General features: G+C 46.3%; 6 protein-coding genes and 1 long non-coding RNA gene across 53 annotated transcripts; 4 read left to right on the top strand and 3 right to left on the bottom strand.

Moving 5' to 3' along the window:
• Positions 1-1,153: 1,153 nt before the first annotated feature.
• Positions 1,154-36,929, bottom strand: STAG3 (STAG3 cohesin complex component). Of its 36 annotated transcripts, none has more exons than XM_085016578.1 (34): positions 36,396-36,929; positions 35,952-36,134; positions 34,153-34,255; positions 33,643-33,759; positions 29,878-29,974; positions 29,063-29,139; positions 28,367-28,571; positions 27,810-27,961; positions 21,621-21,694; positions 19,293-19,416; positions 18,738-18,836; positions 18,455-18,534; positions 18,025-18,132; positions 17,654-17,768; positions 17,119-17,224; positions 16,829-16,932; positions 16,231-16,323; positions 16,028-16,117; positions 15,278-15,478; positions 15,090-15,160; positions 14,888-14,975; positions 14,326-14,406; positions 14,147-14,254; positions 13,805-13,973; positions 13,545-13,690; positions 12,714-12,815; positions 12,018-12,166; positions 11,627-11,755; positions 11,383-11,540; positions 3,625-3,799; positions 3,290-3,391; positions 2,910-2,985; positions 1,834-1,893; positions 1,154-1,554 (listed from the first exon to the last, which is right to left on the bottom strand). In XM_085016578.1, exons 2-34 carry the CDS (start codon positions 36,122-36,124, stop codon positions 1,546-1,548), a joined length of 3,741 nt encoding a protein of 1,246 aa, XP_084872704.1. In that variant the 5' UTR covers positions 36,125-36,134; positions 36,396-36,929; the 3' UTR covers positions 1,154-1,545. The 36 variants fall into 36 exon arrangements, with proteins under 36 accessions (XP_084872704.1, XP_084872709.1, XP_084872710.1 ...); XM_085016583.1 differs by having other exon boundaries at positions 14,147-14,239; XM_085016584.1 differs by having other exon boundaries at positions 1,834-1,890; positions 14,147-14,239.
• Positions 36,930-37,520: 591 nt separating this feature from the next.
• Positions 37,521-43,836, top strand: GPC2 (glypican 2). Of its 4 annotated transcripts, XM_085016613.1 has the most exons (11): positions 37,521-37,844; positions 38,481-38,639; positions 38,964-39,286; positions 39,691-39,762; positions 40,061-40,141; positions 40,893-41,055; positions 41,296-41,426; positions 41,616-41,762; positions 41,854-41,993; positions 42,091-42,266; positions 42,981-43,836. In XM_085016613.1, exons 1-11 carry the CDS (start codon positions 37,679-37,681, stop codon positions 43,226-43,228), a joined length of 1,806 nt encoding a protein of 601 aa, XP_084872739.1. In that variant the 5' UTR covers positions 37,521-37,678; the 3' UTR covers positions 43,229-43,836. The 4 variants fall into 4 exon arrangements, with proteins under 4 accessions (XP_084872739.1, XP_003124388.2, XP_084872738.1 ...); XM_003124340.5 differs by lacking the exon at positions 39,691-39,762; XM_085016612.1 differs by lacking the exons at positions 38,964-39,286; positions 39,691-39,762.
• LOC146404373 (uncharacterized) lies at positions 41,333-45,488 on the bottom strand. Of its 2 annotated transcripts, none has more exons than XR_014840138.1 (3): positions 45,213-45,349; positions 44,101-44,179; positions 41,333-41,393 (listed from the first exon to the last, which is right to left on the bottom strand). It is a non-coding gene; the product is annotated as an uncharacterized LOC146404373 (long non-coding RNA). The 2 variants fall into 2 exon arrangements; XR_014840139.1 differs by lacking the exons at positions 41,333-41,393; positions 45,213-45,349 and adding exons at positions 43,947-43,983; positions 45,358-45,488.
• Positions 44,381-50,136, top strand: GAL3ST4 (galactose-3-O-sulfotransferase 4). Of its 3 annotated transcripts, XM_013995412.3 has the most exons (5): positions 44,381-44,482; positions 45,420-45,493; positions 45,631-45,937; positions 46,121-46,424; positions 48,682-50,136. In XM_013995412.3, the coding sequence occupies exons 3-5, from the start codon at positions 45,813-45,815 to the stop codon at positions 49,711-49,713; spliced, it is 1,461 nt and encodes a 486-aa protein (XP_013850866.2). In that variant the 5' UTR covers positions 44,381-44,482; positions 45,420-45,493; positions 45,631-45,812; the 3' UTR covers positions 49,714-50,136. The 3 variants fall into 3 exon arrangements, with proteins under 3 accessions (XP_013850866.2, XP_005661947.2, XP_084872746.1); XM_005661890.4 differs by lacking the exon at positions 45,420-45,493; XM_085016620.1 differs by having other exon boundaries at positions 45,420-45,937.
• A 474-nt stretch (positions 50,137-50,610) lies between these two features.
• TRAPPC14 (trafficking protein particle complex subunit 14) lies at positions 50,611-54,981 on the top strand. The gene is made up of 11 exons (XM_003124338.5): positions 50,611-51,230; positions 51,443-51,538; positions 51,632-51,761; positions 51,929-52,015; positions 52,171-52,291; positions 52,395-52,542; positions 52,670-52,752; positions 52,847-53,010; positions 53,550-53,704; positions 53,898-54,091; positions 54,204-54,981. Exons 1-11 carry the CDS (start codon positions 50,820-50,822, stop codon positions 54,355-54,357), a joined length of 1,743 nt encoding a protein of 580 aa, XP_003124386.1. The 5' UTR covers positions 50,611-50,819; the 3' UTR covers positions 54,358-54,981.
• Positions 54,982-55,197: 216 nt separating this feature from the next.
• Positions 55,198-57,815, bottom strand: LAMTOR4 (late endosomal/lysosomal adaptor, MAPK and MTOR activator 4). Of its 2 annotated transcripts, XM_021086209.2 has the most exons (5): positions 57,411-57,537; positions 57,203-57,283; positions 56,303-56,361; positions 55,869-55,986; positions 55,200-55,533 (listed from the first exon to the last, which is right to left on the bottom strand). In XM_021086209.2, the coding sequence occupies exons 3-5, from the start codon at positions 56,327-56,329 to the stop codon at positions 55,436-55,438; spliced, it is 243 nt and encodes an 80-aa protein (XP_020941868.1). In that variant the 5' UTR covers positions 56,330-56,361; positions 57,203-57,283; positions 57,411-57,537; the 3' UTR covers positions 55,200-55,435.
• Positions 57,816-60,698: 2,883 nt separating this feature from the next.
• Positions 60,699-98,630, top strand: LOC110259877 (NXPE family member 3). 5 transcript variants are annotated; one of them, XM_085016617.1, is made up of 9 exons: positions 67,415-67,696; positions 73,625-73,649; positions 75,000-75,269; positions 79,822-79,990; positions 83,982-84,096; positions 92,893-93,614; positions 95,736-95,809; positions 95,913-96,125; positions 96,617-98,630. In XM_085016617.1, the coding sequence occupies exons 5-9, from the start codon at positions 84,001-84,003 to the stop codon at positions 97,147-97,149; spliced, it is 1,638 nt and encodes a 545-aa protein (XP_084872743.1). In that variant the 5' UTR covers positions 67,415-67,696; positions 73,625-73,649; positions 75,000-75,269; positions 79,822-79,990; positions 83,982-84,000; the 3' UTR covers positions 97,150-98,630. The 5 variants fall into 5 exon arrangements, with proteins under 5 accessions (XP_084872744.1, XP_020941873.2, XP_084872742.1 ...); XM_085016618.1 differs by lacking the exons at positions 67,415-67,696; positions 73,625-73,649; positions 75,000-75,269 and adding exons at positions 60,699-60,806; positions 61,067-61,317; XM_085016616.1 differs by lacking the exon at positions 75,000-75,269 and having other exon boundaries at positions 67,346-67,696.
• The last annotated feature ends 10,447 nt before the right edge of the window (positions 98,631-109,077 follow it).

Genomic DNA, 109,077 nt, shown 5'->3' with positions numbered 1-109,077 from the left:
TCGTGTCTAAAAGAAGAAGCTGAAGAATTCCTTAAACCACTGAAGCAAACAGTGAAAGTACAAAGTGACAACAGGATGGAACTAGAGACGCTCATACTAAGTGAAGCAAGTCAGAAAGAGAAAGACAAATACCATATGGTATCATTTTATCTGGAATCTAATAAATGGGACAAATGAACCTTTCCACAGAAAAGAAACTCATGAACTTGGAGAAGAGACTTGTGGTTGCCAGAGGGGACGGGGAGGGAGTAGGACGGACTGGGAGTTTGGGGTTAATATATCCAAACTATTGCATTTGGAGTAGATAAGCAATGAGATCCCACTGTATAGCACAGAGAACTATATCTAGTCACTTGTAATGGAACATGATGGAGGATAATGGGAGAAAAAAATATATGTATGACTGGATCACTTTGCTATACAGTAGAAATGGACAGAACACTGTAAATCCCCTATAAAGGGAAAAATTAAAATCTTTGAAAAAAATAAAGTGACAACAGCATCTTTATGTATTAGATTGCTTTTCAGAGAGAAAGGAAAGAACAGAGGTTCTGTGCTGTTCTAAGAAGCAGAAGGAGAACAAGTCAGCTTCAAGGAGGCAAGGACCCAGAGGCTATTTTGTGGCAGTCTAGGTGAGAGATGATGGTGGCACAGAGAGAGGACACAGATCAAAGATGTACTTTGGAGAATGACTTGCCAGTACTGGTGAGAAACTAGCTGGGGAAGCAAAGATCAAGAGAGGGTGGGGTTGAGGACTTGGGCATTCAGAATAATTTATGAAAGTTCAAGTTATGACAGGTGTCTTTGGGATATGGGCAGGAAATCATTTCTGTAAAGAACCCTTAGGTGAAAGCTACAATGATATGTGGACTGCCCTGGCCTCAGTGGAGATGAGATAGGAAGGTCTACCCTACATCCAATCCAATGCTACCTACCTCCCCTCGTTGGCCTACACTGTCTCCACGAGATAAACTACTTTAAGGTAACCAGTTTCCCAGTTACAAAGCTGTATGTCCTTGAGAGCCAGCCTACCTGGGTGGTGTGCAGTGCCGGCCCCTGTACACTGGACCATGGGGTAAGGCAAAGCCACTTAAGACTTCAGCAAAGAACCTGACCTCCATCAGTTTAACAATTTCAAGCCACATCCTGGAACTGACTCCAATGTGTTTATTCAGCTAACCAGAAGTGCACAAAACAGGCCAGGAAAGATGTTCCCCAAATACAGAAAAACTATCAGGTTCCTTTCATTCAACACAGGCAGTGACCCTCTCCAATGCTGAGGTAAAGCGCCTGCCCCTCCAAACAGCAGAAAACAGTCACTCTGCTCAAACACAGAGGGACAGAGCCACAATGCATCAGGGAGGACCGGGGCTTCTGCTTCTCTATCCCAGCATCATCAGAGAAAGGTCAGGTTAGAAAGGCACAGCCCACCTCTCCTTCCCTTGAGAGATGAGGGGAGGGGAAGTAATGATTCCTTTCACTCTCTCTCCTGTTTGCCTTTTCCAAGTGGTCATGTCGTGGAGATGGGAGGGGCACGGGGTCATGTCAGAAATCCTGTGATGAGAAAGATAAAAGTAAAATACAGAGGCATGACAACAGACCAAAGGGTAAAGAGATGACTGCAAGGTCCTCTAGATAACAATTCTCATTCTCTTCCTGCACAGCCCCTCCCCCCAGGATACCCCTACAGCCCTAAGACAGCAGAGACAGTGGGCCAGGAGCTGTGGCCTTTCTTTCCACCTATGTGACAGGTACGTGGGTTCCTTGCCAGCATCTCCCAAGGAAGCACGACTCCTCTTAACTTGCTTTATAGTCTGTTTTGGGGACACTCACCTCAATGCTCAGTTCTGTAGAATCTAAGAGGTCCAGCCTGTGCTCACTGGAGGAAGACTGCTAGAAAGAATGGGGTCAAAAGTCAAAAAGGTCCCTCCCCACTCCCTTCACCTGCAAACAATAACAAAGGTCCTTTCCGGTCTCACGTGACAGGGAGGGAAGAGAAGCAAAGTCAGAGTGAACAGCAGGATCAGAGTCATCAGAGAAGTGCCTCCTTTCCTGGCCTGCTGACTGCAACTCTTATTAAATTCATTCATTTCTGGAACTACAGAATGGGATTTTTCCTAAGGGGACTTTAGGAAAGACTACTTTAACAGATGCCCTGCTGTCTGGTCTTCCCTTTGCACATAAGACCTCCACTCGCCTCTGCTCTCTGTGCCCTTTCTCCTCAAAGAGCAGACAACAGAATGTAACAGCAACATAACCTTTTCCTGTTTAAAAGGTGCCTTCACTTTGTATTTTGTGTAAGAGGTCCATTTTAAAGATAAGATTGAGAGGGGTTAAGGAGCTAACTTGGTAAAGTGGTGGATCTGAAGACTCTAAGGTCCCCTCACTCTGACTCCATGCTCTTCCTACTGAACTGGCAGCATTTCCTCCTCCAACTGATCTACAATGTTGTACTAGCTTCAGCAGGCAAGCTAGGGCAGAAAAGGGAGTGAGTGGAGGAAGAGGCACTGCGGCAGCCCGTCAAGGGGTGTGCCTGTTGTGCGCATGTGTTATGAAGACTTAGTGAATGGGCTGCAAGGCTGGACTGGGTGACCTTCCATCCCTAGCTCTAGGAGTACCTTTAATTCTTAACAGAGTCAGAGGCAAAATATTTATATGAGGATTGAGAGGGAGACTGCTACCTCAAGTCCCTTTTGATAACTAAAATTTCCTTTCTCTATTTCTTTAATAAAAGTAAGGTCCACACAAAGTGAAAGGCTACTTACAAACCTCCCTCCTCCTTTATGATTCTTTCAAAAGATCCTGGGCAGTTTCTAGGATAAGGCATCAGCGAGACTGACAGAGGAGAGTGATTCTAGATCCTCAACTGCTTCTACTTCTAGAAGAAAAGGGCCCGTCACTCTGCTTACCTTGGCTGGATCTTGCCACTCTTCACTGGACTCATTCTGAATTTCTACCTCTTCATCGTCTTCCATCAGGCTCAGTCTGGAAGCGGTAGCAAAGAGCAGGGGTTTTCAAGAACCCCTGAGAATTTCACAGAGGCACCCAGGGGAGCAGGGTGGGCAGTAAGCAGAGTAGGGCTCCAGGTCCCCACCCGTGCTTCAGTCAGAGCAGCTCTATTTATATCAGTTTTACACACTAGGACTCCATATTATACTGGAAGGAAGTGTGTGTTCTGTGGTTAAGACAAGTCCACAGAGACCATCACAGAAGCACTGATGAGAGGAGAATCCCCTCACAGTGGGTGACAGATCTGAAGTGAGGACAGAAAATGATGGGAAAGGCTCACCGGGTCAGTCGGTTGCCCAGCCCAGGGCCTGAAGGGTTGAGTGGAGTCTCAAAATGCTGTGGACTTGAGGGCCTTGACCTCTGGGTACCTAAAGGGGGCTGGCTGTGGGAATGAAGTAGGATCAACGACAGGGGTTAAAAATAAAGAGTAAAAAAAGGAGGTAAAGCGACCATCAAAAAGGTGAGAATGGAGAGAAAAAGAAAATATTAAGGCTAAAAAAGTGGGGAAGGACCAGAGAACGTGAGAATGAAGGGGTGCTGTAGGAGGGAACAACACGAAAGAAATGGTGAGACACCAAACTGGGAAATCACAGCCAGGCTCTCCCCGGGGTGTACCTTTGGGTAAACGCCAGTTCTGAGTTGCCTTCTTCTTCCCTCTCTTCCAACCCCACCAGGGGCTGCCTACTCTTCACAGCAGTCGAGGTGAGGGTGGGTGTGGGTGGGATGCTGATCAGCTGTACGCTTTCCTCTTGGGATGCAGAGATGTCCTCTCTGTGCTGCCTGGAGGGGTCTGCAAAACAGCAGAGGCTCAAATTAACTGTAGACCAAGTACTGCCACAGATGCTTTTAGCTTTTCAAGACCTGCTCAGGATTGATAAGGGAAAGTTAGGAAAGAAGAGAATGGAAAACCTAGATGGCCTCATTATGTTATGGCTAAAAAATGAGCACAGCCTACGTACTAAAAAGTAAGGCTTCTAGAATGCTATCTAGGACCTGTCCAAGAAAAACTCACTACACAGCTTAGAAAACAAGATGAAAGAGACATAAATATGCATTCCACCACACAAACAGTAACATACAAACCTAAATGTGAGCAAACACTTGAGTCCCTGAGACTGAGAGGTCTTGGTTAATCAATGAAGACATTTGAGATCAGGATTTCATTCAAGAGTTCTACAGTGAGAAAAGCTTAGAATGGCCAAAATCTAGGGAGGAAGTATACAGGCTAAGGAGAAAGAAAAATGGGAGACGGGACTTTATAAAAGCCAGAAAAAAATGAGATGACTGCAATGTCAGCATAGTTCTAATATGAAGGATAAGTGGAAGAAATGGGGCTCAAAATGTTGACGACTCTTCTGAAGCCATCTAAGGAGGTGGAGGAGGACAAAGAAGCCCTAATGTCTTAGAAAATCCAGGTAATGATAGTTTAAAACATAAGTCAAATTGATATTAGTTATCTGTCAACTTTAAATATTCATACCCCCACTATCTTCCCTCCCATGGCCTTTTTGGACACCGAAACAAATAACCAGAAAGCGAGCTGCTACTGGTTTAAGCAGAAGGCTATAGAAACAGGGAAGAGCCACACCCATGAACTTGTGTTCCAAAGAAATCTTGGGCCCCCACACAGCTCCTCCTAATCTCCCCAACCTATTATTATTTGGGTAATATCAAAGGATTCAGCTCTGGAACCTCTTCTTGTCTCCATCTTCACTGGCTTCCTCAGCCATTCAGGTTCAGAGCTTTAAAATACCAACTTCCACATCTAAAGCTTCTGCCTCCCTCTTACACTCCCCGCCACTTCGCTCTAGGTTCCTATCCCCAGCTGCCTGTCCAACATCTTCACTTGAAAAAAACATGGCTCATGCCAAAGCCCTGATCTTACTTCATACAGCCTTCCCCACTTCATTTGCTATCAATTCTATCCTTTCAACTGTTAGGCCAAAATCCTTGGAGTCACCCTTAACCGCCTTTCTGTCTTATCTCCCACATGCACTTTGTCAGGGAGGTACTATCTGTGATATCTTGGAAATATGTCCAGAATCTGGCCACTTCTCACTACCCTGCCACCTCACCCTCCTGCCTCCCCCACCCTCCAGTTCGCCCACTCTCATCTCTTGCCTGGGCCCCTACTGCAGTCCCCTCACCAGCTCCTTGGCTTCCACCTCTGCCCCTCCTATAGTCAGTTCTCAAAATATCAGTCAGAAGGAACCCCTTAAAATATAAAGCAGATCGCTCTCTGCTCAAATCCTCCAATGTTTGCCCATTTCACTCTGAGTTTTATTCTAGCTCATAGGCTCTGGACTCCCACAACCTCTTTGGTCTCATGTCTATACAATCTCCATTCAGCAATATTGGCCTCCTTGCTATTTTCTGAACATGCCAGGCACATCCCACCATGGCCTCTGGACTAGCTGCACCCTCTTGCCTGCTATTCTGATATACACCAGGCATCCCCCTCACTTCCTTTAGTTTTTTGTCATTAATTCATGTTCTCTGTGAAGCTTTCCCCTGATCACTCTTCACAAGGTTGTAATCCCCACCTCACCAGTATTTCCCCATCTTCCCTGCTTCACCACCACTGCACATATCACTACCCTACATGATTCTAAAGAACGTTCCCTGCTGTATTGCCAGAACAAGGTGTTCATAAGCACCTGCTGAATGAACAATGGAACTAATCTTTTCAGTTTTATCCTACCTTTACAAACCCCCTGTTTCAGGTAGGCCAACTACATATCTATGTGCTTGGGTGAATGCTTACCTTCGTTTTGCTTATGCTATTCTACTAGCCCATCATACTCATTTTTCCACTATTTAGCTTATATAAATCTTACACATTTTTCAAGCTCCAGCTTAAATTCCATCTTCTTTATAGATCAACTAAACTTGAAATGATACTTTCCTTCCCCGAATTCTATAGCATTCATCTGTCAAACCCTCTCAAACCCCCAGGAAATTATCACTTACTGGTGACATAACTCAGATTTTCTATAAATGTATCTTCTTTCCTATTAGATGGTAAGCTGCTTGAAGAATTTCATGGCCTCTAAAACACCTAACACAATATCTTGCATATAGTAGGTCCTTAACAAGCATTTGTTAGTTATTAAAGACAGAGTTTCCTGGTATATAAAGGATAATTTTAGGTGGTATACAGAAACCATTACAAAGTCATGCACTAGGAGTTCCCATTGTGGTGCAGCAGAAACAAATCCAACAAATATCCATGAGGACATGGGTTTGATCCCTGGCCCTGCTCAGTAGGTTAAGGATCTGCCATTGCCATGAGCTGTGGTCTAAGTTGCAGTTGCGGCTCAGATCCTGCATTGCTGTGGAGTAGGTCAGCAGCTGCAGCTCTGATTCAACCCCTAGCCTGGAAACTTCCATATGCCACAGGTGTGGCCTTATAAAGGAAAAAAAAAAGAATCTGGGTCAGACCTACCTGTGGGTCTCTGATGGTTTCCTGGGAAAGCAGGGGTAGGCTGTGGCTCACTATGGGGGCAGGACACTGGAGGTAGCAGTCCCAGGAATCATCATTGGAGTGAGTGCCCCTGGAAGCTGCCATTTTGGAAAAATCTGGCCCCACCCATCAAGGGTGAGAAGTCTCAGGTCAAACAACAAACAGCATGAGAACCCAGCCCCATCCAACAGCAAACAGGATGTCTAAAGTCCTTCCAGGGACACAGCTGCCTCTAATCACACCCAAAGACAAAGTCCCACCCACCAGAAAGCAGGCATCAGTCCCTTCTAATCAGGAAGCCACCACAAGCCCCTGTATCAATTCCAACCACATGAGGGCAGACGCCAGAAGCAAGAGAGGCTACAACTCTGTAGCCTGCAAAAAGGAGATCACACAGAAAGCTAGACAAAATGAAAAGGCAGAGAAATATGAGCCAGATGAAGGAACAAAACAAATTCCCAGAAGAACAGCTAAGTGAAATGTAGATAAGCAACCTACATGAAAAACACTTTAGGGTAATAGTAAAGATGATCCAAGATCTCAGAAAAAAAAATTGGAGGCAAAGATCAATACATTACAGGGAATGTTTAATAAAGATATATAAGACTTAAAACCAGCAAAGATGAACACAACAGCCACAATAAAAAATTTACCAGAAGGAACCAATGGCAGAATACTGGAGGCAGAAGAATAAGTAAGCTGGAAGACATATTGGTGGAAATCACTGCTAAGGTACAAAAGAAAAAAAGAATGAAGAGAAAGGAAGACAGTCTAAGAGAACTCTGGGACAACTTTAAAAAAACCAACATCAGAATCACATGGGTGCCTAAAGGAGAAGAGTAAGGGCTAGAAAACATTTGAAGAGGTAATAGCCAATAACTCCCCTAACACGGGAAAGGAATCATTTATTCAAATCCAGGATGCACAGAAAATACCATATAGAATAAACCCAAGGAGGAACACCCTGAGACATATATTAATAAAACTGACCAAAATTGAAGACAAGGAGAAAATGTTGAAAGCAGCCAGGGAAAAGCAACAAATAACATACAAGATAACCCTGATAAGGTTACCAGCTGATTTTTCAGGAGAAACTCTGCAAGCCAGAAGGAGCGATATTATAAATATATTTATATTTTATATTATATTATATTTTATATTTAAATATAAAAGTGATGAAAGGAAAAAAATCCTACAACCAGGAATACTCTACCCAGCAAGGCTCTCATTCAGATTTGAAAGAGAAATCAAAAGCTAATTCAGTACCACTAAACCACCCTTACAACAAATATTAAAGGAACTTCTCCAGGTGGAAAAGAAAAGGCCACAACTAGAAACAAAGTTACAAATAAGACGACTTACTAGTAAAGCCAAGCATATAGTAAAGGTAGGAAATCATCCATACACAAATATGCTACCAAAACTAGTAGGATACATGCAGGATACTGCAAATGCATTTGCAATTAAGAGACCAGGAACTTATAACAATCATACTACACATACACACACACACACAGACTCCTATATCAAAAACAAAACCTCGTGGTAACTGCAAACCAACCATCTACAACAGATACACAAATAAGGAAAAAACCAATCCAAGTACAACACTAAAAACAGTCATCAGACCACATGAGAGGAGGACAAAAGGGAAGGAAAAATAACAAATCCAAACAATTAACAAAATGGCAATAAGAATGTACATAAACCATAAACAAAAGGACAACCCACAGAATGAGAGAAAATATTCGCAAATGAAGCAACTGACAAGGGATTCATTTCAAAATATACAAACTCACGCAGCTCAATATTTAAAAAAAAGATCTAAATAGACATTTCTCCAAAGAAGACATACAGGTGGGGAGTTCTAGTTGTGGTACAGCGGAAACAAGTCCGACTAGTATTCATGAGGATATGAGTTCAATGCCTAGCATCATTCAGTGGGTCGGGGATCTGGTGTTGCTGTGAGCTGTGGTGTAGGCTGACAGCTGTAGCTCTGATTCCAGCCCCTAGCCTGGGAACATCCACATGCTGTGGGCACAGCCCTAAAAAAGCAAAAATAAATGAATAAGTAAAGTTTTTAAAAAGCTAAAAAAAAAAAAAGACATACTGATGGCCAAAAAAACACATGAAAATATGCTCAACATCACTAATTATTAGCAAAATGCAAATCAAAAGTGCTATGAGGTACCACATTACACCAGCCTGAATGGCCACCAACAAAAATCTAACAAATGCTGGAGAGGGTGCAGAGAAAAGGGAATTCTCATACACTGTTGGTGGGAATGTAAATTGGTACAACACTATGGAAACATTATGGAGGTTCCTCAAAAAACTAAAAATAGAACTACCAGATGATCCAGCAATCCCACTCCTGGGTGTTCATCAGGAGAAAACCATAATTCAAAAAGATGCATGCACCCCATTGTTCACTGTACCACTAATTACAACAGCCTAGACATGGAAGCAACCTAAATGTCCACTGACAGAGGAATGGATAAGGTTGTGGTACATATATACAATGGAATATTACCCATCAATAAAAAGAATATTTTTTATAATGCCATTTGTAGCAACATGGATGAACCTAGAGATTATCATACTAGATGAAGTCAGTCAGTGAAAGACAAACATGATATCACTTACATGTAGAATCTTAAAAAAAGGATACAAATGAACTTATTTGCAGAACAGAAAGAGACTCATAGACTTGAAAAGCAAAACTTATGGTTACCAGAGGGGAAAGGTGGGGGGAGAGGAATAAATTAGGAGTTTGGGATTAACATATAGACACTACCACATATAAAATAGTCAACAAGGACCTACTGTATAGCACAGGCAATTCTATTCAAAATTCTGTAATAAACTATATGGGAAAAGAATCTGAAAAAGAATGGCTATATGTATAATCGAATAACTTTCCTGTATACCTGAAACTAACAACACTGTAAATCAACTATACTCCAATATAAAACAAAAATTAAATTTTAAAAGAATAAAAAAAGATAAGGTGAATATCATCAAAATTAAGAACTTTTGTATTTCAAAGGATACCATCAAGAGGATGAAAAGATAATCCACAGAATGGGAGAAAATTTTCTCTATCTGGTAAGGAACTTTTATCTAGAATATACAAAGAACTCTTACAACTTAATAAAAGACAACCCAGGAGTTCCTGATGTGGCGCAATGGGATTGGCAGCATCTCTGCAGCACCAGTAGGTAGGTTTGATTCCCAGCCCAGCAGAGTGGGTTAAAGCACCCAGTGTTGCCACACCTGCGGCATAGGTCACAACTGTGGCTCAGATCTGAATCCTGGCCTGGGAACTCCATGTGCTGTGAAATGGCCAAAAAACCGGGGGGGTGGGGGGGAGAAAGACGACTAAATTTTTAAATGAGCCAAAGATTTGAACAGACATTTCTCTGAAGGAGACATGCAATACCTAACAGCATGTGAAAAGATGCTCAATACGACTAGTTTTTAGGGAAATGCAAATTTAAATCACAATGAATAAGACACCAATTCACTAGTCGATGGGTAACATAGACAATAACAAGTGTTGGCAAGACTATAAAGAACCTGGGGCCTCATATGTTGTTGCTGAGACTGTAAGATGATATAGGCCCTTTGGAACACAATTTGGTAATTTCTCATAAAGTTACATGCATAGTTTCCATATGATCTAGCAATTTCACTCCCAGGTATATCTCAAGTGAAAACTTACATCCATGCAAAAACTTACACTCATGAATGTTTATAGCAGCATTACGTATAACAGAAAGTAAAAACAACCCAAATGTCAATAAACTGATGAAGTTACAAATAGAAATGTGGCATACCTGTACAATGGGATATTATTTGTCCATAAGAAGTTATCAGGGGAATTCTCTTGTGTCACAGCAGGTTAAGAATAGGCAATGTCACTGCAGTAGCTTGGGTGGCTGCTGTGACACAGGTTTGATTCCTGGCCTGGGAACATCCACATGCTGTGGGTGTGGCCAAAAAATTAAAAAGTCATGAAGAGGAGTTCCCATCGTGGCGCAGTGGAAACAATCTGACTAGGAACCATGAGGTTGCAGGTTCGACCCCTGGCCTTGCTCAGTGGGTTAGGGATCTGGCATTGCCATGAGCTGTGGTGTAGGTCACAGACGCGGCTCAGATCCCGCATTGCTATGGCTGGCAGCTGTAGCTCTGATTTGACCCCTAGCCTGGGAACCTCCATATGCCATGGGTGCAGGAGCTAGTAAGAATAATAATAATAATAAAGTCATGAAAAACTGGTAATTGCTAAGCATGTTTGAAACTGGAAAGCATTATGCTAAGTAAAAGAAGACATACAAGGCCACATATTATATGATTCCATTTATACAAAATGTCTAGAAGAGGCAAGCTCAGGAAGTAAATTAGTTATACTGTCTAGGCTGAGGGAATGGGCAGGATGGGGAATGACTACTAGTATTTTCAAATGTACACTAGAAAACACTAACACATCAACGTGTGATTTCTAGGATATTACTGCTCAAGATGAGACTATATTAAAAAAGAAAATTTAAAAAACAGGAAAATTACAACAGGTAGTGACCCGAAAGTAAAAAAAAAATGAAGGTTGTGTAAAAATCTTTAAAAATTGGAAAATAATATGTCAAGGAGGGGCATCCTAATTATACAGATTTCTTGTTCAATCTTTGGTTTTATCATTAGTTTCTATTTTATTTTTCATGTTGGCCATCTTTAGTTAGCTAGATAAACCATGACAAAAATGAGTACCCTTAATGATATCTGGTGCTCAATGGGATATATGACCAAACGCAAGACTTTGAAGGAAGCAAAAGCCCACATGCTGCTTTTCTAGGTAGCAGTGATCAGGAAGCGGCTCTGAGCCCCCGATACCCACATCCACAGCACTTTACCTTCAATGCGCCTCTTCTTGGAGCGGGGGTAGCCCTGAGGACTGGCCTCTGCTGTGTTCTCCACAGGGCTGAGGGAGTGGCAATAGGTGGTGACGGGGCCCCATGGATGGCCAGGGGCCTGGGAGACACGATGCAGACACTTCTCCAGGTAGGACAGTCTAAGGAAGAAGTGGAATGGAGAGGCTGACATGGTCACAGCCACCTTCTCTAACCCACATCTTTACCCAATTACCCTCTGACTTACAGCAGCTGCTTGTCCTGATGGAAGAGTCGGGGGGAGAACTCTGAAAGGAGCTCCAGGAATGCAAGATTTGGGGGCTGACTGGTGGAGCCAGCTGGAGGAAGCTCTGACAAGGAGAACTTGATGCCTTCCCTTGGTTGAGCAGAATCATTTTAGGAAGATCGTCCCTCCCCACTTCCCTCCCAAGGCTGAGGCATCCTGTCCAAGTACTTCCTTCCTTCCTGGTCCAGGACCCAGTTTGTCTTCCAGAAACTACCCCCTCACCAGCTCAACTGCTGCTCCTCGACATGCCTGCCCCCTCCCTCCTCCCTCCTAGCCCTCCCTGTACACAGCCTCTGGCTCAGCCCTCTCAGGAAGGTTCAAGTACCCTGCCTTCCAACCGATACTTCCTTACTTGTGTAGTGTGACCACAAGGTCACGGTTCTGTAGCTGTTGCGGCCCAAAGCTCAAGGCAAACCTCCTGGCCAGGTCCCTCATCTCGATGAAGGCCGGAAGCTCATTCAGGCCCTGGGGCCCCTGTTCCTGCAGTAGTTCTGTGTATAACTATATCCAGGAGACAAGGCATATGGCACATTTGGGAAAAGGAGAAACAAGGCAGAAGTAGAGAAGTACAGCATTCCCTTTTCTGCCGAGAAATCCTAAAGGGTTCGGGAAGCCATCTGCTATTTTTTTTAACTCCTTCTTTCCTCCCAGGACACTGACCCTATTCCTCTATTCCTGATCAGCTGCAGCAGAGAGGGGCTTCACCCTGCTCTCTAACAATAAACAAATATGTCTGTAGTAACTGAAAGGGTGAGAAAGACCAGACTTGGAAAGAAATTAGGAATTCCCTGTCACTTGATTGTTGGTGCTCCCATGTTCTACCTGACATGGGGTTTGTATGGATAGGGGTGGAGACTGCCCACTTAAAAAAGCCTCTTTTTACTGGTCTATTAGTTATGAGGGAGACTGTCATGTAAAGTAGAAATCAAAATAAATTAGGAAGTTCCTGCTCTGAAGGATCTCACATTCTGAAGGGCTAAGCACAGGACAGCTTGTGGGCTGCAGGAGGGCACATCAGGTCTGAGGCTCTCTAGGCAGAAGAGGGTACCTGCTTGAGGCTCAGCAGCAGAATTCGGGAACAGTGACTTCGGTCAATCTGCCTTGCTCTAGTTAATGTTTCCTTGATAATGTCACCATAGTCATTGTAGAACTGACGGAGAGGAAGTGGAGAAGATAATGTCTAACCACAGGAAGAGACTGTTTCTGCTTTGTTTCATTATTCATAGCCCTAATCATGTCTCCTTCCAAAGGAGCCTTAGGTAGGAAAATGTGAATCTATGCATTAAACAACTCATACCAGATCACATCTCTAGAGTTCAGGCAAATAAATAAGAAGCTCGGCCCTGAGCTCATTTCTTGGAGAAGAAGGGTCGTAAGCCTGCCAGTGCCCCCTGTCATCTTGCACTGAAGTCTTTGCTATTTGCCTCTTCCCACCAAAACAGAAGCTCCAGAAAGCAGGAACTATTGTCTGTTTTGTTCACTGAGGTGCCTGGGATAGTAGGTACTCAAGAAACAGCAATCAACACAATGGTGGGTTGAGGGAACTGAGGTACATTATCTAGGTATCTTGTGAGGATTGTACCCTGGTCCATTCTTTTTTCCTCTTCCTTACATTACCTTATCCCATAGACTAGGTTCAGAGAAAAAAAAAAAAATTTCTAGCCAGGAAGACTAAGACATTTCCTCTCCAATGAATTTCTTCCTCCTAACAGCTTTTTCTCTGTAATTATTTACTGCTAACTCTCTTTGACCTTTTATTCTCAACTCCTATTGGTCCTCCCCCGCTGCTTCTCCTTAAAGCCTGATACTGTCCTCTCCGCACCCTCCTTTCTGTAGTGTCCTCAGTGAAGGCTGCGCTCAGCTTGGAGCCTTGGTGTACCTTGTTGTAGTGTTTGAAAACATCTGAGGCTGCGTCCATCTCCAGCACCCCATACAGCAACAGCTTGCAGAACCCAGCCAGGAGGCGGCGCCGCTGGTGCAGCTGCTCGATCTGTAAATGATCCTCCTGGGAATGGCCTGGCTCACCTCAAATGCAGAACGGAAGTATCAGAATCACAGATTTAGGCTTCCTGCCCTCTGTGCTCGAGGCAGGCCCAAGCCCCCAACCCTTCCTGAGCCCCAAGTATAGAGTCCCAGTACCACTGCCCAGTTCTCCTGGCTGGATAAAGACATGGTCCATGAGGAAGCTGGCTAGCTCTGACTGGAGAGTGGCTTCAGGAAAAAAGACAAGTGGTCTAAGAAAATCTCGTCCCCCTACGATCATCTGAGGGCTGAATATGAGAAGCAAGTCACTTAACAAGACAAAAGCCTGTTGGAGAAAAAAAAGAAAAAAAATGTTTAAAAAGGAGAATACTGACCAAAACAGAAATGACATTGTGATTTCCCCTCAGAACAGGGTTTCCTCAGGCCCAGGCAAAGGTGGGGAGGGGCACGGGCAGAGGGGAGACTTGTGCTCTCCGTCCCACTTGAGTAACCGCTCACCTGCTCCTGGATCTCAGGATCGACATCTGAGAGGCAACTCTGGCAGAGCTCGCAGAAGGCCACCATCCTGCCCTTCAAACTCAACAACTGCTTCTGTGGAAACAGTGGCTTCAGGGGGAGGAATGAAGGAAGACACAGGCTCAAATATTCCCATCGCCCCTAATCAGATCCATACTCACCTGGGAAGCACCTGATCCAGAAATGTGGGTTAGCATCCAGAGAATGGAAAAATAAACAAGAGTCAAGGCTGGCAGGGTCACCTGTAACAACCAAATGTTACAAAAATGAGGCGTCAAGAGAGTAAAGGGCAGGCGGAGAGAGAGAGAGACAGGGGGACACTCACAAAGCAAGGAAGAAAAAAGCAGCTAAGAAGAGGTAAAGTAAGATTAGGAGAGACCCCCAATTCCTTTTCTGGTAGAAAAGAACTGATTCTGGACAATCTTCAGAGGATTCTATCCTGGGTAGGAATACCACCTCTCCCTAATTAAAGTCTCCTAGAATCCTGAGAGTTAATAGCATCCTTGTCTCTCAGGAAAGCAAAGAGAATGGATGTTTTCAGGTGTTTAAAAGTACCTCCACCTTTCAAGAGTGGGAAGGAAGGAAGGAAGGACACACATGCTTGATCGATCTCTCGTCCACTCCACACCCCTGGGACTGGAACTGCCTGCGGGGGACGGCCGCCTAGGACATAGGGCCCCTAAACCTCCTCCCCTGCCTCCACATCTCAACTTGTCTACTTGCCTGGTGAGGAACCTCTCCTGTGTCCACGGCCTTCCGAAGGAGTTGGTAGCAGGGCTCATAGAGCTCCCAGCGGGTTAGGTCATGGGCACTTGGGGGGAGGGAGGGAGAAGAGGGACATGTTACACTTGGACAGAAAGAGAGGAGGCAACTCCACAGACACCAGAGGAAATAGAAGGTAGGGAGCAGAAAGGGAGCTCCTCACTTGTAGAAGGCAGAGAGGCGCTTCAGAGTGGCCGCCAGACTGTACACCTCATCCTCATCTAGGAAGGACGACTAAGGAAGAAAGAATGTCCATGACGGGCTTTTCCCAAGAACTCAGGTCCAGGTCCCCATCTCATGGCTTCTCCCACACGAGTCTGGGGTGTCCCATCTTGCAGCCCCACTTCCTACCTGCAGCAGCTCTTCAAGCTCCTGCTGGAAGCGGTCAGTCAGCAAATCCACCAGTTGGCTTCGGGCAAAGTCCACTCGGCTGAAGAAGGTGAACTCAGGATTACAGAGCAGATAGAGGGCGTGAGCACCAGCCTCGAGCACTGCAGGCTCCGCATGCTTCACCACTACCTCCTGGAGCTGCTGCAGGAGCAGCTCCAGGTGCTGAGAGAGAAAAAAAGTGGGAGAAGACAGTGCTGTAGGACAACTCTTCCCGAGGGGACGAGGGGTGGGGAAGAAAAGAAATAGAGCTGAAAGCATTAAACTTCAAGAATAAAATGCCTGAGAAAGGGAAAGCTTATTGGTTTTTCTGGAACCTAGGTTTTTTTTTTTTTAAGTTTTGTGTGTGTGTGTGTGTGTGTGTCTTTTTGCCTTTTTCTAGGGTCGGTTCTGCAGCATGTGGAGGTTCCCAGGCTAGGGGTCGAATCAGAGCTGTAGCTGCCAGCCTACGTCAGAGCCACAGCAATGCGGGATCCAAGCCGCGTCTGCAACCTACACCACAGCTCACGGCAACGCCAGATCCTTAACCCACTGAGCAAGGCCAGGGATCGAACCTACAACCTCATGGTTCCTAGTCAGATTCGTTAACCACTGCTCCAGGACGGGAACTCCTAGAACCTAGGTTCTTGAGAAAACCCAGATTCTGGCAGTAGAACCTTTGGCCCTAAGATGTAAGCAGCAAAGTATAGGGAAGGTATCTTCCTGTCTCCTCACCTTCTCCAAGCGCCTGGTGCAATAAATATTGAGGTCAAAGTAGTTGAGAAGCTGCAGCAGTGGAGCAACCTTCTCTGCATCAGCTGAGAACTGTGGTGATTGAGAGGGAAGCCTACTTACTACCTGCTACACTGCTCCTCTGGAGGCACTGCCTTCCACCCGCTCATTCCCAGAGGCCGCGCAGTAGGGCAGGGCGGCTCTACCTTGGCCAGGAGTTGGGGGAGCAGAGGGATGAGGTGCTCAGTCAGCTTCACCTTGTCATCGGCCTGGATCTTACGTTCTTTGAGGGTTAAGCCCTGGAATGAGAGTTATTTGAGGGTGGGAGTAAAGGTTTCTTTACATGTATATAACAAGCTTATCTTCCCAGGACAGAAAAAGAGAATTTAGCAGTTTCCTTCAGATTTCTTTTTTCTAGAAATGGAACTCTCTGAGGGGCAGAGGAGCACATCCTAACATAAGACTCAAAGACAAGGACAGACAATACCTGTCCAGATGTTTTTGTTGTTGTTGTTTTGTCTCTTCAGGCCTGTACCCTTGGCACATGGAGGTTCTCAGGCTAGGGGTCTAATCAGAGCTGTAGCTGCCGGCCTACACTAGAGCCACAGCAATGCCAGATCCAAGCTGTGTCTGTGACCTAAACCAAGCTCACAGCCAACACCGGGTCCTTAACCGACTCACCCAGGGATCAAACCCATATCCTCATGGATATTAGTTAGGTTTGTTACCACTGAGCCATGATGGGAACTCCCTTGTCTGGATTTAATACTGGTAACCAACCCACCCCCACTCCTCATGCCATACCTTCCTCCCTGTCACCCGCCCCACAGGCGGGTGACCCTCTGAAGCTTGCCGGACGCTAGACACAAGGATTTCTATCAGCGTGCTCTCCTGCACATCGCCCAGGTCTAAGTTGGCAGAAGGATGAAAAATACAGAACAACAGATTAACCACTCTCTAGCTCCAAGGCCCCCTTGCCTACATCCCCACTGCCCACGACACCTATGCTTTTTACAAAGTCAGGAGAGAAATCTCTCTGGGTTTCCTTCTAGGAGGTAAAAGGCCCCGACCCCTGGCTACCAGGCGGCACACACTCTGGTCCTTCTCCAGTAGCAGGCTTGTCAGACTCTCCCAGTCCTTCAGCTGAGGCCCTGCACAGTCCCACAGGCTGTCTACTAAGTATGCAGCGTGATCATGGAGCTGTGGGAAAAGGCAAATGTTAAGTCACTAAAGCTACATTTTATCTTTCATTTAAATTTTTTTTTTTTTTGCTTTTTAGGGCTGCACCCACGGCACATGGAGGTTCCCAGGCTAGGCGTCAAATTGGAGCTACAGCTGCCAGACTACGCCGGAGTCACAGCAATGCCAGATTTGAGCCGCATCTGCAACCTACACCACAGCTCTTGGCAACGCTTAACCCATTGAGCGAGGCCAGGGATCGGACCCACAACCTCATGGTTCCTAGTCGGATTTGATTCCGCTGCGCCACGATGGGAACTCCAAGCTACATTTTAAAACTCCAGTAAGTGGCTACTGATGAATCATTTTTCTCCTTCCTGCAGTGCTAGCTCCCATCCCTCCCTACAGGTCTTATGCACAACAGCCAAAGTGCTTCTTTCCATACATCACCTCACTCTCCACAGAAAAGGACAGGAGAAGGTGGAAAAAAGTCCTCTGGGCGCGTGGACTTCGGCGTCGCTCTCTCCCACCCATCATTCTTGTCTCACACTCAGGATAGAAGAGCCTGGTAGAAGGGACACAGGGAAAGAGCACAGCACAGGAGGCAGTAAGGAGTGCAATAATTACTATGGACAGAAGAAAACAGTCCTAGGAGAGGAGTGAAAGAAAGAGAGGCCCAGAGCTAAGGAAAGCCCCAAAGAGTTGAGAAAGGAAAGGGGATCTCCCCAGGGGGATTTTTCTAGGTATGGGGAGCCCTTAGGAAGAACAGCAGCACAAAAAAGGATGGTGCTCGAGGAATGAATGAAAGGAGCCCCACTCACTTCCAGTACAGAAACTCCCCTGCAGCAGAGGCCAGGGCTCTGTTAGAGGCATACACAACAGGATAGATGCTCTCACAGTCTGTATCTGTTAGCACCCCTTCCATGTTCCTGCCAGGGGAAAAGCAGAGCAGATATGAATGCTGTCCTCTAGCACAACTAAGGCTAGAGATGAAAAGGCAAAACCAACAAGAATTAACTCACAAAAAACTTTCAAATGGGAAGTGTGGAAGACAGAGGGATATGGAGAGTTAGAGAAGAAAGGGACTGTCCCCCCCTCCCCAGAGATCTTGCACTCAGGAATGACCTCTGTTTTTCAACCTGTACATAAACAAGAGTCAACCTATAATTGGTGGAGGAATGGGACTCTGGAAGGGTCTGGTGCTGAGAAGGTAAGTCTGAGATGCTTGTCTCTCCATGTCCCAGGACTCACTTAAGGATGACTGTTAGTAAACTGACGGCTTCCACTGCCACGTCGTACTCTCGGTCCATGACCATGGAAACCATCCGCTCCTGTAGGAAGGAGAACATTGCTCGATACCTCACTGCACCCATCGCCAAATACTATGTTCTCTTAGAATCTGAGGGATTCCTAAAAATGAGGTGTAGAAGCAGATACTGGGAGTGCTATGGATATATAAAAGCACAGAAATGGGAAAATGAGGTGGGGAAATGGGAACCACAGAAGCCAAGCACAGGAACACTCCCAATTTTACCTTAAATCGGCTGGTAAAGAGCTCCAGGCGTGCAGTCAAGTCTCTGTTGCTATACAGCCCTTTAAGAGCCTTCAGGCATTTCAGACGGACTTCTCGATGCTATTAAGGAGAAAAGGAAATATGAGTGACTCCTCCTCTACTCTCCCCCCACTGGTCCTCCAGACTCCCCTCGCCCATTCTGGCCTGGGTGTCCTCTCATGGCGAGGACTGTGAGATGTCTCAGAGACAACAAACAGCTGCTGTCTCACTTGAAGTCCAAAAGGATCACAGCAGAATTTAGCAAGGGTAATGGAAAGGCTCTTTTGGCCGCTGCCCTAACACTTTATTACCACTCCATCAGTAACTTTCTTGCCTTTATACAGGGAAAGTCTTTCTCCCTGTGGTTTTGAGGCATATAATTTCCTAGATATGGCATCTCTCTCCTAACTTATCCTACCCCTCCCCAATACTGGGGGAATTTTGAAGTTCAGTGTCTTGATGAGTTTGATCCAGTGGCAGGACCAAGAAGAGTTGAAGCATCCTAAGGCCAGAAAGAGGACTGACCCAACTCTTCACCTTATCATGCAGGGTCCAGCCAATATATTTTAAATAGCTGTCAGTGAGGAAAGAAGTACTGTAGCTTTGCATCCAAGACCCAATCTCCTCGATGCAGATAGCACGGATCTCAGGAAGGACATCCCTAGGCACAGAGGGAGAAATTGACTCGTACCACCTTCTCTCCAAACTTACTTTACATTCTAGCAGGTATCTCTTTGTCACAGAAGAATCTGTTTTCTTGACTAAACACCAGATACCATGACTTTCATTTTCTCCTCCCAACGTGAATGCAATATATTAAAAAATGAACTCTTTTCTTTCTGTAACCAACCCATAAAATATTTGAACTCATCCTACATACCCCTTTTATTTTTAAAAATTTTTTTTAAGGGCCGCACCTGCAGCATATGGAAGTTCCCAGGCTAGGGGCTGAATTGGAGCTCCAGCTTCTGGTCTGTGCCACAACCACAGCAATGCCAGATCCGAGCTGCATCTGTAACCTACACCACAGCTCATGGAAACGTCAGATCCTTAACCCACTGAGCAAGGCCAGGGACCAAACCCACAACCTCATGGATACTAGCTGGGTTCATAACTGTTGAGCCACAATGGGAACTCGCCTACATGCCCCTTTTAAAAATTGATTTTGGAACTTATTTTAGCTGTTGGCCAAACTGCATGTGTATGTTTTTAATGGAGATACCACAGACATACGATATCACAAAAGATTTAGATATATAACACAGCAACTCAATTTTTAAAGGTTGTATTTCATTTACAGTTACAAAATATTGGCTATATTCTGTGTTATACAATATATCTATGTGTACTCTGAGTCTACTTCAAGTAAAGATTAAATCAGCAGAGGGGTTCTGGAAAGGCAGAGGTTGAAATCCAGTTAAGAATAAGACAAAATGGAATTCCCGTCGTGGCACAGTGGTTAATGAATCCGACTAGGAACCATGAGGTTGAGGGTTCGGTCCCTGCCCTTGCTCAGTGGGTTAAGGATCCGGCGTTGCCATGAGCTGTGGTGTAGGTTGCAGACGCGGCTTGGATCCCGCGTTGCTGTGGCTGTGGCGTAGGCCAGTGGCTACAGCTCCAATTCGACCCCTAGCCTGGGAACCTCCATATGCCGTGGGAGCGGCCCAAAGAAATAGCAAAAAGACAAAAAAAAAAAAAAAAAAAAAAGAATAAGACAAAATGGAAAAAAAGAAAAAAAAGAGTGAGACACAAATTCCAGTGCTCAGAGGTTCCCTGATGGGAAGTGGTTAAGGACCTGGCATTGTTACTGCTATAGCTCTGGTCTGATCCATGGACCAGGAACTACTGCATGCTGCAGGTCCAACCAAAAAAACAAAAAAACAAAAAACAGGAGTTCCCATCGTGGTGCAGCAGAAACGAATCCGACCAGGAACCATGAAGTCGATCCGGGGCCTTGCTCAGTGGGTTAAGGATCTGGCGTTGCCATGAGCTGTGGTGTAGGTCATAGACACGGCTCAGATCCTCTGTGGCTGTGGCCAGCAGCTGTAGCGCCGATTGGACCCCTAGCCTGGGAACCTCCATATGCTACAGGTGTGGCCCTAAAAAGCAAAAAAACAAAACAAACAAAAAAAAAAACCAACAAAAAAAAACCTTCTCAATTCTAGGTTTTTTTTTTTCTTTTTTTTCTTTTTTAAATTTTATTGCAGTATAGTTGACTTACATTGTTGCATTAGCTTCACAGGTATACCAAAGTGAATCAGTTATACATATATCCATTCTTTTTCAGATTCTTTTCCCATATAAACCATCAAAGAGTACTGGATAGATTTCCCTGTTCCGTACAGTAGGTCCTTGTTACTTGTTGATTTTGTATATAGTAGTCTGTATATGACAATCCCAACCTCCAATTTATCCCTCCCCACAACGTTTAATTCTACCAGTTCTTTACCTAGTAAAAAACTCCCCTTCCTTTAGCACAGTGAAAGACACAGTGAAGTGGGCTTGGAAAAGGCTTGTCAGGGTGTACACCCTCAGAAAGGACCTGCCTTTCGGCTCTCGGGTCTTGTCCTCTCAAAGATCAAGCCCTGGGAAGATGAGGAAGGGGAGGCCCTGGGCAAAACTGGAGTAGAATACTCAGAAATGTTTTACCCTCTTTATCTTCTCTCTCAGAAGAGCTTACACGATCCTTTATGGGTGTGGATAAATTAAAGCTAATTTTGTATATTTGTTAGGATTTTTGCTCCAAGTGCATTAGCAATGAGACTAACCAGATAACTCAGGATTAGGAGGGGGTCTTGTCACTTCTACTTGTCACTCCATAACCAAGGACCAAGCTGCTTCAGTGAGAGAAACCTAGTAACTCACCTGTACCGATGTACAAAGACACCCCTGAAGAGGGCATTCATCATTCCCTCAATCTCCTCTTGATGCTCTTGGAGCTGGAGAACAGGGAGAAATAGGTCAAGCTCTCTTTTTGTCCAATAGTATAAGGCCACAAAAATGTAAGTATGTCTTCCTCCTACTTATTAGAGGACACAATCTGAAGTCCTGGTATCTTATTTTCCCTTTTAAAACTTATAATTCTGGAAGAAGCTGTATAGTCAGCTAATGGCTCAGAGATGTCTTTGTGTTTAGAAAAATTTTCTGGTTATTGTGACTATCTTTGGCTACTCACAGACCCTGGCTGGCATGTGTTTTTAACTAACAACATGTGTTTTTAACTAACAACAACTGAGGAAAAATTTTTGATAAATGTCGTCTGTTTGCAAAAAGGAGAATTAACAATAAAAAAGAGAAGGAAGAGTAAGATCAGTGATCATCAACTGGATGCTCCCAGGGAACATTCAGCCGTGTGTGAAAACATTTTTGGTTGTCACAACCTGTGAAGGTACTACTGCCATCTAGAGGATAGAGGCCTGGGATGCTGGTAAACATCCTGCAATTCCAGGACAGCCCTCTACTTGAGAAACCCTAAATTAGATGAATAACAGATAACAAGGAGCAGAATTACAAGGAAACATTCTTTACTGACTCAATTCTTCAATAAATCAACATAATGGGGAAAAACAGCAGAGGAGGCAGAGGTTCTGTATAAGACTAAAAGAGACTTCTTAAGAAACACAATGGGAGTTCCTGTTGTGTCTCAGTGGTAAGGAATCCAACTGGTATCCATGAGGATGCAGGTTCGATCCCTGGCCTCATTCAGTGGGTTAAGGATCTGGCATTGCCCTGGGCTGGCAGCTGCAGCTGCAATTTGACCCCTAGCCTGGGAACTTCCATATGCCACACATGCGGTCCTAAAAAAAAAAGAGGGGAAAAAACCCCACAATAACTAAATGTAATGTATAGTCCTTCATTAAATCCTTGCTGGAATTAACCAGATATAAAAGGCATTTTGGGGACAAACAGAAATTTTTAAATATGAATTGGGATTAGAAAACATATTGCTAATATTTTTTGGATATAAGGAGTTCCTGCTATGGTGCAGGAGACTAAGGATCCAGTGTTGTCTCTGTGGCAGCTGGGGTCACTACTGTGGTGTGGGTTTGATCTCCAGCCCTGCGCAGTGGGTTAAGGATCTGCTGTCGCTGCAGCTGTGGCATAAGTCACAGCTATGGCTTAGATTCAATCCCTAGCCCAGGAACTTCCATATGCTGTGGGTGCAGCCCACCAAAAAAATAAATATATGCCAATAAAATGGAAAACCTAGAAGAAATGGACACAGTCTTAGAAAAGTACAATCTTCTGAGATTAATCCAAGATGAAACAGAAAAGATGAACGGGACAATCACAAGCACTGAAATTGAAACTGTGATTAAAAAACTTCCAACAAACAAAAGTCCAGGACAAGATGGTTTCATAGGTGAATTCTATCAAACATTTAGAGAAGAGTTAACACCTATCCTTCTAAAACTATTCCAAAACACTGCAGAGGAAGGAACATGCCCAAACTCATTCTATGAGGCTGCCATCACCCTACCAAAACCAGACAAAGATACCACAAAAAAAGAAAATTACAGGCCAATTTCATCAATGAACACAGATGCAAAAATCCTCAACAAAATACTAGCAAACCAAATCCAACAATTCATTAAAGGAATTGTACATCATGAAGTGGGATTTATCTCAGGGATGCAAGGATTCTTCAATATTCGCAAATCAATCAGTGTGATACACCACATTAACAAACTGAAGAATAAAAAATCATATGATCCTCTCAACAGATGCATAAAAAGCTTTTTACAAAATCCAACACCCATTTCTGATAAAAACCCTTCAGAAAGTGGGTACAGAGGGAACCTACCTCAACATTATTAATAAAGGCCATATATGACAAACCCAGAGCTAATATCAGCTGAAAGAATTCCCACTGAGATCAGGAACAAGACAAGGATGTCCACTCTTGCCAGTACTATTCAACATAGTTTTGGAAGTCCTAGCCACAGCAATCAGAGAAGAAAAAGAAATAAAAGGAATCCAAATTGGAAAGGAAGAAGTAAAACTATCACTATTTGCAGATGACATGATACTATACCTAGAGAATCCTAAAGACACTACCAGAAAACTGTTAGAGCTCATCAATGAATTTGGTAAAATCACAGGATATAAAATTAATACACAGAAATCAACTGCATTTCTATACACTAACAATGAAAGATCAGAAAGAGAAGTTAGGGAAACAATCCCATCTACCACTGCATCAAAAAGAATAAAATACCTAGGAATAAACCTACCTAGAGACAAAAGACCTTATTCTGAAAACTCTAAGATGCTGATGAAAGAAATCAAAGATGATACAAACAATTGGAAGGACATACCATGCTCTTGGATTGGAATAATCAGTATTATCAAAATGACTATACTACCCAAGGCAATCTACAGATTCAGTGCAATCCCTATCAGATTACTAAGGACATTTTTCACAGAACTCGAACAATATTTTAAAGTTTGTTTGGAAGCCCAAAAGACCCAGAATAGCCAAAGACATCCTGATAAAGAAAAATGGAGCTGGAGGAATCAGGATCCCTGACTTCAGACTATACTACAATGCAAAGTCATCAAAACTGTATGGTACTGGCACAAAGACAGAAATAAAGATCAGTGGAACAGGATAGAAAGCCCAGAATTCAACTCACGCACCTACAGTCAACTAATTTATGACAAAGGAGGCAAGAATATACAATGGAGAAAAAGACAGCCCCTTCCATAAGTGGTGCTGGGAAAACTGGACAGCCACATGCAAAAGAATAAAATTAGAACACTTCCTAACATCATACACAAAAATAAACTCAAAATGGATTAAAGACCTAAAGGTAAGACCAGATACTGTAAAACTCTTGGAGGAAAACACAGGCCACTCTCCAACATAAACCACAGCAACATCTTCTCAGATCTACCTCCTAGAGTAATGACAATAAAAACAAAAATAAACAAGTGGGGGACTTAATTAAACTTAAAAAGTTTCTGCACTGCACAGGAAACCCTAAACAAAACAAAAAGACAACCCACAGAATGGGAGAAAGTATCTGCAAATTAAACAACTGACAAGGATTTAATCTCCAAAATTTATAAACACCTTCTGTAGCTCAATACCAAAAAAAACCACATAACCCCATCAAAAAATGGGCAAAAGAGGAGTTCCCATCGTGGCTCAGTGGTTAACAAATCTGACTAGGAACCATGAGGTTGTGGGTTTGATTCCTGTTCTTGCTCAGTGGGTTAGGGATCCAGCATTGCTGTGAGCTGTGGTGTAGGTCACAGATTCGGCTCAGATCCGCATTGCTGTGGCTCTGGTGTAGGCTGGCAGCTACAGCTCCGATTCGACCCCTAGCCTGGGAACCTCCATATGCTGTGGGAGCGGCCCAAGAAATGGCTAAAAAGACAAAAAAAAAAAATTTTTTAATGGGCAGAAGATCTAAACAGACAATTCTCCAAAGAAGACATACAGATGGCCAAAAAAAGCATGAAAAAATGTTCAACATCACTAATTATTAGAGAAATGCAAATCAAAACCACTATGAGGTACCACCTTACACTGGCCAGAATGGCCATCATCAAAAAGTATACAAACAATAAATGCTGGACAGGGTTTGGAGAAAAGAGAACCCTATTACACTGTTTGTGGGAAGGTACAACCCCTGTGCAGTCACTGTGGAAGACAGTATGGAGATTCCTCAGAAAACTAAAAGTAGAATTACCATTTGATCCAACAATCCCACTCCTGGGCATCTATCCAGAGAAAACCATGACTCGCAAAGACACATGTACTCGGATGTTCATTGCAGCACTCTATACAATAGCCAAGACATGGAAACAACCTAAATGCCCATTGACAGAGGAGTGGATAAAGAAGATGTGGTACATATACACAATGGAATATTACTCAGCCACTAGAAGGAAAGAAATAAGGGCATTTGAAGCAACATGGATGGACCTAGAAATTATCATGCTAAGTGAAGTTAGACAATGAGACACCAACATCAAATGCTATCACTTAAATGTAGAATCTAAAAAAAAGGACACAAAGAACTTCTTTGCAGAACAGATGCTGATTCACAGACTTTGAAAAACTTATGGTTTCCAAATGAGACAGGTTGGGGGGTGGGGGATGCACTGGGGGTTTGGGATGGAAATGCTATAAAATTTGGTTTTGATGATCATTGTACAACAATAAATGTAATAAAACTCATGGAGTAATTAAAATAATCAAATATACATATATATTATATTTTGGATATGAAAATATTACTGGGATTATGTAGGAGCATGTCATTTTTTTTAGAAGACATATTTAAGTCTTTAGGTTGAAATATCAGTATGTCCCTATTTTACTATAAAACAGCAAAACAAAAGATAAAGCAAATACAGTGAAATATTGTTAAATCTAGATAATTAGTATATGGTATTCATTCTTTCAGGGTATCTATTGTCTTTTTAGGGCTGCACCCACAACATACGGAAGTTCCCAGGCTAGAGGCTGAATCAGAGCTAGGGCTGCAAGCTTACACCACAGCCACAGCAACTCTGGATCTGAGCCGCATCTGAAACCTACACCACAGCTCATGGTAACAGCAGATCCCCGACCAAGTGAGGCCAGGGAGGCCAGGGATCGAACCTGCATCCTCATAGATACTAGTCAGATTCATTTCTGCTGCGCCACAATGGGAACTCCTCTGCTATTTTGCATGTTTGGAAAATTTCATATTTAAAAGAAAACAAAGGAGAAAGAGGGAAGGAGGAAAGGTGGGTAGGTCATCAGTACCAAATTCTACGTAAGTCTGAAAAAGGGACATTGAGAGAAGGCCACTGGCTATGGGAATTAAAAAGTCACTGATTTGGAAAGAATAATTTGAAAGAAAAAAAGAGGACAGAAGCTAGGTAGTGAAAAGGATTCAGATGGATATCAAGGAAGTAAGGAAATACTAAAAGGGAAGGATAGCTCATAGAAGATTGAAGGAAAGATTCAAGGGCTTACATACATTTATAAGTGGAGTGAGGAGAACACTGGGGAGGGAGAGATTAAAAACAAAAAGCAGAATGATAACTGATGAAGCAAGAGCCCAGAGAAGTCCAAATAAAGGATTCACTCTAGAGTATATAATTTAAGATTTGAGACATACCTAATACACATAGAGTTTAAGATCATACTGACAGTGAAAACAGCAAAAGAGAAGCAGGGAAGTAGAATGTTTCCTTTTCTAATGATTCAGCGTGGAAGAGATCTTTGGTGAGAGCTGGACAACAGTCAGTTGGTACAGTTAGACATGGTGAGGCCTGCCAACCTCATGGTGGGGAAGGTCTCAAGATATTTAGGAGAAATGGGGGGAAAGTCAGTGTTAGCTTCACAATAGACATAGCTGTTGAAGGTTTAATCAGTGTAAAAGATTTTGTTAGGGTTTACATCCTCCAGTGGTCTTCTTCAAATTTAAAAGGAAATAAAGCAAGTACCCACTATGTGTCAAGCCAGGCAACTTACCCATTATTTCATTTAACCTTCATTCAAAAAATTATGCCCTTTTTAAAGGAAAGGAAACTGAAGCTTAAAGATTACATAAGATCATGGAGCTAATAGCTAACTGGAACAAAATTTAAACCCAGGAATGACTTTAAGGCCTACGTCCTATCCATTCCTAGAGAATTTGGCCACCCTCAGCAGTGGTTGGCCCTCAGTACTCCTGTGGTAACTTGTATACTGTACACCTGACAAGTCAATACTTAACTCCTTGCACAAGATGCAGGCACAACACTTAAACAGTTGTGATGATGAATGTAGCCATGGAAACTGAGCAAAGTGGAATTATAGAGAACTCTAAAATTTTCTCTAAACTAGAAATGATTTATTGAGCCCACAATGCAGAAACAAGATGAGCATGCAATGACCACTGACAGGATGGGTCTATTAAACTATTGCCAGACTCCATCATTTATGTTCTGAAAGATTGCCTGGGAGCCTGTGCCTTAGAAGAGAGAAGTGCTTGAGGACTGATAAGGTGGGCAGCAGCAGTGGAAGGAAGCCAGGAGATGGGGAGAGAAGAGGCAAGGAGCACTTCTCACCTCTTTGCGTTTCTCCAACAGGCTCTCTAGTCGCTCAGGCGCTCTCAGTCCTGGCCCCTTGTTTCGTTCAGCCTCATACTGACGCTGATTGTTGTCCTTGTGCAGACTCAGCTGGAGGGCAACTCTTACCAAGGAGGTCATCAGCTTCATGGCTTTGAGTCAGTAAAAATAATATAGGGAAATCATTACTTAAATCAGATGAGGAAGGGTAGGTTCAAAAAGGGCCTATGAATAAAGAAAAGCTAGAGTAGGGTGACCCTAAAAACCTAAAACTCCCTGTTCTGGAGTGGACTTTTTCTCTCCCTAACTCTACTGGGCTTCTTTTAATCCTTTGCATATCCCTATGCATGAGAAACAAGGTAAGGCAGGAAACTCGCTGTGATCCACCTCTTTCTACAAATCCATTAGCAAGAAACTGTATGAAAGTTTAGGATAAAAAAAGCATGACCTTGAAGTAAAGAGCTAGAATGCAAGGAAGAAAGAAGATCCAAGACTAGAGAAGAAAGGCAAGTTCCACCAACCCCCAGAACACTTACACAGTAAAAATGACCACTTACCAGCCAGGGTGCTAGTGTGACGGAAGGCACGGACTTGGGAGTCTGAGAGGCCAGTGAGCAGAGAGATGAGGTTGTCCATAGGAAAGCCATCATAGAGGAGGCTGTACTGGCACTGATAGACCAGTGTCCTTATAAATTCACAGAAGCTGCCCTGGAACTTCTTCCAGGATGGGCTGGGAGCTGTCAGAGGATAGTCTCCTGAGTCCTATAGAAGGGTTTATGAAAAGGATGGAAAATTTACTACTCTATTTACCATATAGTTATTATTATGACTATGAAGTCACAGGGACTGAATATCAAAACCCAATAGTACAGGGGTTCCCTTGTGGCACAGCGGGCTAAGGATCTGCTGTTGTCACTGCAGCAGCATGGGCTGCTTCTGTGGCGCAGGTTCAATTTCTGGCCCTGAGAACTTGCCTATGCCACAGGAGCAGCAAAAAAAAAAAAAAAAAAAAAAAAAAAAAATCCCAACAACAACAAAAAAACCCCAACATACAATAAAGATGTATCACTGTTATACCTCGTTTTCAACTCTAGAGGTATATTCAGATAATGTGTATAGGTCATTTTGCTCCTAAGAGATTAAATTTCCTCTTCTAAAAGCTATCCTATTTCCCAGAATCAGGAAAAAGGGGGTAAAAGGCCTTGTATTTTGAAATAAGAGTGGCAAGAGGATCCTGGATCATCTTCCTCCACCTCATTAAACTGTTCTGTTAGGTGCCGGATGATCTCTGAGTTGGACATCTTCTTGAACATCTCGTGGGTCACAGTGCCTGAAGAATGGAGGGGATCAGGTACTTAGAAGGAAAATAACAGGACACCATGACCATTTACATATACATTTGATGATGAGCTAGAGAATATAATGAAAAGAGCTTAGGTAGCAAATCAGAAGACCTGAATCCTAGTCATAAAACTGCTACCACCTGAGGATCTGGTATAACGCAACCACGCTAGAAAACCCAAGGGAATCAAACAGTAGAAAACTGTGGTTAAAAAAAATATATTCCAAACAAAAAACAAACTTAAAAAACTAGGCCAGATTCTGGATTCTTATAATACAACCCTACGTCTTATAAGACTATCTGCCCTGGTAAATTAGGTCATGGCCTCTGGGTACCTGGAGGCCCACAGCTTCAGTGGAGAAATATGAGATGAAGTGGCTGAGAAATAAGGAATAAGAAAACAAAAGACTATTTCATTTAGAGAAAGAAAGGCTAAAAGTCTGATGGTCCATTTCCAAATATGTAAACGCCATATCATCACATTAACATGATTATTCTTCTCCAAAGTGTCTTGTCTTCAAACCAATACAGTTTCTTACTAAATCACTACCCTATTTACGAATCAAAATGTAGGTGATACTAGTTAAATACATGAACTTTTCTTACGCTTTAAAACTTTCTCCCTTTATTTAGGATATGCCTAATCCAACTCACCTAAATGGAGGAAAAGGTTCATAATATAGGAGCAAAAGGGTGGGGATTAGAAGAGGGCAGGGGTTTCCTCACCTTTACATCCACAAGATCGGATGAAAAAGTTAATGAGCTCCAGGAATCCTGCATCCTGGTCTTGCTTGTAGCTATCCAGCCACTCATCTACCAAAGACTAGGAAAATAATGTGGATGACTTCTAGTTCTGGCAATATGACAGACTAGAAATTTGGTATAATCTTCCCAATTAAAGTATCTAAACTTCTGATTAAAATACTTAAAACATCTTTTAAAATGCACAGCTGAATTACAATGAAAGGTAGAACTCCATAAAATCCAAAAATGAAGTGAAGGTAGCAATTCTGGGAGACAAGCAAACTTTTGATCTGAGGGTTCTATTAAGGCCTGGGAACCCTTTCTATCCAAATGGCTGCAAGGAATGTAGAGCATACGAAGCTAGAGACTAAAGGGCTTCCAATATGTGTAGTCCAAAGACAGGGTCCTACAAAGAGTCACATCCTCATGAAAGAAAGAGAAATAAACCTATAGGTCAAAAGAGGACAGCAAGGAAACTAGCTTTTTATGACCTTACTGTGGGAGAGAAGGGAAGAAAAGAAGTGTCCCCTAAGAATTCATTACCACAAGCCAGCTCTCAGATCTGTATTTGCAGTTCAGATCCATATTACCTATATGATCAAAATAATCTCAATCAGAGAATTAAAAGTGATTCTGGAATGTCACCATTCAACCACCAGAAGAAAACAAGTTTCCTCTCTTAACCACTTTCAATCTAGGCCCCAAAGAATTCCAACACATAGAGCTACATGGAAAATGAGTGGCTCACAGTAAGACCTAGTAAAGAAACAGGGCACTGAAAGTTAGAATTAGCAGAAAAGCAGTCAGAATTATATTCACAGGCTTTAGACAATAAAGTTATAAAATTATTGTTTCTATGATTAAATAAATTTAAAAAAAGCTTGAAAGAGCCAAGTAAGTTTGAAAAGGGGTCAAATAAAATTTGTAGAAATGGTAAATAAAATTTGAAGCTTCAATGAATGGATTAAAAGCAGACTGGACATAGCCCAACGTAAGATGAGTGAACTGAAAGATTAAGTCAAAGAAATGATCCAAAATGCAGCCCAGAAGAGACAAAAAGAAATAATGAAAGAGCTATTAAGACATGGAGAATAGAGTGAGAACTTCTAATGATGTCTAAATAAATTCTACAAGTAGATAACAAAATGAGAAAGAGGCAATATTTAAAAACAATTTTCCATAGTTGTCAAAAGGCACCAATCCTCAGAGCCTGGAACCTAAATGAATCTCAAGCACGATAAATAATAAAGAAATGTACACCTACAAACATCTTGTAATAATCAGAACACAAAAGGAAAAAAGTCTTGAAAACAGTCAAAGCAAAAACAAATCACTTACAAAGGGTCTGCATTTAATATTACAAATGAAAACATTTACAAGTTAGATATGGACAAGTACATCAGCCCCTAGTCATATGTGGTAATTAAAATTAAACCAAATAATGACCATTAAAAATGTATTTCCTCAGCCACATTTCAAAATCCACATGTGGCTAGTGGATACTGTACCAGACAGCAGTCATACCATACATCTCCATCACTACAAATTGTTGTATAGACAGCACTTAGAAAGATAGTCGACTTTCAGAAGCAATATGGGGCGTTAGAAGGCAGTGGAATCATCTTTTCATGTGCTCAGACGAAGAAGTCATCTTAGAATCTGATACCCAAAAAACAGTCTTTTAAGAACAAGGGTAAAGATTTTATACAAGCAAAAAATGACTTTGTTAGTAAACTCTAAAGGAAATTTTAAAGGATAAACCTTGGACAGCAAGAAAAATCTTTGTGGAAGATTTGAGATTTGAAAAGAAATAACAAAGAAAATGACTAAATGTAGGTAAGTATAAACAAACATTTAGAACTTTGATGTATATTTGTTGGCAGAGGAGGAAAAGACAGAACTAAACACTCCATGATAAATAGCATGTAAGTTGGAAGGTGCAAGTGGAATTAAAATGTGCTTAGGTTCTTGTGGAAGATAGAAATTCGAAAGAAAGCAAGCAAAGGGAAAAAGAAACAGAAAAGGCAAGATAAAGTGAAAACATTAAATGGTAGGTATATATTGCAGAAGTGACAATAAATGTAAATGAATTAAGCTCTCTTGTTACAGGAAAGATTGGAAGAATGGATTAAGGAACATAACACAGATAAATTTACTATATGCAGAAAACACAGACTCCAAACATGCACAAAAGACTGAAACTGCAAGGACAGAAGAAGATACAAGGCAAATACTAACCAAAAACATAGCTATTGTAGATAAAGCAACATAAATTTCTGTCTTAAAATCTGAAGATTAAAGAAGTGTCAGTACATAACAAAAGGTTCAATTTACTAGGAAACAAAGCCTCAAGATATTTAAGGCAAAAATGGGTATGAATACAAAAGGAGTAACTGAAAAAGTCACCTTCATAGATTTTAACACACCTCTGTAACTGATATATCAAACAGACAAAACAAAAACTCCCCCCCAAACTGTAGAAATATCAATGTAGTATCACATTTAACACTTTTTAATCTCACCCAAGAGAACACTGCACCCAACAAATGAAGAACACACATCCTCTTCAAGCACATGTACAATAGTTTTAGAAACTGACTAAATGCTACGTCATAGAGCTAGTCACCGTATTTTCTGACCACATGCAATAAATAGAAATCAGTAACAACAACAAAACAGAAAATCTCCATGTGGTTGAAAATTTTAAACTTTTCTAAAAAAACTTTTCTAAAAACTACAAAAATCTACCTTATACATCAATATGGGTAAATTAGAAACTGAAATAAGTCACGGGAGACCCTATAAAGAATAATTCATTTGTTTAAATTGGCAATAAAACTATAATAAAAGACAAGGGAATGACTGACAGAAAATTGACTAATACTAGTGGTTATCTCTGGGTAGTCAGGGGACTAGGGGAGCAGGGTGGAAGGAAGGCACACAGGGTCTCTGCAACACCATAATGTTTCATTTCTGAAGCTAGGGCTAGAGACCTGAGTGATGGCTAAAAAAATTTTAAAGTACATATAAGCCTTACACATTTTAATTTTTATTTTATTTTATTTTATTTTATTTTATTTTTGTCTTTTTGCTATTTCTTGGGCCGCTCCCGCGGCACATGGAGGTTCCCACGCTAGGGGTCTAATCGGAGCTGTAGTCTCCAGCCTATGCCAGAGCCACAGCAACACGGGATCCGAGCCGCGTCTGCAACCTACACCACAGCTCACAGCAACACTGGATCGTTAACCCACTGAGCAAGCGCAGGGACGGAACCCTCAACCTCATGGTTCCTAGTCGGATTCATTAACCACTGCGCCACGACGGAAACTCCCCTTACACATTTTTAGATAATAGAATTACAATACAATTATTGAAAAAGAAATGTGGGGAGGAAAAAAGAATTCAGTATAATTGTCAAAGTGAAGCAAAAAAGTGACAACGATAAACAAGCTGCCACCTGAATCTATGCTGCTTCTCTAGATTATCTAATGCCTCTCCTTGCCTCTTCCATTAATCGACAAAAGCAAAAATCTATCCTGTTCTGTGATACTTTTAGGAAAGGAATATTTCCTCTCATGTGAGAGTCCCCTTACATCACTCCAAGAATTCACTGTGGTCTCATCTGCCTTCCCTGATATACATTATGTTCACTAAAATGTCTACATTAAACCAAGTTTGTAGACACTTATCTTTCCACCCAACAAGGGGTGAGATGGTATCGAAAAACAGAGGTGAGGCACTTTTTACCTGCATGTCACTCTTGGCAGCTTTCACAGCATCAAAGAGATTACTGGTTGGTGGCTCTGAGTCTTTCTGGCCACGAGCATGTACCATTCGGGATCCCTTCTTTGGATGTTTTGCCACCTAGTAAATACAAAGAGATCACGAATATTTTTAAAATGTGAAAGTGGCATTAACACTTGGTCTCATCATTAGCACACAGGTAAGCTTACATTGCCAATTCCACAGCAGAGTTCTGAGTTACTGACTCTGCTTAGAAACAACTGATTTTTAAATTGTTAACTTTATCATTCCTAACCTCTTCTCCTTTTAAAATTCCCTTAGCCCCATTCCCATTCCTCTATATCCTAACACCCTCTCCTCTTATTTGCCCTTCAAAATCTGCCTCCTTCCTATGTGTGTCCCTTAACACTCTCTAAGTCTTGTCTTTTCATCAAACCTATCAAGCCTCTTCTAGGTTTTATGTTGCTGCTTCCCAGACCAGGTTTAAAAACAAAAGAAAACTGACTGACTCACTGGGGTTGTCTTGAGTGGTCGTTTTGCTGCTCTCTTCTTCGCATTTCGTCTCAAGCTGTCTTCAAAGTCACTGTCTTCACCAGATGACAAAGATTCACTATCCCTATGAGGAAGTGTAGTTCTGCTTAGATACAACGCCCCAGTCCCTATACATAAGAGTGTAAATGAATTATAATTTCTCTGTTTCTAACCATACACCCCCTCCATGAGAAAAATATACTCAGATTTTAAGAAAAGATGAGCTTACTGTTGCCATGTCACAGGGACAATGCCTTAAAGGAAAACCTTCACTTGAATAAAGCATTTGAGATAAACAATGAGGAACTAAAGTTGGTAAAGGACAACCCTTTTCTAATATCCTCTCTGAATAAGAATATCAAAATATAAGATATTCACGTTTAAAAAAAAAAAAGATATTCATGGAAGCAGGCAGGGAGACCACTGCTATGAAGAGAAAACTCAGCATGGCTCAGGAAGTCTTGCATCACTTACTACAAACAGGAGATTAATATGTGCCTGGGGTTAAATTTCACCCCTTGAAACAAATTCACCATGTCTTACTCATTAGAGTTAAGTTTTAACATAGATACAACCTGGTCCCAAAGAGCAGCAATGACAGAAACAGAAATGATTCAGAAAAGACCAATTAAAACTACCAGGGCTTATTTTTATAATTAAGTATAACTGTAAAAATTGTGAAACACTATGTTGTACAACTGAAACGTATATAATATCACACATTAACTATAACTCAATTTTAAAAATACCAGGGGGAGTTCCCCCTGTGGCTCAGTGGAAACGAACCCAACTAGTATCCATGAGGATTCAGGTTTGATCCTGGCCCCGCTCAGTGGGTTAAGGGATCTGGCCTTGCTGTGGCTGTGGTGTAGGCCAGCAGCTGTAGCTCTGACTCAATATGGGAACTTCCATATGCTGCAGGTACAGACCTAAAAAAAGGCGAGGGGGGGGGGGAAGAGTGTAAATCATACCTTGTATGGGATTATTTTTTCCTGGAAGAGACTGAGGGGGAAAAAAAATCCAACCCAAAGTACACTTACACAAAGTATGCTATCATAAATATCATATATGATAACAAATACGGACCTGTTTATAAAATTCCCAAATAAAGCAACTACAGACCACCAATAAAAACTATATACTAGTTGTCAGGGAACAAAGAACTCGATTCCCTTTTCCCCATCTCTTGGCCCCACCAGAAGCTGCCTGTGCTGAGCATACAAACGTGTTCGAGAAAGGGTTAGGTAAATTGAATGACGGCTTTACAACAGGATGGATTATTCTCGACGCCGCCAACATGCAGGGCAGCTGAAAAAACAGCCAGCAGAGCTGGGGGAAGAATCACCGTTCTTTTTTTTTTTGTCTTTTTGCTATTTCTTTGGGCCGCTCCCACCGCATATGGAGGTTCCCACGCTAGGGGTCTAATCGGAGCTGTAGCCACCGGCCTACACCAGAGCCACAGCAACGCGGGATTCGAGCCGCGTCTGCAACCTACACCACAGCTCACGGCAACGCCGGATCATTAACCCACTGAGCAAGGGCAGGGACCAAACCCGCAACCTCATGGTTCCTAGTCGGATTCGCTAACCACTGCGCCACGACGGGAACTCCGAAACTGTCAAGGAGTTTGGTTTTTTTTTTTTTTTCCCCCCCCCACTGTTCTGAACCAGCCCAGCATCTCCTATCTTTTTTACAGTCACACGCATGTTACTATCCCCGCCGCAAAATGACCAAAGGGAAAGCTGCGGACAATGCAATGGCTTCTCACTGACTCCACTCACCCCTTTGAAGCCTGGTTCGAGTCCCAGTCATCACAGGGCACGGAGACAGATGAACTAGAAGACGCAGACAAGCCCCTCGGCCCAGGCCCCACGGCTCTCTGCAGCGGGGAGGACTCGCTGCTGGGGGAGGAGGAGCTCTGGGGCCGGGAGGAGGATGACCGCAGGGTGGGCATGCTGGTCCAGCTGGGAGGAGAGGGAGGGAAGGCTTCCTGTCCACCCACCGCGTCCCCAGCCCTGGCCCCGACGACCCCTTTCTTTCCAAGAGAAGTGCTCCGGAACTGGGTGGGGGGCGGGGGACCCACCAAAAGCCAGAAGGCGAAAGAGCCCTGACCTGAGGCCTCAGGGAGGTAACCACCCCCCGCCCCCGACGCCGACCTTGGCCTCAGAGCTGCTCTCCAAGCTCGGAGCAAGGCGCGCACCAGGGCAGCTGTGGAACCAGCTCACCTGTTACAAACAATAGACGAAAACAGCAACAAAAACCAAAACCCTAAAAGCACCTAGACTTGAGTTCTACAACGTTAGAACCTGATGCCCAAGGACCAAGTGGGACGCGCTTAACGCTTTTGCGCCAGAAGCGCCCTGAGAACCTAGCGGAAACGCCTAAGGACTCAGGGAAAGCCTGCGTTCTCCACTTTTCCAGAAGGGGGGCCGGCGGGGGGACCTCTGCTCCACCCCAGGCCTCTTTTCTTGGGGTTCAGGAGCCGTCTAACCACTCAGGAGCGACCACCAGCCCTTTGGGTTCCTGGTCTCTGAGGTACAGAGGAGAGAGGGTCCCCTCTCAAAGTCAGAGTGCTAACGGAAAGGGTGAACGCTTGGGTCAAAGATAAGTCTCACTGTCTGAGCCCGGAACAGCGACTTCTGGCGGAGCAGCGTTGAGGAAAAGCCACTGCCTCGGGTCCCCCGGGTCTCTGTAGTCCCCTCCCGTCCTGGACAGGCGCCCACCGCTTCCCTTCCTGCGGTGGAAGAATCCAGAAAAACGCGGGAAGGCGCGAGCTGCGTTGTGCGCAGGCGCGAGCCCAACGGCTAGTCTCAGGGCCGACAATTGTCGCGAGGCTTGGGCGTGTGCAAGCTCGTGCTCAGCACGTTCCAGTCAGGCCGCTCCCACAGCCTCGTGTGACCACAAGTTGTCTAGCGTGCCTCCGTGTCACGTGGGTTGCGGCGCGTTGGCCGCCTGGTTTGGCTGAGGTTCCTCCCAGCCCTGTCCAGGCCCCGCCCGGGCCCCGGCCCCGCCCCCGCCCCTCCGCCTCCAATTTCCCTCTCCACTGGCCGGGGTTCACACTAGGCTAGTAGTAGCGCCTTTAATCTGGCTTCTCAACTGCCATAGGCTGGGTTCCACCAGGCCCCGCCTTCCGAACGGGATCGCCACGCCCCTGAGGAGGGCCACGCCCCTCCCCCACCAACCCCCTCAGTCCGGCCGAGTCCCACCCCCATGCTGAGCTTCCCCAGTACATTGGCTTAATTTCTCTCTTCACCCCGCCCCTGAGGCTGGCTGGTAACCATTATTGGCGGGCCCCCGCCTCGGTTCCCGCCCCCTGTCCGGCTCCCAGCTCCCATTGTCTCGGCAGATGCCTCCTGGTCCCTCTATTCTGCCAGTGTTCAGTTTTCGGAGGTCGCGCTCTTTCTCTGGCCGACAGGGCGGTCCCGCGGCAGAGAACCGGCTTCCCGAGTTCGAGGGGCTCTTCTTTCCTCCTTAGCACCCACTTTGCCGTCCCGAGGTGGCAGCAGTTATGTACGCTCTGCGATCTCTTCTGCTTCTGCTGTTGCCTCTGTGTCCCGGTCCTGGTCCTGGACCTGGTATCGAGGCAAAGGTCACCCGGAGTTGCATTGAGACCCGGCAGATCCTGGGGGCCCGGGGATATAGCTTAAGCCTACTCCCTCCCGCCCTGATCTCAGGTGAGGAGAAAGAGGAAGACTAGAGAATTGGGGCGAGGGAGGAGGGCGGGGGCCGGTCCTCCTCATCTCATGACTCTCTTGCCTTTAAGAGTAGCCGTTGTAATAACCTTTCATCTCATAGTAATAATGTCTCTTCTCCTGAACTTCTTTACCAGGATCACAGTTACACCCCTCACATAATAGCTCTCTACTCCACCCCCACCCCAGGAATCCCTTTCTAGTAATTAGCACCCCTGTTTCTTTCTTTACATCCTAATTTCCCCCTGGCATTTCTCTGAGCCCCTTCTGTGATAATTCTTTCGTACCCGAGTAACCCCACTCCTCCAAACCCCATTCTTCCCATTGAAGCCCTCCTGTAAGTCCTTAGAGGGCTGGGGTGTGCCATGTTAGGGAGGCTACCTGAGGACCCTCTAAATCACTAAATCGGCCCATCCCTGCTTGAACCCAAAGCTAATGGCAGTGGATCTGCGATGGTCGAGGTGACAATAAGGAAGGGGTAGGGCCAGGTGGGAATGAGGTGGCAGACAATAGAAAAGAAACAAGGCAGGTGGAAGAGAAAGACTGGCTGCCAGAGATAGGCAGAAGGAAGGAATTTCACATCACCTCCTGCCATTCTTTCATGTCTCCCCTGTCCAGGTGAGCACCTCCGGATCTGTCCCCAGGAGTACACCTGCTGTTCCAGTGAAATAGAGCAGAGGCTGACCTGGGAGACTGAGACCACCTTCCGAGGCCTGGTAGAGGAGAACGGCTCCTTCTTGGTTCACACACTGGCTGCCCGGCACAGAAAATTTGATGGTGAGGACCTGGCATCCCCAAACGCGGCATCACACCTCCTCTCTGTGCTCATGACTCCAGCAAGCATCCTGTCCCCATGCCCTACTCCATCCCTAAGGCCCTCTGGCCCTGGCTTAGTCCAGACATCCCCACTCTAGGTTCTCTCAGGGTCCTGTTGCCACCCCGCCCCATCCCCAGTCTGCCCAGGACTCTGAGAGTTGCTTAATTTCTAACTCACTTGCCTTTTTTTTCTCTCCTCATGCCCATCTCTTCCTGCCTCTGCTACTTCTCTTTCCCTTCCTTCTCTCACCCCACCTCTCATCCCTTTCTCTGCACTTGCCACAGATGTTTTTCGGGAGATGCTCTCATCAGCTGAGCACTCCCTGTCCCTGCTCTTCCACCGCTCCTTCGGCCGCCTGTATGCCCAGCACACCCTCTTATTCAGTGGCCTGTTCTCTCGGCTACGGGACTACTATGAGAGGTCCGGTGCGGGGTTAGATGATGCCTTGGTGGATTTCTGGGCTCAGCTCCTGGAGAAAATGTTCCCCCTGCTACACCCACAGTACACCTTCTCCCCCGACTACCTGTTCTGCCTCACACGCCTGGCCTCCTCTGCTGATGACTCTCTGAAGCCTTTCGGGGACTCACCCCGCCGCCTCCGCCTGCAGGTGAGGGGCCCCAAGGCCTGAGCTTCAGCTACCTCTGACATAGTGACCTCTGAACTGTGCACTCACCTCTAACCCAGTCACCCCCTATCCCTGCATGGCAAGGTGACCCCCACCTTGAGCCGCTGTCACCTCAGCCTAACTCAGTGCTCCTTGGTCTGCTTTAATTGAATGCCCCTCTCAACCCCCCTGCCATTCTGTGTCCTAGTTTCACACAAGTCACTGATCCACTTACCTGCTCTTGCCCCCCCCCCTTTCTGCCACCTCCTCCCTAATCCCTAAGATCTTGACTTCCTCTGGTTCAACTGAGAACTAGACACAATATTTGAGAAGGACTTCACTTATAGTATCTCATTTAATTGAAATCATAACTTGACAAGGTAGATATTAGCATTCCTATTTTATAGACGAGAAAACTGAACCTCCCAGAGGTTAAGGCTTCACAGCCAATAAGTGGCAGAGCTGTATTTCATAGCCAGGTCTCCCAGCATCAAGTTCAGAATTTGTTCCGATACAAGTCTCTCTGACTCCAAGCCCTGCAAAACATAATCCCTCCACCTCTTCCCAAGCCCAGTTTCTCTTGATCCTTCTAGACTAGGATTCCTTTGAGCCTCTCAAACCTGCCTCCCTCTGCCACTTGACATTCCTAAGAATCCCAAGATAACCCAACAAACCTCACCCCCAACTGCTCATCCCCTTGGTGCAGTCTCTTGGCCCCAGTGTTGACGGACCCTCGACAATGCTGTGCTTTTTCTCACCTTCTTTCCTCTTCCCCAGATAACTCGGGCCCTGGTAGCTGCCCGGGCCTTTGTCCAGGGCCTGGAGACTGGAAGAGATGTGGTCAGCGAAACGCTTAAGGTTAGAGGCGGCAGGGCCCAGGGAGGGAGAGGAAGAAGTAGGAGAGGCCCCATGTGAAAGAGTCAGGTGCCAACTGGCAGGATAGGGAGGGCCTGGGCCTTCCCATATCAGCCTCAAGGCCCTGGCATCCCCGAGTAAAACAGGAAGGCTAGCGTCTCCCTTGTGCTATGACCCTTGACCTCCTCCCACCTCTGACCCTCTGATGACTCTTACCCCTGCCATACGCTGGGGGCCTGCTCCGAGCATCTCTGAGATTGGAGTACTGGCCCTCCTGGTTTTCCCCAGGACCCCTCAGTGGCTCCCTCTTCCCTGCTGCTGGAGGCCAGATTCCTGGCCTGGCCTTCAAGGCCCTTTCTCAACTGCCCATTCTTCTCTAACCTCCCAGCCTTACCTCCTGCATCGTCAGTCTCCTTTCTCCACAACCAGGATGGGCTCACTCTTTTCCTTGAACCTTTTCTCAGACCCCCACCCTCACCCCCACCACCCTTCTAGTTCCATCTTTCCCAAGAAGCAGTGTCTGCACCCTGGCCCTTAGGAAGCTCCCTCCTCAGATCTGTGGCAGTCTTGGGATCACTCCTGATGCCGCATGGGGTCATCAATTCTAGATGTTCATGCCCAGCTCTAGATGTTCACGTGCAGAGCTTGGGAAAAGTGGGGTGGGAGGTTTGGTTTCTCTCCGTGCCCGGCACCAGGCTTGGCTGAAGGTAGCCACGGTGTCTGTGGATGACACAGCCCTGCTCTCTGCTCCCAGATGCCGATGTCCGAAGGCTGCAGGCGGGCTGTGATGCGTCTGACAGGTTGCCCCCTTTGCCGGGGGGTCCCCTCGCTGCCACCCTGCCGGGGCTTCTGCCTCAACGTGGCCCATGGCTGTATCGGCAGCCAGGGATTGGATCCTGACTGGGGGCCCTACCTGGGTGAGGGGATTCAGGAAAGCCTGGGAGGGGGCTGTCTGCGTGGGGGTGGACAGTGGGGACTGGGGAGGGAGTTTTAAGCAGCATTGAGGGGAGAGGACGGGGCTCTTCTCCTGTGAGTTGCCCCCATCTAAGACTTGCTGCTTCCCTCCGGGCCAGATCTGTGGGAACTTCCCAGTTCAGTGAGAATCTCAGAAATGAATGTCCCTTCATTTCACCTTTTCTCTCTTCCTCTCTTTCAAGATGGTCTCCTGCTCCTGGCTGAGAAGATCCAGGGCCCCTTTTCCTTTGAGTTAGCAGCCCAGTCCATCGGGGCGAAGATCTCAGAAGGTTTGATGCATCTGCAGGAAAACAGTGTGGGGGTGTCAGCCCAGGTACAGGGGCCAGGAGAAGGGAGGGGGTTGGAGGGAGGACAGGAGAGAGAAGAGTCGGGGGAAAGTGGGGTGTCAGGGAGACACCGTAGGGTCTCCGGATAAACTGGGGTGTTGCGGGCGACTGGAGTGTGGGTTTGTCCACAGGATGACTGTTTGTGGGGGGTCGGGGATCTCTTCCCGATGCCGCAGGTGTTCCAGGAGTGTGGGAGCCCCCAACCCACGCCGGCCCGCGCCCGCCGAGCCCCGGCCCCCCGGGAAGAGGTGAGCCGGCTCTGGTCGGCGGCGGCGGCGGAGGAGCGGCCGGCAACCGCTGCGGGCTCCAGCCTGCCCCAGCTGGTGAGTAGGGGGCGGGCGTGGCGGGGGCGGGGGCGCGGGCGCGGCGGGGGGCGCGCGCTCCAGCTCCGCCCGGCTCTCTCTTTGCGCCCAGGTGTGGGAGCTCCGCGAGCGGCTGAGCCGAGTGAGAGGCTTCTGGGCCGGGCTGCCCCTGGCGGTGTGCGGGGACCCCCGCATGGCGGCGGACCTCTCGCAGGAGGCGGCGCCCTGCTGGACCGGAGCTGGGCAGGGCCGGTGAGAGCGGGGCGGCAGTGGCAGCGGCGGCGGCGGGCGGGCGGGCGACCCCGGGGGCGGGGCGGGGCGGGAGGCTTTGGGGCTGCTCTGCTCGCAGGTACTTGTCACCCGTGGTTGGGGGCTCCCAGGCTCAGCACCTCGACAACCCAGAGCTGGATGCGGAAGCCTCGAGCCCCGACCTTCAGACGCGGAGGCGGCGGCTGAAGCTGCGGGCGGCCACGAGCAGGATGAAGGCGGCCGCCCAAGGACGCGACTTGGAGCAGGAGGACTGGGGTGAGACCCCGGGGGCGGAGCGAGGGCCTCGCTCCTCCCAGCTGTCCGTGATTGGACCCCGGCCAAACCGTAACCCCGCCCCCTGCCTTCTGTAGCTCCTCCCCTGGCATCTCAGTTACCGTTCATTCATTCCCTCACTCAATTTACACGCACGTACGCAACGCTTATCTCAAAGGAAGGGGCGTAGAAAACCAATGCGCGGGAAGACACCAAACATTCTTACAGAACTGGACGGAAGCTCCTGAGAGTGGGCAGTGGGCTGTGAGAGACTGGGGAGGGCGGCGATCCGGGGCGGTGGGGAAGTGGGGTAGGGGTAGAGTTTGCCAGAGAAAAACAAGGCATTTACATTTTTTTCTTTTCTCCCACTGTCTCTGTCTCTCCTCCCCACCCCTTCCCGTCTGCTCGCTGCTGCCTCTGTGTCTGTTTTCTCTGTCTTTTTCTGTTTATCCTCTCTCCCCATCTGTCTCTCTTTTCTGTCTCTGTCTCATCGTCTCTTCCTGTCTCTTGTTTTCTTTGCCTATTCCCATGTCTGATCTCTCACTCCTTGCCTTCCTGCCACTCACTTTCTCCCTCCTCCCAACCTGCCTGCTCCCCTCCTTCACTGTTTTTATCACGAGTTCTTTTCCTCCCTGCCTGCATTTCTTTCTCTCTCCCCATCTCTTGCTACCTCTCTTTCCCATCCCTGTCTTCTTCTGATCTTCCTCCACCCTGCAGAGGACGCTAGCGGATCCGGAGAGGGACAGCACTATGCAGATGACTGGATGGCTGGGGCAGCAGCTGCGGCCCCCCCAGGCCGGCCTCTTCGCCCTCCTCGAAGGGATAGTGCTGGGGGTAAAGGAGGCAATGTCCTTATCCGCCACAACCAGGACAGGAACAGGACTGGAGGGACATCTATTGGTTTTCATGCCCAACCTCTCCTCATTCTCTTCCTCTCAGCCCTCGCCCTGCTTGGACCTCGATAACAGGGGAGGGGTGCCCTGGCATCAGAAGGGTTCATGGCCCTTCCCCTCCTCCCCCCGCCCCCCAGAGGGTCTGGGGAGGAGTCGAAGGGGGCTGCAGAGAGGCTAGAAGAAGGACTTTTTGGGTGAATGGCTGGGGCCCCAAATCCAGAAGATTTCCATTGGTGCGTTGGGGGAGGGTGTTCACAATGTTTATTTTTTCATTTAGTATCTGGGGAGGAGGGGCTGCGGGTATTTATGTAGGAAGGAGGTGTGGTCTCTCCAGCCCAGCCTCTGTGGTTGGGCTGGTGGTCAGCTGCAACCAGGAGAGAGGGAGGGGTGGGTCTGAAGGAAGTTGGAAGTAGGAATGGGTGGGGGCACCCAGTCTCAGAAACAGACAAAGCTGGGTGCTGATGGGGTGCAGGGCAGGGGACCAGGGTGGGTGTGAATAGGATGTCAGGCTCTATGGACCTGGGTTCTATTGAGTTTTTTCAGTATCAATTTTTTAAACTAAATGCCAAAAAAAAAAAAAAAGTTCATCTCATGGCCTCTGCCATCCACCACATCCTTCACAAGCTTACTCATTTCATGCTTCAGTGTTTATTCCATAAATAAACTGCTAATTTATTGAACACTGTGTGTGACTTTCTGTACCTTCAGCCCCCAAGCCTCTGTGACTGACAGCTCATTTTCTGCCTGCTTCTTGCCTCTCTTGGAACCTCTTCCCCAGGGATTGAGTATGGGCAAGCTGTCCACCCTCCGGATCTGAGCACCTTCATCTGCAAAGTGGGGAGAATTGTGGGCACTGGCAAAATTCTTTTGGAGCCAATGCGTCATTAATATGACCACACCACTGCCCCCGGCAGCCCCTGTTCTCCGTATCGGCCTCAGGTTACCTTGTTCACATCCTGCTTTCAATTCTTGTCTGATAACTTTCTCCTTCTTTCTTTCGGTCGCCTGAATGAGTCTTTTGTCCTGCAGAAGGCAGAGGGAAAGGTACAATGGATTCCTGAGTGTGAAGGGAGGGTGGAAATGGTGTCTTGCAAGGGCAGGCTGAGTGTCCTGACAGCGAGGGAAAGATGCAGGGAGGGAGAGACCCAGGGACGCGATCAAAGCTGAATCAGCTACAGAGACTGGCGGGACAAAGGGAGGGAGGGGGAGGAGCTTGGGCGCCGAGAAAGTTTATGGGGAGAGTTGAGCCGAGCGAGGAATCGGGCGGTGGCTGGGGCAGGCGGGAGGACGAGACCCTGATTTCCCTGCTGCTCCTCAGGTGGCCTGGTGAGTGGGCAAGTGAAGCCGAGGCCGAGGCCAGTGGAGGGAGGATCTCTAGAATTTATGGGAAAGAATCCTGGTGGGAGCCAGCCCAGGGCTGGAGACAGACTGAGCAGTCACCAACGCTGGAGGGGACAGCGGGCTGGAATGGGGGTAATGGGAGGAGACAGAGATGGATGGAAGGATAAGAAGAAATCTGGATACAGAGGGGAGTCCAGTGCGGGGCTGGATCCTGGGGGCTGGGCTGGGGGATGATGCCAGAGGGGGCGGGTCTCTGGGTAGCAAGTGTGGGTTCTCCGCCTGGGGTCACTCTGGGCTCGTCCTGGAAGAGGGTTCTCGGGGCTTGTTGGAGGGGCTGTGGCCCGTGGCTGTGCATTGTAATTTGAAGGGTCAAGTCTGGGCTCCTGGTTGATTGAGAAGCTGGGGCCTGGGAAGGAATTCCAAAGCTCAGCGTTTGCGTTTTTCTCTAGTTATCTTTGTGGCGCAGAGGTCCCCCCCGCCCCCCCCCCCGGCCTCCTCCAGCCCCACCCGCTCAATCCCCTCTGGGTGCACTGATGGGGGTGGGAAATGGGAACGGGAGTGGGTCCGGGATCTGGGCTTCATAAGCAACCCTACACCACCAGCCCCCACCCCTCTCACAGACTGGGGTCTGCCGAGCGCTGAGAGAGAGAGGATGCCTGAGCTTGGCCGAGATGGTCGACTCTTACTCTTTACAAAGTCGCTCCAGCAGTCTCACCTCCCCGGGTTCCTAAGCCGGTGTCTTGTCGGGCCCTCATTCCCTCCTCATGGCTCCCGCTCTCAGCCTCAGAATGGGGCTCTTCATCCCAGCTTATCACAGACGGGGGCTGAGGAGGCGGCCGGGGGACTGGTAATGGCCCTACCTCACTGGTATGAGCCGACTGGGCTGAACTTTCCCCTTTTCTTCTAAATCCCCGATGCTCAGGACAAACTGTCGGTGGGCGCTGGAGGCTGACGGCACCTAGAGGAGCAGTTGCGGGGCACCTAGAAGACCCGAGGGTAGAGAGGCACCTCCCCGACACATACTGCCCCGCTGCCCCTCCCACCCGAAATGAAGTTTCAGCTGCAGTAGCAGCAGGAGAGCTAGCTCTACCCTCTCCTTAGACTCCCCTTCTTCCCCCTCATTTCCCTTCTAGACGCTGACAGAGGCAAAAATCTGCTAACTCAGGGGGCAGACTCAACCGGGGCTGCGAGCAGATCTGGGGAATGACCCCCCGATCTCGAACCGGCGCCTTCTGCGTCCGCACGGCTGTCTCAAGCTGTCTCTGCTTCTGTGCCTGTCCCTGTCCCTCAATAGCATCACCCTTCCCGGTGCCACATGGGCCATCTGTCTCCTACCAGAACCATGCGCCTCTGGGGGCCTCGGAGCCTGGGGGTGGCTCTGGGAGTCTTCATGACCATCGGATTTGCCCTCCAGTTCTGGGGGGGTCCCTTCCAGAGGAGGTGAGTTCTCATCTTGTCTTAATGCCCCTGCAGATGCCCCCCCCCCACGTGCTCCTCCCCATCCACCTAGGGCTGCGACCCTTGGGGACTCAGAGGATGCTCCACGTCCTCTGTCCTTACTGCACAGACACCCATGCACCTGTTGCCGAGGGACAGGACACTTCCCCTCCTGTCTCTTCCCAGGCTCCCCGGGCTGCAGCTCCGACAGTCCTGGGCTCCATCCCCGAGACTAGCTCTTCCATCCTGCTCACCACGACAGCGACTCGTGTTCCTCAAGACTCATAAATCCGGGAGCAGCTCTGTGCTGAGCCTGCTGCATCGCTACGGGGACCGGCACGGGCTGCGCTTCGCCCTCCCTGCCCGCTACCAGTTTGGCTATCCAAGACTTTTCGAGGCCTCTCGGGTCAAAGGCTATCGCCCTCAGGGTGGAGGCACCCAGCCCCCCTTCCACATCCTCTGTCATCACATGAGGTTCAACCTGAAAGAGGTGAGGGGTGGAGACGGGGTGGGTGGGACTGGGGAGAAATGGGCTCCGGGCTGCATGGCCAGGACCACCAGGGGAGGAGGCCCAGGCCTGGGGGCTCCCCAAGCAACCTCCTCCCCAAGAGTTGGGTGTGGGTGCCACAAAGGTGAGAGTCCTGTTCCCCTCTCTTCTGGTGTCTCTTGCTTAGTTTTCTGGCAGCTGAAGTTTTGCCCTCTCCCACCTAGAGTTTACTCCAGTATCTTTCCTGGACCAATCTATCATCAGTGCCCCACCAACCCTGATCCCACCCCCCTGAAACTCTGCCTCCAGGTGCCCCCTTCCTGGCGCCTTCCACTGAGACTAACAGGGCCCCTGCTCAGTCGCTGCCTTCCGACCAGTCTTCATCTCACTCCCCTCACCATGTCTGCCAGATTTTGAGGTCAACTATATGGCAAGCCCTAGCCCAGTCCCAGTGGAGAGCCTCAGTTCTAACAGGGGAGATGAGTGCACCCACTCTCATGTCCTCCACACACATGGGAGCCTGAGAGCTCCTGGAGGAAGAAAATCCATGTGCAGATGAAAACACAGGCAAGGAGAGGACTTTCATGGAAAACGTCATGTGTGCTGGGTAGTCATCGCAACACCACCTTGCCTGGAGGGCTTATAAGTCTCCACGACACACATGAGGAGAGCAAATCTCAGAGAGGCTGTGACTGGCCTCTGTGAACAGAAAGTGGCAGAGCTGGGATTTGAACCCAGGCCCAGCTGCTCCAAGGTCAAAGCACCTTCTGCGATATGTGTGCATGTGTGTGTGTGTGTGTGTGTGTGTGTGTGTTTGTATCTGGAACTGTGGAGAGGATATTCATCAAAACAAGTGGGGCTTTCTGGAGTGGTGAGTTTTACAGGAAAGAGGGAACATGACTTTGTAGGAAGGAAAGTATTAGGCAGTCTTAGAGCAGAATATCTCAAAGATGTGGTGGTGAGACGGGTGTGTGTGTGTGTGTGTGTGTGTGTGTGTAGGTGGTAGAGCTCCAGCGGTGGCTGCAAAGACAGTCCTGTTGAAGCTGGAGAAAGCAGCTGAGCCCATGAATATGATTGAACTGGCAGCGAGGGGCACTGTTGGGGGTGAGGCGAGGCTAGCGATCACCGATGCAGGATTCTCTGGAGTTTACGATCATGTCCTTCATTGGTACCACCATTCACTGAACATCTCCCATGTTCCCTGCTCTTCCACATTCTTCAAGGTAAGTGTTAACCCAGACTTACGGATGGAGGAATGAAGGCTCTGAGAAGTTCAATGACCTGCTCAAAGGTACACCATTGGTAAATGGCTGAATTGGGAGTTTATTCCAGGTCCAGCTGATGCCACAGCCTGTTCTCTGCACCGCTCCCCTATGCCTTCAAAGAGACACACAGTTTGTGGATTCTGCCCTGCGGCCATGCCCACATCTGCAGAGCAGATTGGAGGACTTGTCAGGAAGTCAGGTTCAATGACAGCTGTGACCTTCCGAGGCAGAAACTCTTTAGGGAGCCCCAGAGCTGGGTTCTGATGTGGACCTGCCTGCAGGAACATGTTAGGGCGTGGCTCAGCCCAATTCCCTCCTTCCCTCTTGCCCAGAAGTGAGATCACATGTCCCAGGCCTCAGAGCGGCACCCAACCAAGTGGCCATGGCTCCCCAACATCCATTCCAGGGGTGTCTCTTGCTCTCCAAGATGTGAAGGAACCCCCCAAGTGACCCATCTTTCGGCCATCCTGGGCTTGGCCTGCCCCCGAGACAGCATTATGGTTGTCCCCTCTCCTCCCTATTTGCTGCCCGTGATCCCCCTGAGGAGGTCTGAGGCCGATTCCTTTCTTGGAGCTGTGACCAAGAGTCCCAGGGTAGGCACTTAATAGGTTTTCATTGACGAACTGAACACAGAGTTTAATTCCCAGAGGTTTTACTGACCAAGGCAGACAGAAAGGCCCAAGGAAATTAATGTTCTCCAGGAGCTTCCCACGTTCCAGGCTCCTTCACATCCTTACCTCATGTAATCTCTGCAATCGCATACCTCTGCAAGGAAGGTAGGATGGCTCCCCTTTTGCAGATGAGCAAACTGAGTCTCAGAGATGTCAAGTGCCTTACCCAAGATCTGTGCAGCTAGTGAAGGAAGCTGAGAGGTTCCCAGCAGAGCTGTCAGAAGGAGGCTGGAAGAGGCTGGGGGTTCAGCAGGCACTGGGTTTGCTCTTAGTTTGTTCCTGGCCTAGTTCTCTCTCCCTAAGTCTGTTTTCTCTCCTCTGCAGGTACTTCAGGTCATGCCTTCTGACAGCTTCTTCTTTTCCATTGTTCGAGACCCAGCAGCTCTGACCCGCTCTGCCTTCTCCTACTATAAATCCACCTCATCGGCTTTCCGCAAAGCACCCTCCTTGGCTGCCTTCCTGGCCAATCCTCGAGCCTTCTACCGGCCAGGGGCCCGTGGAGACCACTATGCGCGCAACTTGCTATGGTTTGACTTTGGCCTCCCCTTCCCTCCAGAGATGAGGACCAAAAGAGGGAATCCTCGCCCCCCCAGAGACCCCAAGGCCCCACAGCTGCGTGTCTTGCCTTCTGGTGCTGGCCCTCCAGCCCACACCCTGGATCCTAACGCTCTCTTCCATCCTGTTCCCACCCTTGCTGACGGTCACAGTAGGACATCCAGCCCTGCTTCTTCAGATTTGGGATCTTCATCCTTCATCCAGTGGAGTCTGGCCTGGCTGGACTCTGTCTTTGACTTGGTCTTGGTGGCTGAGTACTTCGATGAGTCACTGGTCCTGTTGGCAGATGCCCTGTGCTGGGGGCTAGATGACGTGGTGGGCTTCATGCACAACGCCCAGGCTGGAGGCAGGCAGAGTGGAAGTGCTGTCAGTGACGATGGGCTGACTGCTGAGGACAGGCAGCTGACTGCACGGGCCCGGGCCTGGAACAATCTAGACTGGGCTCTCTATGTCCACTTCAACCACAGTCTGTGGGAACGGATAAAGCAATACGGCCAGAGCCGGCTGGACAGTGCTGTGGCGGAGCTCCGGGCTCGCCGAGAGGCCCTGGCTAAACATTGTCTTGTGGGGGGTGAGGCTTTAGACCCCAAATACATCACAGACCGGCGGTTCCGCCCTTTCCAGTTTGGGTCAGGAAAGGTTCTGGGCTACGTGCTTCGGAGTGGACTGAGCCTCCAGGACCAGGAAGAGTGTGAGCGCCTGGCTACCCCTGAGCTACAGTACAAGGACAAGCTGGATGCCAAGCAGTTTCCCCCAACAGTCTCTCTGCCCCTTAAAAATTCAAGGCTATCCTCTCCCTAGGCATCAGACCACTACATCTTAAGCTGAAGAGCCGCCAAGCCACAGGGCACATGTGATGAGTGTGGGGCAGTCAAATGCCCTGTTTCCCTCAGAAAGCATATCTGCTCCCTAGAGGACCAGTGGAACTTTGCATGGACTGGTCTCCATGACCTACTGCCTGTGCAGAGGAATCCCAGTCCTACCAGTAACCTCCTCCCTCCCCCTTTCGGCCCCTTCCTCTTTCCAGCACGACCCCCACACACTGCAGTTCCAAGTAGCACTCTCAGAGGTGCCCTGGAGGAGCAAACCTTGGAGTATGTCAGAGAAAGCTTGGAACCCAAAGGACTGGAATAATGAGTCCATTTCTATATGAAATATTTGTTACTGGGCTATGCTCATTTCACCATGAAATGTTTGTTGAATGAATAAATAATTTGGAACTTCGACCTGCTCTATGTAGGGTGGAAAGGGAAGGGGATGGAGCATCTTCCTAAGAGAAACGGGATAGGAGGGGGTTCTTTTAACATTTTGGGGGGGGGGTTAGGGCCGCAGGTACAACATGTGGAAGTTCCCCGGCTAGGGGTCGAATTGGAGCTGCAGCTGCCGGCCTACACCACAGCCACAGCAATGCCAGATCCCAATACACCGCAGCTGGCAAAGCCACATCCTTAACCCACTGAGCGGGCCCAGGGATGAAAACCGCATCCTCATGGATATAGTCGGGTTTGTTTCTCCTGAGCCACAAAGGGAACTCCTAGCAGTTCTTCTTTAAGAAGTCTGTTTGCAGTATCTCCTAAACCCTTCCTCCCGCAGCCTAACCCCAGCCGCACCCCGCCCCTCTCCTTCACGGTCCGGTCACCCACAAATTCCGGGGCCTCGGAGGCCACGCCCCTTCCCTTCCGCTTCCGGTTTCTCGCCAGTCATTCGGCCCTGCACCCCGGTTCCGGCCCCCGCGGGGTGTCGGTTCCGGGTTCGTTGTCCCGGTTCCCGGTCCCGGTCGGTTTCTCGGGCCGGCCCGGCCGCGCGCAGCACCCGTCGGGGGTCGGGGCTCCCCGGGCCCACCCCGTCGGCCCCCTCGGCCTCCTCCGGCCCCACCTCGCCCCTGGCCCGCGCTGTCCTCGCAGCCCATGGAGTCCCAGTGCGACTACTCGATGTACTTCCCCGCCGTGCCGCTGCCGCCCCGCGCCGAGCTGGCTGGCGACCCGGGCCGGTACCGGGCGCTGCCCCGGCGCAACCACCTCTACCTGGGGGAGACTGTCCGCTTCCTGCTGGTGCTGCGCTGCCGGGGCGGCGCGGGGTCCGGCGCTGGGGGCGGCCCGGGCTTGGGCTCGCGAGGGGCCTGGGCAGAACTGGCGACCGCCCTGGCCGCCCTGGCCTCAGTCAGCGCCGGAGGCGGGGCTCCTGGGGGCGGCGGCTCCGGAGATCAGGATCCCGAACCCCCGGGGGGCGGGGATCCCGGCGGTGGGGGGGTGTTTCGAGGCTGCAGCCCCCTCCTCACCCATGGCCCGGGCCCTGCTACCTCAGGGGGAGCGACCACGGTGAGGAGCTCGGGGTGACACGGCAGAGGGTGGAGGGGCGGTGTGCTGGGCTCCAAAGACCCGGAGGGGAGAGGGAAGCCCGTAGCGGGAAGAGAATGACGGATGAGGAGAGGGGAGGGCAAGAACCACGTACCGGGCAGATCTTAAAGGGGACGCTGGCGCCGCGGGCTGCCTCTGACTCTCCTGACCTCTTCACCTCTTTCACCACCCAGCTGCCTGTGGAGGAACCAATTGTGTCCACAGATGAGGTCATCTTCCCACTCACCGTTTCACTGGACAGACTGCCCCCAGGGACACCTAAGGCCAAGGTAATACTGGCAAGGGGTAGAGCTGTTTCCTTATTTCAGACAACTGGCCTGTGTCTCTCCTCTCGACTGTGGTCCTGTGTCCCCTGTGCTCAGATTGTAGTGACCGTGTGGAAGCGGGAGGTTGAGGCACCAGAGGTCAGAGATCAAGGCTACCTGCGCCTGCTGCAGACCCGATCTCCTGGGGAGACCTTCCGGGGCGAGCAGAGCGCTTTCAAGGCCCAAGGTGGGGAGGAGAGTGCAGAGAGGAAATGTGGGAGCCTGGAATTTGGGGGACAGTGGAGGGGAGCTACTGCCAAGTGCCCAATCCCGGGAGAAGAGGAAGATTAGAACTGTGGGATGGAGGTGAGGTGTGCCCAGTCCGCCATCCCTTGCCTCCGCCCTCTCCTGCAGTGAGCACCCTGCTGACTCTGCTGCCCCCTCCGGTTCTGAAATGCCGCCAGTTCACTGTGGCTGGAAAACACTTGACTGTGCTCAAGGGTAAGCAGATTGGTGGCTCAGGTCTTGGGTAGCAGCCAGGGCACCGACTGGGTAACGGTCACTCTGGCCGGTGGAGGGGGGTGTCCATTTTAAGGAGGAAAAGGTGGGGTCCAATGGGTCCAGGCCCTCTGAGCCGAGCTGGTTGCCTTCTACAGTGCTGAACAGCTCCTCCCAGGAGGAAATTTCCATCTGGGATATCCGCATTCTCCCAAACTTCAATGCCAGTTATCTACCTGTCATGCCCGATGGCTCTGTGCTGCTGGTGGACAATGTCTGGTGAGGTCCTGGAAGGGGCAGGGCCACGAGGTGGTGGGGATGGGGCAGGGCGGAGAGCCCTGGCGTGGACAGATCGAGCTCTGACCCCTTTCTTCTGAACTAGTCACCAATCTGGGGAAGTCTCCATGGGCTCCTTCTGCCGGCTCCCTGGTACCTCTGGCTGCTTCCCCTGCCCGCTTAGTGCCCTGGAGGAACACAACTTCCTGTTTCAGCTGAGAGGGGGTGAGCAGCCCCCTCCAGGGGCCAAAGAGGTGAGTATAAGGGACTGATGGGTTCAAGGAGGAAGGCTGAGAAAACGCCGTAGGAGGGAAAGGCCAAGAGGCTAAGAAGAGAGGAGACTTGTGAGACATGTGACATCTCCCTGTGTCCCTCTGGCAGGGCCTGGAAGTACCCCTGATTGCTGTGGTTCAGTGGTCCACCCCGAAACTGCCCTTTACCCAGAGCATCTATACCCACTACCGGTGAGTTAATGGGACATCCCCCACTCGGCACCATCCTGTTCATCTTTGTTTGGAAACACACACATCCCGCTTCCCTCTCTCTCACTGCTTCTAGCTTGCCCAGCATCCGCCTGGACCGCCCGTGCTTTGTGATGACTGCTTCTTGTGAGTCCCCTGTTCGGACTTACGAGCGTTTCACTGTCACCTACACACTGCTCAATAATCTCCAAGACTTCCTTGCTGTGAGGCTCGTGTGGACCCCAGAGCATGCTCAGGCTGGTAAGTGGCTGCCAGGCTAGGACCTGGTCCCAAGGAGAGGAGGGGAAAGGAAGAAGTCATGAAGGTACGGGGACTTGTACTTAGGCTGCTTTGGCTCTTGTTCTTGGGTGGTGTCCACAGTGTCACAGTGGTGAGTTTAGAGAGGCCACAGGGCAGAGTGATTTTTAAGGCCATTGACATTGGGGCTGGAATCCCTGGTATGTTTGACTTTTACTTCTCCCATTTACTAGCTGTGTGACGTTTGGTAGGTTACTTAACCTCTCTGAGCCTCAGAGTCTCATCTCATTTTAAAGATTCTCATCTTTAAATGGAGACAATAATACCTCATGGGGCTGTGACGGCAACTTAATGAGTTAATGTACGTGAAGTGATTAGAATGGATCTCAATACAAAGCATTAGCTATTGTTGTTTCTAAAATTCAGCGACCAATAGCATATACTCAGTTCACCTCACAGAGTGGCTCTGAGGATCAAATGAGACTATGCGAACTGAGCAACAGCATACAGACGTGTCCCCGGCCCCTGTCTCTGCTCGCCAGGAAAGCAGCTGTGTGAAGAGGAGCGCCGGGCCATGCAGGCAGCCCTGGACTCCGTTGTCTGCCACACGCCCCTCAACAACCTCGGCTTTTCCCGGAAGGGCAGCGCACTCACCTTCAGTGTGGCCTTCCAGGCTCTGAGGACGGGGCTCTTTGAGGTGGGCTGGGTGAGGCAGAGGGTCGGGTGGGAGGCACCTGGGTCACCAGCTTCTGTAGCTGAAGTACAATGAGTGGTGCCACAAAGCCGAGCAGAGGGAAGGGGGCATTTAGATCTGACTTGGGCCTGGCAAGCCAGAAAAACGACCTGAAGGGAGGACCAGCCAGATGGCTGATCTGCGTCTCCCACCCCAGCTGAGCCAGCACATGAAACTGAAGCTGCAGTTCACGGCCAGCGTGTCCCACCCTCCGCCCGAAGCCCGGCCCCTGTCTCGCAAGAGCAGCCCCAGCAGCCCCGCTGTCCGGGATCTGGTCGAGAGGCACCAGGCGAGCCTGGGCCGATCTCAGTCCTTCTCCCACCAGCAGCCCTCCCGCAGCCACCTCATGAGGTACAGAACCGCAGGAGGGGTGCCAGAGGGCTTGGTAGAGGCCAGGATTGGCGAGGGCACGGGAAGGGGTCCTGGGGTCCGACCGGAGCCTGCAGCCTCTGCCTTCCCCCAGGTCCGGCAGCGTGATGGAGCGCAGGGCCATCACGCCCCCCGTGGCCTCCCCTGTTGGCCGCCCCCTCTACCTGCCCCCGGACAAGGCTGTGCTCTCTCTGGACAAGATCGCCAAGCGCGAGTGCAAGGTCCTGGTGGTGGAGCCCGTCAAGTAGCTGCCTCCCTCCTGCACTTCTGGAAATGGACAGCCCCCAAGGGGGTGCACCCTCCAGGCTGGGCCTCCTGGGGATGCCTCCCAGCTCCTTAGAGGCCCTCAGGGCTGCCTGCCTGTGTCTGCTGATGAGGGACCAGGGAAGAAGCTGTGAAATGGGCGGGGATGGCTGCAGGGGGGCGCCAACAGTATTTCCCCGACTTCCTGGGGGGGCTGGCCCCTCCCCTCGGCCAGGGCAAGGGCTCCGGGAGCTCCCCTGCCCCTCGCCTTGTACCCTGGTTCTAAGTTTACAAAGTGTTTTCCTCATTCCTCTTAAGTTGTCTTCCCGCCTCTGACATTCCCTCCCTCCTTCCCACCCGCAGGGCTGAGATCAGAGGGTGGTGATGGAAAAGGGACCTGACAATGACATGACCCTCCTGTCTCGGGTCAGGGGAGCCAGCTACGTGGCCTCCCCTTGCCCTCATGTTTACGTTTGCAGCCTGAAGCACTTTAAGTTGTGTGGGGGTTTTTGGTGTTTCAGTTTTTCTTTTTCTTGGGGGGGGGCTCTCTCTGTTGTTCCTATAAATTATTCTCCAACTACTGCTTCCAACTGAAATAAGTCTATTAAACGCCTGTTCAGGAGGGAGAAGAATGACTGTTGTGTGTGTGTTGGTGGCAGGAGCAGAGACCCAGGGGCTTCAGCATGTACACCAAACAGCTCCCTTCCCACCAATTTTTCCCTTCTGATTCTCAGTGTTAGATGCCTAGAGGTGGCCTTACCCCAGCCCTCTGGGCTGAGGCCCTTAGAAGGTGGAAGACACATGGCGTGTGACCCTCCGCCCCCAATATGCACAACACGTCCCTGGGCCCTGGAACATCAGACTCATGTTTATTAGGAGGGAGGGTGGGAAGAGGGAGGGCCCCTTGCCCTCACTCTCCTTAACAAAGTCCCCAAACCCCTGCCCTGCCAGGTAGGGGATGGAGAAGTGGGTGTGCAGATGGCTTAGCTCTAGCAGGCAAGGGAGAGGCGGGGGGGGCTTGTGTCCTCCTCATCACAGAGGCTCCTGGCCCCATCCGCCTCTGCCCCTCGCCCTCCGGCGGGCTCAGACGTCAATGGGTTCCCGGCCTCGGTTCTGCCTCTTCACCACAAACACCCTCTGTCCCGACACGGTCACGAGCAATGTGTGTTCTCCAAAGACCACTGGAGGGGAGACAGACCTTCCCCCACCCCAGGAGAGGGAAGGGAGCAGAGAGTTAGGGGGGGTGTGCCAAGGCCTCCATGGCGGGTGGAGGGAGTTACAAACTGGCTAGAATGCAAAGCCAAAGAATTTCATAGTTCAAGGCTGAGATTTGAAGATGGGAGGTCTCTGTGAAACCCTCTGCCTTCTCTTACTTTCTCATAATTCTGATGCTGGGGTGAATATCAAGGGGAGGAGAGGAATCCCAGCAGGAGATGGTGGCAGGGTGGTGGGACAGGTGTGTTTCCCTGGGAAGCCTCGGGGAGCACCCACCCACAACACAGGGGCAGGGGCTCACCCGACAGGCGCTTGAAGGGGATGCTCATGCCGTGGTGCAGCCGGAAACCGCAGGCAGTGCTGACCAGCTCAGAGATGGCACTGGCTGCCTGCTCGTCATTTTCTAGATCCCCAGATGACTGCATGCAGATGGAGAGAGGGTGACAGGAATGAGGGAAACAATTAGAAGAAAATTCTAGGAGGCGACTTTGGCGCTAGCATTGTTAACCTCTGCTCTCCGCTTTCCAAAACCCCAAGGTCACCCCCAGTTTGGGAAAAATCAACCTAAAACTTGCCTATGACATTGGTGCCCCTGTTGCTATCATCCTGTAATACCAGGCTTCTCTTGGGAACCAGTGACTTCCACCCATTTCTTTGCTGACCCTGCTCTCCTAATTCCTTGAAACTTGATAAAAGTTATTTGATAAAACCACATTCTCAAACATCAGTGCCCACCTGCCATGGACTTGGTCCAGGCTCCATCTTTTCCTCAGTCTTCCCACTTGTTGCTCTGTCTGCAGAATTCGATACGTAAACATCCCCTTTGTCCCTGAACCCCTTCCTACTACTGAGCCCTTGGGTAATGATGTCACAGTGGCTGGACTTCCTCTTTTCTGGGGACCATCTCAACCTCTTCTGCCTACCTCCTCAATATGGGCCTCCCATTAGGCCAAATTCAGTGCCCTTTGCTCTCTTGGACATTCTGTACCTCAGTTTCCTCATCTGTAAATTGGGGACAACAGTACCCATCTTAGGGGTTCACTGTGAGGGGTACAAGAGGATATTGGTAAGGTGCTTAGAACAGCTCCTAGCAATACATATTTAACTGCTATTATTCTATATCAAAGTCAGTGTTTAAAGCTGAGCCATCAAAATCCTCCTTACCTTTCCCCCTCCTCAGCTTCCTTTCTTAAGTTCCTGATAAGGCATCATCATTCTAGGCTTGAGTTCAAAGTCTTACAGGATGAAAAACTATCTCCTCTATTACTTATTTCTAGTCATTACCAAGGCATTTTGAACCTTCCTTTGAAATCTCTTCCCTCCTTGCCACCAGCTTAGTTTCATACCTAGATTTTGCCTTGCCTCTATAGCTAAACTGAATAACTCTGGTAACGTCCATTATCAACCAATCTGTAAATAGTCCGACACTGGTGAAGTTGGTTAACCTCTTTTACCTCAGCATAGTTACAAGACTAAGACTGCAGAGATTGATTTAATTCCTGAGAGCTTACTACTATGCCAGGCACGATACCAGGTAAAGATCAAGAACAGACAAATCAGGCTGGGTAAGGTTAGAGGGCATCCCTGGGCCACGTGTGCTTGGAGTGCCACCCCCCCCCCCTTTCCAGAACGCACCGCCAACACCGCGCCTTCACTCAGCACCAGGTAGCCAAGCTGGTCTGGGATTCGCTCCAGCCCCTGGGTCAGTGCAGAAGTCTAGCGGGTAAAGATGCAGTCAGTGTGAATAGCAGCCTAAGAGGATGGTCCTTGGCAAACCCAAGTCTCTCTCTTGACAATGCCCCTCCTTCCCAAGCCTCTCTCCCCAGCCAGGGCCCTTCCAGACCTTCTTCCTTCTACACGGTTGTCAACATTGATCTTCCTGAGCCTCCATCAGTCCTCACCCAATGCCCCTGGCTTCCACCGGCCCTAAACACCCCACCTTTGCTATCCCACTGGCCCTTCCTCTCAGGCCCCTCTCCAATTTCACTTATGGCCCGCCCCTCCCCCTCAGGCTACTCCAAAGACCCCTCTCAGCCTTCTGCGTCGCCACCCCTCCCCTCTCCATTCCCTCAGTCCCGGGGGGCGGATAGCAGGTGAGGACCGAGTGCAGGCTCAGGACGGGGCAACCAAAGAGATTAGGGACAGGGCCACGGAACCCCCCGCGAATAGTCCCGCGCATGCGTTCTCACTCACCATCGCAGCCTTAGGTGCTGGGGGGCGCTCCCTGCCAGAAGCAGCTTCCGGCTCCAGATCCAGGTCACGTGCTACCACTCGGCGGCCCTCCTCCTTCCTTGCACCGCCCGACTTTAGTCCCGCCCTTAGAATGCGGATTGGAGAGTGGCTACGTCATCAGGACTAATCTGCCAGTGCGGAGCGCCATTTCCCGGAGACGCGCGCGGATTGGCTGTAGTCTCTCTTTAACACTCATCTCCCCGCCCCTCAACCCCAGACGGCTGAGCGAACGGGGCGGGTAGCTGGAGGTACGGCTTGCAGGCCGGCCGAAGGAAGGAGGCTAGACTGACGGTGTGCGCCTGCGTACACAGGAGGGTCCGCTGGGTTCCACCTCACCTGGGCTAGACTGCAGGTGGAACCCGGAGAGAATAGAGCTAAAGGACATGAAGCGCAAGTTTAGAGCTATTCAAAAGCTAATCTTGTAGTTGCAGTTGCTGCGCTCCGGAAACGAATCCGACTAGTATCCGTGAGGATGCGGGTTCGTTCCCTGGCCTCGCTCAGTGGGTCTGTGACCCGGGGTTGCTGTGAGCTGTGGTGTAGGTCGCAGACGCGGCTTGGATCCTGTGGCTGTGGCTGTGGTGTAGGCCAGCAGCTGTAGCTCCAATTCAGCCGGTAGACTGGGAGCTTCCATGTGCCATGGGTGCGGCCCTAAAAAGCAAAACAAAATACAAAACAAACAAAAAAGCTACCCTTGTGACTACTCCAGGCAACTCTCTAGGACAGGAATTGTTTTCCAAAGTGGTTTTTCGTCCCAGGATTCTGTAAGAAATGGTGTGATAATGCATTGAGTTTCTTGCTGGCCAAGACAGCTGCAGTGCTGAATATTCTGAGCCGGGAATAATTAGAAAATGACCTTGGAATCATTTTTCATATATGTCACACAGACATTTTTGACTTTAATTTAGTTTTTAGACCTGCGGCAATATTAATGTGAGGCAATGTTGGTAAGATGATGATCAATAGTAATAAACAATAAATACTTGATGTGGTGGAGAAATTGGAGCCCTCACACATTGCTAGTAGGCATGTAAAATGGTGCAGTTGCTGTAGGGAACAAATAGTCCCACTAAAAGTTAAATATAGAGTTACTATATTTATAAATCAAAGTTAATTATAGACAAGTTAAATGTGACCCAAAAAGATTCCACTGGAGAGGGATAAGTAAGAATTGAAACCATGTTCCCACAAAAACTGGTACACAGATGTTGACAGCAGCATTCCTGACAGTAGACCCAAACAGAAACAACCCAAATATCCATAAACTGAAGACTAGATAAATGAAATGCGGCACATCCCTACAATGGAATATCATCCAGCTGTAAAGAGGAATGGAGTACTGATCTATTTTACGACATGGGTAAACCTTGAAAACATTATGCTAAGTGAAAGAAATAAGACACACAATTCACAGATTGCCTGGTTATATTTATGTGAGATGTCTACACTGGATGAAGCCATAGAGACAGAAAGCTGATTAGGGGTTGCTAGACCCTGAGCCGAGGGAGAAATGGGGAGTGACTGCTGATGGTGTGGGGTTTCATTTGGGGTGATGAAAATGTTCCGGAATCATAGGGTGATGATGGTTGTACAACCTTGTGAAGGTAATGAAAACCACTGAATTATGCAGTTTAAAAGGGTGAATTCTATCTCAATAAAGCTAACTGCTGTTGTTTGAGAAGAAAACTAAAGAAGAGGGATTCCTTTTTTAAAGGGAGGTATGATTATAAAATTTAAATTGGAGGAGGATGTAGAGAGAGAAAGTTCTGTGGAGATGTTTCATTTGCAAGGCCTTCCCTGGCCTGTGACTTTGATGATAGTCTGTGGTATCATTTTTTCTGCACATTCTTGTTCAGAGCATTTTCATCCATACGCTGGCCTAACCCACTCATTAACCACCCTGTAATAGTATCCCCAGATACTATAGAGATGAGGAAGTGGAAATTCAGGAGAGACTGAGCCTTGCTCACGGCACGCAGCTGGCAAGTGACAGAGCCAGATTCCAGTCTAAGTCTGCTGACTCCGAGGCTGATGGTTTTTCCATTGCTGCATTGGCCAACTATTTTTTTTTTTTTAAAGCTACATTTAATTTTACCTCAGAAATTCCCTGTTCTCATTTTTCTTGACACAGAAGAATCCTTCACAGGACACTGCTCCCCAGCCATCTTTAGAACTGGTTCATTTTCACAAACAGCTTGAATCAAGCTCCTCATGTAGGGAGGAAAGTCTTTTGTTCTTTCATTCAATGTTTATTGAGCACCTTCTATGTACCAGACACTTCTTGGAATTGGAGGTATGGCAGTGAATAAAAATAAGGCATTTTTTTTCCTGTTTTCCAGGAGCTGTGAGCCAGTAATAAATAAGTAAATAAAATACATATATTAAGTGGTGAGAAGTGCTATGAAGAAAAATAAAGCCGAGTTCCATCAACAAGACCTAAGCCTAGAGAATCCTGTAAAACAGACCCTACTAAAATAGTTGCTATCTTTCTTTAGCATCCGCACAGTTTGCTTCTCCACAATTGCCTCTCTTTGCTCAGTCTGGTATAAAAGCATGTAGACTTCCCCAGTTCTTTGGTTCTTCATTTCCGGGTGAGGACTCCCATGTCAGGCAACACTTGTGTCAAGGAGATTTTTTACCCTTTGCTCCTGTAATCGGTTTTATGTCAAGTTAATTCGCAGACCCAGCTGAAAACCCTAGGAAGGGAGAAGTGAAACATTTTGTGAAGGTGCATCTTAAGATAGGATGAGTATTTAATTTTGAATAAAGCATGTGAGCCTCCATAATGTGGACAGGCTTCATCCAACTGGTTGAAGGTCTGAAAAGGAAAGACTGAGGTTTCCAGAGAGGGAGGAATTCTCATTAAGACTTTAATAACATAGCAACCCCGCTGCGTTCCAGCCTGTTGCCCTGTGGATTTCAGACTCAAAACTGCAACATCAACTCTTCCCTGAATTTCCAGCTGCTGGCCTATCCTACAGATTTGAGACTTGCCTGCCCCCACAATTTGGTGAGCTAGTTCCTTAAAATAAATATTCGCGCTCTCCCTTTCTTTCCCTCCCCTGTTCTCTCTCTCTCCCTTACTCTCTGGAGAACCCTGACTAACACAGTGGTTGACTTAGGGCTGGTTTCTGTGTGTTTGGTGTCTTTGCTGCCCCCCTTAGCATTCCTTGTCCTTTTGATTCTGATTTTTTGTGCTGGTTGTTGTTTGCTTGGAAACTAGATCTCCTGGCCTCTCACACACAACCTCCTTTTCTCTTATTTTCCTAGTACCAATTATGACCCTATCCAAGAGCCATCGACAGATTTCCCAAGCCCAACTCTGCCTTTCTTGGTTTTCTTAACCCAGGGTTCAACCAGGGTACGAGTCATGTGCTTTGAGGATAAAATGCTGAAAATACCACATTCCTGACCCCGATGCTGCCCAGCCTGGAAACCAACGAGGCGGGCAAACAAAATGTCACAGCGAAGTGCAGCAAGCGCTGCGCTAGAGAGAAGCCCCTTAGATCCCAAGGGATGAGGTGCGTGTGTTGGGAGCGGTTGAGTTGGGGGTAAATAAAAGAAGGTGTGGTTTCCAGTCAGGATGGTCCATTAGGTTGAAAGAGGGAGTGTTGGGGTCCTTTGGAAACGGCTTGGACAAGGTAGGAGGAGGGAACTGGGATGGATGAAAACATGTCACTTCACATTGGAGAATTTGTTCCCTCCTTTGCCAAAAAAGGAAGGGCAAGGAGCAAAATAAAAAGTCCCTAAAACCAGAAGGAAGTTCTGGGAGCAGCGGGGACAATATAGAAAAAAAACAGTTCAATGTGTGGGTTAGCCACATGCTAGGTGCTGAGGTAGACACTGGAACTGCTAAGGCAGACCAGGTCCCTATCTTCAAGGAGCTCACTGTCTAACACAAGTGCAAGGCGCTCTCCCTGGAGTCTTCTTCCCCCAGGCAGATTGATACCCTCAAGTTTTCAATTCAGTTGTCACCTCATCAGAGAGGCTGATCCTGCCCACTTGATATAACGTCACCCACCAGCACCCGACCTTCTACATCCTCTACCTGACTTTGCTTTTAACCTTTATTAAAGCATAATATACATTCGGGAAAAGTTCACATATCATAAACGTACAGCTCAGTACATCTTCGCAAACAGAATGCACACACAGCAGCATCCAGATCAAAAAATGGCATTACTGGCGTTCCTCTCGTGGCTCAGCAGTAACAAACCCAACTAATATCCATGAGGACCCAGCTTCGATCCTTGGACTCGCTCAGTGGGTTGAGGATCTGGTGTTGCCCTGAGCTGTGGTGTAGGTCGCAGACCTGGCTCACATCTGGAGTTGCTGTGCCTGTGGCATAGGCCGGCAGCTGCAGCTCTGATTCAACCCCTAGCCCGGGAACTTCCATGTGCCACAGGTGACGCCCTAAAAAGACAAAAAAAAAAAAAAAAAAAAAGGCATTACAGCCCCAAGAACCCTCTCTTGTCCAGTCTCAACCCTTTTCCCATGGACAACCCCCACTCTGATTTCTAACAGGATTGATTTGTTTTACCTGTTTCTGTACTTAACATAATTGGAATCACACAGGAAGTATTCTTGTGTGATTTCACTCAACGTCAAGTTTGTGTGAGTCATTCATGTCGCCATGTAGAGTGTTGGTTTGGTCATTCTCATTGCTCTACAGTGTTCCATTATGTGACACAATTTATTTATCCATCCAACCATTAATCATTTCGAGATAGCTAGATCCCCAAACAATATATTGTTTTGTTTTTCATGTTTTTTGTCAAAGAAGTGGTAAAACCTACATGCTTTTATACTGGGTTGGACAAAGTAAGGCAATCGTGGAGAAATAATTAAACTATGGGGAGGCTAAAGAAAGGAAGGAATTATTTCAATAAAGTCCATTTTACAGAATTTTAGGTTTAACTTCTCATCTTTGGTGATAAGAATGACTTTCCTTCTGGCTTCTGCCTAACGTCATCCATGTTAAGGTTTTATCTCCTGCTTTTACAAAGAAAAAGAGGAGAGTCGGAGCACCATAACTGCACCTGCTTTTGTTTTTGTTTTTGTTTTTGTTTTTGTTTAATGGCTGCACCTACAGCATATGGACGTTCCGGGGCCAGAGAAGGAATGCAAGTCACAGCTGCAACCTACATCAGAGCTGCAGCAATATCTGATCCTTAACCCAATGTGCTGGATCAGAGATCGAACCCGCACTACTACAGAGACAACACCAGATCCTTAACCCACTGTGGGAACTCTGCACGTACTGTTTTTTAAAAAATACCTTTAATGCAAAATAATTTTTATGTCAAAGTGGCATATTTTGGGGCAACATATTCTGGTTTCGTTTAATAGCAACATCTAGACTGGTATTGAAGTCCAGGTTATCACCTGTGTTTTTGACCAACTGGCTACAGACTGGAGGTTCCAACAACCCTCTCCAAGGCTTTGATTAATTTGCTGGAGTGACTTACAGAACTCTGAGAAACATTTCACTTACTAGATCACTGGTTTACCATAAAAGGATATAACTCAGGAAGAGCCAGTTGGAAGAGATGCACAGGACAAGGTATTGGGAAAGGGCAGTAGTTTCCATGCTCTGAGGACACCGTTCTTCCCAAATCTCCATGTGTTCACCCTGCAAGAAGCTCTCCAAACCCCATTCTTTTGGGGTTTTATGGAGACTTCACTACATAGTCATGGTTGACTAAATCACGGGCCATTGGTGATTGAACCTCAGAGAATTTCTAAAGTCACCTCATTAACATAACAAAAGGCACCTTTGAATACTACTCAGCCATAAAAAAGATCAAAATGATGCCATTTGCACCGTGGAGGCAACTAGAGACTCTCAAACTAAGTGAAGTCAGTCAGAAAGAGGAAGACAAATACCATATGATACCACTTATATCTGGAATCTAAGATAGGGCACAAATAAACCTTTCCACAGAAAAGAAACTCATGGACTTGGGGTTGCCAAGGGGGAGAGGGAGGGAGTGGGATGGACTGGGAATCTGGGGTTAAGAGATGCAAACTATTGCATTTGGAATGGATCAGCAGTGAGGTCCTGCTGTAGAGCACAGGGAACTATTATATCCAGTCACTTGTGATGGAACATGATGGAGGGTAATGTGAGAAAAAGAATTTGCGTGTGTATATACATATATATATATATATATATATATATATATATATATATATGACTGGGTTACTTTGCTGTACAGTAGAAAGTGGCAGAACACTGTAAATCAACTATAATGGAAAAAATAAAAATAATTTTTAAAAAAGGCACCTTTGTGGCTCTCCCCCCTTAGGGAACACTAAGGTTTTAGGAGCTTGTGCCAGAAATGGGATGAAGAACAGATACATATTTATTACAAATGACAATATGCTGCACTCCTGGGTAAACAATATACTGGCTTTCCCTTTTTTATCCCTGCCCACATCCAGGAGTGTTTTGAGATAAGTGAGTAAGCAAAAGGGAAGGTGTGTGCTTTGGAAATACATTATCTTGGGGGAAGAGTTGGTGAGCCAGAGGGGAGGAGGCATTTGGGGTCTGGGACCCAGCAGGCGGCCTGCGAGCACCAGGTAGTATTGCAGAGTCCACTTCCTTGGTTCTTGGTGGCCAAGAGGGGTCCAAGCCTATCTGCTCTATGCAGGTTCTTTTTTTTCTTTTTTTTTTTCCCCCTGTCTTAATGCCAATAATAATGTTTATTTTTCAAAAAAAGTCAATTCAAGACTTGGAAATTTGAAATTAATGAATCTGGAATATCGTAGTAGTCACATGAGAATAGCAATAGTTCTTACACAACTGAACACATGTTCTATAATGTAAATTATCTGCAGCTAACTTCATGTTTCTTTAATTTTTTGACAAATATTTATTATAAAAGTAAGTATTCAGAGTCTAAGTCTTCCATAGGGTAAAAAAGTATCATTAAGACATTACTAAATCCATTATTTAAAGTAATACCAACAATGCAATTTGCCTTATTACCTCAAACCCCTTCCTTTTTTCTCTTTCTTTTTTTTACAGCTATACCTGTGGCATATGGAATTTCCCAGGCTATGGGTCAAATTGGAGCTACAGCTGCCAGCCTACACCACAGCCACAGCCACTCGGGATCCCAGCTGCACTTGTGACCTACACTGCCGCTTGCAGCAACACTGGATCCTGAACCCACTGATGGAGGCTAGGGATCAAATCCACATCTTCATGGTACTAGTTAGGTTCTTAATATGCAGGTCCTTTTAAAGCCTACTACTACTCAAATGTAGTAGTATGTGAAAACCAAAGAGAAGCAAAAGCAGGGATCCAAGACGGTGGCACGATTGAAAAAGTTACATTTAACAAATGAATGCTTTTAATGTGGAGACATTACAATCTTTATGATTTTAACAGTCATGCAGTAATTACAGGCTTACAGAGTTAGCCCGTGGGCAGAATATTGTAATGAGACACCGGTTAAACTCTAAGCTGAAAGTTTCCTTCCTTTAGAGCAGGCATGTCTCTGGCTGGGTATTTAACCAAACCCCTTTAGAGGGAATGTTCAAAACCTGTATTTGAGGCTCTTCGTGAATATGACCCAAGCAAAGAATCTCTCTTGCTCTGGGCTAGGCTCCAGATACAGTTTTAACATGCCTCAGTTTCTAATTATTCTTATGACCCTGCGGAGGGCGTCCCAGACAGAATGAATAATGTGGCCATGAGTCATCCTCAGCCTTGGCCTTGTACTTTTTTCCCAGTTACCGATTCACACTCAATTCAATCTATGGTTCCTTTTGGGACTTAGATTTTCCCCCTAGGGCTGGAAAGGATTCATTCATTCATAACAGAGCTCCTCTGTGCCAGGCACTGTTCTGGGGGTTGTGGATAAAGATCTCTACCCTCACGGAGCTTAGACTCCAGTAGATGCGGATAGAAAACAAGCAATACAGGAGTTCCCATCGTGGCGCAGTGGTTAATGAATCCAACTAGGAACCATGAGGTTTCGGGTTCAACCCCCGGCTTTGCTCAGTGGGTGAAGGATGTGGTGTTGCCGTGAGCTGCGGCATAGGTTGCAGACGTGGCTCAGATCCTGCGTTGCTGTGGCTGTGGTGCAGGCTGGCAGCTACAGCTCTGATTAGACCCCTAGCCTGGGAACCTCCACATGCCACAGTTGCGGTCCTAGAAAAGACAAAAAAAAAAAAAAAAAGCAATACATGCAAAAGAAAAATTAAATAGTATATTAGAAGATGATAAGTGTTATGGAGGAAAAAAGCAGGTCAGGGTAAATGGGATCCTGCAGTGTTAAATAGGCTGGTCGTGGTAGGTCTCTCTGGGGTGACACTGAGAAGAGTCAAGCAAAGACTGGAAGGAGGTGAGGAAGTCAGCCTGGAGGAAATCCGGGAGATGAGAGAACACAAAGGCTCAGTGTGTGCACGTGTGTATGTGCCTGATGTTCTTGAGACTCAGCAAAGAGGCCAGTGTGGTCGGAATTCCCTGAGCTCAGGGAGGTAATGGGGCCCAGGTCATGTAGGGGCATGTAGGAATTTGATTTTTCCTCTGAGTTAGTGGCTGTCAACCCTTACAAAACCTTCCAGACAATTTTATTTTCCTAATTGCTATCCTCTCATAAAAATCATAATATGAGAGATATAACGTATATTTGTTTATAATACTGTAATAGCCAAGATTCTCATCACTCCCTGCCTCTCCAGGAAAGAAATTTTATCCCCTTGGAGGTGATACTGCTCTTGTTAAGCATATATGCTCTGGGGACTCCTCTTCCCCCTCCCAGCTGTCTGGGGAGCTGTTTGCTTTCCTGTAATAGACTTTGCTTGCAAAAAAAAAAAAAAAAAAAAAAAAAACCATGCTCTGAGTGAAAGAGTGAGTCACCAGGGAGTCTGAACAAAGCAATGACATAATCTCACTTTTTTTTTTTCTTTTTACAGCTGCTCCTGTGGCAGATGGAAGTTCCCAGGCTAGAGATCGAATCAGAGCTGCAGCTGCAGGCCTACACCACAGCCAGAGCAGCTGGGGATCTGAGCTCCATTTTCAACCTACACGGCAGCTTGAAGCAACAACGCCAGATCCTTAACACACCGAGCAAGGCCAGAGATTGAACCTACGTCTTCATGGAGACTACACTGGGTTCTTCACCTGCTGAGCCACAATGGGAACTCCTGGCCTCACTTTTAAAAGGATCATTCTGGCTGTTTTTTTTTTGAGAAAAGACTACTGTAGGACCCACATGCGGAAGCAAGGAGACCGATTATGTAGGAGATTATGGTGGGGAAGACCAGGGTGCTAGCAGCGGAGGTAATGAGAGGTAGTCAGACTATTAATATGTTTTGAAGGTAAACTAGTAGGATTTCCTGATGCACCTGAGGGTAAGATGTGAGAGAAAACAAAGAGAGGAGAAAGATTTTAAGGGTTTTGGTTTGAGCCACTGGAAGGATGGTATTCTCTTCAATTTAGATGCAAAAGGCTAAAGGTGGAGCAATTTATTTGGAAGGTGGGTGGTGGTGGAATCAGGAGTTCAGTTTTCTATGCATCTATTTGAGAAATCTGCCACATGTCCAAGCAAAGATTATGAGTAGGCAGCTAGACAAGTCTGGAATGCAGGAAAGAAGTCTAGGCTAGAAATATCTAATTGGAAGCTGTTGATAGATAGACGGTCTTTAATCCATGAGAACGCATGAGCTCACCAAGGGCGTGAGTATAAGTAGAAAAGAGAGCCAGGGACTGAGCCTTGGGGCCTGCTGACATCAAGAGGTTAGGAAAAGAGGAGGAATCAGCAAAAGAGCCTGAGAAGGAGCAAGCTGTGAGCTAAGAGGAAACCAGGAAAGTGAGGTGCCCTGGAAAATAAGTGAAGAGCACATGTGGGGGAGGAAGTGACCAGTGGAAACAAATGCCTCTGACAGGTATGAGAACTATCAATACGGGATGGAGGCGTTCCCATGGAGGCTCAGCAGTAATGAACCCGTCTAGTATCCATGAACCCAGGGATGGGTTCAATCCCTGGCCTTGCTCAATGGGCTAAGGATCTGGCATTGTCGTGAGCTGTGTTGTCTGCAGACGTGGCTCAGATCCCACATTGCTATGGCTGTGGCACAGACCAGCAGCAGCAGCTTCGATTAGATCCCTAGCCCGGAACTTCCATATGCCGCAGGTGTGGCCCTAAAAAGACAAAAAGGAGTTGCTATTGTGGCGCGGCAGAGACGAATCCGCCTAGGAAGCATGAGGTGGTGGATTCGATCCCTGGCCTCACTCAGTGGGTTAAGGATCCGGCCTTGCCATGAGCTGTGGTGTAGGTGGCAGACGTGGCTTGGATCCCTCATTGCTGTGGCTGTGGCTGTGGTGTAGGCTGGCAGCTGTAGCTCCAACTGGACTCCTAACCTGGGAACCTCCATATGCTGCGGGTGTGGCCACAAAGAGCAAAAAAAAGAAAAGACAAAAAGGGGGGGGAGTTGATCAATGAATTATGCACTCTAAAGGTCATTGATAATGTTGAAAGGAGCAGTTTTAGTGGAACAGTAGGAACAAAGTCTGACTGGACAAGATTAAGAGAGAACAGCAATAGAGAAATCAACAACATTGAGTAAGGCTCTGCTTTGAAGAGTTTGACTGCAAAGGGATCAGAGGAATGGGCCGAAGCTGATAGAAGGAGGTACAGATACATCAGTGATCAGAACAGGGCTCAGTGATCACAGAGAGGAGGGAGGGTTTTGTCAAAATGAGAGAATAAAAGCACAGCTGTATGCTGATGGGAATAACTCAGAAGAGAGGAGAAAAATGATGTGGAGAGCATGGAGAATTGCTGGGCAATGGCCTTGTGCAGGTGAGAAAGGGTAGGGTCCAGGGGAGGCGTCTTTAGGTAAGAGAATAGATCATCATGGTAGCTGATAGGCAGGCCACTTCTATGGTTGTACAGATGCAGATACTGATAGATGGATACAAATGTGATTGGGAGAGTCGGTGGGATTTTTTTTCAGAAGGGGGAACCGGGAACATTGGCTGAGAGAGTATGTGAGAGGGGGTATCTGGAGTTTGAGGACTCCAGGGGTGAAACAGTCGGCCTAGAGTGAGTGGCTGAGCATGGATGGATAACAGGATCACTGGTGGAGAGCAACTCACGGAACTGAAAGGCTGTCGCGTTGAAAGGATCACCTACACGAAATGCTGAGAGGAGGACAGGTGGGGGATTGAAGAGAGTGGGACTAAGCCAGGAACTGACATTGTTAAGAAATGAAGGGACTGACATGGCAGCTGGTAGACAGTAGGAACAACCACCTGCTATGGGCTCTGAAAGGGCCTGAAAAAGGTCCTGGAAGGTCAAAGAAGGCACAGCTGGGGGTGAGCCTGGAACAGGTGAGCAAATGCGACCTCACAGAATTAGCGCTGTGAGGCCCAGGGCCAGCCAGTCAGCCACAGTCAAGAGACCAAGCAGTCTGGGAGCCAGGAAAGGAGAGCCTCTCTTCCTGGCTTTGTTAGAAGGTGAGTGTGTACTTATTGAGGCAAACACTGTATTTAAAGGATTCTAGCAGTTCCTGCTGTGGCTCAGTGGCAACAAATCCAGCTAGTATCCATGAGGTTGTGGGTTCAATCCCTGGCCTTGCTCAGTGGGTTAAGGATCCAGCATTGCCGTGAGTTGTAGTGTAGGCAGAAGATAAGGCTTGGATCCTGTGTTGTTGTGGCTGTGGCTGTGGCATAGGCTGGCAGCTGAAGCTCTGATTCAGCCCCTAGCCTGGGAACCTCTGTATGCTGCAGGTGCAGCCCTAAAAAGACCAAATATAAAAAAAATAAAAATAAAGGACTCTGACGGCAAGATAGAGATGTATAAATTCCCAAACTGCTGGTACACACGACCTCATAGAGGCTGAATGGATGGGAGTCCAGTTGGTTCACTGTCACCCCTGTGGGCACATTAAATAACACTTTTGTGCATCTGTAGAGGAATAACCATATATCATTTATATTTAATACTATCACCTATCCTGAATTCACTCCCTGAAACTTCAGCTCAGAGCTGCTATTAGAAACTTGCAAACTGGAGTTTCTGTCATGGCACAGTGGAAACGAATCCAACTAGGAACCATGAGGTTGCAGGTTTGATCCCTGGCCTTGCTCAGTGGGTTAAAGATCTGGCGTTGCCACGAGCTGTGGCGTAAATCAAAAACGCAGCTCGGATCTGGCGTTGCTGTGGCTGTGGTGTAGGTTGGGGGCTACAGCTCTGATTGGGCCCCTAACCTGGGAACCTCCATATGCCATGGGTGCAGTCCTAAAAAAAAGAAAAAGAAAAGAAAAAAACTTGCAAACCAAGAATATGCTCATAAACTGGGGCCATACTGTCTCAAAATTAGACAAAACAAAACCAAATAAAACAAAGTTCAGGCCCACAAACAATTTCCACCTACCTCCTCATCATTCCCTCCTCCCTCTCCCATAAGAGGTAAGAGAGCTGAATTTGGGGACTTTTTTGCTCTCCTCAAAGAAATGAGAATGTAGCTATTGCAGAAAGAGGGGAAAAGGCCAAGACTGAAAAGAGAGGAAGAATAGGAGGTAGGGAAGAGGTAGGAAGGGAATGTGAACCCAGAGAGGTCTATGGGCATGAGGGAATCTAGTAAACTCCAGATTATCTCAGAGAGATGGAAGGGGTTAGACCATCAGATCTTTCCTGGTTAGACATAGGAAAGGCCTTTCCCATCTTGGCTTTCCCCTCAAAAACTCCTCCCAAGTTGGCTAGATCATAGAGTGATGAGATGAATTGATTTTATTTCATGATTATTCTTGTTCTTTTTTGGGGGCCACACCTGCAGCATCTGGAAGTTCCCAGGCTAAGGGTCAAATCAGAGCTGCAGCTGCTGGCCTACACCACAGCCACATCCATGCAGGATCTGAACCTCGTCAGAGACCTACACCACAGGTCAGCACAACACCAGATCCTTAACCCACTGAGGGAGGCCAGGGATGGAACTTATATCCTCACAGATACTAGTCGGGGTCATAACCTGCTTGAGCCACAATGGGGGCTCCTATTTCATGATTCTTAACTTTTCATTGCCAACAACCAACCCGCTTCATTATAGACTGAATGTTTGTGTCCCCCCTTCCCCAGATTCATATGTTGAAATTCTAGCTCCTGGTGTGAAGGTGTTAGGCAGTGGGACTTTGGGGATGTAACTAGTCGAGGATGGAGCCCTCATCAGTGGGATCAGTGCCCTTATAAGAGGAGAGGGAGAGAGCTCCTTCCTGTCTCTGTTCTCCACTACGTGAGGGTAAAATTAGATACCTGCAACTCCGAAGAGGCTCTCATTGGAACCTGGCCATGCTGGCACTCTGATCTGACTCCCAGCCTCCAAAACTAAATTTCTGTAGTTTATAAGCCACCCAGTCCACAATAATTTGTTAACAGCAGTCAGAAATAAGACACTCTTTTTAGTCTCTTTTTACAAAGTTGCATTTTTTTTTTTTGTCTTTTGTCTTTTTAGGGCCACACCCATGGCATGTGGAGGTTCCTAGGCTAGGGGTCCAATCAGAGCTATAGCTGCCAGCCCTCACCACAGCCACAGCAATGCCAGATCTGAGCCACATCTGTGACCTACACCACAGCTCACAGCAACACCAGATTCTCAACCCACTGAGCAAGGCCAGGGATTGAACCTGAAACCTCGTGGTCTCCAGTCAGATTCATTTCCGCAGCGCCATGACAGAAGAAGAAGAAAGTGAGAAGACTCAAATTTATAAAATCAGAAACGAACATTCCTACTGACTTTTCATGTAAAAAAAGGATTATGAACAATTGTATGCCAACAAAGTAGATACTTTAGATGAAATGGACAAATTCCTAGAAATATGCAATGTGCAAAATTGATGCTGGGAGAAATAGAAAATCTGAATAGGAGATTCAGGTAGGAGATTGGATCAGTAATAAAACCTCTCCCAATAAAGAAAAGTCCAGGACCAGCACTGGGAACTATATCTAGTCACTTAAAATGGAGCATGATAATATGAGAAAAAAGAATGTATACTTGTATGGGTAACTGGGTCACCCTGCTGTACAGTAGAAAAATAACAGAACACTGTAAACCGGCTATAACAGAAAAAATAAAAATCATTATAAAATTAAAAAATAAAGTCCAGGATCAGATAGCTTCACTGATGTCATTCAGTAAAAATTCTACCAAACATCTAAAGACGTATGAATATTAATTCTTCTCAAACTCTTCTAAAAAGCAGAAAAGAAACACTTCCTAATTCATTCTATTAGTATAGCGTTTTTCTTATGCCAAAGCCAAAAAATACACTGCTACAAAAGAAAACTGGGAGTTCCCGTTGTGGTGCAGCGGAAACGAATCTGACTAGGAACCATGAGGTTGTGGGTTTGATCCCTGGCCTTGCTCAGTGGGGTGGGGATCCGGTGTTGATGGGCCATTGGGTTGTTTCCAATTTTTAGTTGCTACAAATAAAGCTGCTATATTTGTGCACAAGTCTTTCTATGAGCATATGCTTTCATTTCTCTTGAGTAAATACCTTAAAGTGGAATGGCTAGATCATATGATATGTGTATGTTTAACTATATAAGAAACTGCCAAAATGTTCTCCAAACTAGTTGTACCGTTTTCTATTCCCATTATAACTGGGTAGGACTTCCAGTTGCTCTATATTCTCACCCATACTTGGAAAAGTTAATCTTTTAAATTGTATTTATTTTTTGTCTTTTGTCTTTTTAGGGCCACACCTGTGGCATATGGAAGTTCCCAGGCTAGGGGGTTGAATCAGAGCTACAGCCACTGGCCTACGGCACAGCCACAGCAATGCAGGATTCAAGCCATATCTGCAACTTACACCAAAGCTCATGGCAATGCCAGATCCTTAACCCACTGGAGAGGCTAGGGATTGAACCTGCATCCTCATGGACCCTAGCCAGGTTTGTTAACCACAGAGCCGCAACAGGAACTCCCTAATCTTTTAAATTTTAGCTACACTAATAGGTATGTAGTATTCGTAATGGCAGATAAAGCTTTTTTTTTTTTTTTTTTTTTTGCAGCTGCACCTGCAGCATATGGAAGTTTCCAGGCCAGGGGTTGAACTGGAGATGCAGCTGCGGCCTAAGCCACAGCCATGGCAACACAGGGTCCTTAGTCCACTGAGTGAGGCTAGGGATTGCATCTGCATCCTCATAGAAACAATGTCAGGTCCTTAACTAACTGAGCCACCACGGGAACTCCCAAGCTTTTTTTTTTTTCAACTAAAGTATAGTTGTTTTACAATGTTGTGTTAGTTTCAGGTGTACAGCAAAGTGATACAGTTATATGTGTATATATATGTATTCATTGTTTTTCAGGTTCTTTTCCATTATAGATTATTACAAGATACTGAGTATAGTTCCGCAAGCTATCCAGTAGGTCCTTGTTATCTGTTTTACACATAGTAGTGTGCACCTATTAATCCAAAACTCCTAATTTATTCCTCTTCTCCCATTTCCCCTTTAGTAATCATAAGCTTGTTTCCTATGTCTATGATTCTATTTCTGTTTTTTCTTTTTTTTGTTTTGTTTTGTTTTTTGCTTTTTTAGGGCCGCACTTGCAGCATATAGAGGTTCCCAGGCTAGGGGTCTAATTTGAGCTACAGCTCCTGGCCTACGCCACAACCACAGCCAAGCCAGTTCCGAGCAGCATCTGTGACCACAGCTCAGGGCAACGCTGGATCCCTAATGCACTGAGCGAGGCCAGGGATCAAACCTGCATCCTCATGGGTGATAGTCAAATTCGTTTCCTCTGAGCCACGATGGGAACTCCAATCGGAGTAATCTTGGTCTTGGCATCTGATGATTATCTTTTTTCTTTCAGGTTGTGACTGTCCTGTCTTGGTGTGGTGAGTGATTTTCTATTGTAAACTGGACATTTTAGGGGAGTTCCTGTTGCGGCTCAGTGATAATGAACCTGATTAGTATCTATAAGGATATGGGTTCGATCCCTGGCCTTGCTCAGTGGGTTAAGCATCCAAAGTTGCCATGAGCTGTGGTGTAGATTACAGTCATGGCTCAGATCCTGCGTTGCTGTGGCTGTAGCCCTGATTCAACCCGCAGCCTGGGAACTTCCGTTTGCTGCAGATGTGGCCCTAAAAAAACAAAACAAAAACCCTGGACATTTTAGGTATTATATTGTGAGACTCCAGGTCTTTTTTAGCAGGAAGCCACCCTGTTTAGGTGTAGTATTGTGGAAAGTAGCATAATGTCTTTTCTAGCAAAGGAAATCTTGGTGACTTCATTTTGCTCCTGTTCACCTTACTGCGACCACCTGCCCCCCCCCCGCCCCGCCCCAATCTTTCTCGCTTTTCCCAGGAACAATTTGTTTCAAATTAGCCAACCAGGAAGAATGTGCACCCTGACCTGACCTATGGGAAGGGGACAGGTACATCACCTGCATTAGGGATAAGTAGGGGAGGGTCCTTAGTTCGGCGTGTGCATTTTTTGGAGTGCCCGCGCCCTTCTGCAGAAGTAAAGAGACTTGTTGAAATCTCCCCAGGTTCACGTGTCTCATTTTTCGACACTGATGATCCGAGCCATGTCCCCAACAGTATGTAGATCCAGATGGGGTGGTTGTTCAGCTCCCTTTTGGGCCCTGCTGAAGCCGCCCTGGTGTAAGGGGAGCACATGGCCTTGGTGCCTCCAGATGAAGATAGAAGTTCAGGTCCACACTCTGCCCTACTGACATCGGGGTCGGGGAGTGCAGTGCAGCAAGCATTTCTTCACTATACCTTTTCCCACTGTTTCTGCTGCCAGGTGGGAACAGAAGCTCAGCTCCCTCCTGGAGTCAACTTTACTTTGATTAGTATATATGTTACTCTGAATTCTTTATATCTTACAAAGAACCCATTTGATAGGGACCACAACCTCCTCACAGTCCAAACAGGGCATTTGGGAAACACCACCTTCCGGAAGAGAAGATGCGGTGGTAAGGACCTAGCGAGCCTCCACGTCCCATCACTCTAATGGCTTTCCATTCATTTTCGATGTAATAAGCTGTGTTTACAGTTATCTACTTACATGTCCTTCAGAGTCAAAACTAATCGTGGGATTTACTTTCTTGTGTAGTGATTTGCTTTTCCTTCTCTTTTTCTTCTTCCCTCCCTCTTTCCTTTCCTTCCTTTCTTTCTTCTTCTTTCCTTCTTTCTCTGTCTCCCCCTCCTTCCTTTTTTCCTTATCAATAAATATTCATTAAGTACCTGTGGTGCCCAGGCACTAAGTTCTAGGAATGTAGCAGTGACCACCACCCACAAGAAAAGATCACTGTTTTGTGGTGCATAAACTCTACTGAAAAGACTCAGAAACAAGTAATAAAATAAATCTGTATACAATTTGAAAGAACAAAAAGTCCTATGAGAAAAAATAATGTGAAAAGGCAAGATGGTGAGGAGGAAGATGCTTCTAAGGCGGTTTCATTTGGGCTGAGTCCAGAAGGATAAGAAGGAACCAGCTCCGTGATGATCTTGGTGATAATCTCTGGCTCATTCAACCCTCTGCCTCTTTTGCAACTACACCTGTGCTGCTGAACATGCCTAGAGAAAAAGTTCAGCTGCACTGAATGCTCTCCCCTTAGGGTAGGACCACAAACTTCCAGGGGGCTTAATGCTGCAGAGGAATCAGGGTGGTTCTGAAAACGTGGTCCCCAGACCACATCATCAGTATCACCTGGGAGCTTGTTGGGAAATGGACCGCTCAGCCCCCACCCCAGACACACTGAATGGGAAATCCTGGGAAGAGCATCCTCATGGATACTAGTCAGGTTCTTAACCTGCTGAGCCACAACGGGAGCTCCCATAAATATGCCCGCATGTAACTTTCAAGTCCATATGAGCAATGTGTTTCTGTAGGGTGTCACCTGGCCGTGGTTTTGCTGATCAGAGAGTAGGTGTATCTTTAGACTTATTGGATTTTGCTGATTTTTAAAAAGTGGTTTTACCTGTTTACTCTTTTACCAGCAGTTTCTTGTTCCACATTCCTGTGAGCATCTGATATTATCATTTGTAAACATTTGGCAAAAATTATGGGTATCAGTGACTCATGTGGTTTTAATTTGAATTTCTCTGATTACTTATGACAGATTTTTTTTTTTCCCGGCGTTTTAGGGCCACACCCGCGGCATACGGAAGTTCCCAGGCTAGGGATCAAATTGGAGCTTCACCTGCCGGCCTACATCACAGCCACAGCATCGAGCCGCATCTGCAAACTACACCACAGTTCACGGAAACTCTGGATATTTAACTCACGGAGTGAGGCCAGGGGTTGAACCCGCGTCCTCATGGGTACTACTCGGATTCATTCTGCTGCGCTACAACAGCAACTCCAGAAGATTTTTTCTACGTTTTGAAAATCTGGATACCTGATTGATCTGGCACTGCTGGCTGAGTTCATCATCCTTTCCCTACATGTGGAAGTTTCCAGGCCAGGGATTGAACCTGCGCCACAGCAGCAACCCAAGCAGCTGCTGTGACAACACTGATTCTTAACCCGCTGTGTCACAAGGGAACTCTGAGACTAAGTGGCTGAAACAAGTGAAATTTATTTTCTCAGTTCTGGAGGCTAAGATCCAACATCAAGGTGCCAGCAGGGTTTGTGTCTGGTGAGGACTCTTTTCCTGGCTGGCAGATGGCCACCTTCTCACAGGTTGGAAAGACAGGTCTCCAATGTCTCTACCAGATTAGTGCCTCATTTAACCTTAATTACCTTCTTAAAATCTCTGTCTACAGATAGGCTCTTTGAGGCCGAGGGCCTCAACATATGAATTTTAGGGGGACACAATTCATTCCATAACAAATGGTAAAGTGAGAACATTTCAGACAAACATAAACTGATAGTGGCTTTACCAGGAGATCCTTACTAAAGAAAAAATTTAAGGCATGTACTTCAGTCAGAAATTAAATGACTTCCTATCCTTCTATCCAGATGTGAATGACTTGAACAATGAGAATCCATTTTGCTGGAGAGGGTGGAAACAGATCCAAAAAAATATTGCTGCAATTTTTGTCAAAGAGTGTTCTATGTTTTCCTCTAGAGTTTTATAAATGAAAAGATAACCTACTGAATGGGGGAAAATATTTGCAAATGATATGACCAATAAGGGAGTGATATCCAATATATATAAACAGTTCACACAGCTCAGCATCAAGAAAACAAACAACCAGAGTTCCGCTGTGGGTACAGCGGAAACGAATCTGACTAGGAACCATAAGGTTACAGTTTCAATCCCTGGCGGATCCAATCAGACCCCTAGCCTGGAAATCTCCTCATGCTGTGGTTGCGGCCCTTAAAAAAAAAAAAAAAAAAAAAGGAAAGAAAAGGTACATGTACTCCAAGGTTCATTTCAGCATTATATACAATAGCCAAGACATGGAAACAACCTAAATGTCCATTGACAGAGGAGTGGATAAAGAAGATATGGTACACATACACAATGGAATATTACTCAGCCATTAAAAGGAAAGAAATAATGGCATTTGCTAGTTAGTCAGACAGTGAGACACCAACATCATATGCTATCACTTACATGTAAAATCTAAAAAAAGGACACAATGAACTTCTTTACAGAACAGATACCGACTCACAGATTTTCACTAACTTATGGTTATCAAAGGAGACAAGTTGGGGGTGGGGTAGTGGGCTGGGGGTTTGGGATGGAAATGCTATAAAACCAGGTTGTGATGATCATAGTACAACTATAAATGTAATAAAATTCGTTGAGTAAAAAAAAAAAAAAGCAAACACTAAAAAATATCAGAAAGGGAATTCCCGTCGTGGCGCAGTGGAAATGAATCCTACTAGGAACCATGAGGTTGCAGGTTTGATCCCTGGCCTTGCTCAGCGGGTTAAAGATCTGGTGTTGCCTTGAGCTGTGGTGTAAGCTGCAGATGCGACTCGGATTCCGTGTTGCTGTGGCTGCGGAGTAGGCTGGTGGCTACAGCTCTGATTAGACCCCTAGCCTGGGAACCTCCATATGCCACAGGTGTGGCCCTAAAAAGACAAAAACACAAAAATAGTAATAAAAATAAAAAAAGAACGATATTTTGACTTTTGAAGCAACATGCATGGACTTGGAGTGTGCATTACATTAAGTGAAATAAGTCAGAGAAAGACAAATACTATATGATATCATTTATATGTGGAACCTAAAAAATTCAGCAAGCTAATGAATATAACAAAAAAGAAGCAGACTCAGATATAGAGAACAAACTAGTGGTGATGGGGGGGAAGGGAGCACTATAGGGGTGGAGGAGTGGGAAGTACAAACTATTGGGTGTAAGCTAGGCTACAAGAATGTATTGTACAACACTGGGAATACAGCCAATATTTTGTAATAATGGTAAATGGAGTATACCTCTTAAAAATTGTATAAAAAGGAGTTGCCTTGTGGCTCAGTGAGTTAAGGACCCAACATCGTCTTTGTGAGGATTCGGGTCTTGCTCAGTGGGTTAAGGATTTGGTGTTGCTGCAAGCTGCAGTGAAGTTCGCAGATGTGGCTTGGATTGGGTGTTGCTGTGGCTATGGTGTAAGCCGCAGCTGCAGATCTGATTCAGCCCCTGGCCTGGGAACGTCCTGCGCCCTAAAAAGAAAAACTTTTTTTTTGAAGTATAGTTGATTTACAATGTTGTGATAATTTCTGTCACATAAAAAAGTGATTCGATTATACATGTACACACATCCATTCTCTTTCAGATTCTTTTCCCACACAGATTATCACAGAATATTGGGTAGAGTTCACTGTGCTTTACACCAGGTCCCCATTGACCAATCATTCCATATACTTCAGTGTGCATAAAAAGTAAAAACCGTAAAAAAAATGTTAAATCTTTAAATGAAAAATGTTGTTGGGAAAATGGCACTGATAGACTTGCCCAACACATGGTTACCACAAATCTCAGTTTGTAACAAATGCAATATCTGCAAAGTGCAATAAAAGAAATATACCTGTACACTACCTTCTCTGCTTTCTTTCTGTTGTTTTGTTTTTTTGTTTTTGTTTTTGTTTGTTTGGGGGGTTTTTTGGCTGCACCCACGGCATATGCAATTTTCCCGGCCAGGGATCAAACCTGAGCTGCTGCAGAAACAACATTGGATCCTTAACCTGTTGTGCCACAGCAGGAACTCTCCTTCTCTGCTTTCTGATTTTATTTCTGTAAGTTATTCTTTGTCTAATCAAGTGACCTGTATAATATCTTTTGTAGAGAGAATCAAAATAATGTTTTCCTTTGTGAACCCTGGATTTTGAAGTTTCTCTTTACCCCAACCTCTCTCTCTCTCTTTTTTTATTTTTGTCTTTTTAGGGCCTCACCCTCGGCATATGGAAGTTCCCAGGCTAGGGATCCAATCAGAGCTGTAGCTGCCGGCCTACACCACAGTCACAGCAACATGGGATCCAAGCCGTGTCTGCGACCTACAGCACAGCTCACGGCAACGCCAGATCCTCAACCCACTGAGCAAGGCCAGGGATTGAACCCATGTCGTCATGGACATTAGCTGGGTTCATTAACCGCTGAGCCACGACGGGAACTCCCTCCCCTAACCTCCCATTCATTTCCTGAAGCCATGGCATTTGGAATCCTTCTCCCTGCTTCCAGCTTGAGCCTCTTTTCTCCTCTTAGTGCTAAATGTTACACAGAAGACAATAAAAATTCAGAGTCAGGGAGAAAGCACTCAGTCTTCAAGCAAGAACACCACATAACATCCCCTGCCCTTTCCCTCATCTGCTTAGGAATGGACTCAAGTCTAGTTTCCAGAAAGGAGAAAAGTATGGCCCTCTCCCAGGCCACTGCTTTGTTCTGCAGACATTAGTAGAAAATGCTCCCCGGTGAGTGGGAAGAGGAAGTTATTCTTTGTCTGGGGGTTTGGCCCATGGTGTTCTACAGTAATTAAGCACCTCTTGCTGCAACCTTATTCCCACATTTCTTCTTTACTGTTGTGTTCTCAGCCACTAACCTATTCTGCTAAGAGCATGGCTCTCTCCTTCCTACCACAGCGATGCTCTCTCCACATCTGACCTCATTCTAGGTGTCTGGCTGGCCACAGCATCCACATGTATAGAGATGCTGTACTTCGGCAGGACATTATCTTGTGAGTTATGACGTTGTGAGCTATGAAGAGAGGAAACAAGGCTTTGGGGACTTGGCAGAAGATGGAGAGAAAAAACAAGAAGAGTTGAGAGGTATCCTGTAAAGAGGTAAGGGGGCTTAGGCTTCAAGAAAGGAAATGTGAACACAGGCAGTGGACTCTAGGGCAGACTCAGGTAGAAGGAACATGGCAGTTAGTCTATTTGTCATGTAACCAGTATGGACTGAAATCACAGTCTGGGCAAATCACCATCTTTAGTGTTGTACAGGACATGGAAAGGGTACAAGATAAGGTGATAAAGTGATATGCACAGTGCTGAACAAATAGAATGCTGGGTTCTGTCCACAGATGGGGATATGAGCAATGTCTAAGTGGTCGGGAAGACACAAGACTCAGGTAGTCATAAAAACGAGGATTGGGTAAGGCTACAGGCTGAAGAAAGTGGTCAACAGTTTAAAATAGCACTGAGAATTTGAGAAAGATAATAGTGAAAGAGACCACGGAGGTGACAGTTAACACTGGGAGACTTGAAGGGAACTAGAGGTGGATTCATGGTTGGGAGGAAAGTAGGATGGATCTTTTATTTCCAGAAGATACGGAATATCTCCAGGATAGAATACGGGGTGTCTACCCAACAAAGCCAGTAGCCAGTGTTCAACTAGAGAATGCTCAGGGATGCAGGCCAGAGTATTTTATAATACGGTGCTATACCAGTGGGCCCATAGCTGACCCCTGGTTCTGTAGCCCACCTCATGGTAGGTCTGTGTGCTCATTCTCATTCATGAATTGGGCCGAAGGGGAGAGGAAGGTGGCATTGGACAGGGGCACAGGATCCAACCACTAGGGCTCCCTTTTTGCTTGTACTGACCACTGCCTGATGTATGGCAATTTATGTAGATGGTCCTAACTACACTGTTGGCTGGGGAACCATACACACTGATTGCCACCTAAATTCCAACAGCAACTTCAGGTCTATGCACAGCAGTGACTTCATTCATCAGCTGAATAAGCTTCCCTGAGATGGCTTCCTTTGCTAGCAACCTTTTGGGGTTTGAGTTATGATATCAAATTGACTCCATCCTGGGCATCATTTTTTTTTCTTTTTAGGGCTGTTCTTGGGGCATACGGAAGTTCCCAAGCTAGGGGTTGAATCAGAGCTGCAGCTTCAGTCTATGCCACAGCCACGACAACACTGGATCCAAGATGCATCTGTGACCTATGCCACAGCTTGCAGCAATGCCAGATCCTTAACCCATTGAGAGAGACCAGGGGTTGAAAGAATGAATGAATCAGGGATTCAAGATACTAGTTGGGTTCTTAACCTCCTGAGCCACAATGGGAACACCCCATCATTTCTAATTATGCGGCTTGATTTCTCTTCTTGGTCTGCTCTAGCCAAATGCACCTACCAAGGTCCTAAGGCTGTGTTGGGATGAAAAAATGAAGCCTGCAACCTAGTCCCAGGAGTGAAAGGGGTCAACTGAGTGGTAGGATGTCTGGAATTTCTAAGGGAGGATGGTCTGGACTCCTGGGTTTTCCATTAGCCTCAAGAAGTAAGTGCTGAGGAGGATGTAGCTTCCTACTCAAGAAAGGACTGGAGGAGGAGGAATAAAATAGGCAGCAGCTACTTCATGAAGCTGAAGAAGAGATTGCCTGCTCTGTCCCAAGTTAAATTCTTAGTATTTGTCTTAGTTTTGTTCAGATGTTGAATAAACATGATGCTGTACTGACTGGAAGCAGATGCCTAACAGTGTGGGATGACTGTATTTATTAGAGCAGTGTGGGTGGCTTTTAGAATTTAAGGAAGTCTGTCCAACATTATAGGTACAAGGAAGAAGGGGTGGAATTTCTAAGTGATTAAACAGAGGTGAAGGAGGTGAGTAGGTGGGTGGAATTGGTGACTAAGATCACTATGTTTCAAGAAAAGACATGAAATGGGAGTGTATTTGGAGTTTACCAATAGCAGTTGGGGGACTGAATCTCTTTCATACACTTCTCCCTGCCTCCCATCCTTATTTGGGTGGAAGATTAAATCTGCCCAGGACACCTGAGTTGCTGCTGTGTTTTTTTGTTTTGTTTTGTTTTGTTTTTGTCTTTTGTCTTTTGTCTTTTTAGGGCTGCACCTGCCACATAGGGAGGTTCCAGGGCTAGGGGTTGAATTGGAGCTGTAGCTGCTGGCCTACACCACAACCACAGCAATGCAGGATCAGAGCTGTGTCTGTGACCTACACCATGGCTCATGGCAACACTGGATCCTTAACCCCTTGCGCAAGGCCAGGGACTGAACCCAAGTCCTCATGGATACTAGTCGGGTTTATTAACCACTGAGCCACCATGGGAACTCCGTTGCTGTTCTTGCTTTGCATTTTTATGGGGTCTGCACTTGCATATCATATACCTATTCAACCCCCGCATGCACATGTTGGGATCAATAATTTGGGAAATTACAGTGGCACTGGCGACACTACTCACTTGCTGTACTGGCCCCTGGCTCTTTGCTGCTCTGAATGAAAGGAGAGGCAGAAGTTAATGCAGAAGGTCAAGAGGAGTCTCAATTTATTCTCCAGCTTGATGGTCCCCCATCTTCACCAATAGCCAGGTTGTCACTGAATCTAGCAATCTTAGCTCTTTGCCTCTCCCAGGATTCATGTTGGACAGTGGAAGCCTGGTTTTCAAGCTCCAGGCCAGGTTTCCAGTGGATACATATCTCTCTAGCTCTAGATGATCTAAAAGAGCCCTCATACCCATATACCCCATATAAGCAGTCTTCTGGGCTCTCCCTCAAATCTGCTCCTGGGCCCTCAGGTGTTTCTTCAACCCCTGCCTCAAGGCCTTGGTCCTCTCCCACTTGAGCATGGCTCCAGCCACCAAGGCAATATATGGGGTATGCCTGTCTTTGCGCCTATTTAATCTTGCCCTTCTTTGGGGTCCAGCCCCAGAGAAGGAAGAAGATAACTCCTCCATAAAAGTACACTTTTTAATTTGGGAGAGAATAGGTGTGGTAAATCCAGCTCAGCTCCTTCTCTGTGCTTTCTGGGGAAGTGAGATGTCCACTAAGAGCATATATTCTTGATTGCATTCCATTATCTTTTAATTGGTGAGTTTAACCTTTTTACATTTATTGCAATGACAGTTTCTTGCTCCTTCCAACTTGTTTCAATTTCCCATTTGTTGTATTCTTTTTCTTTCCCTACTTTACAATAGATGAATCCATTTTTTTTCCATTGGTTTAAACATTTTACATTTTTAGTCCTATGTTGGTTTTTGATGTTTACTTAACCCTGTTGATTTCTTAAGCTTATCAATATCTATATATTTCCCCTGAACAATACCAGTATTTTAGTGTGCTCTCACATCCCTTAGTCTTTCCCTATGCAACACCTCTAGCATGTTGATATTGCCTATAATTTAGTTATGAATATACATATTTTTCTTTTCTCATCCTTGTTTTTTAATTCTTTTTATTGAGGTATAATTTATGGTCAAATGCACAGATCTTAAGGGTATAATTAATTGGGACAAATGTGTATACCCACCACCCAATTTAAGATAAAGGATTTTCTAGAATGCCGTAAGTTTCTCTCATATCCCCTTCCAGTCAACTCCTTCCACCAGAGCCAACTGCCATTCTGATCTATCTTCTATAATTTATTAAAAGAATCATGTAAGAAGAAACTTTTGTGATTGGCTTTTTTTCTTCACTCAACCTGATGTTTTTGAGGTTCATTTATGTTGTTGTATGTATCAACAGTTTTTTTTTCTTTTTGTTGCTGAGTGGTATCCATTTATATGAACATAGCAGACTAGCTTATCTGTTCTTCCATTAGTGGGTATTTTTTTTCAATTTGGGAATATTATGAATAAGGGTGCTATGACCATTCTCATGTATATTTTTGTGAGCATGAATAGAACTGCCGGATCATAATTGCTCCAAGTGTGTTCTGGAAATTTCTTCACTGGACCCCTGAACTTCTACAAAAGCCTTCTCAGCCATGGGTGATGTCAGAATTGAGGTTCTTTGGTGGGGAAAAGGGAAGAAACTCCCATTTCATCATGTTTATTACTTCACTCCTTTTGCTTTTACACTTTTATCTACCTAGGGTCTTGGTCACATACCAGATGTCTAATAAACAACTCCAAGCTTCCAAAGACCTATTCATCAGACAGTTCAAGTGGCACAAGATTGTGGTTGTGGCATCAGTCATTGCAATCTGTGTAAGTATACCCCTTCTCACTCAAGTTCCATAGAGCTTGACCCAGTTACTTTCATCTAGGAGGAGGAGGCTGAAGGAAGCTCTTGTATTTTGGCATTCCATCTTCCTGTTTCTAATCCAGGCAGTGCCATGGTGGGACAAGTTCTTAAAGAAGGAATGAGCGCAGTCTATCAGGCAGGGGTAGCTTTAGAGAAGTCAAAAACACTAGTCCAAAAGACTTTGAGCAGAAGGTAGAAACCTCAGCTGTCCGTGCTTTCTCTTTCCCTTAGCTGTTATATTTCTGCTTCAGCTTACCTGTCTCCTTTCCAGTTCTTAAAACTGAGAAGACCACTGCAACTGCTACACCTTGTCTCGAAAGTTACCCTGTTCCCCCTCCCTACCTATCTCTAGTACATATGTAGAAGTTTCCTTTCCCCCATGGTTTTGCTGGGGGGAAAAAAGCTGACTTCTTCAAAAAGAAGCTTTACCAGGAATAAACAGAAGGGACAAAAAATAAAAACAACAACTACAAAAAAAAAAAACCCACAAAGATATAAATCTCTGTATTTACAAAGGGCAGTTAACAAACTGTCTTCAAACCAAAATGTCTTAACAGCTCCTTTTTCCGGGCATCAGCTTAGACTGTTCACCATTTAGCCTGAGATATGTTTACGTTGTTGCTGTGACTCCTCCTGGTGAAAATGAGAATTTTTTCTTGAACATCCTTTCTTGTTTTCTAGTCCAACTCAGATCTTTATCAGAGAATGGCAATAGGAAATCAGTAGAGAAGTGCTGTCTCAGAATAGAGGCTGTATCTGAGGGATAAGACCCTGTGTGAGGAAGAGATTATTCCAAGGGACAGCATTTCCTGATACGACTGTAGGGCTATACACCCTTAGGCCACCTGATTTGTGTTATCCTGCAACCCTCTTGTAAAATCCCAGTGCACCTAGGACCTGCCCTCAAACCTCTTCACTTTCTCCCGGTCAACCAGGTGGTTCCATACTAAAGTGAAATTCAATTTCTTCACCTACTGTCTTATACCTTTTAGAATCCAAGACTTGCCGGGTTTTTGGTCATGACTATCTGCCTCTTAACAAAAATATCTTCTCTGTCTCTCTGTCTCTCTCTTCTTTCCTTCTCTCTCCCACCCTTTTCTCTCTCTTCAATGAAAATGATGACATCCTAAAAGATGACTTACCTGAAATCTCTATTAATCACACATCACCTTGAACTATAAGCACCTATTTCCTGTCTGTTACCTTTTGGCAGGGCAACTTCCTATTCAGTTCTGTATGGTCAGTGCTTAGCATATAGTAGGAGCTCATTACATATTAGCTAGAGCTAATTGAACGGAGAAAGGGAATGAACATATGTTAAAATACCTAGTGAGTGCCAGGAGATTTATATGCATGATTTCCTTCTCTCAAGCTTGAATAATATATAGGTGTGTCTACCACTAGTTGCTTTTTTTTCTGAGACTAATTCCTAGGTTGTATAGCACTTTAAAAGGTATTTTCTGAATGGTTAACAGTAGAGAAATAGTACCTAAATACATTAAGAATAACAGGTCTACAGAATGAAGAACAGGATCTCTTTAGGAAACAGACCTCCTATCCTTCCTGACTAAGTCAGTCAAAAAGCCATTTGGTCAGGACTGAGTAAGAGAAGTAGATAAATGGAACTGAATAGGAGTTTACAGACCCAGTTTCCAACAAGCAATTCTCAGACACCAGCAGGATGTCTAAGAATTCAACTCAGTTCTGATACGACCTACTTAGAGATAAAATTAGATTCCACAGGTAAATGGCTTGGTCCCATAAGACCACCCTCCACTTGAGATGCCAGTCATACCTACCAACTACAAACTGAATGCCCTCCTTGGGTTCAATTAATTTGCTAGAATGGCTCACATAACTCAGGAAAATCCATTTACTCACTAGATTACCTATTTATTATAAAAAGATATTAAAGGACACAAATCAATAACCAGAAGAAGATATGGACAAGGTGAGGTCCCATAAAAAGGAGCTTCTGTCCTCATGGAGCTTGGGATCCCACATCACAGTATATGGAAGTGTTTTGATTCTCCAAAGTAGATTTCTGAAAAAGGACCAAAAAGCTGTCCTTTTGCTTTTTTTTTTTTTTTTTTTTTCTTTTTAGGCCCACACCCACGGCATATGGAGCTTCCCAGGCTAGGGGTCGAATTGGAGCTGCAGCTGCCGAGGCCTACAGCACAGCCACAGCCACACTGGATCCAAGCCACATCGTCAACCTACACCACAGCTCACAGCAATGCCGAATTCTTAAGCCACTGAGAAAGACCGGGGATAGAACCCACAACCTCATGGTCTCATGGTTTCTAGTGGGATTTGTTTCTGCTGCGCCACAGCGGGAACTCCTGTCCTTTTGGTTTTTTGTGGGTTTTTTTGGTGGAGTCGTTATAACACAGTCATGATTGATTAAGCCATTGGCCAATGGTGGCTGAGACACCCCACCCTCTAATCAGGTTGTTGGTTCTCCTGGCAACCAGCCCCCATCCTTATATGCTTCCTTTATCATTCTCAACAGGAACTTACAAAGGTTTGGGGAGCTGTGAGCTCCCAAACATATACACACACACACACATATATACATATATATATATATAACACATATGTACGTATGTGTGTGCATATTTATAAATGTATAAATTTATGTATGTTTTGTAAGTCACATCACAGTTCATATAGTAGAGATTGGAGATATGGAGGCAATCAAGAAGGGTGGCAGCTGTGGAAGAGAAGGAAAGACTGGGAAATTGGTTTCATACAGCAAGCACAGCAAGTAAGTAACTGCATTGAGGATAATGAGAAGCTAGTTTCTCATTGTTGAAGGAGTTACAATTATGGAAAGGAGAAGACTAGAAAAGAACCTGAGGTGTTTGGTGAGAATTTCAGAGATAAAGGGAGTTATTTCATAACATTAAAAGCATCAGTTCATCAAGAGGACATAAAAAATCTAACTGTATATGCTCCTAATAACAGTTTCAAAAACCATGAAGTAAAAAAACTTAAAGGATTTCAAAGAAAAGTAGACATATTCACAATTATAGTCAGATTTCTGAACCCCTCTATCAATAATTGAAAGTACAAGTTGACAGAAAACAATTTTATGTATAGAAGACTAGAACAACAGACTCAACCAACTTGACCCAATTTACATTTATAGAACACGCCACACAACAGCAGTGGAGTAAATATTCTTTTCAAGTGCACATGGAACATTCACCAAAATAGATTGTATTCTGGATCATAATATTTATCATTTGATGAATTTAAAATGTTTCAAATAATACAAAGTTGTGTTCTTTGGCCACTATTGAAATATATTAAAAATCAATAACAGACAGATTTCTAAAAAAATTCTCAAATATTTGGAAACTAAATAACACACTTCTTACTGGCCCAGTGGGTCAAAGGGGAAATCTGAAAGGAAATTAGAAGGTATTCTGAATGGAAGGAACAATTAAACCAGACCTATAAAAATTGGTGGGAATGTTCAAGAGGGAAATGTATAGCATTAAATGTTTTGTCAGAAAAGAAGATCTCAGATCAATGAATTGTTTTCTACCTTGGGAAACTAGAAAAAAAGAAGTGCAAATTAAACCTTACATAAGTAGAAGAAAATAAATATCAGAGCGGAAATAAATAGAAAATAGAAAAATACAGATAATGAATTAATTGAAAGCTGGTTCTATAAGATCAGTACGTTGATTAGCCCCTAGACAAATCAATCAAGATAAAAGAACAAAAACACAAATTATCAATATCAGGAATGCAAGAGGTGTCATCAATACATATTCTACAGATATTAAATTAATAATGAGATACCATGAACAACTTTAAGCCAATAAACTCTAAAATGCTGACATAATTGACAAGTTTCTTTAAAGACAAAAACAGCAAAACAAAAAATGACTCAAAAAGAAAGACACAACATGAATAGGCCTATATCTATTGTGGAAATTGAATTTGTAGTTTAAAAAAAATCTTCCTGGGAAATGCATCATTACCAAGATTCAAACATCAATAAGTATAGTTCACCATGTTAAAAGCCTCAGAAAGAAAGAAATGGTTATCTCAATAGATGCTGAAAAAGCACTTGATAAATCTCAATATCTATTCATGATTAAAAGTCTTAGAAAACTGGAAATAGAGGATAGCTTAAGCTAATGTAGGAAATCTGCTTAATCATACTTAGTCGTGAAGACTGAAGCTTTCCCCCAAGTCAGGAGCACAGCAAGGATGTCTGTCCTCAACATGGTACTGGAGGTCTGACAGGGAGATAAGGCGAGGGGAAAAAAAGCACAGTTTGGAAAGGAAATGATACTTTCTATTCACAGAAGAAATTATTTCCTATGTAGAAACCCCCAAGAAACCTACAAAAAAGCTCCAGGAAGTAATATGTTTAGCCCTTAATGTGCTACTTCTGGACATCTTGTTATGTGGGAAAAATAAGACCATCATTTGCAAGCCACCATGTGTTGGGTTTTCCATAATTTGCAGCAAAACTGTTTCTAGATCATATAATTAGCATAGCTGAGCATTCTTTTTGTTTGTTATTTTTATAGTTCCCTTTCTGTAAATTGCCTGTTGGTTTACTTTGCCTATTTTTCTTTTGGACGCTGCCTTTTTCATGTTGGCTTGTGGCCAATCCTGTTTTCTGGATATTCATCCTTTGTTTATCAAATGTGTTGCAAATATTCCATCAGTTCTAAGATGTTCATCTTTTCACATTTGAACATCTCTGAAATTGAGATGTGTCTTCTAAATTATGGTAGCTCACACTGCAGTCAGCTGGGGGCAGAGGTTATGATGTGAGGCATATCCGCCAAAATGCCAGTGAAGCAAAGACCCCTTCCAAGGCCCTGGGTGGGGCACTAGCAATGTCACGTGTGCTTACAAAATGTGCAACAGTAAAATATTTTGACCTCAATCTGTGAAGGTCATGTATCTTTTTATTACAACTTCCTCCATGTCAGGGGATGTTAGACTGGTTACAGACTATTTTTAGAGCCTGATAAGGGAAATTTGAGTTAAGGAACATTTAGTTCTGATTTAATATGGTTTTCAGTTATTTCTCTGCGTAGTTACAGCTAAATGTCTCAGTGCAGGAATCGCTTTCAGGAATACTCCTACCCCCACTATAGAACCCAGCATCAAGGCAAGAAGAGACAGCCAGAGGTCCTATCACGATATGACTGTTTCCTATGACACCCAGCACCAGATGTATGTGGGCAGTGTAGGAGAAACAAGGTTTGAAATAGCTTTTCCCTTCTTATCTCAAGAAGATTGATGGGTTGTCACACACTGAATCCATATTGCAGGTGGAAATAAAATAGAGGCATCACTAGCTTCATTGGTCCTTTTCATTAGTGAGTAAAAGCTGTCCCTGATATTTCTCATCAAACCCTTTCCTCCTAGCTTATTAGAACTGAGAAACTCCCCAAAAGACTGAGAATGTGTGGGATGTGAGTGTCAGGATTGGCTGAGACCAATAACAATACACATCATGATAATAGTGTATCACCATTGGCTACATTCTGCCCCCAAAGAAAATGGGATCTTGGATAGACAACCAGCAGTGTCTGTTACAGGCACCCTCCTCAAGTCTAGACCTCCAATGATCCGCCTGCAGGACCACCTGGATCTGCACAGGAGACACACTTCTACAGAATCACTGTCTCGCATAACACCAACCTTGAGAGTTCTGAGATGGTGAAGAGAGAGGAGGACAAGGAGGAGCCCCAGAGTCATCAGGACTCTCAACTATCACTGCCACACACACATACACACACAGAGTTGGAAAATGATAGCAAATTTCCACCCTTCAAGCAGTTAGCCCAGAAAACAGTGTTCCCAGAACCTGGTACTTAATACAGCCAAGTCTCTGGTTCTGCCAAAGACCAGAGCTGAACTTCAGAGGTAGCTGAAGTCAAGTGAGGAGGCAAAGAGAAAAGCTTCTCAGGTTCAGCCTTAACTGATCACCAGGTGGTCTACACTGCTTGTCTGAAGTCTACAACCTAGGGACCTAAAGTTCATTGGGGAATTTCTCCCCCAGACAGTGATCGCGTCCTGAGAGTACAGTGGTAGAGGAAATCCACCTCTGTCTACCGCCTCCTTTCCCAGGGAACGGGGTGTGGGACATTGCCTTCTTTCTGAAAATGTGGAAATGGGCAATAACAAAACCTAATCATCAGATCTTACTCAAGGGGCCCATCTTTCCCATGTCATATCGGTTTAAAACATCTGAATTTCCTGTTTCCCATCAAGTTCTGTGGTTCAGACGTTCAGCTGCTGTGTAAAGTGTGGCACAATAGTGAGAACTATATTACCATATCTTTTTTTTTTTCCTTTTTAGGGCTGCATACGTGGCATATCGAAGTTCCCAGGCTAGGGGTCAAATCAGAGCTGTAGCTGCTGGTCTACACCACAGCCACAGCAATGCTGGATACTTAACCCACTGAACAAGTCAAGGGATCGAATCTGTATCCTCATGGATACTCGTCAGGTTCGTTAACTGCTGAGCCACAAGGGGAACTCCCTATATTATCGTATCTTGTTTACAGACATCTTCTGTGCCCTGTTCAAAGGCTGTAGCCTCTGCTTCTTGCACAGAATTGCTTTGGCCCGTGAAATATGCCTCCTGGCAGGGGTGGGGAGCAGGTGTATGGCAGAAGGTGGGCCATGCCTCTCTGCCCCATGTTGGTTTCACCTTCTGCAGATTCCTGAACTGGATCTTGTAGCTCCAAGGTTCTTGCCTCACTTTAGAAATATGCTCCCACTCTCCCCTACTAATTCAAATCTAGGTAAGGTTCCCAATGGAAAAAGGGGGAAGACCATGTCCAGGTTCCGTCACAGAGAGGAGCGGTCAATGATTTACAAACAGGTGTTGTTGGGTGGGATTTTTTAAAGCTATTTTGATGCTCTGACTTTCCTCCTTCCTGCTATCCTAAAAGCGAATATGATGGTTGGAGCTCCAGCAGCCTCTTTGGGACCATGAGGGAGATGCCAAGAGAATCACAGAGATCCTGCCCTGACACTAAACCAAGGCCACCAACTGTTTCCTTCCAGACACTCACTTTGAGAAAAATAAACTTTTTTTTGCTAATGCCCCTGAAGTTAGTATCAATCAGCCAAAACAATTCCTAACTAACACATACACTTTTCCTCTGTTTTTGAGTTTTCCAGTAATTGAGTAACTTGTGTTATTTCTTATATGTCTCTCTATTGTTCCCTGATCATTTCAGAAAGTTTCAACTAAGCTTCCAAAATTTTAATATGCAAGATCAGTCCATTTTCCTCTCCTTCATTATAACCTTCACATGTCATCTTTTTTTCTGCATTCCTTTGTAATAAATCCTAATCCCTCTAGACAGACGAACTCCCTCAAGCTGACCTGGGTGGAGGTAATATACTCCAAAGCAAAATCAAGCAAACAAAACAAAACAAAAAAACCCATATGCCCTCAGAGAACAAACAGATGCTGGGTAGATAAACACTAGAGACCATCAAATGCTGATGGACCATCAAACTGGATTAGCTTCCTTCCCCAGAAAGAACTGCTAAGCATTTGTGCTGTGCTTTCAAATCATGTTTGTTTCCCATGATCCAAGGCCCTCTTAGGCTTGTGCTTAACTGAGACTTGGATTTTTGTTGGGAGCTAGAAAGAGCTGGAGCCATAGCCCATTCCCTCCTGAGCCCCTTCCATCTACATGTCTCTCTCCTGCCTCTTGTACAGGGAAACGCCATGTGCCTAGTTCCATAGGAACCCCATGTGCCTAGTTCCATAGACTCTAGCTCCTGCTTCTGCTTGTGAATGCACCATGGAGATGGTAGAGGTCGGCTGTAGAAAGAGGAAACAGGAAGGAACAGGGGGATTTACTCTGAGTTTGGGAGTCCATGCAGAGAAGGACTTATAAACGGTGGGGAGGGCTACAGATGTGGGTGTGTCCAAGCCTGGACCCCCTTCCTCTGGTGGCAGGAAGTGTGTGTGCATTTGGGTAAGCCGATGGGGCAGAAGCTAGCAGGGACAGAGGAGGGGTGGAGAGAGATACTATTTGTTCGTCGTGGGAATTTTAGCAAAACTCACAAACATATGGTTTTAAAGACAAGGTGGTAAGGGGGAGAAGAGCAAGGTAGGGGTGGGGGCTTAAGTGGTACAAACTACTCTGTTTAAAATAAATAAGCTACAAGGATGTATTACATAACACAGGGAATATAGCCAATATTTTACAATAACTATTTTTTTCTTTTTTTTAGAGCTGCACCTGCAGCATATGGAAGTTCCCGGGCTAACGGCACATTTGGAGCTGCAGCTGTCTGCCTATGCCACAGCCACAGCCACGCCAGATCCCAGCTGCATCTGTGACCTACACGGAAGCTTGTGGCAATGCCAGATGCTTAACCTACTGAGCAAGGCCAGGGATCGAACCCACATCCTCATGGAAACTAGTTGGGGTCTTAACCTGCTGAGGCACAGTGGGAACTCAACAATCACTTTAAACAAAGTATAATCTATAAAAATACTAATCACATTATATACCTGAAACTAATATTATAAAACAACTGGACTTCAATAAAAAATACAAAATAAACACCAAGTGGTGTCTGCAGGTGTGTGTGGTGGTGACTCAGACTCCAGCTTTGGGACAGAAGCAGCCTGAGGCAGTGCAGGCGGATTGCTACCAGATAAGTTTGGTGAATTGAGAACTTCTTCCCAGAAGAAGGATGGAGAGACACAAACCACTGACGGGTTCTTTTTTCTCTGTGCGCAGATCTACCTCAGGGTTTCCTGGCCTGACAGCGCAGTCCCTCCACCCCCAGGGCCCCGCCCTGCCCCCAAGTGCTCCAGCTCTCTCCCCCAGGAGCTCTCGGACTTGACCCATCTTCTGCACTGGCCTCTGACCCCAGGAGATGGGGGAGACCTTTCGGCCTCCACCAGCCCCCAGACTTCTACCTACCACCTGAGGCATCCTGCCCAGACCAGCTACCCACTGGGAGGCTACCTAGAGGCCATTCTTATCGCCAGAGACCACCAGGGCAGATGCAAGAGCCACGGAGGGGATCTGTTTCGGGCCCAGCTGCTGGGTCCTGACCTGAAGGCAGGGGTCCCCGGAGACGTCAAGGACCTGGAGAATGGCACATACCTGCTGACCTTTCCACTGCTCTGGGCAGGGCAGGCCCAGGTGCAGGTGCGGCTGATCCATTCCAGCGAGGCAGTTGGGGTTCTCCGGGGGATCTGGAGAGACCAATGGGCCACCATTGATTTCACGGGCTATTTCCGGGGACCCACAGGACATGAGGAAACTGTGACTTGCAATGTTAACCCCCTGTTGATTGGGAAGGAGGAGTCCACCTGTCACTACAGGGATGAAGATTCGGGGGAGCTCTGGTTCTGCGCTCAACCCCCCACCCTTCCCTGTGACTCACTGGTAGGACATTCAAGTGGACGCTACTGGAACGTGACCACACCACACGAGGAGGCCCTGCTGGCACGGTAAGAGACCCAGAATCGTCTGGGATGCCCGCCCCAACCCCTGAATCCAGATCCCTGCGATTTTTCTGCCTGAGCCTCTATCCTTATCATTCCGCTGTTCATGTCTATTAAACACGTTTCCCCAGCACCTTCTATCTGCCGGGTTTCACACTAAGCACTGACGACATTTATGTCATAGCTGACATCCCTGCCCTCTGCAAGTCTTCAGCGTAGGGGCACGTGGCAATTTAGAACATACACTGTAGGGTGGGCATCCCTGCGGCACATGCCAAGTGGTTTGCAGACACAGAGAAAAAGCACCCCACCTGGTGTATGATGGTCAGGGTAGGTCATCAAAGGTCCATAAAACTCCGGCCAAAGAGAAGCGTCCCAGTCCCTCCGCTGTACTCACAACCCCTGTAGGGAGAGATGTCGATTTAGAAATCACCAGCATATGTGGTCAGGCGGTAGGGTGGACGGATGTGACCCCACTGAGTGAGAAGCGAGCAGAGGTGCAGCCTAGAAACCAAGCAAAATCCAGGCTGAGAATTCTCCTTAGTCCCAGGGAAGCAAGAATGGGAACGAGGGGGAGGATAGAGGGAAACTGGACTGGCTGCTAGTGAGCCCTGCTTACTGGCCTTGAGATCGGAGGCAAGGCTGGGCCAGAGAGACCCCAGGACGAGGAAAAGACAATAAACAGTAAGTAAATTACATAGGATGTTAGAAACAGAGATGCGCTATGGAAAGATCTTAAGTACAGAGGCGGTGAGGACTAGGAGTGTGCAGAGACATGCAATAAAGAGGCTGGGGAGAGGCGGCTTGCAAAGGGGGCTCTCAGGTGAGTGAAGTGTCATGGCAACCAGACAAAGGGCATGTCTCAGGGAGGAGGGAGCAACCGCTGGGCTGATGCAGGGATGACAAGGACTGAGGAGTGACGCTGGTCATTGCCAGTTCTGGTGGGAGTGAGGGTCCAACGGCAGTGAGCTTGGTGAGACCAACAGGAAAATTAGTACTTCTTGCAAAAGGCTCCAAGCGCCTTCTTGTATTAATTGTATTTTTAATTTTCTGTATTTGGTGAGGCTTTGCCATCTTGGGGCCTTGTGGGACTGCCCCTCCCAGGACTAGCTGACTCCCAGGAAGAGCAAAAAGCTTGCCTTGAGCATAACTTTGATATGCAACCCACCCCCTACCCTGAGGCCACCGTGCCTCCTTTTATCAGGATCTTGCAGCTGCTCCAAATCACCCCTGAGCCAGGGACTAGACAGCTAAAGACCATCTCTCTAGCCCAGAGCTCACAGAAATTATGCAAACTATCCCACCTAAGCCTGCTCAGCTCTCAGCTGCTTACCCACCCTTGCCCCTTGCTTTCTTTCTTTTTTTTTTTTTTTTTTTTTTTTTTTTTTTTTTTTTTTTTGTCTTTTTGCCATTTCTAGGGCCGATCCCACGGCATATGGAGGTTCCCAGGCTAGGGGTCGAATTGGAGCTGTAGCCGCCAGCCTACACCAGAGCCACAGCAACGTGGGATCCGAGCCTTGTCTGCAACCCACACCACAGCTCACGGCAACGCCGGATCGTTAACCCACTAAGCAAGGGCAGGGATCGAACCCGCAACATCATGGTTCCTAGTCGGATTCGTTAACCACTGCACCACGACGGGAACTCTGCCCCTTGCTTTCAATGAAAACCCACTAACAGCTTTCATCCCTTTATTTATGTACTGTCCCCCTGCTCTTTATGCCTCCTGACTAACCCTGGTGTTTCCCCAGGTGGCCGTGCGTGACCTGCAGGTCCCCACCTCTTGGGAACTGTGAGTGACATACTGTCTCTTCCATGGCAACCATCTCCTGATCGGTTGGCCTCACCATATCTGAACAAAAACAAAGTCCTGAGTACATTTTTAAACAAATTGTGCTTTCTGCACTGATCATATCCTTGAGACCAGGAAATTCAAAGAACCTGGATTCCTGAACTCCAGCTTCCAATCCCTCCCCTGAGCCCCTACCTCACTGTCTCCCAGGAGCCCTGACACTGGACAGATGCCCTTGGCATTGAGACTGCCTTTCCTCCAAGAAGCCCCATTCACCTCAGTCCAGGATTCCTTCTCATCACACATTCCCCTCTTGCCCACGGGTTTCTTTTCAGGAATGTGACAGACAAGGCCCTCCGCCAGAGTATTTCTCCAATCTGGGTGGCCAAGGAGAGCAACCGGAGTCTGGGTAAGTGACGCTGGGACTGGCAGGAAAGGCAGCCCTTAGGCCATATTGTGGCTTTAGCCTCATGTACCCACTGACTGTTTTGCTTACAAACAATTGCTTACAGTTCTGTCCCCTCAACAACCATGCCGCCCTGGGATCCCAGGCCCAAAGCCCTCTGGATTCTTCCACCAAAACACGTGGCACTCCCTGTCCTGCTCCAGCCGCTCCTTCTCCACTGCTGACAGCATCCTGGGCTGCCTGGCTGGCCGCATCATCCACATGATGGGGGACTCCACGCTCCGGCAGTGGTGGGAGTATCTGTGTGACATCGTGCCCTGTGAGTGGCTGTGACGGGACAGGGCAAGACAGGTTTTGCTCTCCCTAATCTAGAATATTGCCAGTGACCTCCTAGTTACCAGGTCTGGAGACCCAGTCTCAGGGCGCAGCCTCCCCAGGCCCTGTAGAATTTCGTCTCATTGGTCTTCCTTTGGAAACCGGCTCCTTTCTTAGCAGGGCATTGTCACTCTCTGCAGCCTCCTTTCTGACTGACCTCTTCAGCTTGGAATAATGTAGCATTACCCAAGGCAAGAAGGGAAGCTTTCAGAAGAGACCCACCAGCACGCGGAAATCAAGGCCGCAGAGAATTACAAGAGAAACAAATGGATAGTAGAAAGATTCTTGGCAACCTTGAAAACTTGAGTGGGGAGCAGGCTTAGGATTTAGGGGGAAGCTTTATGTCCGGGGAGAGGGGGCAATTTTTATTTCATTCAAGAGGGTGGCACACAGTCCCATATTAAGCCCTAAGCCTTCTCTCTCGCCCTCGCACAGCCCTGACGCCAGTGGATCTACACACCACGCATCAGACGGGGCCCCTGCTGGCCGTGGACGCCTCGCGGGGCATCGTGCTGCAGTGGCGCGCACACCGCTGGCCGCTGCGCTCCCTCCGCACACCGGTGGCCTCCCTGCATTCTGTGGTCCGGGAACTGGGGGGCCTGGCCGGGGGCCCCCATACCGTGGTGGTGCTGAGCCTGGGCGCTCACTTCACCACCTTCCCTCCGACCATCTTTGTGCAGCGACTGGCGGGGATCCGGGCAGCCGTGGCTTCGCTGCTGACCCGGGAGCCCCGCACTCTTGTTGTCATCAAACTGGCCAACACTGGCTACAAGTCCGTCTACGGCAGCGACTGGTTCACCCTCCAGGTGAACCGGCTCCTCCAAGCCGCCTTTGCAGACCTCCGCGTGGCCTTTGTGGATGCCTGGGAAATGACCTCCAGCCTGGCGCTGCCTGACAGCATCCACCCAGGGAAGCACATTGTCCGAAGCGAGGTGGATTTCCTGCTCTCCTATGTCTGCCCCACCTGAGGGTCCTGCCCAACCTGCGGCTCTGGATGGAGAAGCAGGTGTGATGGTCAAGCCTAGGAGCCCTGCCCCTCAGCTGTGTGCAGCCTCCTCTTACCTCCTTCTAACGCACAGGTCCTCATGTCCACAAGTAAGAACTAGAATGTGAGTGGTGGCGGGACAGGGAAGCCCGGCGGTCGGCCAGTGCATCCTAAGAGCTTTCGTCCCCACCTAGAAAAGTTGGCTGAACTGATGAGCCGTTGGGACAGAGCCAGCAACACCTACTCCATCCATGCATGTGAGGATTGTGCTCTTGGGTGCTGGGCTCTCTGTTTAGAGTGTCAAGGAGCCCTGCAAAGATTTAAGCGATGAATCCATTTCATTTCATCAGAGCCACCCAAGTGGAAAGCCTGACTCTCTGTATGAAGACTATCATGGACTGATTTGTAAAATAAAAATGTCTTCTAATTTTAAAAAGCAAAACATGCTCTTTGTAGAAAGTTGGAAAAAAATACCCCCAAATGAACAAAGAAGTCTTTGTCATCCAGAGAATGAACTGATACGCTTCACTGGGGTGAACGAAGAGCCGGAACACAGACTTGCTTTTCGGTGTGAAGATGTTAGAGCTAATAAAAAGATTGGTTATTTTCCTTACAGGGAATCCACAGATGATGTTTTGATAACCCTTGTCTCACCAGTGAACCATACGGCCCCTATTTACAAATAGATATGGTTGAAATATTGGAGAAATCATGTTACAGAGAAATCTCTATGGTGTACTGACTCCTGTTGCTTGCCTAAGCATTAAAGCATTGGTGTTTTATAACACTGGAGAAAGAAACAAAGAAAAGGAGAAATGCAAAGGATACCCCCCCCCTTTTTTTGTCTTTTTAGGGCCATACCTGGGGCATATGGAGGTACCCAGGCTAGGGGTCAAATGGAAGCTGTAGCCCCTGGCCTATGCCACTGCAATGCAGGACCTGAGCCGTGTCTGCCACCTGCGGCACAGCTCACCACAATGCCAGAAGGGATCCCCCATTTTTATATCCACTTAATTTCTGCTGTGGAGCTACTGCGTCCATATTTCCCTGACGTGAATCTGACTAAGGATGATCAGCGCTGCCTGAGAACCTGTCCTGTGGTGATTCTAGGCATTGCCAGGCTTCCAGCGAATCCTGGGCAAAGCAAATGAAACCCTGACTACAGAAACGTTTTTAGAAAATCTGTGTGCATGGGGTAGCTAGGAATTTTTCTTCTTGTTATATAAATGGTACAGAAGGGTAGCATAAACGTGTGGAACCGTTCATGAATCACAAATTAATTATATTAGGGAAAATTACATTTTCACAATCAAGTATGGTTTCCTTTGCGACTTGCTTATTTCTGTTCTAATTATTATGTTCCTTCTTTCAGATCAATTTGTAAATACATCTTTTTATTTTCTGTAAGATGAACTTAGTGTGTTACGGAAGTTATAATCTAAATAAAGTCTGCAAGTGAAGCCACCACCCCTCCCCAACCCTGCGCTTGGTGAAAAAGTCACATTTCCCAGACTTTTTTTGCCACTAGGGATTGCCACGTGACACACTTCCAACTAATAACATACGTAAGCTGACATCCCGGAGCTGGGCTTCAGGCAAGTTCTTTTAGCAGGCAGAGAGCCCGTTTCTCTTTCTCAACCTCCTAAAATGCAGCTATGGTGCTGGGAGGAGCAGACATCTTGTGACCATAGGAAAGGAAGCAATGCTAAATTGGTTGAAAGGAAAATATACAGGGAGCCAGGGTTTCCACTGGTGCCACAGATCTGTAGTGCAAGTCAGTCCCACTCCCAGGCTGCCTACCTCCAGACTCCTCCTTATGTGACACAGACAACTCTTTTTGAATTTGTTTAAGCTCCTGGGTTCTGTTTCTGTACGTCAAAGCTGAACCCATCATATTTCACACAATCATGGATCTTTCAGCTTCTCATTCAAACCATTTTTCTTTCACTTGTTTGAAAACTATATTATACACATACCAAAAAGTTTGACTCAAAACATCCAGCATCAGGGAATCACTGGTAAAGTCACTGAATTTAAAGGTAAAGAAAGAATCCTTTGGGCATTTCAGCAAAACAGATTTAAGTCAATCTATAAGAAAATTTTAGATTGACGTAGATTAATAACATCCAACGCTGGAAGACAATGAACAATGCTTGCAACACCTGCAAATGAAACTCAACAAAAACACCCAAGAATTTTACACTCAACTAAGGTATTACACGGCTATGAAGGCAACAAACATTTCCAACATGTAATAATACAGGAAATAGAGCTGACTTTCTAAAAGAACAACAAAAGTCAAATTTCAGTCAAATAAGAGATTACTGATATGATCCAGCGATTCCACTTCTGGGTATTTATCCCAAGGAAAGGAAAACAATAACTCAAAAAGGTGTCAACCCTACGCTCATTACAGCATTATTTATAATGACCAAGACATGGAAGCAGCCTAAGGGTCCATCAGTAGATGAATAAAGAAAAAAGGCTGTAGGAATGCCTGTTGTGGCACAGTGGAAACAAATACCATGGTTACTAGGAACCATGAGGTTGTGGGTTCAATCCCTGGCCTTGCTCAGTGGGTTAAGGATCTGGTGTTGCAATGAGCTGCAGTGTAGGTCACAGATGTGGCTTAGATCTGGCATTGCTGTGGCTGTGGTGTAGGCCGGCAGCTGTAGCTCCGATTAGACCCCTAGCCTGGGAATCTCCAAATGCCTTGGTTGCAGCCCTAAAAAAAAAAAAAAAAAAAAGACAAAAGAAAAGAAAAGAAGCTATAAATACACAATGGAACATTATTACTCTGTAAAACTGAAAGAAACTTTGCCATTTGTGGCAATGCAAAAAGACTTTGACAGCCTTATGCTAAATGAAATGAGTCAGAGAAAGAAATTATTGTATGATCTCACATATAGGTGGAATCCAAAAAAAATAAAAAATAAAGAGAGACAGAGACAGAGGGTGCTTACAGATACAGAGAACAGATGGATGGTTGCTGTAAGTGGGGGTGGGGGATGAGCAATGTGGAAGAAGGGGGTCAAAAGGCACAAACTTCCAGATATAAAACACGTAAGTTCTGGGGGTGTAATGTACACACAGTGACTATAGCTACTAAGACTGTCTTGCTTATGTGAAAGTTACTAAGAGAGTAGATCTTAAAAATTTTTATCACAAGAAAAAAGTTTTGTGACTCTGTGGTGATAGATGTTAGCTAGATTGATTGTGGTGACTGTTCTGCAGTAATACCAATCCCAGAACATTATACTGCACATTCGAGACTAATAAAATGTTATATGTCGATTACATACCGATTTGGATATGTAATTATGGGTTATGTCAAGTGTGGGTTAGTCATCTGATAGACTTTCCCCCGGGATTTTCTTTTTCCTGCCATAACTTTTTTTTTTGTCATTTGTCTTTTTAGGGCCACACTGGCGGCATATGGAGGTTCCCAGGCTAGGGGTTGAAAAGCAGCTGCTGCTGCCAGCCTACAGCTCATGGCAACTCCGGATCCACTGAGCAAGGCCAGGGATCAAACCCGTGTCCTCAAGGATACTAGTCAGGTTCGTTAACCACTGAGACATGACTAGAACTCCGTCTTCACAACTTTTTAAAATCAAATCGAAAAGGTAAAGACGTTGCTTTATAGCAATTTATAAATCCTTAGCCTCACTGATGAAGTAACGCTAAGGAATAAAGATGAGGAGAGTACCTATCAGCTTCATCTTCCATTGTCAGGAGAGTTATTTTCCCTTAACACGTTACAACCTGTCACAGTCACACCTACATCTTCTCAGCTTGAGTCTTAGATGATGCCTGTGTTAACTTCAGTTTCCTTCAGATTTCTTGCATAAGAACAAAATAAACGTTAAAAAAATGTATTCACAGTTTCTGCCTTTCAACTCCAAAGGCAAAAATGCATTTTTTTTTTCTTTTGAAACTTGTAAAGAAAAGCTCCCAGTTCCCTACTGCTCAGGACATGGATTTCCATTGTCCTGGCTGTCTATGGCTTCTACTCATTTATTCAAAAACATTGACTGAGAACCTATCACATGCCAGGCTCTGTGCGACATGCAGGGGACGCCGCAGAAAGCAAAAGCAGACACAGTCTGTCTCCTGTCTAGTGGGGAGAGAGGGTTCGATGCAATAAACAGAAGAGTAAACTAGGATCGGCGTTAGGGAGAAAGAGCACCAAGTACACCCCAAGTACATTGCCAGGTGCCTCACAGGGTACACTGATCTGGTTTCAGGAACCAGGGATACTTCCCTGAGAAAGTGAGATTTGTGTTGAGGTCTAAAGAGGCCACAGGAGTGAATAAAAGGAGGAAGTGGGTTAGGGAGAAGCAGCATTCAGGGAAGGCAAATGTCAGACAGGTGCCTCGTGGGGGAAAGCTGTGCACTAAGTATGAAGAACAGCAGAGGTCTGGACCCAGAGAGCGAGAGAAGGATGCGAAGATGAAAGGCAGGGTTGAGGAAGGTGAACCAAGACGACATTGAAGGCCATGGCCTGAAAGGTGTGGGCTTTCACGTAATAGAACGCCATCAGAGTTTTTAGCAGAAGTTGACACTCATCCTCAGAACTCTCAGTACTTTGGGATCATTTTTGGTAAACCTAAAACTGCTCTAAAAAGTCTGTTCATTTTTTTAATTAAGGGAATAAAAAACAATGCTAGGATTTCCATTTGCTTCTTAGCTCCCTAATCCCCTCTCCCACCTTCTCCATCCTACATACCCCAGGAGGCTGATTCCTGTGGACCACATCACCCAGGTGCTCTGCCTCCTGGTTTCCTACTGGGACCTGCCAATGGGAAAGAGCTGCTCATCAAGGTCAGGGAATCCCCTCCTTGCTAAGTCACCCTGGGTTGCTGTTTTCCTCCACCAAAGTCTCTCTCCCTACAACAAGGGCGACTCATTCCAGGTTCTGGTAATTGTTCCCTCTTTGCTCCTCTAAACACAGGGACCACAGGGACTCCACTCTTGCTAGCCAGATATGCTCCACCTTCCCTGTTGCATCCCATAATCCTTCCCACAACTTTGGAAATGGTCCCATTATTAAACTCTTCTCCACTCCCTCCATTTGAGCATGCCATCTGTCTCCTGCTCTGACTGATACTAATAGAAACTGATCTCACAGAATTAGCTTGAGTCACTTATTTAGAAAGAGAAATGGCTTGATTGCATGGGCTGGTTGAGCGCCCATGAGGAGACATAAGGAAAATACATTGTCACATTGTAATGAAAGATAAGAATATAAAAGACGAAGAAAATTCTAAGAACTTTTGAGTAAGAGAGAGCCATGTGCAAACAACAAGATTCAAATTGTTATCATGATAGTGACGATGAAGTAAAGTATTATACAAAAGAATTTTGAGCCAGATGCCCAGAGCCAGGAGCTGGGTGTGGGGTCGCCACTAGCTGGAGCCACTAACACAAGCTCCCTAGGGGCCCTTCAGCTTGTTGCCCCTAAGAGGTCCTCCGAGGGTTCTCTGCAGAAGAAGCCAGCCCTGCTGGAGAGAAAAGTATCCTGGGAGACACTCAGTGTCACAGGGCGGGAAAGACAGAGTTGTGACCCATCTTATATCCAAGATGCCCCAGATACACAAAGGACTCATACAATTCAATATCAACAAAACAAACCCAATTTAAAAATGGGCAGAAGGCCTGGATAGACATTTTTTCAAAGATGACATACTGAAGGCCAACAGCCAATGAAAAAGATGCTCAACATCACTAATCATCAGGGAAACAAAAATTCAAACCACAGTGAGCTACCACCTCTTACCTGTCAGAATGGCTATCCACAAGAAGGCAACAAATGGCAAGTTCTGGAGGATGTGGAAAAAAGGGAAACATCATGCACTGTTGGTGGGAATGTAATTTCTACCATGGAAAACAGTATGGAGATTCCTTAAAGACTAAATATAGAACTATCATATGACCCAGCAATCCCACTCCTGGACCTATATCCAGAGAAAACCACAATTAAGATATATGTACCCTAGTGTTCATTCCAGCACTGTTTACAATAGCCAAGACATGGAAACAACCTAAATGTCCATCAGCGGAGAAATGGATAAAGAAGATGTGGTACATATATACACAATGGAATATTACTCAATCATAAAAAAGAATGAAATAATGCCATCTGCAGTAACATGGATGGACCTAGAGATTAACATATTAAGTGAAGTCAGAGAAGCACAAATATCATATGATATCACTTTTAGGTGGAATCTAATAAAAATGATACAAAGGAACTCATTTACAGAACAGAAACAAACTCAAAGATTTCAAAGTTAAACTTAGGGTTATGGGCAGGGGGGAGACTGTGAAGGGGAAGAATAAACTGTAAGGATGGGATTGGCATGTACACACTACTATATATGGGAATAGATAACTAACAAGGACGTACTCTATAGCACAGGGAGGTCTGTTCAATATTCTGTAATAACTTATGTGGAAAAAAGAGTGGATAAATGTTTAATTACAGCTGATTCATGTTGCTGTAAACCTGAAGCTAATACAATATTGGGAATCAAAATTTTTTTAAAGGACTCAACTGGAGTTCCAGTTGTGACACAATGGGATCAACAGCATCTTGGTAGCATTGCGACGTAGGTTCGATCCCTGGCGCTGTACAGCGGGTTAAGGATCTGGCATTGCTGCAGCTGCAGCTTAGGTCCCAGACAGGGCTCAGATCCTGCATTGCAGCGGCTGTGGTGTAGGCCAACAGCTATAGCTCCAATTTGACCCCTAGCCTGGGAACCTCCATAAGCCCAGGGTGCGGCCCTAAAAAGACAAAAAAAAAAAAAACAAAAAAAAAACTTCTAGAAGGAAAAATAGAAAATATTTGTGATCTTGATTTCAACAAAGATCTCCTAGATTCACATCAAAACCATGATCCATAGAAGGAAAAATCGATAAGGTAAACTTTACCAAAATTAACAAGTTCTACTCTCTGGAAAGAATCAATTAAAAATAAAAAAAGATATACAGATTAAATACATGCAAAACACACATTTGATAAAGAACTTATGGCCATGATATATAAAGATATCTCAATACTCAATAACAAAAATCCCAATTTTTAAAAAAAATTGCACCAAAGATGAGAACAGATATTTTACCAAAGAAGAGATACAGGTGACAAATCATGACATGAAATGAAGCTTAAAATTGTTAGTCATGGGTATAGATTAAAACCACCATGAGACACCACTACAATACCAAGAACTGGTGAGGATACAGAACAACTTAAATTTCATACTTCACTGATGGGGATTCAAAATGGTACAACTACTTTGAAAAACATTTTGACAATTTCTTTTAAGGTATTACCATATGACTCAGAAATCCCATTGCTAGGTATTTACTCAGATAAAGGAAAACAAATTTATGTGAGAACTTTGTGCACTGATGGTCATAGCAGCTTTATTTGTAATCATCCAAAACGGAGGGAAAGGGAGTTCCCGTCGTGGCACAGTGGTTAACAAATCTGACTAGGAACCATGAGGTTGCGGGTTCGATCCCTGGCCTTGCTCAGTGGGCTAAGGATCCAGCGTTGCCATGAGCTGTGGTGTACGTTGCAGACGCGGCTCAGTTCCCACGTTGCTATGGCTCTGGCCTAGGCCAGTGGCTACAGCTCCAATTGGACCCCTAGCCTGGGAACCTCCATATGCTGTGGGATCGGCCCTAGAAAAGGCAAAAAGATTAAAAAAAAAAAAAAAAAAAACACAGAGGGGAAGACTCTCCTTCAACTGATCAACTAGCAAGTGGGTAAACAAGTCACAGTACATCTACAGAATGAATCCTGCTCAGTAGTAAAAAGGAATCAACTACCAACACACATAATGATGTGGACAAATCTCAAAAGTATTTTACCAAGTGAACAACGTCAAACTCAAAAGGCTACACACTGTATGATTCCATTTATATGACATTCTGGAAAAGGCAAAATGATAGAGACAGGATTTGGAGCAGCGATTGCCTGAAAGTGGAAACGGGAGAAGAGGCCTGCCTACAAAAGGGGCATGAGGGACTCTGGTAGCGGAATGTTCCGTCTTGACTGTGATGGTGACCACACAGCCCCATCCTTTTAACACTCACTGAGCTGTAATATCTAAATCGGACGAATTTCACTGTATGTAAATTACGCAATAGGCATGAATTAATGAAAAAGATAGAAGTATCTAAAATAACAAACAATATGCTAATAGAAAAAAATGGATACATCTAGTAAAAGAAATAGAAGATCTTTTGGAAAAAACATAAAATTATTGAAATTACTGAAATCTACTTAGTTTCACACCATGTCATGGTCAGGTTGTAAAGCAGAAAGCACCAGAAGCTTATCAATTCTCTGCTCTTCAAATCAGTCCACAAACGCACACCATCCCAATGAGCAGCCCAAAGGTTTTGGTCATGCAAATCGGCAGATTCTTCAACACCCATGGAAGAGCAACACACCTAGACTAAATGAGATTTTTGAACAACAAAAATTTTAAAAAGGATAAAAAAAATAAAACAAAACAAAACAAAAAACCACAAAGGATCCGGTGTTGTGGTGAGCTGTGGTGTAGATCGCAGATGAGGCTCGGAACTGGCGTTGCTGTGGCTCTGGCGTAGGCTGGCAGCTGCAGTTCCAATTCAGCCCCTGGCCTGGGAACGTCCATATGCTGCGGGTACAGCCCCAAAAAGAAGAACAATAAAAAAATCTCCCTGTGTATTAGGATGAAAACACAGGAAAGGGAAGCCTTGGTGTTAGTGTGGTCAGAGGCTGTGGACTCTTGTCGCTGCACGTGGAAGTGGCTGCGACCATGGGGTCTGAGCTGAGACCCAACACCACAGCAAACATTTGCATGTGATGTGACCTCAGCTGAATCTCATAATCTCACTTGGGATCTGAGTCTCTTCCTGCATCAAATGAGCATCCAGAACCCTGCTTACCTCCTGGGGTTGTTGGGTGAGGTAATATTTTCACACATAACCTGGATTTGGTAAATCAGTGCAACCACTACGGAAAACAGTATGTAGGTTCCTCAAAAAAACTAAAAATAACTACCATGTGATGCAGCAAGTCTACCCATAGGTACATATCCAAAAGAAATGAAAACACTAACTTGAAAAGATTCATGCGCCCCAATATTCACAGGAGCACAACTTACAATAGCCAACACATGGAAGCAACCCAAGTGTTTATCAACAGATGAATGGATAAAGAAGATGTGCTACATATACATACAGTGGAATATCACTCAGCCTCGGCATAAAAAAGAATGAAATTCTGCCATTTGCAACAATGTGGATGGACCTAGAGAGTGTTACACTCAATGAAATGTCAGAGAGAGAAAGATAAATACTCTATGCTATCACTTATACATGGAATCTAAAAAATAACACAAATGTATATAACACAATTAAAGGATTAAAAATTAGGAACTACTAGGTAAAAAGAGATAAGCAACAAAGATACATATATATGAGTAATGGTAAGATGCACAGACATGAAATGGACTGTTACAAAGGAGGCAGTTTATATTTACAAATCCAAAAAAACCAGAGGCCAGACACTGCAGGCAGGGCCACGTGCGGAGGCACCAGGATCAGTCAGGAGACAAAAGGAGAGAGGGGGGAATGTGGGCAGGAGCCTTTGCTGTAGGGTCGATGAGAAAAGCAAGGCAGAATCTACACCTTTACTGCAATAGCTTTATAGAAAATCTTGTTCTGGTGTGTGTGTGTGTGTCTTTTTGCTATTTCTTTGGGTTGCTCCCGCGGCATATGGAGGTTCCCAGGCTAGGGGTTGAATTGGAGCTGTAGCCACCAGCCTACACCAGAGCCACAGCAACACGGGATCCGAGCCATGTCTGCAACCTATACCACAGCTCACGGCAACGCCGGATCGTTAACCCACTGAGCAAGGGCAGGGACTGAACCCTCAACCTCATGGTTCCTAGTTGGATTCGTTAACCACCGCACCACGATGGGAACTCCTAAAATCTTGTTCTTGAAAAATCCTTCAATTTTGTTCTTCATGTTCAAAGTTGTTTTGGTTGCGCTTTTGAATTTCCATAGGAATTTTACAATTGGCCTGCCAATTTCATAAAAAAAAAAAAAAGTGTACTGGGATTTGGGGTAAGATTGTATTAAATCTACGGATTAATTAGGGAAAATGTGACATCTTCACAGTATTGAGTCTTCTCATGTAACAATGCATATCCTTTTAAAATTTCTGTCAGTACTGTTTTGTAGTTTTTCGGTGGACAATCTTGTCATAGGTCCTCCTAAGTATTGCGTTTTTGATGCTATTGGTTTCATTTCGATTTACAGTTTCTTCTGTTAGTGCAGTCGGTCCTGGAACAACATAGGGGTATGAGGATGCCAACCTCATGCAAAGTCTAAAACCTGGATGGAGTTCACGGTTGGCCCTCCATACCCACAGGTCTGCCTTTGCAGGTGCAACCAACTATGGATTATGTAGTATGGTTCTATCCATAGAGTGTAAAAAATCCTCTTAGAGTGGACCCAAGGAGTTCAAACCCACGTCACTCAAGGGTCATCTGTACATAGAAATACAACTGACTTTTGTATACTGACCTGGTATTTCACAACCCCACTTAACTCACTTAAGGGTCTAGTACCTGCTTGGTAGATACATTTTTTTTTTTTTTTTTTTTGTCTTTTGCTAGGGCCATACCTGTGCCACATGGAGGTTCCCAGGCTAGGCGTCCAATCGGAGATGTAGCCGCCGGCCTACCCCAGAGCCACAGTAATGCGGGATCCGAGCCACATCTGTGACTTACACCACAGCTCACGCCAATGCCAGAGCCTTAACCCACTGAGCGAGGCCAGGGATCGAACCTGCAACCTCATGGTTCCTAGTCGGATTCGTTAACCATTGAGCCACAACGGAACTCCCTGCTTGGGGGATTCTATTGTACCTTCTCCGAGAAGAATCAAGTCATGAACAAAGATGGTTTCTCCTTCTTCCTTTACAATCTGGATGGCTTTGGTCTCAATTGTTGTACTCACAGGATTTCAATTTATAGAGGCAACAGTGATGACTCAGAGAGGCTGATTCCAGTAAAGAAGTTTTTACTACTTACATATCCCAAGGGGATGGGGCACACTACCGCTTATGGGGCTACATGGGGAAGCACCAGGGTCACTAAGGAGTCAGGAAGGACAAGGGCAAAGTAGAGGCCGCCTGTGTTTTCCTCAGGAAGATCAAGGCAGGGCAGGGGAAACAGCTCAGGATGGCTTAATTTGAAAAGTGCTCATGGACTTTGGGCTGTAGATGCTGCCCTCAGGGCCTGGTACTTGACCCGGGGTTCATTTTGGGTAGGGAAATATAGGGTTGGGAGTTAGAGACAGGAGGTGGTTAGAGTATGGGCCCTAGATTTGTTGCTTTGCATATGAAAGGCATGCTCCCAGGAGAGCCCTTTGTTACCTCTGAGAACTGGTGAGTCCTGGGTGGGGCAGTCTCTCCCATCAGGCCAGAGCACCAAGAACTCAGAAAATAAAACAGAGGTAGTACAACTGGCCCTGTGATGAATGGGTGCCAAACAGATAAATGCAGAATCTAAGAAAGTACCCTTAGAATGCTTTCATTTCTTTGTCTTGCCTTATTGTATGAGCCAGAACCTTCCAGCATAATGAATGGAGGTCCTGGCCTTATCTCTCAGCTGGGGGTGGGGGGGGCTGGGGGGACAGAAGGTGCCATGGAGGGGCAAGGGGCTGAGGCGGTGATGGATGTGGTCCATGAGGAAGGGAGAATGGAAGCTTGGGAGAAGGTGGAGAAGATCTAGGGAGCTGGTTCTCACAGTGTGGTGCATGGCTCACAGCTCTCACTCTGTCCAAGCTCCTGATCACATCACCACCCTTCCACCATGGCCACCTGCTGGGCTAGAGAGCAGCAGTT

This window comes from Sus scrofa, chromosome 3 (assembly GCF_054392235.1).
Source record: "Sus scrofa isolate SSC_HxYL_T2T_F1_AM1 chromosome 3, Sscrofa_HxYL_maternal_Yorkshire_Landrace_v2.0, whole genome shotgun sequence".
In the NCBI taxonomy this organism is placed as follows: domain Eukaryota; kingdom Metazoa; phylum Chordata; class Mammalia; order Artiodactyla; family Suidae; genus Sus; species Sus scrofa.
This window is presented reverse-complemented; position numbering and strand designations above follow the sequence as displayed.

What these genes read in the sequence shown, in the direction of transcription:
- LAMTOR4 (XM_021086209.2), bottom strand. Translation starts at nt 56,329, where the DNA reads ATGGAGCCTGGACCAAGTCCATGGCAG. An exon ending in CTGGACCAAGTCCATGGCAG is followed by an intron (nt 55,987 to 56,302) that starts GTGGGCACTGAT and finishes ATCTGCATGCAG; the next exon opens with TCATCTGGGGATCTAGAAAA. An exon ending in CCCCTTCAAGCGCCTGTCGG is followed by an intron (nt 55,534 to 55,868) that starts GTGAGCCCCTGC and finishes TCTCCCCTCCAG; the next exon opens with TGGTCTTTGGAGAACACACA.
- GPC2 (XM_085016613.1), top strand. Translation starts at nt 37,679, where the DNA reads ATGTACGCTCTGCGATCTCTTCTGCTTCTGCTGTTGCCTCTGTGTCCC. An exon ending in TGGTCAGCGAAACGCTTAAG is followed by an intron (nt 40,142 to 40,892) that starts GTTAGAGGCGGC and finishes CTCTGCTCCCAG; the next exon opens with ATGCCGATGTCCGAAGGCTG. An exon ending in TGACTGGGGGCCCTACCTGG is followed by an intron (nt 41,056 to 41,295) that starts GTGAGGGGATTC and finishes CTCTCTTTCAAG; the next exon opens with ATGGTCTCCTGCTCCTGGCT.
- GAL3ST4 (XM_005661890.4), top strand. Translation starts at nt 45,813, where the DNA reads ATGGGCCATCTGTCTCCTACCAGAACCATGCGCCTCTGGGGGCCTCGG. An exon ending in GGGGGTCCCTTCCAGAGGAG is followed by an intron (nt 45,938 to 46,120) that starts GTGAGTTCTCAT and finishes GTCTCTTCCCAG; the next exon opens with GCTCCCCGGGCTGCAGCTCC. An exon ending in TGAGGTTCAACCTGAAAGAG is followed by an intron (nt 46,425 to 48,681) that starts GTGAGGGGTGGA and finishes TCTCCTCTGCAG; the next exon opens with GTACTTCAGGTCATGCCTTC.
- LOC110259877 (XM_085016618.1), top strand. Translation starts at nt 84,001, where the DNA reads ATGTCTAATAAACAACTCCAAGCTTCCAAAGACCTATTCATCAGACAG. An exon ending in CATCAGTCATTGCAATCTGT is followed by an intron (nt 84,097 to 92,892) that starts GTAAGTATACCC and finishes CTCTGTGCGCAG; the next exon opens with ATCTACCTCAGGGTTTCCTG. An exon ending in TCTGTGTGACATCGTGCCCT is followed by an intron (nt 96,126 to 96,616) that starts GTGAGTGGCTGT and finishes GCCCTCGCACAG; the next exon opens with CCCTGACGCCAGTGGATCTA.
- TRAPPC14 (XM_003124338.5), top strand. Translation starts at nt 50,820, where the DNA reads ATGGAGTCCCAGTGCGACTACTCGATGTACTTCCCCGCCGTGCCGCTG. An exon ending in ACACTTGACTGTGCTCAAGG is followed by an intron (nt 52,016 to 52,170) that starts GTAAGCAGATTG and finishes TGCCTTCTACAG; the next exon opens with TGCTGAACAGCTCCTCCCAG. An exon ending in CCCAGAGCATGCTCAGGCTG is followed by an intron (nt 53,011 to 53,549) that starts GTAAGTGGCTGC and finishes TCTGCTCGCCAG; the next exon opens with GAAAGCAGCTGTGTGAAGAG.
- STAG3 (XM_085016578.1), bottom strand. Translation starts at nt 36,124, where the DNA reads ATGCCCACCCTGCGGTCATCCTCCTCCCGGCCCCAGAGCTCCTCCTCC. An exon ending in GACCACTCAAGACAACCCCA is followed by an intron (nt 33,760 to 34,152) that starts GTGAGTCAGTCA and finishes TGTATTTACTAG; the next exon opens with GTGGCAAAACATCCAAAGAA. An exon ending in CCGATCTTGTGGATGTAAAG is followed by an intron (nt 29,140 to 29,877) that starts GTGAGGAAACCC and finishes TCCATTCTTCAG; the next exon opens with GCACTGTGACCCACGAGATG.